This window comes from Tyto alba, unplaced genomic scaffold (assembly GCF_018691265.1).
Source record: "Tyto alba isolate M040663 unplaced genomic scaffold, T.alba_DEE_v4.0 Super-Scaffold_30, whole genome shotgun sequence".
Classification (NCBI taxonomy): domain Eukaryota; kingdom Metazoa; phylum Chordata; class Aves; order Strigiformes; family Tytonidae; genus Tyto; species Tyto alba.
In genome coordinates, this window is record NW_024881305.1 from 1,615,504 (window position 1) to 1,734,268 (window position 118,765).

At 45.4% G+C, this 118,765-nt stretch overlaps 4 protein-coding genes across 14 annotated transcripts; 2 read left to right on the top strand and 2 right to left on the bottom strand.

The window, feature by feature from the left end:
- Positions 1 to 4,518: 4,518 nt before the first annotated feature.
- Positions 4,519 to 17,410, top strand: DENND2D (DENN domain containing 2D). Its single transcript, XM_033001969.2, has 13 exons — positions 4,519 to 4,557; positions 5,179 to 5,293; positions 8,955 to 9,139; positions 9,620 to 9,732; positions 9,833 to 9,902; positions 11,031 to 11,108; positions 11,205 to 11,345; positions 13,185 to 13,333; positions 13,486 to 13,663; positions 14,164 to 14,205; positions 14,586 to 14,676; positions 15,122 to 15,361; positions 16,504 to 17,410. The coding sequence occupies exons 1-13, from the start codon at positions 4,519 to 4,521 to the stop codon at positions 16,563 to 16,565; spliced, it is 1,503 nt and encodes a 500-aa protein (XP_032857860.1). The 3' UTR covers positions 16,566 to 17,410.
- Positions 17,411 to 22,957: 5,547 nt separating this feature from the next.
- Positions 22,958 to 97,297, bottom strand: CEPT1 (choline/ethanolamine phosphotransferase 1). 4 transcript variants are annotated; one of them, XM_033001957.2, is made up of 9 exons: positions 97,221 to 97,297; positions 53,071 to 53,472; positions 48,080 to 48,227; positions 46,946 to 47,087; positions 31,840 to 31,924; positions 26,929 to 27,060; positions 25,893 to 26,051; positions 24,513 to 24,638; positions 22,958 to 23,767 (listed from the first exon to the last, which is right to left on the bottom strand). In XM_033001957.2, exons 2-9 carry the CDS (start codon positions 53,464 to 53,466, stop codon positions 23,648 to 23,650), a joined length of 1,308 nt encoding a protein of 435 aa, XP_032857848.1. In that variant the 5' UTR covers positions 53,467 to 53,472; positions 97,221 to 97,297; the 3' UTR covers positions 22,958 to 23,647. The 4 variants fall into 4 exon arrangements, with proteins under 4 accessions (XP_032857848.1, XP_032857847.1, XP_042655996.1 ...); XM_033001956.2 differs by lacking the exon at positions 97,221 to 97,297 and adding an exon at positions 56,024 to 56,105; XM_042800062.1 differs by lacking the exon at positions 97,221 to 97,297 and adding an exon at positions 55,179 to 55,258.
- On the top strand, positions 55,301 to 70,698 carry DRAM2 (DNA damage regulated autophagy modulator 2). 5 transcript variants are annotated; one of them, XM_009967038.2, is made up of 8 exons: positions 58,578 to 58,677; positions 61,082 to 61,239; positions 61,942 to 62,009; positions 62,570 to 62,709; positions 65,237 to 65,414; positions 68,846 to 68,928; positions 69,862 to 69,954; positions 70,354 to 70,698. In XM_009967038.2, exons 2-8 carry the CDS (start codon positions 61,109 to 61,111, stop codon positions 70,459 to 70,461), a joined length of 801 nt encoding a protein of 266 aa, XP_009965340.2. In that variant the 5' UTR covers positions 58,578 to 58,677; positions 61,082 to 61,108; the 3' UTR covers positions 70,462 to 70,698. The 5 variants fall into 5 exon arrangements, with proteins under 5 accessions (XP_032857852.1, XP_009965340.2, XP_032857850.1 ...); XM_033001959.1 differs by having other exon boundaries at positions 62,570 to 62,670; XM_033001961.2 differs by lacking the exons at positions 61,082 to 61,239; positions 61,942 to 62,009 and adding an exon at positions 55,301 to 55,349 and having other exon boundaries at positions 58,580 to 58,677.
- Positions 85,062 to 97,449, bottom strand: LRIF1 (ligand dependent nuclear receptor interacting factor 1). Of its 4 annotated transcripts, none has more exons than XM_033001952.2 (4): positions 97,350 to 97,449; positions 89,695 to 91,207; positions 87,899 to 88,168; positions 85,062 to 86,584 (listed from the first exon to the last, which is right to left on the bottom strand). In XM_033001952.2, the coding sequence occupies exons 1-4, from the start codon at positions 97,412 to 97,414 to the stop codon at positions 86,117 to 86,119; spliced, it is 2,316 nt and encodes a 771-aa protein (XP_032857843.2). In that variant the 5' UTR covers positions 97,415 to 97,449; the 3' UTR covers positions 85,062 to 86,116. The 4 variants fall into 4 exon arrangements, with proteins under 4 accessions (XP_032857843.2, XP_032857844.1, XP_032857842.1 ...); XM_033001953.2 differs by having other exon boundaries at positions 89,695 to 91,199; positions 97,350 to 97,372; XM_033001951.2 differs by lacking the exon at positions 97,350 to 97,449 and adding an exon at positions 97,221 to 97,335.
- Between the last annotated feature and the right edge of the window lie 21,316 nt (positions 97,450 to 118,765).

Sequence of the window (118,765 nt, forward strand, 5' to 3'; positions counted from 1 at the left end):
AGATAATGGGGTTTTGTCTGTTGACCCAATAACCTGCAAGAGGATGCTCCATCCTCCTCCTTGTCCATGTACATGTCAGCACAGGAAGGAAGGACACTCTTGTATTTTTGCAGGGTTAAGGCCACCACCTCCAGCCTGCTGTGACCAAGGGCCAGGGAGGGCCAGGGCAGAGAGAGGATGGTGGTGGCTTTTGCCATGAGCACATGTGATGTGCTTGTTCCCATCTCCCGGGGATCAGGAGGTGGCAGAGATCCCGAAGGATCTGGGGACAAGAGGGAGAGATGTCTCCCATGCCTCCCAAGCGCTGACCTTTAGGAAGGAGGAGGACTTCCCCGGCAAACAGCGAGCTGGATGGAGGGCCCCACCGCCTGCTCCACGATGCAGCCAACATGCTCAGCGAGCCCAGTGTTTCCACAGGCTGGAAATGCTCCGGGATCCCACTGAGCAATGGTGACCAGAGGCGTCATTCCTGCCCGGGGATCCTATGGGGTGCTAAAACACTGCAGGAATGCAAAGCGACATGCAGAGCTCTTGCCCAGCCCTGGGTGCCACTGAAGGTGAGAAGTTGATTTAATGTTACAACCTGCAAAGCCCTTGGGGAGGTGGACACAGCCAGGCTGGGCACCAGGAATGGTTATTTTCTGTCCCTGGCAGTGTGACTTGCAACGCAAAGTGTCGAGGCTCTCCACAAGTTCATACCTTCCTGTAAACCAGGCCACAACCCACGTCCCATCCCACCACCTGGACAAGGCAAAACGCCCTTGGTGGTCCCTTTTTTCTGCTGCTCGTGACCATGGTCACCTCCTCCTTGCGGGGCACAGGACAAGCTGATGTCCTTTTGCACCTCGGCACGGCAACCAGGAGGGACGGGGGGGGGGACGGAGGCAGCAGCCAGCAACTGGTTATCTGATCCCAGCAGCTCCAGTGTAAACTTAGCATGGCCTTTTGGAAAGTACTTGCTGTGGCAAAATACGCAGTAAATCACTGTTCTGAATGCCAACAATATTTCGAGATTAGCAAATCTTACAGAGCTCCTTGGGTTAAAGCTCGGTTTGGGGTCATGATTTGCAGCCCTGACAGTGTAGCTGGGGGACTCTTACCACTCCAGCACCCCCCAGCCCCCAGGGATTGCACCGAGCTGCAAAAGCTTCTTGCTCTTCGGAGGCGATGGGGCACAGTCTGGGGTCAGCACTGGGTGTGGGGTTGTGGGACCCCTGCACCCCCGTGGGTGCCGATGCTGCTGAGGAGCAGGACTGACCCTCTGATTTCCCTGCCCTCTCCTTCCCAGCCTGCTCAGCCCAGCTTGGAAAATCCCCAATTTCTGCTTTTTTTTTTAAAGCAAGTAACAAAACTGCTCCTGAGCGGCTGCCCCAACCCTCTCCAGCATCATCAGGTGCTCCCCAGGGCAAGTGACCCCCAGCCCCCGGTCCCCAGTGTCCCCAGCACCCCTGGCACTGGCAGTTCACTGAACCACATTGCTTCAGGGTGGGGATGCCCAAGGCTTTGCAAAAGCCACCCAGGAGGTTGGAGCCCAGTGCTGCCACCTGCCTCCAGACGTGCCACGAGTTTTCCAAGCTCAGCTGAGAGCTAATTTTGCCCCAGGTCCCTGCCTGTGGGATGAAGAGGAGGGAGAAGCCCTTTGAATTGAGCAGAATAAGGGGCAGCAAGTACCCAGGAGTCAAAACCAGGTGCATCCTGATGAAAATCAGCTGTAGGCTTTTGCACACTGCAGGAGATTAACACCTAAAACACAATCCTGAGGCCAAAACGGTCCAGAGCTGGTATTTTAACCCAGGACAAGTCACTGGCTCAGTATGGGAGGGACAGGGGAAGATCCCATGCTACCTACACCTGAGGCTGAGCTCTGCGCTTGACCCTTTCCATCTATGGATGCCCACTTGCAAACAGCGATGCCACCCCAGCCAGGAGCCTGTAAACTGAGACGTCTTTGCACCTCCTGACTATTAAACAGCCTCAGAAAGGAGCGGTTTCCCTGCACTATATTTGCAAGGGGGCTGTAGCCCAACACCAATCCTCCCTGCCCACCCAGCACCACCCTCACCCCTCTGCCAAACACCACCTCCAAGAAATCCTAAGGGTGGATTGAAATGCCTGGGATTAAAACCATTAGGTGGAAGGAAAAAATGACCAGATTAGCTTTGTTTTCTAATTCCTATGAGTTTTGCAGCTCCCTCTGCAACCACTGTGCAAGAAATGATCCCTAAATCTTTTTTCATGCAAAAATGTGCAACCTTTGGGGTCTGTGACTTTGACTTGGGTTCTCTGCATGCCAGCAATAGGAGCAGGGGGGGCTTTGAAGGATAGGGGATATACCTTGCTAAGAAGACATAATTTTGGTGTCCTGTGAGGGTTGACATCTATTCTCCTTGCTCAGTCTGGGATTGCTTTGCTCCTGCTCATGGGCTGCAGTGTCCCAGCTGGCTCTCAGCCACACTGTCCCAGCAGGTCCCCCTGCACCCACAAACATCAGGGGGAAGAGGAGCGGGCAAAGGCTGTTAGATGGCACCCCGTTTTGGGGAGCTGGGAGTGATCACCAAGCACCGAACAAAGCAGTGAGTGAAGCATCAGTGGCAGGAATGGTGCGAACACAAGTGAGCTGAACCTGCACGTCCTCAGCCCACATGCAAACCTCCCCAGAGAGGGATAACCAGAAAGAAAAGTCTCTCTGGAGGAAGGTCCCCTCTCCCGCAAGGTCTCCCAGAGACATTTGTTTGCTCTGATGCTGCCATCCAGTGGGAGAAACTCCCTGGCATGGGAAAGGCTGGAAACAAGGGCCTCGGGGTCCCCAACCCTGTCGGGGAGCACCCACCACCAGCAGCCTTGGGCTGCCCGCGGGGACCACCCTGCCAGGGATGCTGCAGGCAAACCCGAGCCCCCACAGCCAAGCCCTAGCCCCAGTCCAGCTGCGAGGGGCAAAATCAAAACTGCTCACATTGCACGCTTGAGCATCTCCAGCACCCTAACACCCTCCCGAAACCCAGAGAGGGGATGGGGAAGGGGTGAAGTTGCACCGAGATGAGGCAGAGGGCAGCAGGCTGAGCCTTCCTCGAGAGGAGGAGGAGGCTGAGGAGCTGTGGTGCAAGCAGAGTCCCGGCAGCGAGGACACCCTGGTCCCAGTGCGATGCAGCCCCATGTGATGCTCACAACGGTGTCCCCCAGCCACGGGATATTTGCAGTCTGAACACACCACGCCTGCAGCAAGCCAAATTCCAGCGTGTATTCATCAGCACTGGAGCTGCAAGGAGGGGAAAAAAGAAAAAAGAAAATAAATAAACCAAACAAAATTCCCCAGGCTTTGTTCAGGGAAGCAAAATGACTTTGGGAGCGGCAACAGAGCAGCGCGATGGCAAGTGTTGCATCCACGGTGGCCAGCAGCCCCGAGGATCCCACAATGTGCCCGTTTGTTGTCCCGGTGGGTGGTTGGCTCCCTGCAGAAAAGAGCTTTCAGTAGGAATATTCAAAAGTTCAACCTCTTTCAGCAGGGCAAGGTTTGCTGGATTGTGTGACAGGCACAAAGGGACAGTGTTTCCTCGGGAGCGGGGAGGTTTTGTGGCTGGGAACACGGCTCTTTTCTTCCCCGCACAGAAGCCGTCTGAGCAGAGGCAAAGCGTTATCAAGGCGGGATCATAGTCAGAGACTTGACTTAAAGGGAGAAAGCAGAAAAGATTTGTATATATGGGAAAAAAATCTAAGAATTTGGGGATTTCTTTTGGCTGAAGGCAGCAGTTGTTTTCCCAAGGTGGCTCCAGTTTCCAGGAAAGCAGGGATTTTCCTCCATTATCAAGGGGGAAAACCCCTAACTTTTTATTTTCCTTTTGTGCCAAGAGGAAATTTCTCCTGGGAACAAGCCCTGTGCACAAACAAACACGCTGCCCTCTCCTCCAGGAAGCACAAGTGCTCTTCCACCCACTTAAGATCAGCCAGAAACCATCCCCCAGACCAGCAATTCCCTGATAACCCCAACGAGGCAGCAGCATCCCGGCCAGGTCAGGGGCACGTGCCCCGTCAGGGACGTGTTTTGAAAGCGTCCACCACCTCTGCAAGCTGGCAAAGGCTGTTTCTCCCAGCAAACCCACCCTCGAGCTCCAGCTCACACGCAGGGAAGGGAAGGGCATGGGAGCTGTTGCAAAATATGAGAGGATATTTGGTGTGGGAAACCTGTTCTACAGCTGCAAACAGCCGTGCTCTGGCTTTAGGGCTGAGAACTGCGCACAGCTCATCACACCTGAAGTCCTCATAGCCCACAGCTGTGTCCAAAGCCCCTTCTGTGTGTTTAATTGCTGCACAAGCACTGCCTAAAAATGGCAGAGGAGATGCTAAGGGGCAGACAGGGAAAAGAGGAAATTTTTTAAAAGATATCATTGATTTTAAAGAGACTTTCCTCGTTGGTGGGTCTGGAGAGGTAAAACCGCCCAGCAAAGCCGCGCAGCTCCGCAGGCGTCCCGGCTGCCACCATATTGCAGTGCTAACAAACTGCTCTGCCTTCCTGTAACGAAGATGGATGGCAACAGGCCTCGAGCCCAAGAGTTGGCCAAGGTGCCTCTGAGTCACTCCACGAGAGGGGATGAAGCTCTGCCTGATGGAGAAACGCCAGCCGAGGGAAAGCACAACCCAGCCGGCGCTCCCAGGCGGAGCTGAGACAAGCTCGCAGATGATGACCGTGGAAGTGAAAACATGATGGCACTGTCAGGGCAGCTCACCGACTCCCCATCATGAGCAGGAGACCCCAAAACCTCCGTGCCATGGAGGGGACAGTTCAGTGACCCTCCCAGCCCCGCAGCAGGCTCCGTCCCTGGCACCAGCGGGTTTCTGGGGAGAAAAGGGCTTGGGGGAGGCAGGGCGGCCAGAGCAGGGCTCGGGGAGGGATGCTGGAGGTTTGGGGCAGGGCGTTTTGTCCCCTGCGGTGTAGGGCAAAGCCACCCCTTGTCCCCGGGGTCCCTACCCGGTTTCCCAGCCTGTGCCCAGTCGTGCCCTGTGCCCCTTGTGCCCGGCTCCCCCCCGCGATGCCCAGCCCCGGGTGCGGGGTGCTCAGCTCCCCCAGTGCCCGCCGCTCCCAGGACCCCCAGTACCCAGGTCCCTCCCAGCTCCCCCGTTCCCAGTTCCCCCCCAGCATCCTCGTACCTCCCGACTCCCCTATTCCCGGTGTCCCCGGGACAGCCGTGCCCGGGTGCTCCCGGCTCCCCGCCCCTTCCCGATGCTGCCGGGATCCCCACGCCCGGTCCTCCGGGATCCCCCGTGCCCGGTCCTCCGGGCTCCCCGTGCCCGGTGCCAGGTGCGCTCCCCCCACCCCCCCGCCCCCCGCCCTCGCCGCTCCTCTCCTCTCCGCCCCGTCCCGTCCCTCCTCCCCCGGGAAAGCGAAAGCTCGGCGGGCGGAAGCCGAGCCCTCCCCGCCGGGGCCGCGCCGGGACCGCTCCGCGCCGGGGCCCCCATGGCTTCCATCGGCAGCTTCTTCCGACGGAGCCTGCGGCGCTCCGGCCGCAGAGGTGAGGGTCGGGAGGGGGACCCCGGGGAGCTCAGCCCCTCGCCGGGCTCCGGGAGGTGCCGCTGGCGCGGGACCGGTATCGGTGCCACCCCCGGGAGGGTCACGCCGGGTGGGACCGTCGGTGCGGGGACAGGCACCGGCACCGGCTCGGTGCCCTCCAGCCCCGCTCGGGGCCGCCGGCCCCCGGCACTCCCCGCATCTCCCGGGGTTTGTTCTATCCTCCGGAGCTTTAGGCCAGCCGCCGGTAGTGCACCCCATCTCCCAGGAGCACACCCCTCTCCTCTGGGTGTTCAGCCCATCCCGGGAGCTTCACCCCAGCCCCGGAGAGCCCACCCCGTCCCCCGGGGGTTCACCCCATCGCGGGGGCAACCCCCCCCCCAAGCTCCCTATTCCCACATTCCCGAAAGCTTTCCCGGCCGTTTGGGCATGCCGGAGCGTGGCGTTGAGGGCATCCGCGGGGGCACGGTGCCCCCGAGGCAGGTCAGTGTTGCGGAGCCTTTAGAAAACGGTGCAGAAATCGGTCCTTTGGGATTTGTGAGCTTTTCTGAGATACAGGCTGGATCATCGGGGGTTTCGGACCTGCCATATCGCAAGCCACAGCAGAGCAGGTTGGGGAAACCTGTGGATCTGGGGGGCTCAGGGCAAGCCCACCCCTCGGGTCTGTTTTGCGCTGGCTGGCTCTTGCTCTGGATGTGATCTATGATTTTCTGAGCGCAGCAGCAAGGGTTTGATAAGGCAAAAGCCATTTCCTTGTTGCTGGGGCAGGTGGGTGGCTGCAGGGTGCAGGAAGCAGAGCTCCCCCACAAACCGTCCTGCTGGGCTGGGAGATTTTGGCACGCCGCAACCCGGGAGTTTTCTGGGAGGAGAGAAACAGGTTGTGCTGCATCACGCCGTGGGTCTGAGCCCAGTGCTCAGCTGATAAGGAAACCCCGCTCTGGTCGGGGAAGCTGGTTGTGCAGCAAAATATCTTTTTCTTTTAACACGGGTGGCCTCAGTGCCATTTCCGCATGGGACAGGGCGCATCGCGGCAGCCTTTGCCCTCTCCGTGCCCGGTGGAGGGAGGGGTGAAAATCCACAGCACGGGCAGCCGCTTTCCACCCAGGAGCTGCCTGAGCGCCCCCCGGCCGTGGGGCTCATTCCCCTCCTCTCGGGATACTCCTCCTGTTGGAGGGACCGGGAGTGGTCCCCAACTCTTCCCCACCTGGGCTACAGGAGAGTAGTTGGCCAAAGCACCTGTGACGGTGGCTTGTGTCTCCAGGATACATGAGGGACTGCGAATCCTGCCGGGTTTGGGGAGTGCTGAGACCTCTGATGCCACATTAAACCTGTCCAAAGCTGCATGATTGTGCACGGCCCCATACGACCCCAGAGCTCGTCTTCCAGCTCAGGGATGGGGTATTATGGTCTCGGAGGGATTTAGGCTCTGCCAGCCAGGGCTTTGCAACCAGCCCTGGCACAGGGGGGTTGCTGCTGGGTGACACTGCACTTTTGGCAGGGCTCACCGTGCCGGGTCGTGCTTTGGGTGGGCGCATGGGTCCCTCTGCGAGAGACAGACCCGCAGCGCGGCATGACCAGCCTCCCTGGAGCAGCGGGTTTTACTCAGCTGGATGAAAACCCCACGGGCAAGATGCAAATCCAGCCCTTGCTTGAAAACGCATCTTGTATTCTCTGAAATGCAGGACAGGACTGGTTAGGCAGGATTTAACCAGACTTTCACCTTAGCCTGGCAATCTGTGACGCAAAAACAACCAACGCCAGCATCCAGCGAGGATGGGGGATGCCAACAGCCCACCCGGCTGCACAGTCCAGTCCCCTGCAGTCCCCTCAGCAACAACCTCCTGCCCCAGCCCCACAGGTGAGATTGGACCGCTGAAGCTGTTGCTGGAGCATCCCAAGGAGGAGCAGAAGAAGCAAAGCACATCTTGTCAGCATTTTTTGCCTGGGCTGGAGCAGTTTGCTGGGGGTGTCACACGGGTGATCCCCACTGAGGACAAACCAGAGGTGTCTGTAACTAGGTCTCATCCTTGGGATGCTCCTGGGCTTCCCCCTGCTGCGAAGGGACTTCTTCAGAATGAATTTCACCGTGCCAAGAGGAAGGACTTTGCATGCAGAGGTGGAGCAGCCTCAGGGTGTACGCAAGGGCTGCTTCATGCCTCTCCCCACCCCGAGCTGGGAAGGGCGTTTCTGCTCCCTGGGAAGGGACATCCCAGTACGGGCCTGTGAGCGTCGCCTCCTTGGATGAGCTTTCTGCTCCTGTCAGCTCCTGATGACCTGGAGCAAAGGCTGGGAAGATGTTTCCAGACTACAGGAAGCGGTTTCAGGGCCACGCGGGGTGGGGTGTCCACCAGCACTGCTGTCGGAGCAGGACGTCGTGCACGGAGGAGAAGGACGATGGGAGCAGCCGGCCCCGGCCATGCCTTGCCCCGCCGAGCTGCGGCACAACCAGAAGAGCCCAGTGCCAAACTCCAGGACGTGGGAACAAATTGCAAGAGTCGGTTACTTCATCCAGCCACATTTCTGTTTTCCTGCCTGTTATTCCCAGGATCTCCCAGACATAATCAGAGACAAGACCAAGCCCGGGACAATTTCAGTGCCAGGAACCAGGGAATTACAGAGCCACAAGCAGCTGCTGGGAGAGGGAAGAGCTGTGTCATGGCCTGGCTGCAGCCTCCTGACAGCATTTACCTCCTCACCTTCCCAGCCCTTGGATTTCGCTGCCCCACCATGATCATCCCAGCCAGGGCCGTTGGAGATGTCGGCTTGGGCTCTTTTCACTCTTATTTCTAGTTTTTCAGGTTGTGAAGGCTGGCACTCCCCAGATGTCCTCCCCAACCGGCCGAACAAGAAATGGGATGCAGTCTCAGGGAATTGCTTTGCTCTGGGAGCTGTGGTTTAGGGAAAACCTTCAAGTATCTCATTTGCAATCAGCAGCTCCCAGGACTGAGGACATCTGGCAGGGAGAGATTGGGATTCATCTTGTTGGAGCCTTTTGAAGATGCTCAAGCAAGATCTGTGCTGTTTGTTTGCTGTTTTTTTCCCCTAGGGAAATAAAAGTAACTGAGATAAAAGTATTCCCACACCTTCCTGAAGATGCTTTCTGCAGAGACCATTTGCTTTCCGCCATCCCCCATGCCAGTTTCGCTCTGGGTGTCCCTCTGCTCTTCCTGGGATGGGGCAAAGGAGGGCTGGGGTGTCTGACAGCACTTCCATTTTCTCCAAAAGACTCATAAAAACCATTTCTCTTTCCTTCCCGTGTCCTATGCCCGCATGTCCCCAGCTGTTCACTCTCAGGGACCAAAACACCCTATGCACCAGCACCCAGTTCCCTCCAGCCACTTTGGCCAGTTCGTGTGTAGCTCTGCATCTCCTTTCCTACCATCAGGACACCTCCTGACCTTTCATTTCACTCTGCTATGTTTTTTGGGTTGGTTTTTTTTTTTTTTGGTTACAGAAAGAAAAGAAGAGGCCTCTGCTGCGGAAAACAGCCCCTCGCAGGCACCGCAGGGGAAGCCAGGAGAGCGGAGCTCCATCCTCTATTCTGCTGGACAGTTTTTCTTCGAGTACCTGGTGGTGGTGTCTCTGAAGAAAATGTCAGATGAACGTTACGAACCCAAGATAACGTACCAGTTCCCAAAGGTATTTAGTCCTGTGTTTCTGGGAAGAGTTTTCCAGATTTAGAGGAAAAGAAAAATACCCCATGCCCTGGAGTCACAGACCCAAACCCCAGGGCTTTGCCTGCCATGGGTTAGGGTTGCTGGGACTGTCTGTCCCTCCCTGCAGTCTAAACCCCAGGCCACAAACCCAGGAGGAAAATCCCAGAGTGCTCCCCAGTGTCCTGTTCCAAAAGGGGAGACCGTGGCAGCGAAATCACACCTTGGGGAGGTGGCACAGAAGGAGAACCCCTGTTTGCAGAGGGACCCGTGGGTGCCTCTGTTCTGCCCATGGCATACAAGAGTCAAAAATTGGATGTTGGGGAGATGCTTGTCCAGGAAGGTGCAGACACCCTCTGCTTCAGTCTGAGCTGGAGGTTGCTTTGGGACACATCCCATTCCACCCCATCCCCTGAGACTATGGGCCCCCCTCATCACCCTGACTCTTGGCATTGCTTCATTCCAGCGTGAGAACTTGCTGAAGGGCCAGAAGGAGGAGGAGGAACGTCTCTTGCAAGCCATCCCCCTCTTCTGCTTCCCCGACGGCAACAACTGGGCCCCCGTCACTGAGTTTACCAGGTACCTGCCCCGCTGCGGGGTCTCAGCCGTGGTTTTCCCACCCCTGAGGGCTGCAGGCTGGAAGAGCCATCCCCTCCCCACGCGTTGTCTTTCCTTGCAGCGAAACCTTTTCTTTCGTCCTGACCAACGTGGATGGCAGCAGGAAGATCGGCTACTGCAGGCGGCTGCTGGTGAGCATCCCCCCGCCTGTACAGCCATCGCTGGGGCGGTGGTGGCCGTGCCACCCCATCCCCGCGGTGGGACGTGGTGTCTTGGGCCCTGCCCAAAGCACAGCTCTTGGGGACGTGCCTTAGAAGGCCACCTGCCTTGACAAGATGATGACAAGCAGCAGTGGGCTACCCAGAGGGTTTTCTTCGGAGCTTTCTTCTGCTGGGGCATCAGCTGGATGCTGGATGGAGGAAAGAAGCATTTGCTGTTGCCCAGGGCTGGCCTGAAATGCAGCCAGGAGATGTGACATTTGGAAGGAGCTGTTCCCTGTACCTGTGGTCACTGCCTCCCCACGGATCTCCTGCAGCTTTCCTGGCTCCTTTCCCTTGGCTGCACAATCAGGGTGGCTGCAAGTCCCACTCAGGATCAGGATGGGGATGCGCATGCACCCGTTCAGGTGCCAAGGAGCCAGATGCCCTCAGCCCCATTCCCAAAAATTGTGTGGCTGCCTTTCTCAGCTCACGGATTTGGCCAGCTTGGGGGCTGCGAGGTGTGATGAAGGTCTTCCTTGGCTGCTGATTTATGTGCAGCCTGCTTAAATGGGCTCATAAAGCCACGAGGCCATACACCACAGCTTGATGACTTGCTGGATCCCACCACTCTTTCATTCCCTGGCAAACCTGCCTCCAGGGCTGAGCTCTGGCTTTTTGACCTGCATGTCTGGAGCGCAGAAAGCACAGAGAGCAAACAGACCCCAGACAAACCCAGTTTGAAAGGGAAAACCAGGCTGGGCACTCATCCCTCTGGTCCCTGTTTCAGTAGGAGACAGGATTGGCCCCAAAGATGGTGGAGCAAGAGGTCTCACAGGACACATGTCTGGGGGCAAGGAAAGTTTGGGAATATGCCAAAAGGCTTTGCACCAAAAAAATTAACAACTTTGGCATCTGAATTGCCTTCTCCTGGTCCTGGGCAGCCTCTGATTTTACAGCATCAACTGTGTCCTTGGCCTGAGTCCCAGCTCTGACAATCCCGCAGTGGGTGATCTGTCATCTTGGGGGGGTGAGTGGGGCCAGGGGGGATCTCTGGGGAGAGCGCGGAGCTGGCGCGGTGGAGCTGGGAGATGCTCAAACCCTTTTCCTACCCTCTTCCAGCCATCCGGCCGTGGTGTCCGCCTCCCTGAGGTCTTCTGCATCATCAGCTGCCTGGGCTGCTTTGGGCTCTTCTCCAAGGTAGGAGGGTGGGGGCTCTGTCTGGCACAGCAGTGGCCAAGGCAGCCACCCAGTTGCCTGCCAGGATTTCACAGCTCACTTTTTTCTCCCCCCCAGATCCTGGACGAGGTGGAGAAGAGGCGCCAGATCTCCATGGCAGTGATTTACCCCTTCATGCAGGGCCTTCGGGAATCGCCCTTCCCAGCTCCAGGGAAAACTGTCACCATTAAAAGCTTCATCCCCGAGTCTGGCACGGAGGTTGGTGGGGGTCTTGGGGGCTCAGTGGCATTTCGGGGACTGCTCCAACATGGGGAGCCCAAGCCGTCTCTGGGAGCATCCTCCACACCTGCAGCACCCATGGGTGCTCGCTGGAGCAGTGGGTCGGGCTGCTGGGGGCCTTGTGCCATGGGGAAATGGGTGCCACCTCCCTCCTGGTCCAGGAGGAGAGCAGCAAACAGTGAGGACGAGGATAGAGCCCAGCCACAGGTGATGCTACCCCATCTTTGCAGTTCCATCAGCCTCGAGCTGGAGCTGCCAGCACAAAAACCTCCCCGGATGCCATTTCTTAAGGCGCTGGTGCTTGCACAGCCTTCACGTCAGCGCGGTGCGTCCTGTCGGGGCTGCGGAGCGGGGCTGGCTGCACCCCGCTTGCGAGCCAGCGTCGTCGGGGTGCGCGGTGGTGCCGGGGGCTGTCGCGGGGCGGCGCAGGCTGCAGCCTCCCCTCCGGTCGGTGCTCAGCTCTCAGCCTCGACGCCCGCCCCAGTTTAGCCCCACGGGCGGGCAGCTGCCACGGCGCAGGGCTGCGGCAAGCCCGGCCTTTACCTGTGAAAGGAGATCTGACAGGGGCACGGTGCCCGCGGGGCTCACCTCGCCCACGCACAGCCCAGGCCAGCACAGGCAGAGCCTTTTCTTTTGCGTTTTCTTTCTCTTGTGGCAAAGCTGGGGTGGAAAAAGGGGATCTGCCTTGGCGTCAAGCAAAATAACCTCAGTGGTGAGCATCCCAGGGATGCGTCCTAACAGGGTGGGTCTGAGAGCAAGATCCCTCCTCTAGTGCAATTTAGCAGCTGGCTATCAAACTGCAAGAGATTTCTTCATCCAGGAAGGCTTGTGCAAGAGCTTCGCAGGTTGCTCAATGCTCTGGCTGCAGGCCAGGCTGCGGAGAGCGCGGCTGGGGGTGACGGGGAGGGAGGATGTATGAGGACATTCTTCGAAAGAGCTGCATTTTGGGGCTCCAGGCGGGGGCTGGAGTAAGTCAAAGAGATCAGTGAGAGAACAGGGAAAGGGGTGGAAATAAACCCTGGGTACTGCGTGAACTGGGAGCTGGGGATCGTGCAGGATTTGTGCTGGAAAAGGGCTGTGGAGCCCAGCCAAGACCTGTGGTGCTGCTGAGAAGATGCTGCTATGCTGGAAAGGCGGCCTGGCACATGGAACAGGGGGATTTTCTCCCCTGTAAAGCTGAAGAGAGAGGCCAGGACTGTGTCATGAGCTGCACAGTCCTGTTAACCCTTCAGTGGTCACCGTCTCAGGGCTGCCTGCAGCAGGGCAGAGGTATCAACTGGATTTGGGAGACTCTTGTCTGGGGCAAACCCAGAAGAACAGACAGATCACCTTCAAATATCCATTAGATAATTCACTTTTGGGCCATCCTAGCTGCGACGAGGCAGGCTGGCCCTCCCAGAGAGGCTTCTGAGGAAGTTTTTGTGGTTTTTGTAGTAAAAGTCATGCCCTCATTCCTCCTCCCTTTCCTGGGCAACGTTAGCCACTGCTGCTCACGGATGAGCTGTCAGCCGCTGAGATGGGGGCATGTCCTCCTTGTGAGTGCTGGAGAAAAGAGGCATTTTAGTTAAAAACCCAGTGCTCCAGTGAATAAACCCCACAGTGCACAATGCCACTGGCTTCCCCTGCATCCTCGAGTGCCGCACAGCCCACACCTCCAGGCAGGACAAGATGAGGTTTGTCCCTTGTAGAGGGATGTGGTGCAGATGCTGGAAACTCTGGGCCATTAAATGCTCCCAAATCACCTTCTCAGGGGACCAGAGCAGCATGGGGGGAGCACTGCACCTCCTAAGCTGGGGTCTGGTGGCTCTCCCTCCACAGCTCATCGAGCTCACACGGCCCGTGGATGCCCACCTGGAGCATGTGGAGTTTCAGGCTCTGCTCCAGCGGCTCAGCCCCCAACTCATCCTGCACATCTTCGCCTCTGCTGTATTGGAGCGACGGCTCATTTTCCTGGCAGAGGAGCTGAGGTGAGTCCCAATCTTTTTATTTTTAAATAAAACCAAAACAAACCTCTTGAAGGAGCGCGGGATGCAGCTGAGCCTGGGGTGGGATGTTCCCTCTGAGCAGTGAAGTTCCCTTTCCTCATGCAATGCCACCACGATGGCTTCTTGTCCCGCAGCGTCCTGTCGCAGTGCATCCATGCAGTGGCTGCTCTCCTCTACCCCTTCACCTGGGCTCACACCTACATTCCCGTGGTCCCCGAGTGCCTGCTCGACACCGTCTGCTGCCCCACACCCTTCATGGTTGGCATCCAGATGCGGCATCTGGAGCGGGTCCTGGACCAGCCGATGGAAGAGGTATTTAATCCAGGCGGGGGAAAGCAACTGGATGGAGCCATCCATTAGTGACCCTGGGTTTGGGTTGGCTCCAGGGATGGACGAGCTGGTTGTGCCATTTTCCCGTCCAAGGAGGCTGGAGATTCTTGCATGTCCCCTCCTGTTGGTACCTGGGGCAACACCTCCATGTCCCCCTGGGTGCTGCTGGCCACCCCAGGACCCGCAGCCCTGACCCTGGGGGCTCAGGGAGCTGCTGTTGGCCAGGCTGGCTGTTGGCAACATCCTTGACCTTGCAGAAGCAGAAAAAAAGCTGCCTGGAGACAAGACCAAGCCTGCAGCAAACACAGTCCCATGGGGGATGCCCCGGTGCCCTTGCCCAGGTCCCTCCAGCTCAGAGGGACTGATCCCTCTCCTGCCACTCTCACGGGCTGCAGACACACTGGTCTGATTCCAGAACGGGTGGGAGGAAGCCTGAATGCCTTAGTAGGGCTAAACCTGGTCCCTCTCTGCTCTCTTTTCAGGCTCTGATAGTTGACCTCTGCGAAGGGAAGATCCTCCGGGCGGTAGGTGCCCCCCCGGGCAGGGCGTGGGGCTGGGGGGGCTCACCTGGCCTGGGTAGCCCTGGGAAGGGCCCCTTTACCCCTTGGTGCCAGCCACCACCTGACAGCTTTCACATTTGGAGGGCAGAGACATCTCAGTGTCACCCATCCAGGGGGAATGTCCCACAGAAGGGATGTCTCCAGGGCCACTGCATCTGTCCTGTTGTGAGCCAGAGCAGCAGAGTCTGTGTGTTGGGCATCCCACTCCCAACATCACCCAGCAACGATAATTAATGAGCTCTGCAGAAAGACCCCCCCTGAGGGGCTTCATTAACTGCTGCCTGCGGCCATCTGAGCTGGGTTCCCACTGGTGCCAGGTGCTTCACAGCCCCGTTGCCTTCCAGGTCGGTGACGAGGAGGAGATCTTGCCCATCAAGCTGCAGAACGAGATGCTGACATCTCTGAACAGGCACAACAACAACAACAACATACACAGTAAGGGCATCTCTTTACATACAGTAGAACACGTGCAAGCCACCCTCTGCAGGTGGCCAGAGTCCTCAGCGAAACGATTCTCCTAAGGGGACCTGGCTTGGGATGTTTCTGCTCCAGTTTGCAGCAAATGCAGCCACAGGAGGGAAATCTCTCGGCCTTTCCCCTGTCCTGCAAAACATGAGAGCAGGAACAACTGATTCTGCTGAAAAAATCAGGTTTTGCCAATACTTGGCCCACAAAGATGCATCCACCCTGGAAAGCAAACACAGCCAGTGCTCCCTCAGCAAAACTAGTCTGATCTTTCTTTACTGGCAGAGGGAGGTTTTAAGCAAATAATTTCTTGGGATGCAAATACAGGCTGCGAACTGGACAGGTTAAAATAAGACCGTCCTTACTATGTTCAGAGGTCCCATCCCCATCTCTCATGCTCCATGTCCTCTTCCAGCATCTGAGCAGGTGAACACGGTCGTCTCCGAAGCCTTCATACAATTCTTTGTCCGAATGGTTGGCCACTACGCCTCGCACATCAAATGGAGTAAAAACGGCTCGGGCACCTTCCAGGAGCGAGCCTTCTGCAAAGCCATCGCTTCCAAGACCAACCGCAAGTTTGTGAAAAAGTTTGTGAAGACGAACATGTTTTCCCTGTTTATTGAGGAAGCAGAAAAGAGCAGGATCCCACAGGAAGGTAAATGGCCCCATCTCTCCTTCCCTCTCTGGTCGGGTGAGCTCTGCAAAGTCCTGGGCTATGCGGATAAGGGAAAGAGATGCCCCATGCCCGGGGACGGATGCAGCTCCTGGATGAGGATGCTCAGGGCAGCGAGTAGCACCAGTTTGCTCTCAATAGCTGCATTTCTCTATCCCTGTCAAGCGATCAAACAAAATCCCTGGGCTCATTTGAGATCTTGTTCTTTGACTGGAGATGGGGCAGGCTTACCGAGAGCCCAGTGTTTAGGCAAACATGCCACTAGCAGCACAAATATTTGGCTTTGATGCAGGCAGCAGCTGGGAGCTGGCTCCTGACTGCGCTCCCTACGAGCCCTGACTCATCTCTGCCACCAGCCCTGGCGCAGATCCGTGGTGGCTGGGTTGGTCCTTCCCCCTTCCTGGGGATTTGCAAGGCACTGGGCAGAGCTGAGCCTCCTCCCAGCCCAGGATGAGGACAAACAGGGGAGATGGAGTCTGAGAAAGCCACCCAAAATATCTACCGGTGTCAGAGACATCCTGGCCCAGGACTTGACACCCATCAAGGTCTTGCTGCCCTCTGAGTGAGCGCAAGAGGCTGCAGCCGTTGTGCCCCATCAGCAACTGCCGCATGGGAGCAAACATCCCCCCAGCCTGGCCAGGGCTCTCGGGGCCTGGCCCTGCCTCTGCTGCTGCTTTCGCTGCCCTTTTAGGTCAGACTTTATAGAGCAGGCTTGGACCTGGGCCTGCCTGGGCTTGGGAGAGAGGAATGGCACAACCCCAGCTTTTTCGTTATATTCCCAGTCTGCATCACCTTTTCGGCTATTTGCATTCCCGGGGTCTTCTGCTTTCTCTCTTCCTTGCTGGTTTGAGAGGAAACACAGAAACTGAACAGGAGTGAACACCTGGGTTAAAAACTTACGTTAACCCAGCGTGATAAAAGCCCATTTTGGGTGGGTGAGAGGGATGGGTGGAATTGCAACAACCCCGATTTCACCTGGGTCCTCACCTGGGTGCAGTTGTCGTAACCCAGCACAGTTTGGCTCCCGGGGTGCAGACACGCTCCCCAGGACTCAGGCTGCGCAGCCCTGCACCCTCCCCAGCCCCAGCCCTGCCCTTCCACTAACGACCTTTTCTCATTCGCAGCGTATTTCCAGCAGAAAATAACAGAGTACCACGAACAGAAGAAGCACCGAAGGGACTCGTGAAGTCCAGCCTGGGAGCCCGGTAGCGGGGCTGGGACCAAGCAGGTCCCCCCAGCAGCACCACGCTGCGCAGACCCGACGTGTGCCCCAAGTCCAAGGGCAGAGCACAACGGACTTTGCTGGACCTGTCTGCCGGTTCCTACCCATCTGTGACTCATGAGATGCGTGGGCAGCACGGAACACCAGTTTCTACCCTTTCTTTTCTTTCCTCAGGGCATCGTTGCACTGGAAAACTCTTTTGCACAGAGCTGGCAAGCAGGCTGTGATTTCTTTTCCGATCTTGCTAGCAACAGGGAAAAACTGCGGCTCACAGTGCCCGGCCCTGCGCAGTCCTTGGCCCCGCCAGGACCTCCCGCAGCGAGGGAGGGAGGTCGGGGAGCTGGCTGCAGGACAACAAAGGTTGTAGAGTAAATGTTAGAGGGGAAAAAAAAAAAAAAAAAAAAAAAGGATGAGTAGGAAATAGTGTTATTTCTAATTAAAACAAACTTAGGTTTTTCAAATAAGTAACATCCTATTGAATAAGTTTCCAAGGTTGCTATTAATAACAAATGTTTCACTTTATTTTCTATCAAGATGTGCTCATTGTTAAATACCAGCAGGAACAGTCGTGGTGGATTTTAGCAGTTTCCTCTCTAGTGGCTGTCTGCTTCGTTGGTACCTCTTAGAGCCCAGTTTAGCTCTTTAAAGAAACAAAAATATTCTTTTCCAACAGGTTATTTATTTGTGCTGTAAGCAAACTGTGAAGGCCACAGGGCTGTGTTTTGTAGTAGGGGGAAACAGCTGATCAACAGCTTTGGGTAGGAAGTATTTGTTAAATCCAGTAGTAAAACATGTCGACATCCTCCTCGTTTCTGGTTTTGATGCCAACTTCTTTTAAAACCTTGCAGTTCATTGAAGCACTGTCCCTGAAATGTGATGCCTGCAGCAGATTTAAAGCTAAATTACGGTTTTCCCCCTTTCCTATTGCACTCAGCCAGGGAATAAGTACTGCAGCAGAGGAAGCTGGTGCTGGCTGCAGATCTGCCTGGTTCCTTCCCAGACAAACCAGTGCCAGATGCTTCTCCCAGCAAGGGCTGGGGTCGAAGGCAGATCTTCATCCTCCTCTCTGGGATGTTAGATCTAAGCTGCCATATCACTCAGAACCCACTAGACATGCACACATGCAGATGTTATCAAAAATAGAGCGTAATACAACTTTCGCAGTGGTATTGAATGCCACCGTGAGAGATTTTACATAAACACTAAAAAATAAGCAGGCTGACTGCCAGACAGCTTTCACTTTCAGAGCTGTTGAACATCTAATGAAAACACCACAGATGTAAAAGGCATTTATTTTAGAAGTAATTATTTGTGTAGTCATGCATACATGTAAGTGGCAAAAACAGCTGGATAGAGGGTAAAGACTGAACAGCAGTGAAACTCTCCAGCCTCACTGAAGGAAAATTAATTTTTTTCAGCCCCCATGCGTGTTCAGAGAGGGGAACAAGAATTATTTGTTAGGAAAAAAAGGGATTTTTGGCACTGTGGGTATCTTCTCTGGTTCCACAAGTTCCCCCTCCTGGGTACAGAGAGTGTCACAGGTTTAACTACAGGAAATTAAAGGTGAGTGGTCTTTTTCTGTGTTTTTTTTCATTTAAAAAAGTTCACCTGCCAGCAGAAAACTCTGTGTGTGGAAAGCCAAAGGCACCTATTGAGAATTGTCCCTTTTGAAAAGACCACTTGCCTCCCCCTTCTCCTGCTTGTTCATTACCATTTTGAGGAGATGCTAACCCTTTTGGCTGTGAAGCATCACACCGTCTCATTGAGAAAAACGGAAGGTGGTCCTTGCTTTGGCAGCAGCTCTTTAAAAAAGAAGAATTACAAATCACATAAGGGACTGGATTGTGTGGTTGCTTAATTCCTGCCAGAAAAAAACTGTAATAGAAGGTTGTTCCTCAGCTGCTGAAAACAGATACATGAAAACTGACCCTTACATTTTTAAAAAACGTTCAAATGGTAGCTACCCCAGGACCCCCAAATCTCCCCCCACACTCCTCTCAAATCTTTTCCCTTTCAGTATGCTGTTACTCTTCCTGACAGCTCTGTCCTTGTTTTCTAAGGCTGTGTGACTGATGTCGTTCCTGATCAGCAAGTTTTAAGGTTTCTTCCATTGGGTTGGCTTGAACATTGAAAAGCAGCTTGATATTATCATGCTTGCTTACTCACCTGACAGGTACAATCTGGCAAGAGCTTTAACGTCCTCCCTTTAATGCCCGGAGGGTGGGCAGGCTGCATATTGCAAATATGGACATCCCTATGATCAATCCAAATCGGTGAAGAAAGAAGACACCATGCCGAAAGGGCAGATGCTGAATAAAATACCCTATTTATTTCTTTGAATTCAGTCTGCTTCTCTTAAAACCACCTGCTGGGAGGTGGGGGCACTGTGTTTGCTGCTAGAGACGCTGGGGTAAACTCAGGCCCTGTTTGCCAGGAGCACAGACGCATCCAGCTGGGCTCAGGGCACATTGCAGCAGATAACACAAACTGCAGCGTGTTTTTAAATCCTCCTTCCTGATCAAGATTTGTCTAACACTTGATCTGAGACTACAACAGTAAATAAAACAGCGCCAAGAAATGTTTCCTTCAGCTGGAAAGTGCTCATTTATTCTGCTAAATTGTTAACATAGTTCCCAGCATAGTATTAGCCAACTCACACTCGCACAAACAACTCCCAGGCATGGTTTGGGAGCCAGCTCAGGAATCGCTCCCGATTTGCAGTTCAATTCCTGCTATGCAGTTGCCCTGCTTAGAAGAGAAGTTTTAAGTTATGGCATGTGTTACTCTCTGCCAGCTGGCCTCAGTGCCAGCAAATAGTCCTGGGCATATTTAACCTACCAGAGTCAACATGGTCGTATTGCTAAGTGCTTTCAGATTGCTCCAGAACAGTAATAAAACACAGTTCCTACCTCAGATCACTCCCCACCTGGCTATAACCTCTGAAAACTGCTGCAGTCTTTACCTCCTGCTCTGTGGAAATGATTGAACTTCTCGGCAACTCCATTCCAAACACAAAGATGGGTTATAGCAGCACTGGACACACCTGGTGCATGCAGGATAGGAAGGAAAAGAAGAGAAAAATACCAGTAGGAAACAAAACTAGCACACAGATGAAACAGAAACAGGGCCTGGGGTATCTTGATCTGCTTCTTTCCTGTGGTAAACTCCTTGCCAAAGCAAGGGAACTCCTTTACCACTTCTCAGAAGAGGAGGCAACACTCTAACACCAAGGAGAAATTTTCAGCTTGCCTTTACAGTTTTAGGAGAAAACTTGCTTAAGAGAGAACAGGTTCTATTTGTTTTGAAAGGAACATACTCAGACACAGGTGTTGCAGGAAGCTCAATAGGCTGCTGTTGCAAAAGCTCTTCATTCTAAGTATCTTCTGAATGCAACAAAAAGTGAAAAAGCATGTCACAAGATCAGGCTGAGCCCACAAAAATTGTGTTCCCCTTCTCAACTCCCTGAGTAACCCTAAAATAATCTACGATCACAAGACAGTGCTGTCATGTATAAGTGCCAAAGTTAATTTATTCTATTATTTATTACAGGCATTTATACAATACCTATATCCATAGCAACACTTTATATCACTTGAATTACCAGCAGTAACTATTCCCTGATAACACTGAAACTTTATCAGGATAAAAATTTTACCTGGCTGGCTGAACACGGAGGGCATTCAAACTTCCAGTAGTGAAAAGATGAGGAATAGGTACCCTATTGCATTTCCTCAACAGCAGGCTATAGTTTAGACAAGTTTCATAAATGAAAGTTTGGTCCTAGGCAACCTTTTAGACTTCAGTTCTTCACCAGTCTTAAGGATCAGTGACAAATTATTTGGAGCAGCTTAAATCTTAAAACCCTGAAGACTGAGAGCACGATTCTCCTTGGTTGCATCTCTAGCAAACCACTCACACTCCAGGGAGGGACTTTCCAAGCAACTGAGTTTTGCAACCCACTTCATGCTGATGAAAAGAAACACGTGGTTTGTGAAAGGGGAGACAGCCCTCAGCACCTTAACGCCCTTCCAGTCCTTCGCCTTGCTGACTGTGTCTTGCTCACCCCTTGCAGGGTAGCAGCAGAGGCTGGACTATCTAGATCAAACCTTCACCCAGCTGACTGCAGTTAAAACTAAATAAACAAGTTACCTGAATTCCAGTTGTATCTAAAACTCTGATAATAAAGACACAGCTACCATCTTACACACAAACCTTCACCCAGCTGAATGCAGTTAAAACTAAATAAACAAGTTACCTGAATTCCAGTTGTATCTAAAACTCTGATAATAAAGACACAGCTACCATCTTACACACAGGAGATGGTCCCAGTATCAAGGTGCTGGGACCATAACATTTCCAGGACACTTGAGCTGTGCCCCAGGTGTGTGGTCAGGATGTGGGAACCAAACCCTCCCTCGGGCTTCAGCCTGGCAGGGACCCTTTGGGAACCCCAGTACAAACCCTCAAAGAGCCCTCACCTGCACTTGACATAAAATAGCTGCTCCCAAGCACGCAAATGCCTGCGAGTTCAAGGGCAAAGTGGGGAAGCCTACATAAATTTCTCCTCATCCTGCAGACATTCCGCCTTTCCCCAGTGTCCCAATCCTGAGGCACATCCTCCAGCTCTCTTGGTGAAATGGTACCACCACCCCCCCCAGGAAGGAACCAAAACTCTTCCAACCAGAGAAGACACAGGACAGAGCACGTCCACACGCTAAACGCTCGGCTGGAGATGTCGGCATCTCGGCTCCACTTCCTGCGCCGCCTCAGGCACGGGCCAACCCCCGGTTCTTTCCTCACAGACACAAACACTTCAACCAAACGAGCCCTGCTCCCCCTGTGCTCCCTCCAGCCCAGGCAGGCCCCTGTCCCTGCAAGGACACAACTTTGGAAGACTGACTGCTCTGTCCGTGGCAGCCAGACACGGGGTGCTGCCCCAAGAGGGGGGAAGGAAGGCTTTAAAGACACTCCAGTCACCGAAGGAACTCAATTTTCTACTTTCTGAGCGCATTTTCTAATCATTAGTATCGCAGGAAATAAATGTCACCACTTCCTGTGGCCATGTGGGGTTTTGATTTATTGGTGTTGGGTTTTTGGTTTTTGTTTTTTTTTTTAGTTTTTTAAAGAGAGCTGTGCTTAATTCCTTCAAAGAAGAGAGACATGCAGTTGACTTCAGGTACTGGTGTGGCTCTGGGTTCCCAGTTGCGCTGGCTTTGGCTGGGGTGGTTAACTCTCTTCACAGCAGCTGGCATGGGGCTGAGTTTTGGATAACACAGGGATGTTTCAGTTACTGCTGAGCAGAGCTCACACAGTGTCAAGGCCTTTTCTGCCCCTCACCCCACCAGTGAGCAGGCTGAGGGTGCACAAGGGACACAGCCAGGACACCTGACCCCAGGGATATTCCAGAGCTTACGATATCACGCTCAGCAAAAAAAGTGGGGGAAGAAGGAACCAGAGGATCAGTCAGAGTTACGGCATTTGTCTTCTTAAGTCACTGTGACAGAGCCCTGCTTTCCCGGGGATGGCTGAAGCCCTGCCTGCCGATGGGAAGGGGTGAATGAATTTCTTGCTTTGCTTGTGCACGGCTTTTGTTTTCCCTGTTAAACTGTCTTTATTTCAACCCATGAGTTTTCTCACTTATACTCCTTCGATTCCCTCCCCCATTCCACTGTTGGGGAGTGAGCAAGCAGCTGTGTGGGGCTGAGGTGTCAGCTGGAGTTAAACCACAACACCAGCAGACAGAGGTGTTTTCTCACCCTCTTGAGTGAGATGCTCCGTGGTCAGAGGGCTGGGATTTCAGCCCCCAGGTTCCCAGCGTTCCCCACCAACTGTCTCCCAAGCAGCTCCCGTGCTGGAGACGCTCCCTTTGCTGTGCACAGCACGCCCAGGCACTTTGCTCAGGCTCTGAGGTGCCCCTCAATGCCAGGGTCTGTGGCACACGCTGCAGCACTTCACTACCATGCAATTAAACCCGCCATTAAATCCAACTAAGCCTCCCTGATGCAGCTCGCCGCATTTCAAATGGTATTAAAGCAAAAACAAACAAACAAAAAAAAACCTCCAAACCCACCCCCAACTCACTGCACTACGTAGCAGAGAAAAGTCTTTGAGATCCTGCAATGGCAACACTATACACATAAAAGCATTACAAAACTGCTTTCTAAATAGCAGGCAGGAGTGCACTTTACAAATCTAAGCAGGACAGAGCAACACACACATCTGAAGACAACTGTTGCTCTCAGAATTCTTATTTATTAAGAGCAGAAAAGAAATTTTACTTAAGTTTTATACATAAAAAAGTAAACAGTAAAATTTTCTTTTTATAATACTTCCACTGAAGAAAATTGAGAAATAAGTTGTCTTTTTAGATAATGTTTATTTAAAAAAATAAAATTAATTAACAAAGATATCACACTATTTTGCATGCCAGTCATCCCTTCCACTTGCAGAACCCTGTTCAACACATTACTCTTTAGCAAGAAACTGCTTTATCAGCAATGCACAAGCAAAAGAACCACATCAGTCTGGACTTAAACCCTGACAGCTGCTTCAGCTACACAAGCTAGTGCGATATCTCTGTTTTTACCAGCTCAGGTCTTTAGTAAATAAATTTCAAGTGGACACTAAACAAGTATTTCACTAAGAGATGATGAGATATTAAAATTAAAAGCAAGTTGTATTGCAGCTGTAATTATACTACATTAGAAACTTCAGTTGTTGGGGATCCATTCACCATATATAGATTATTTTGTAATCAAGGTAATTACAAAGACAGAGCATTACTCCCTGCATGCTTTCCCAGGCTTTGAACCAACAGAGTTGACTACATGTAGAGTTGACTAGGGTGTACTTGGAATTCACTCTCTCAGGCAGGAGACTAGTTAAGGAGTGTTACTGATAACAAAGAATAAAAGTTATACAACATTGATTATTATAAATTACTTTGTTCTTATCTGCTTTTTGCCTCAGTCTCCTACATATCTTCACATCCTTCCATGTAGAAAAACAACTCTTTCTTATTTCTCCTTATGGTGACTCCCCATTTACTAATGGTGATTAGAATGTGTGGAGGAGGACTTGATTCGGAATACATGGATGTGCAGATGGGCAGCAATCTGATTGCAGACACTGACACAGTATCGAAGCAAATCAAAGAGAGAAAAGATCTGCCAAAGGAAAAAAATTACATGCATTTAGATTATATTTTCATAGAGTATAGCACCACCTGCATACTTCAGAATAAAAGCACTGGGGTCTTCTTTTCATAAACTGTATCTCCAACTCTGTAGGAATAATCACTCAGTGAAGAAAGCTTCTAGGCATGCTGGGCTTTCTTTCAGCACTGTAACAATACAGACTCTTCATTCCAGAGTCAGAGAGGGGGACACAGTTATAGTAGATCTACAGATACTGTGAAATGCCCCATTAACTCTGAATTGTGATAATCATACATAAAATATATCCATTTTATTAAAAGGTCAACACTGCATTCTGGTAGGTAACGCCTGAGTGCTTGATAAGCACATATAACTTAAGATATTCTTTCCTAATGGGTGCTGCTAGTAGTGACAGATGTACATGCTTTCAAGAGCTTAAGGCACAGCCATACTACATTTACACTGCGCATAATATATTCCCTTGCTAACAAGTCATCAACACAATTCTTCAAAATACTCTATTCTAAGCTGTGCATATTTGCTACATAGCTTTAAAACTGTTTAAACTATGCACCAAGCAAACCATGTTCACCTCTTTGCACGAGCTCTACTTAAAATCAACTCATTAAAGTAGGTTCCCAGTCCCATCACCCTCTAGGTGAGTCAGCTAGGCTCAGCCAACACAAACATTGTCAAAGGAGCACACAAAATGCTTTGCAATGATCACTGACAAGCAAAGGGAGCCCACACTTACCAGGGCAATCCAGAGTACAATATACTCATCAATAAAGCTGTTAAAATACTGGTCCAGAAACAATAGCGCTGGGCCTATGAATGCCGTGTCGTGCAGATGCATTTCACTTTTGGTCATGTGTGCAACCTACATTTGAAAAAAAAAAAAAAAAAAAGGAAGTTTAAGAAATAAACATATGCCAGCCAAGGTAGAGTGATTTCAGAATACACAAAACCAAAAAAGTTATAGTTCAAGCCACATTACTGTAAGATATATCAAGTATGTAAATAGCAGCAGCAATACTGTTTTAACCATAAAATACTACAGTTCTAGGAGATGCAAGGTTTGCAGATAAGTATCTTTTATTAGAACATGCAATGTAGCTACAGGAAAAAAACCCTAACACATTTTCCAGCCCACAAACTTTTCCTCCTGCCAGAAACAACACAGTAAAATGGAAGTTGACTGATAAATTTTAAGATTTAGTCGAGCCTGGAAACAAAAAACTCACAGCTTCTAGATCTTCAAAAATCAGAGACACTTGGTATTCCTCTCACTCAACCTATCTGCTCCCATCCCACAAGGATCACCACCTCCTCTCTCTGGTTACCATTTGATGATCGTGTCTTTCTGTGTCCAAGTGTGACCTTCCTGCCCTCCCCGCCACATACACAGAGCTTCCCCTGCACCACATCCTCACTTCTACCAGCACAACTGTTGATGTGACTGTGTAGTAAACTGGTCTTGGTAGGAAATAAACTTTTCTTCCATTGAGAGTTATATCCAACGCTGATCCAGTTCATGGGGCAACACAACATATGCCGGCAGAACTGGGATGGTGTGGGGCAACAGTTGTTTAATCCCTCATTCACTCAGTTCAACAGTAGCTCCTCTCCTGATAGCACTGGCATCTGTTCCCTGGTTCAAACGTGTTAATAACCACAATTTCTCTCCCATTTAAGGTAAACATGAGCAACCAAGTTAAACCCTGAGCAACCGTTCCAAATCTCAGCAGCTCTGTCACCTTCTCTCCTCCCAAACATTGCTCCACTCTGCACCTGCATCTGAGGGAGGTTTTGGCCACCTCTCTTGCCAGCCCAGCTCATCACACATGTGCATAAATACACTGCAAAAGTGTGCATAAACAGCTGGGAACAGAACTCGGGCAACTGTAAGCTGTACTGGCACTGACTGTGTAACCATGGCAAAAATTTGAGGTTTACCACTCCTCTTTCAAGCAGAAGAAAGGCTCCCCTGCACCTGCAAGCTACTGAAAGTAGAGCGCAAGTATCACATCAGTACACAAACAGATTCAAGTTAGTCAATGAAATAACCAGAGAACTTTAAAATCTACAAAAAGTTTTACCACAACAAGAAACTCCAAGGTTCTGGTGCACTTACCACTAGTTTATTTGTTATCTTAGCTGATACAAAACCAAAAGTAAGTATATATAAGCAGGGATGCCGTTCAAAGAGCTGCACAGCAGATTTCTTGTAGATCATTGCAGCTAACGCAATCACTGACCCAATATGAAGGAAAGGTGAAAGGACACTCGTTCCCTACAGCAAGATGAAGTTAAACCATTAGGTTAACAAAAGGAGCACATTGCAAAGAAACCTCACTAAGCCAAACACTCATGTGGTATGCAATGGGTCGTTTCTAACTAAAATCACATTAAAAATATGTCTTTCTGAACACTGGTACTAATGGGAGCAAAATGTGGTATAACTTGAGTGAGCATCAGCTGAGAATGTGAGTAAACCTTTCTTGTGCTGGTGAAGAAAATAAGGTTTTAGGCAGCAAGAAGTGCACAGTTCTGACACGTGTCACACGGTCAATGGCTAACACTGTTAGCAAATGGCAGGAGACAATACTTCTATTCCATTGACTATGCCAGCTAGAAAGGAACTAAACCGGCCTTTTAGGTAGCAAATAATGACTAGGCTGGTATAGAATCACTTTTTGGAAAATGCCCGGGGCTCCAGAATAAATCACCACCTTCACTGAAACAGTAGGTACTTGTCCAGATACCTCCACCTGTACTTTTTCACTGGTAATATAAAAAGTACAGGTCTTTAGAAGGATTAAAACAAATACCAACCTTCTTGATGAACTTCCTTATGAATACATTTTTTTTTTTGCATTGGACTTTTCTATGAACTCTTTGAGAGGGCGTGTATTTGTATAACCTGTTTTATATGATTAATTCAAAAGCAAATATCAAAGTAGCATGAACAGTTTTAATTACTCAAAAATTTTAAAACTCTTCATTCCTAAAGCTATTATCCTTACACGGATAATATTAACTTTTCTCAAGCCAGCAAAGAACTGAAAGGAAAATATTTCACACGTAGGAGGTATTATGTTAAACAAAAACTAAAGACATGGCTGAAAAGCCAGAGTGCTGAAGAGTAACTAGCAGAACGAAGTACTTACTGCTATAGTGGATCCGTTTTTGCCAACTCCACCTGTGAAGATTACACCAAAGTAGTTTGTACAGGAGAATATGGTTCCTGCAACTGTACAGAGCGCCGGGAATATTTTCACCTGAATATTCAGTATTGGAATCTTAATGGAAGAGAGACGAGAAGTTAAAATATGCACAAGCAAACTAAAATTGGGCTTAGTACTTCTGGTGCACTCAAACACTCCACTTTCCAACACCACGTTTGCTTTTCTTTCTCTGCTATACAGAGATTTAAGTTTCTACAAGGCACAGAGAAAAATGTATTTTTCCAATAATCCTTCCATCAAGCTTCCCATAAAGCCGGACCCATCTTCAGTTACCTGTAAAGAGCCATCAAAAGCAGAGAAGTGGACAGAAACCAAACACTTGCTAGCTAAAGCGCCCAGCAATCACATGGAAGAGAAACACATCAGTCATCTGCTCTGAAGCTCGTTGTAAAACTCACAGCTGCAGCCCAAGATCAAACTGGGCAAAGCAAGAGCCACCGGAGACGATTAAACAAAGCCCCTTAAGAAACTGGATACTACCTTATGGGCAAGACAAGGGAAGAAAACAGAGATCAGACAAGTCATCTCAGAGTCAGTGAGCCTAGGAGAGCAAGTGATGAGGTTGCTAAAGAAATGAAAAATGAGCACAGGCAGCTTTGAAAGAAAGGCAGTAGTTTTCTTCATTTTTTTAACAGTAGCATTTCAAGCAGAACAGGAGAAACTAGAAATGAGGAAGAGTTCAAAATAAACCACAGGATATATATTATGGAAGCAAGTGTTTAGAGAGAACTACCCAAATCTTCCCAGCTTTATCTATACAACTACTAAAAATCTTCACAATCTCTTAAATGAGGAACTGAAGTCAAAGCACTCAGTAGAATAAACACACTTGGCTCCCCAACAGCAAGGAGTCCAACTACACAGAGAAGCCCACATGAGGTCAATTGTTTCTGTTTTTCTTCAATTACACTCTCAGTGTAGCTTTCAGTGGGTAAAGAGCATTAGTTTTCTATCACATTCAATAACTTAATCTCTCGATCTTTTCAGGCCACAATTAAGAGGCAGAGCCAGCTTTAACTCTTCATGCCCTGTTCCTCAGCAGCCTACAGGTGAGCACTCCGGACACCTCTCCAAATCACTGCCCTGCAGACTTCTGCCTGGCTGGCATAGTTTCATAACACTTGAACATATTGCTCCCTCGCTCAGGCTGCAGTTAAGTCAAAAAATATTTCTGAGATAGTAAAGAAAGAATAATGACAAGTAAACAAAAGGCATATATTGCCACAGACTGGAGTGCTAACTGTAATCATTCATGAACGTTACCAGGCACAAGACTTTTGAAGGTCTCTCCTTAGTATAAAGCAAGGTGCCTGTGCTGCCCTCTGCCTCAGTAACAATACTTTGGTATTTAAAGAATGGGGTGAATTTGCTCTTCTACAGGAAGAAAACAAAGGGAAGCTCCATACAGGAGTCAAAAAACATTAAGCTTGACATTTCCCAAAGACAAGGGGAGTTTGCTGGGAAAACAACCCATGAACTCCAAACTACTACAACACATCTGAGAATGATGCTCAGGAAAGGCAGAAGGATGAGACCACACTGTTATAACACCCAGTTTGGCTAGTTATGCTTTATTAACACTCTCCTTTTTGCTTCCACCAATAGCTAAATCAGTGGCAGGTATTAGACTGCAATTATCTCGCAGAAATAATTAATGGGAACAAAGCTACATACAGAAATTTGGCAGACGCAAGTCAAAGGACAGGTATAAAAAGGCAGGGCCAGCTAAACTGCTTTGCATACAAAATGGAAGCAGCAAGGCCAAAAGTTGGAAGCAGCAATGGTAAGCCAATAGCACAGAAAAAAGAAAAAAAAAAAAATCTGAGTAAAGGGAGAGGGGGAGTTTTACTCTGAAACCTTCCTATAAAACTGCATTGCAGCCCCTGACTTTTTAAATAAGAGGAGACTACAAGGCAAGCCATATGACTTCCTTGTCTGATATTCCACCTACCACTACAGTCCATGCAATTATTCTGACCTTGCTGGTAACTGCACGGGTTTCAACAGAAGCCAGATGCATGCAGAACTTCACAAGACTATGTCAATAATGCAGAATGCCATCACAAGCCAAATCTTCTGCAGGTAACTTATGTTCTCTGCTAAACCCTTTGAAGTTGATTACAAGAGAAAGGCTATACTACACAGAAAGCTTCTGAATACAGGTACATCCTGGTAAAGGGAACATTCCAAATTTTGTCTGGGGAAAAAAAAACCAAACATGCATGTTAATAAAAACAAGTGGCAGCAGGCAAAGAATGGATTAATGAGTGCTTGTCAGAGCCTGAATTAAAGCAAGTCCAGCATCATTTGCCAGAAAATTAATGTCAGGCCTCCAGACTAGATGCCATCAGTTTTGTGCAGCATGAATCAGGATTTAAAAAAGTAATAATTAGGAAACAGTCAGGAAAAGAACACAGATAAGGGCTCAGGGAAGCAGCAGCGTATAAGAGACTATGCATCCCTAAGTGGTCAGAGGCACTCCCTCCAGAAACTCTCCTTGGCTACCTCCTCCTCACAAATACCACAACCAGCCCAGCAATTCACTATTCTGGGAGTCCCTCTCCCAGGGCTGCACCTCAGCTGTAGTTTCGAGCTGTACGTATATAACACTTCAGTCACATCTGCAAGATGAGTAACAACTCATAGTGGGCCAAAACCAAGCTTGCTTTATATTCATGAAGTGTTTATGCTTTTAACAATTACATTCTGGAACAAAACTTAAGCAACTGCAGCATTTTTCTCACTTCAAACAGAAAAAAACCCTCTATATGATCAACGCATCAAGCAAATTGCATCTAACCTTGCTCACTTTACTCACATTTTCCAAATGAGGATCGCAGCTGCAGTCGTACTCACCATCCACCAGAAATTACCAAGCTCCAGGAGCCTCGCAGAACAGCATTTTAACACACTTTAAAGAGAATCTACACTGACAGAAAGAAGGAAGCCAGTACAGGTACACACCATTTCAGGGAAAAACAGAAAGCTAATGAAGGCAAAAATTGACAAAATACACAATTCTGCATTTAGCCTATTCAGGTTGTTTTGCTTGTCACATGTTAGCATAAGAAAGTGGAATGTTTGAGTATACAACATTTTATTCAATTATTTTCCCCTCCCATATTGAAACAAACCAAAAATACCAAACCACCAATTTTGCTGTCACGTAAAATGCTAAAGGATTGGGGAGGGAGGTGGGGTAAGGATGGGTTGTGATGTATTTTGCTCTGCAAGTAGTAAATAATATTTATCTCTAAACAAACACAAATTCTAACAAGTTGAATGAAAAAGGAAAATTCATAATTGTCACGGGAAACCTGATCAAGTTTGTTCTCTGGAGAAATGCCTCCATTAATCCACCAGACTTCAAAATAGTTTAATCTTTTGGGAGATGACTTAGCCAAATGCTGCTGCAACCCAGAGCTTCTAACAGATCTCAAGATCTTGCTGGAAAGGTTATTTAGTAGGTTATTAAATAACACAAGAGAAAAGTTCTAAGCTCACGTAAACATTGCCTTGTACTGAACTGTGCCAGAGGTTGCTGTGGCAGCATTTTTTGCCCCCCTTTTTAAAAAGGGAACAAGGAAGCTGAGAACATGAATTGGGAAATCCCAATTTGTAATGCAAAATAGCAGCTGCATGGGGATGTCGGCCACACTATTCTCTCTGGAAAAGTTTGGCACCAATAAGCTGACTTGTAGCCCCATTTTTTTTAAAAAACTTTTTTTTTTTTTTCTAATTAGTTTTATCCACACTCATTCTCTTTAGACGGTATTTCCTCTCCAGTTTACATAATTAATTGGGAGGGGGGTGGGGGGTGTGGAATGGGGAGGAAGGTATTGGGTTTTTAAGCCTGAAAGCACATGTAGCAAAATTGGGGTAGCCAAGGTTAGCTCCTTTTTCTAGATATTGTCTACAACGTTAGCAGGTTCATTTCTCTAGTTATATGAAGCAGATTAGATATTCATCAATTTAAGGTGACACATTTCAGTAATTTTTGACCATCTCTTGGTTTTATTACAAATCAAGATTTCTTTATCCACTTTAAGAATTGCATTTATCAAGTACACAAACAAGATCAATACTTGGGAAGGAAAACCTTCCAGAAAATCAATGCTTTAGATGAGATTTCCCAAAATATACTTTTTTAATTTATGTATGCACATATATGGTTTTCTCTGGACAATGCTATTTTGACAGCCAAGCATGGCTTCAGTAATGCAAATATAAAGTCATCTTATGACAGCCCATAAACTGCCAGCTGACATGGCCTGGTGAGCCTATGTAACATCTGCAGGATCTATATGCAGCCAGCTCATGATAGTCAGCTTGCTTAATTAGAATGATCTGAATTAAAAAAAAAGTTAATCCCCCACCCCACCCCATACAGATAAAAGTTGTCAGCCACATTCAGGCAAAATTCTCTGCTGATGGTTACCAACTGCTCTCCAAAAGTTTCCCCCATATCCTCAATACAATTTAGTACTCCTCCATCGCTGATCTAGCTTGCTGCATGAAATTCATTCAAGTTTTGGCCAGCTCTCTCAAAGGAAGCTGGACTTCACTGAAGGTACATTTAATTTTGTGCAACGTTTGATAGCTTTCTACCTGCAAACAGAATATACAAAATAATAGCTTGTTTTAATAACTCTGGTAAAACCAGAATGCACAGTTATTGCCATGTGACCTATACTCAAGAATATGTATTTCCATTTATGAGAAAAAGTGAGACCTTTCCCTCGCAAATTAAACTGTGCCACTATAGGCAAATAATTCTTCCAGGTGTCTACTAGATTATTAAAAAGGATAAAATAAGAACATGAACAAAATTACCAGAGATTGCCAAAAAGGTGGTCCTCCAATCACTGCCAGTAAATGCATGATTATTATGAAGATTTGTACTTCAGTCACATCAATTCTGATTAGGTACAAAAAGCCAAAAAAAGCAAAATTATTCAAAGCAATTTCAAATCAGTTATTTGCAAGCTCAGCAGCTCTCCTCTATCATGCACAGTATAAAAACTCCAAAATACTGAGGAAAACAAAAGAGACAAAATTTATAAATAATTTAGAAAGCAAAAATATATTTTAGTTTTCTTGTTAAAATTAAGAGCCATGCTGTGCTATACTTTTTGTTTTATTTCACAGTGCAACAAAAATCCATTTTGTCAAAAGGAACAGTTGGAACTCTTCTTTTAACTGACCAATGCCGGTTACAGAAAAAAATATTCAGTTTTAACCTTGCCCACCAAAAAAAATTAAATTATTTCAGTTTATAAAATTCAGGAAATATTTTTAATCCCTATTATATCCCCTACCCTATTTTTTAATGTGAATATTCTCCCTGAATAGCATCAAACTAAAAAGAAACACGAATCCCTGAAGAGTTTATGCAAATGTAAACGGCACAGTCAGCTGCATTGCTAAAGATTACATGATTCAGTCTCTAGCATGCAGCAAGAAGAGCAACCACTTCTGGTTCTAGCATAGCTGGTATATTTTGTAAAAGAGCAAGAAAGAACAGCTTACAGAAAAGACTGAGTTTAAGACTTTGTTTTACAGAGCATGCAAAAGTCTTGGGACTAGCAAGAGGGAAAAATGGCTATACAAGTCACTTCCATAAACAGAAGAAAAATACAAGTGATATACAAAGAGGGTGGGCCTGTTGGCATATAATTCTCTTATACGAGAGTACTATATTGAAAATAATCCTCCAAAACAGTTTGGAATATTTATGGCATATTCCTTATCTCTAACAGTACAGTTCTACCTAAAAGACTCGAAGCTGCTTCTTGCAAATACATGCTTTGCTGTTACAAAAATACTGTTGATACTATCAACTGCACAGGCATAGGGAATAATGGTTCAGGGTGGGTTTTTTTGCCTCTGTGCCTTAAATGAGCTATAAGACCATGTAATTAAGTTTAGTATCAGATCAGTGTGCCACTAAGTTTTCTCTACAGCCTTTGTTCCAGTTTTGGAGTGGATCCTCTCATTTGAGTATCTTCCGTCTGGAAAAAATAAAATTATGTTTCAGCAGCAGATCAATAATGCACAAGGGATAATTATGAGGCTGCATCCAATTCCCATGTAGAACTTCCCCCAAAGCATAAAAAAGCAGAAGGGCAACAAGGATGTGGTATTCAATGCCACCTCTTATCTTACTATGGATTCCCTAAATGCTGGCTGCTGCTTTCAGTGTAAAAACACTACATCCATCTCCCACTGTGCAACTTCACCTTTCCATCAGCCAGGAGACTTTCTGAACAACTCCCTAAGAGCGGGCCACACACCTACGGAACAAACAGCAGGATCAGCACGTGGTGGCACTGTCGACAGCAGGCCGCCGGGATACGAGGCACCCAACGCTGGCTGTTGCTGCCGCAAACTACCACTGCTCCCTCCCTTACAAAGCAAATAAGCAGTGAAGCAGCAGAGGGAAGCGTAAAAGATAAGATGGGAGAGCAGCAATGTCCACAAACTAGCCAGACTCTTAACTTATAATGGGAAAGTTTAGCCAAAATTGTCAGAGGAAATCTAGAGAAGATTCCAATAATGCAGCTTTCTTTAGATGTCTTTGCTTTGTAAATTTTCTTTTCACTACAGCAAGCATGGAGATATGAGATGCACAGGAAATAACCTCAGGGGTCTTCCTATATTCCGATTTGTTCAATAATAATCCTGTAAGGCAATCAGAACTGGCTTGGGGAAAAAAAAATAATTTCCACAAAGAGGAAAGAACATTCTAAAAATCCTTATTTTTCAGTTCTCATACAAACAAACTGAGCCATTGAGCTACCTTGCAAGAAAAAGTAAAAATGCTCAGCCATGCAAGAAAAAGAGTTACACAAAACATCTGATTAAATGCAAATTGCTTCCTCCTAGCTTTTGTAGTCAGCAGGGAAATGTGCTTCCAGTGTGTCCAACTGAGGAAGGGCTGAAGGAGCTCTGTGAACCCGCACAAGTTAAACAGGAATGCATTTTAGCCTATTTCACTACTTCTGTCAATGGCCTAAAAGAATATAAAGCAACTGAGAAAGCTCACAGAAACAATGACTAAGAACTAATGTAGGTAACTCACGTTTATAGTTTTCCTTGGACAGTAAAACAAGTTTCTTTTGGCAGCAGTGATCTTAATGAAAAATAAAGGTCATATACTTCAAAAAAATTTTCAAGGCATCCTGAAAGACAAACTTTTACACAAAACTGGAAGCCCAACCAAATCCATGGAAGCAGTGCCTGGATTCAGGTCAGGGAGACAGCATTATCTTCTTTACACAGCCATGGCACAACCTTTGCTCCATTGCCCACAGCTCTGCCCTCCCCAACTCAAATAGAATGGCATCAGGCAGCTGGAAAGGCTTCAGCAATTAACTGCAAGTATATTTGGTTAAAAACTCCTGACTTGTAAGATTCTCATCTTGCAGAACAAATATGAGTTAACTTCAATTCTACACAAAGAGAAGAATTTTTTTAACATCAAAAGGCTCCTTAAGACAGAAGACAAAGACATAAGACCAGATGAGGAGAAACCAAACACCTAAACAAAGCATAACTTCTTAATAGCAAGGATGAAAAAGGACTGGAAACATCCTATGCTCATTAAAACCACTGTTAGATGACTTAAAGATATGCTCGACACCAGTAGAGTACATGCCTGATGCTGGAATTACCTAGTGAACTTTCTTTGCAAAAGGCCACTACTTAGAAATCTAAGAATACAGGAATCCAAACAGGCAGCTCCTCAAAGCTAGACCACAAAGGGGAACAATATTTGGAAAGAGAAGCAGGGTGAAAGGGAAAAGATGCATACTGTTCCTCTATTCATTTAACTTGAACTTTGAAATGACTGTGCAACTACAGCACAAACTGGACTAAATCCATTCTGCTGCTAAAAGGAGCAGTCATCCCAGCTTCTCTAAAGAGTGAGCACCTTCTCCCCCCAAAACCACCTGCTCAGTCACACTTTCTCCCTTGTGCCAGCACTACAGTCACATGCCATCAGCTGGTTCAGGAAACTGGCTTAGCTAAAATGACCTGACCAAAAAAGAAGAAAAAGAAAGGTTCCTGTCCCAATTTCTAGCATATCAACTTTCCTTATCTATTTTGTGTGGCCTCGTGAATGATGCGAGCACAAAAGAGAGGGCAGTGGAAGGTCTGCACTGACTCTTCTGGCAGCTGAACAAAACTGTGCTGAGTCAAAGTGACTGTGCAGCTACAGACTTAACAAGAGAGTAAAAGGAGGAATAAATGGGAACAAGTTAAGGCTTCCAAATGCGACACAGGTAGAATGCTGCCAGCGTTCATAAAGTCCTAACAGCCCCTAAAATGTAACACAGTAAAAAAAAAAGTGAAAGAATGCAATTAGAAAACAAAGCAACAATAGTTTTGTCAAGAAAGATACTGAGCAAAGGTAAAGTACAGCACTACCTGGAAAAATGTTAACACGTCAGGCAATTTAGAGGACATTCCTTGCTACATTTTAATGATTAACTTGTATTTATGAACTGCTTTGAGATAAAATGTGCTAATACTAAAAAGATCCATAAATTATCTCAGCCACAATATTGTTTTTAAACTCTGGTAGAACTGGGAAGGTACCTAATAAAATGACAAAACAAAAGCAGGACTGCATGGAAAGCTGCTTGCTCAGTTTGGCTGTAGGCTACTAAATCCCTTCTGTACTATCCACACTGGCCTTTTAAGGAAAAAAAAATATATAGCTTGCTTTAGTGGCTAGGGAAATTATTTGCAAAGCAGGGTGATAACATTCCTGCTTAAATATTACATAAATAGTACTGTATTTTTTCCCACATAAAGTTCCACTGCACACTGGAGTGACTCTTTCTATGATACAGACTACAGAAAACACAAACTGGAACAGTGGATCATTTATCAACTAATAGTAGAAAAATAGTTTCACTTCAATGCAAAAAGGTAGGTACTACGAGGAGAAAAACCCCATAGCTTTGGGAAACCAAAAGTGGGGAAAGGCCTTTGGTGGTGCAGGACACCCCCCCATTCAATTACTGCACACAACCAGTAGCCTGGTGCCATCAGCAGAGCTGAAGGAAAGCAAAAACATTCCAAAGCAAGAAGGGAATCAGCCAGTTCAAAGTCTGATTCTATTTTCTCCTTATGTTTGTATTTATTTACTCATTTCAATGCTAGAGTGGACATCCTAATTAAAAACAAATGGAAAGAGCTAGCAGCATGAATCCTGCAGCTCAAGTACAGGGGTTTCTCAAAGCCTCTTAACTGGGATATTTTCAGCAATCACTTGAGCCACACTTCCCCTAACCTGACAGTTTTTTTGCCTGATGTTTCCTGACAAATTGAGTCATGTCAGCATTGCCCAAACAGTTTATGTTGCTAGGATGATGCAGAGACATAGTGCACAATGTGTGGCGGATCCCTAATACCTATGAAATGAAGAAAATGAAACAAACCTTTTCCCCCAAGACATGCCCACACTACAATAGATGGGCGTAAAGTTATTACAGATGTTCCTCAACAGACACAAAGTGGTCTAGCTCCGAAGATCACTTCTTCAAATAAACCAGGGGCTTTTTCATCTTCTAGAAAATAAACAGAAGACCCTGAATCGATGTTTTTAAGATGACCAGCAACATCCAGGCAAAGAACCAAGGAACAACAACACTGAAGACAAAGCAACAAAGAATCAAGACTCAGTAGTTTAACAAACTAAAAATGCCAAGACAAAACACCTAGGCTTGGAAAACCATTGAAAATGACCCTGAAAAATACTGATTCTACAGTCAGCTGACATTAGGAAGAGTAACAGCAGCTCTGCAGAACTGAAGACAGCAAGCAAGGACCAGAAAAAACAGTGTCAACACTGCACCAGCTACCTTTGTGAACTAAAGGCCGTAAACAAGAATACCTAAGTGCTTTAATTCAGATAAAGTCAGGGAAGCATCTAAGTTGTGTTTTTAAATGCACATTTCATCCCTCACTCCCTGTCTGACTAAATTCACACGGCAGCAGAATGCCCTCAGAGCTTCAAAAGGCGTGCTCCAGTGCTTGCAGTGACGCTGCCATGGATTGCAGTGCACACACTGCAACACATTTTACTCTTCAGCTGTCCTTCCTTGCCGTGCCAAACTTCAATGCAAATTACTTACTAGTTTTCAAACTTCTATTTCCTGACATAATAGAAGATTATTAGGAATAGTATTACTTTAAAATTTCATTTCCTATAAAAGTCTTAGTATTTTCCAGGTTCAATCATCTTAAGCACCTTCATTTGCAATTCCTCTATAATATGGTTATGCTAAACTGTATTAAAACTGCCCAATTCCGGTCTTTGAAAAAGCACCAAAATGTGAAGTAGAACATTACAAGCAAAAGCCACAACCTAGCAGTACAAGTACTGAAGGGTGACCTTGCTGAGCTGCAGGAAGGGGGCAGGGCTGAAGCTCTTTAGAATTCTGCATATTTACACCTCAAGTTAGAGTAAACCTGTTTTACTTGATTCCCAAAATCTTTCCGTTTTCCATTGTTTGAAGCCTTTGTGTTCTTTTATATAATTTTTCCACAGGCTAAAGACATAAGCAAACTTCAGTAACAATTTAGGAATTTTCTTCCTCACCTTGATGAATAAAAAAGCCTTATTGCCCCGCACATATAAGTACAAAGTTTATCTGTGTTACAAGAATTGTTAGCTATTCACTTCATATTTTGCCAGAGCATGTAGTATTTTCAAGTCAATGCTATATTATTGTACTTTTCCACTACAAATGTTCATCACGTGAAACAGCTATCAGATGAAAAAGAATAGTGTGAATACGTATTTCCTGTAGCTTAACCAACTCAGAGATGGTGCAGTGCTGAAATAAAAATCTGTAATGCCTGACCTCAAACCATGTAAAATAAGCATGATGCATTGTGTGTTCTGGGTGAGTGACTTAGAAGCAGCAGCATCTTTACTTATTAGTTAAGACTAAAAATAAAGATGCCAGAAGGCATCTGAAACTATATGTGCAAAAATTTGAGAAGATAATTAAGTCTATTCTGTACTTCAGTATGCCTAAAAGCTGGTTAAAATCAGCACGCATGAGAGGACTTGTCACAAACAAACATCTGACATTCTGTTACTGGAGCAAAAGTGACAAAACGCTCTGCCTGGCTCACCCACTACACACACCACTCCTACCAACCACTGCATTTAATTGTAAAACAAATTTATTCTTGAATGGCAAAGGCATCATTTCCAAGGGCGGAGACCACAGGTGGGTCTACAGACTGACATCTCCGTCAGCTCCAGGCCACCGGTGCAGAGAATCAGAACTCTTCCATCTCCCGCATTAGATGGCAATTTGTCTTCATCCATTTTAAACAATTCACTTTCATTACAGAATTTGAGTTGCTTCCTCTCACATAACTATCATACCAATGGGTAACTTTGGAAGGATCTGAATGTTTCGGTATTAAGGGATTTTTTCCGCCCTAAGTGACTTCTCAGAGTCATAATACTGTTATCACAACAGGCTAAAAATCTTGATTAAGCTCTTCCTTCCTTCAAGTTATTGCTTGCTACATTACCATTTCCTGACACTAAGTATTTCCAGCCTTTCACAGACTGTCAACAAAGTATTTAAAAATTATGTCATCTGACTACCTTCAGAGCACTAAGGGCACTTGGGTGGAACTCCCAGATGTAGCCAGTGGATACGACATGCACTATGATTTACCAGGTTGCCCATATTGTTGGAGCTAAAATAGAGCTGAGAATTAAGGAGTAATAGTCTCATGAAAGCATCGACTGGGCTGAACCATTACATGAAAAAAAACAAAACAAAACAAAAAAAAAAAACCACACACCAACAAAAAACAGCATCATTTGTATCAATGCAAGTTTAATAAAGGGTATGTAAACAAACTACAAAAAAAATAATCTCAGTTTTACTTAAAATCTGATACAGTTGTAAGAAGGCTATCAAAAAGCCACTCTTATATTCTCAAATATATCAAGGGAAACTCCTGGCTAATAATCCATCACCTATGAGAAATTTCAAGGAATCCAACTTACTCACATTTAATTATATCCTTTTATTGAGGGGAAAGAAAAAACAACCACACGCCTATATACACTGTATTTAAAAAGCTGAAATAAGGAAGAGAAAGTCCTTTCTGAAGTGTAGTAAACCAGTGCGGAGAAGGATATATTTAGCACAGACATAAGGAAAAATATTTTGAAAAGACAGACAACCAGGAAATTAAGTTACTTAATGAAGCTACAAGCACAGTTAAGCGACTAGACTACACGGATGAAGTGGCATAGATCAAAACAGGCACTTCTAACCACTAACTGGTGACTTTTTAAGCACAGCACAGTTCCCTGAACTAGCCTAGCAGTTATTTTTTTCTGGTGGAAAGGTATTTAAATAGCAAAACCAAAAAAGTTTCTACAACTTGAAAAAGTAGTTCCAACAAAATTATTCTACACACGCACTTACAGAGCTGCTTCCACAACCCTGGTCATCTTTTAGGTAAAGTCAGAACTATGACAAAATAAAAATAAGTGTTTAAAGCAATGTTTTCTGCTTAACAGGCAGGTTTTTACTTTGTTTTCAAGTAAAACATGATGCTTTCAAAAAAAATTATTTCCAGTTAGATACAATTTTTACTACTCATTCATACTTTGCAAATATTTTTTCCCCTTGTATTAAAGCACTTGTGAAATACCCTTAGAAAGGTGCTTTTCATTACTATGTGCATGACAAAGGTGCTGTCTCTGCTTAGTCCATGCCATTGCTTGCCAGGGAGCATTAACATTCCTTTTACCGTATAGTTCCAGAACCAGGCCCCCAGAGTTCCTGTGAGAAGCTGGATTGCTATTGTACAGAGCACAGACTCTGTAACATCAAATCTATACGTGCAAGGGAAAGAAACATTTCAAAACATTTTCCTGAGCACTTCAGTTAAGTGGAGCCATTAGAACAGATCTTCAGTCACAGCCTAAAGAACAAAATCCAGACAACTACTGTGTAACATTGAGATAATTTAAAGGGTAGGTCAGAGGAAGGGAACTAATGACCACAAAAAATGAGAATATTAATGAATTAACAAAAATATTATAACCCAGATAGTATTTTACACATGTAAAACTCCATTCAGAGCTTCTGTAGTTTACAGTTTTACAGTACCACTCCAACACTTGGGCAAACACAATCATCAGTGTGCACATGAAAAAATTGAAATACCTTGCTCCAAGTCACAGTAAATAAAATTCATAATCAAACACAACCCACAACCTCTCACCTCCCTAACCCATGCTCATATCTCCAAATGACACTGAATATATATATATATTCTTCATCTAAAGATGCTACCGTGTCTTTTTTGTAGAGCAGAAGCACAGGCTGCATCTTCAGTTTGCCACCTCTAAGGGAAAGCAAGAAGTCACCCTCCCTGCTCACACAACCCCTTGGCTTCTTGGCAAATAATGCTAAAAGAAGTCAAGCGGTCCCCTACTCAGTGGTAACTGAACTTCATTCTGTAAACATTTATTTTTCATCCCTCACAGAAAGGGATGAGAAAATATGCTGTGGCCAGAGCTACAACTACCACACATACTCCTTATGGTAAAATGCCAATTTATAGCATTTTGTAATTAAAATATTTTAAAGTGTGATCAAATTAAAATTACATCAAACTATCTGTTTAAAAAAAAAAATCAGCAATAACAGATTCAGCCTTAAGAGATCCTTTTTACTGCAGTGCTTATCACAGTATGCTTGGAACAGAAGCATGCAGACTGCCATCCAGTACCATGTCAGTTGATTAAAAAGGTACATCAAAGAAACAAAGTTCATCATGATCACACTGACAGCGCTTAAATGCGCTAAGAATGTGCAGTCCCATGCCCGAGGGGAGGAGGTACACTGAATTTCAGACTGATGAGCATTTTCAGGTTAATTATCACAGCACACAATACAGTAGATGGTTAAAAAGGTAACATTTGGTGTTTTAGGGAATATGGAAAGTCACATAAGCAAACAACCTGGCTAACTTGGGTACTTGGGCACAGCTGCAGTTTCTTTTTAACTCCAAGCACCAGTTGTAATTCAGACATGGATTCACTTTTTTAAACATTATCTGGGAAGGCTTTAGAGGGGGCCATTGACCTCGGCATGTGCTTAACTCTACTTAGATGTTGGCAGTGACAAGCCTTATTTTTTATGCTGTCTGCTCTGCTGGGTTCCCTTGTCAAGCTGGCGAGAGTCTTGAGCCAATTAGCATGCAATTGATTAGTCATGCATCCAGAATATACTGTTGTCAGTGCTAATTTATTAAGCATATTCCATGCGCAATCTTAAAAGGTCCTGTTTGATTAAACAAGCCATTAGACTTTACAAGGGCCACAACTGAATCAAGTTTCAGAGCTCAGAGACTGCTGCAGTCAATTCTTTCCTTGTCCAAAATGGTGAACTGCAATGATTTAGTTCAAAGTTGAGAGATTTCTTGACAAAGTAAACCAAGAACAACAGGAAACAGATACTTACACAGGAGATTGCTCTGAAATCAAGTCAATCACTTGATATTAATACAGCTGATCTAATACAGCTTCTTTTTTAATATTGTGTGAAACTAAGGGGGGCATTTATCCTCCTCCCCAACATAGAGTTCTTTTCAACAGTCCTCTGTAGCAAAACATAGCAGACAAGAAAAACACCCTTGCCGCATCAGAATACAGAAGTTCTAAGGCTGGGAACTCAAGGGTATATGTCTGCTATTTAATACTCTGCATAGCAGCACTCTGGTCTGAGAAATGATGATTCTTCCATCTGTCTCATCCGTATCTACTCAGCGTGCAAGTGGGATTACTCAGGCTGGGCAATGAACTACGAATCTGAACATGAGACAAAGCACTGTTTTCTTAAGGGAACCACTGCAGCAAGAAAAGAATGTTCATCATCACAACACAAGAGGGAAAAAAAATAAAAAGCTGAGTCACATGCTAGAAATCCAAATGCTTAGTTTTAAAGGTTATTACAGAGTTTAATCTTAACTCATTCCAATCCAGCATTTTCAATAGGATGTAATGAAATGCAAATAGCATGAATAAAGCAAATGGTACAGAAGAAATGAGTACATGAATTAAAACTGTTTCCAGCCACAGGAAATTCATGTTGAAGTAAAAATAATATTAAAAATGAGCCACAAACTTTTGTCCTTTTGTTGTTGTAATACAAGGATATGTAGATTTTTCCTCTTGCTGCTCACTGACATAGGTTAAAAGTTGTACAGGTCAGACAACAGCCACATGCTTCACCTTGTTAGGTTGAAGCCCACTGTTTCACAGAACGTCTTTCAATGATAAAGGCAGAAAATTCAGCAGCAGCATCTCTGCACATAACCGTTCGGTTCCTGGCTTAGAACACTGTTACAGGACTTGTGAGAGGGAAAGGAAGAGAAGGAGGATCATGATTTGGAAAACCCCCCTCATCGGCCCTCAGCTATTTCAGCTGTACGTAGTAATGCTGTAGCAAGGCACTTCAATTTATTTATGTAACACACACCAAGCACTACAGAAGTGCTGGCTGGTAACAATGAGTGACTGAAGTACACAGCAGCAGGTTGCAAGCAGCAAACTTAACACCTACCACAACGATACTTCAGCACATACTTCTTGCAAGCACTGAGAAACCAATTCCCCCCAACATCAAGAGAGACTCTACTGAGCTTCAAACTTTCCTCTGCAAATAACCAAGGTGTTAAAGTTCTTCAAGAAGTGTTGAAAAAAACTCATAAAATGGAAAGTTTTAAGCCCTGTAATCATGGAGATTACTGCCTTATCTCCTACCATAATCCTGAGATTCTGAAGATGTTCCCAAGAACAAGAACTCAGTGTGCTAAACTTTGACTTGGAAGGCTTCCATCTCTGTATTTTGATCTTTGGTGTGAATTGTCTATCCAAGACAACACACTAACTCCTTTTCTGCTAACTGCTAGAGAGGAAGGCTTCATTTTAGCAGCTTTCCGAAATACAGACTCATTTGGTAATCTCCCCTGTATACCTCAGTGGTAGTGCTGGCAAGAGGGCTCAGCAGGTTAACCAAATTAACTTTCTCCCCTTCCTAAACCACCCCATTATCAAGTAGGCTCTTACTCATGTACAACTGCTACAGGGTCACTGAACAAGAATGTTCCCCAAAATCTCCAACATTCCTCAATAACTGCTGTTTTGTTAGACAGACTGAATTCTTTTGCTTTCTCCAGGGACTATTATTCAAACAGTGAAGTAATTCTGTTAACTTCTGAATTATATGAAAGCTGGCAAGAATTGGTCCTTCCTCTCAGTGTTTACGGGTATGCCTTTATCCTTAGAAGCTAATTTCATTCTCATTGTGTGTGTATATATTTGCACATATATACACACATGCATACACCTGTAGTTTCACCAACTTCCCATATTTCAACTAAGAAAGGCTGGGATAAACCAGATAATGCAATAACTTATACAGGAAATGCTGGAGACCATGGTGCAGCAACACCCTCATGTCACTGGGCTTTGAAAATATGATTTAGCACTTCCCTCCCCCCCCCCAAGTCCAGCATGGCCAAATGCACCTGTGCAGTGCTGGGTCTCCTGTTTCTTAAGAGAACAGGTTGCAATGCAGAACCCAGCTTGGATCTGACAGAGACTAATAGCTCTAGCTTCACTTCTAACTATGCTGGATTTAAGACAGCTCCTGCAGAGTCAGACTGTCTGTGCACTGACCTTGTAAGGCTGAATACAGCACTGAACCTGCATAAACACAGACATCTCCTAATATACTTCCTGAAACCACAACAGTGAGCAAGTGCAGTACTGAATCCAAGTGGAGTAAGTTTGGGTCTGGAAGAACCAGAGCTAGTAATCACAACTGGGCAGGCAAATTCCTTTCAGGGTTTGTGCACCATTTTCACTAATGCTTCTGGTTTCTGTAGCGTGTTCCTAAAATCCTGGATCTGCTTCATATGGATGTGTGGAAGTCCATTGGTACTTGCCAGTTTGATTTTTGTGATGTGCAGAAGAAAAAGGCACTTTTTCCAAACCAGAGATGCCTCAGTTAGGGCACAGCTGCACTCATATAAGATTAACCCTGAAATAATGTTCATTCTGCACTGCAGCACAGCAATTCCACAATCCAGCTAAACCAGTAACTGTGCTGAAAAACAGAACAGGAGAAGAAAGTATTTGGACTGCTTCCTGCAATTCAGAATTACCTTTCTGTTTCTTCAAATGTGCGGTATATTCCTGCTCTTTCACAAGCCCACTCCCAGGTCAGGTGTTTGTTCTTAAACAAAACGTTTGCATACAACTGCCTACACTGTTCCCTGCTGCCTTTGCACTGTTGATTTTACTACAGTGACTTTTACTGTAGTCAGCCCAACTTGCTTTGAGACACTTCCTGCTTCCTCATGGGGAATTTTTAAGCAATACTGACCTCTAGCTATTTTTGTGAGCTATTTAACCAACTCAAGTTGCTTTTTGAAAAGTCTGCATCAGCTGCCAAGATCTAATAAAATTATATGATCATTTAAAGATGGAGACAGATCGCTGGGATCTTATCATCTCAGCTGAGTATTCTACAGTCTTTGGAGTAGTACAGGGCAGCTCCCTGCTGTTGTCAGGAGGAAGAAAAAGAATCAGCACAGTTGATGTATTCAGTAATTGGGCACAATTAAACTGACAGTTTTCCTACTCCACCTCCAGTACTCCATATGAATTTAGCAGAAATGATCCCATTTCCTCCTCCCTCAGGGTGAACACTCCTGCCCAGCAGATAGTCTGACACAAAAGGCACTCTGCACAGCTTCAAGGCTGGTACAGTGACAGCATATATGAATCAGACATTCTGTTCTGCAAGCATATACTTAATCTGACACGCTAATTTGTCTTTTTTTTAAGACAATGGACTTTTTCAGCAAGTTGCAATTTGCTTATTAAGTTGATCTCTAACGAAATACAATTTCTTGGACAATCTCAGAGGAATACAATAAGTGATAACCAACTGTGTGCTCTTTCCTGATTCAATGGAATAGAAGACAAGTTAGAAATGCTGTCACATTTCCTGAAACATCACTACTGTTCACAGCCCCCTCCGTATTTTTGACATAAAGTTACTACTTAGGATACGCAGACAGGAAGAAGTTACTCTGCACTAGGACCTTTTTGGCTCCTTTCAACAGCTGTCTCTGATTCCACTTATTGAGGAGTAAGAATACCTAAACCTGTGTGCTCCGGTGAATCTGAAAGGGTAGATAAAATATAAACTGTTTTTCAGTTTTATGATTGGAGAAATGAAAGCTTCAGAAAAAAATAGTAACACACAGTGAGAATCAGTTAACTGGATAAATATTCTCAGAGGTTTTGCCATAGAAATGAATGTCAGCTTATGGCAGTCTATTAACCTTATGACACAGGGCAGATGAAGAAACAAATGTGTTTACTACACAGTGCTGTCTTATCTAAAATAATGATACACATATATTTGTGTGCTTATTGCCTTCTCTAAATTGGCTACATATTGATGGATCATCAAACTCTCATAATATAAGGCCATGCAGAACAATAGTGTCTGCTACAAAATGCTGTCTCCAAAATATAAAGACTCCTCACAAAAGCAAAAGTTAGTGAACACCATAGGAGTAATAGGAGTAATGTACACATTTGTTTGAGGCAGAGGCAAATGAGGTGGTTTTGATACTTGCACCTGTAAAGTCAAGCACATGCCAAGGTTGGGGTTTTGGGGGTTCTTTGATCAATAATAGGAAAATTTTCATTAACAGGGCCCCGTTAATTTCAAAGGGAACTAAAAGCATTCAGTATTGTACTTTCAGTACAGCATTTGAGCCAGATGCTTTTCTTTAAGGATTTAAGTACCAGAGAATTAACTGAAACTATTCTGTGTGCTTTGGTGTAGTCAGGATTAGAATAGGGGTCTAGATTTTTTCTTTTTTTTTCCTCCAATAAACATTGAAAACTGCTCTGTCATCTTACATTTCTGAGCAGAAACACAGAAATTTCTCAAGAGAATCTGCATTAGTATTCTGTCAATAAGAGCTGTTATGGACAAGAGGTCCATAATTGTAATGTTTTAGCAGTATCTGGGTATCTACAGATCAGTAACAGTACACAGTAAATAAATGGTACATGTTGTAGCATTGTTTCAAAATCCTATATAAACTAAGGACAAATTTCAGAGGTTTCCAGCAGCAAAATCATTCTGCAGTATATTTACTTGAAATATATTCAGTAGATTGCAAGATCTATGAATGGAAAGTTAAAACAAACATGCATTTCCACATTAAGGCTAGTGAATCCCACGGCTCACTGCATCCTTCTGTACTGTTTCTACACTCACCCGCACCCTGCAGTAAACAGGACTTACACTGTTGACTTTCCTAGCATTGAAATTTTGGTCCCATTATTGACAGAACCATGGTCTATACTGACTAAAAGGGATTCAGAACTTGACTTGCAGATACAATGTCAATTAACACACTATATTTTAGGAGTTATGGTTAACAGTGAAGATTAACTATACACCATCCCAAGTCAAGCAAAATCAAGAGATAGGTAATTAATTGAGTACTAGAGCCTGATTGCCACCACCTGACAAAAGCATTCTATTCTTGGGGATGAAACACCAGGTAGTTACCCTTATTTATTTAGGTTTAAATTATATCAGAAGCTCCTTATTAACTAATATGACAAAAGGATATTTTACCACTCCTAAAGCAAGCTAAGTAACTTTCAGTATTAATTGCAGATCCAATAGGTAATAGCTACCACAAGCACTAAGCGTGTATATATGAATATAAATAATTTACTACTGCTCTAAGGATCTGAACTACAATCACATAAAATGCAACTAGACAGGAAAGCAGCCTAACTTTCAGTTTTATTTCCAGCCAAGGTACTTACATGCCAAAGCGCAATGTTCCAGAAACATACGTCTGCCAATGCGCGCAGTAAAACATGAATGTTCCAGCAAAACAACAAAAGAACATCCAGTCAGGGTTCGTTCCCAGCTGCACAGCAACACAAGTTCCCAAAACCACAAATACTGCAGAAGAAAATCAGTCACATAGTAAAAAGATAAAAGTGTTTATGTATGTAAAGATCCTTACCAATCTAACAAAAGGACCCAGAGAAGGAGAGACAGTGTGAAGGTATCCTGATGTGTTTTATTTCACAGACATAAGAGGTTAACACTTCCATTTTAAAAATTACAGACTGTAAAATATATATTTAAACATATATCAGTTATCAGAAATCCTCAATATCGAGGGTTTCTTAGCCTCCTACATCTTTGTTGAATTTAATGGGATTAGATATCAAGGGGCTTGAATGATTTACACAATTGCAGTCTGTGGCCAGAGTTTTGGAGTCTTCTCGAGTATCCAAGATTTGTTGGGCTATTTTTCCCCGTTTTCCGAGATTTTCTTATGCCACTGAGAAAATTCAAGATTCATAAGGTATCTATGCTTTCCCCCTCTACCCTTTAAATACACAACTTTGATAAAGCAATCATTAAAATGAAAGCATAAGAGCTTTAGAATTTAATTAATCAGAAGCATCAGATCATTCTTTTGCAGTTTAACTTTGGGGTTAAACTTCGGACTGGCTCAATGAACTCTGCCTACATCCAGATCTTGCTGATTCTAATCTCAACTCAGACTTCTACCACGCCATTGTTTAGGCTTCATACCTGTCTTGCAATCACTTTATATAGATAAGATTCAATCTAAAATATAGAACAGCATTTTGACAACTTCTTGCAGAAAATTATTTAGAACCAAGACTCTGATAAAGCATACAGAGCAGGCTGCTGGCTCAGACTGCATTAGTCGCATGCTTAATTTTTTTCAGCCTAATACAAGATACAACATTTAGTTGATCAAGACTACTGTCTATGGAAAGAAGGGTGACTGAAAAGCTATACATTCAGCAATATCAGTTGTCCTCTTCTTCAGTAAAGAAGAATTTTTCTATATTTCAGATCTGATCCCTGAAACAGTCATTTAATCCTCATACTTCAATTAAAAATTACAGTACCTGTGGAAAGTGAATCACAGCCATGATCAAAAAGTTCTCCTAATGGAGTACTGCTATTTGTCCTCCTTGCTTGTTTTCCATCTATTGCATCCAGAGACTGGTAGATGAAAAGGCCACACGCACACGCAATGTATGCCCAGGGAGGTGCCTACGAAAGAAAGTCAATGAGAGTAAAATATTTTTTTAAACCTTAAAAAAAGGAAGTCTGAAGTTGACCTATCTTACATTCTCATACGATAGTTTTTTCACCTGCACACACTTCTGCATCATATGCATGGCCCTTTGAGTAGCTGGTCCTTGCAAGGCCAGGCAGAAGGGGTTATGACATGTGTCCTGGGTTGAGTGAATGGTGGAGTTTTTTTGGTGGCAGGGGAGGGGGCTATAAGGGCAGCCCCCTGTGAGAAGCTTCTCGAAGCTCCCCCAGCTCCAAGTCAGCTCCACTTCTGTTTGGGAAATTGAGCCAATCGGCTGCGCCTCTGCGATAACGTATTTAAGAAGGGACGTGGTGACGGGCAGTCGGACTTGTGAGGAGGAGTTGCTGCAGCTGCAGTGAACACCAAGGTCAGTGGAGGAACGGAGGAAGAAAGGAGGGGGGAGGTGTGCCGGAGCAGAGACCCCCTGTATCCTGTGGGGAGACGGCAGGGCAGCCCCCCCTGCCACCCATGGAGATCTACGGTGGAGCAGACACTGATTTATGGCCTGTGGCTTCTGCTTGCCTGATCAAGGTTCTGTGCCCGAAGAAGGCCGGGGTCTCATGGGAAAAGGCAGCCCCGCTGCTGTAATTCAGCGCTGGGAGGATTGCAGCATGCAGGGGTGTCCCACACCGGAGCAGCTCGGGAAGGGCTGCATCCCTGGGAGAGAATCCAGTCGGAGGAAGTTAGTGACCCATGACGGAGCAGTGTGGGGAACGCTGCGCCCCATGGGAGGAATTCAAGTCAGAGAAAGTTTGTGGAGGACTGTCTCCTGTGAGAGGGGGACCACAATGGAGCAGGAGGGACAAGTTCCGGACACTCCCCTCACTGAACATGAAGATGGCAGGACCGGCAGCGCTGACTGCACCCCCCATTCCCTGCCCCTGCACCACTGGGGGAGGAGGTAGAGATATCAGGAGCAGAGCTGAGCCCGGGAAGAAGGGAGGGGTGGGGGGAAGGTGTTCTCAAGATGTGGCAATGCTTCTCACTGTCCTACTCTGTTACAGTGTTGTTAGTGTCTGTAATAAATGTATGGGTATTTTTTCTTCCCCTAACAAGTCTGCCTCTTGCTCATGATCATAAAGGGGAAATTTTTCCCCATCCCAGTCCTATCTCGAACCCCAAGCCTGGCTCTCTGTCCCTTCTCATTGCCAGAGGGGAAAGGAGAGAGAGCTGCTGCACTGTGGTTGGCTGCCAACCAGGCCTAAACCGCGACACATGTGACATGTAAATAAAACAGTGACAAAAATTACGAGCTTAGATTAATAGATACAGCACATTTTCTAAAGCAGGAAGCTGCTTTGTACATCTGAAAAAAATTTTGCACCATTTTCAAAGTGGTGTGCAATTAAGTTCTTGTCTTGCTTCTATTTCCAGTAGGGGTACGTTCAAGTCACCCAAGTGATTTAGAAACTCAAAAACTTTCTTAGCCCCCAAAACAGGCAACCGTGTCACAAACACTGAGCTCATCTTCACAAGACCTCAGTGAGGTGTCACGTACTAAAACACTGCCAAGTACAGGGTATTACCAGGCTGCAGTGGCATTTGAGAACTATGTCACTGCACAGTGCTCAAACTTTTATAGTTCAAGTTCAGCTATTACATTTCATGAGATCTGTAAAGCACCAGTGCTCTGCAGTACAGCACCTCCACCACCAATTGCTTTTTCTATTACTAACAGCAGCTTCGCCAAATCTATGTTAATAACCCTTAATATTCACATCCTGTACAGCAATTTTTATTTCTACAGAGATACAAACAATACTAAATCCTGCCAGACCCAAGACTACAATTCCAGCTTTTTTCAGTATTTGAAGCATAAACCATTATGACCACAAAAGCCAAAGGGCTGCCATTAGTCTGCCTCAATTTACACATCCATAAAGCAGATATTCTTGAATATTTTGCAATCTTCACATTTGACACACTTTTATAAAAGTGTAAGCATTTATGAGCAGCTCTGTTTTACAGACCACGCCAATAAAGTCCAAATACAGCTAAGTAGCTTAATCAAGCTGACTTGCCTCTCATAAAGCTCTGGAGTCCAGCTTCTTTTGGTCTACACAGACATGACTCATTTGTAGCACATCAGATTAAATATATTTCTTTCTACAGCTTGCATTGTTCCTGCTACTGCATTTTACTAAACCAGCTCATTCTGCCTCAAAAGCTGGCACCCTGCTTTGCTTTTAGCAGCATATCTATACAAACCAGCAAGAGAAGGGGGAAGTGTGTCACCCAAAGCTGAGGACCACATCTAGACAAGGTTTTGATGCCACAGAATTCCATCCCATGATACCATTTCTATTGCTTGTGTATAGATTTTGCAGGCAACGTTTAAGTTAGCTTCAGGGTCATGCAAGTTTCCTCTACAAGTTTTAAAAATAAAACAATATAAAAAAAAAAAAAAATCAGGCTGCTGGCTCTTCTTTCTTAAACACTACTTTCATTATCAGTGTAAATGTTTCCACTTAGATTTTATTTGTATCTGCATAAGATTGGACAGCTCCCTCTCTTATCCAAATATTTTTTCCCTTTTTAAAAAAAAATAAATAAAAAACTCAGGTATCATTCCATTGCTCAGCACTTTGCTAGCTGGGTTCCCTACATCTAAGCAGGCCATATAATTATTTGTATCTTATTTTCTTTTTGGCTACCAGTGAGGCTGTGATAGCTATATCCCCTTGGCTACACCTTTCATCAACAGGAAGAGAAGTTGCTTTTGAAAAAAGCAGAACTAGGACTGAGCTACAAGGAAGAGATAATTTACATCTGAAAGCAATAGTGCTTTCCAAAAAAAAAAAAATCCGTTTCTGGAATTTCAAAGCCCCATTTGCTACTTGACACTTAAAAAGCACAAGCTCACTGCTCCACCACCAAGGTGGCATCCTCCCTGGCATGCCAGCATGCAGGGCTGCAGTGCCATATGGCAAAGCAGACCAGGCTGAAAGCTACCTCAGCAGAAAGATATTTTTCCTACTAAAATGAAAAGACAATCTCATTTACTTAGTACAAAGTAACTCTTAAACTGTTAAACACTAAACAGCACTTTAATACATTAGACTACAGCTAACACTCTGAATTTCTGATGCTCTCGGTGTAGCTTAGCGCACACTTTAGAAGTTTAATTATCAACCAAAATACAACTGTACTCTAAATTTAAAATTGTGCTCTGGTTCATTGGCCTATACTAACTGTCTGGTTGCTGAAACAGAGACAGGCTGTAGTCTGTCTAACAAATTGGATTTCAGAGTCTCAGCCCCCATATAATACTGCTGTGGGTGTAAGCAGCACATTAAAACCAGACCACACAACAGTGCCAGTCTGAAAAAGGAAGGAGCTGCTCTAAGTATTCACTGCTCAAACTTAATATTCGATTTTTATCTTATACCTGCCAAATTCCACAAGTTATTGTGAAACTATCTATTTCAACAGATTTCTAGAAGAGGCAAACATCCCCTTACTATGTCATATGTGGAACAGGGACACAGAGTGTTGAATGTGCCAACCTAAGCAGGTTTTTTAAGAGTCTGGTTGGAAACAAGCTGTACGCCGCTTGACTACGAAGCATTTTCCCATCCTCAGCTGGAAACTTGGTTATGAAGGAATTCAGATATTTTAAAAGCTTCAACTCATGAGACATTCTCCAGCTATCTATTATGTAATACATTTTCTGTACTAAATAATTCCATTTTTCAGTGCATACAGATATGAGAAGCTTTCAAGATTTAATATTTAAGTGACAAAACTTTTCCACTGCACAAAAATTAAGGTCTTCAAATGCCTTAAAAACCTCTTGGTAACTCTAGTGAGAGAGAAAAGTCTTTGAAACCAGTAACTTGAAATGCCTTGTCAAGACTTTTGTACCCCTAGAATCAGGAGTTACAGGCAGTTAAAACAGTTCTCCTGAGGGCAGGTCAGGAGCTTTTAGTGCATTTAGAACAGATAAAACCACTGACTTTTATCCAGCCTCCTCACAGCACAGACTACTCAGGCAGCATGCTGCTCAAGAAGACAACTTTGTGTTCCCAAAGCTGATCACACACTGTACCCAAGGTCCTGATCTGAGCTGCCTGGTAACACAAACTGCCAGGGCCCACGCAGGATGAAGAAAGGCATTCCTTTATTCTAGTAAGCTGGGTTTAGTCACACCAGCCACAGAGGAAGCGGCCAGCCTTGATCTCCCAAGCTGCACCACTCTGGAGCTCAGTCCCTTGTCTGAGCTCGAGTTCCTCGCTGTGTTGCAACTCTAGCTGTGTTCACAGGCAGACTGAGCTCGCTGCCAATCGAGTCACCTTGTGCTTCTTGTTGTGTGGTAACTCTAGATCAGAAAGCTGAAGGTGACTAACCCAGTCACAAGCAGAGAAAGTAAACAGGTAAAAACTCCGCATGCCATGCAAGCAAGCCTGCTGCAAATCCCTTTCTTAGTTGTCTGCACATGCACTCAAGCCCCAGGGGGCTGCAGCTTTCTACACAGCAGGTCCTTCACAGCTGCGACCGGAACAGCTATTTTGGTACCAGACCCTGTTTCATTCGGTGCACGCTGGCCCGAGGAACTGCTGTTTCACTCAGCAAGCAGCATGTAACCACAAAATCCGTATGAGCCCTTTTTGCATGCAAGCACTCACACAGAGGCACGCACATTACAAACGCTTATAGAGGATAGCTTAAATGCATGAAAACTGTAGGCTGGTCAACAAGAAACAGCTCTCCAAAGACAAGAACCCACCAGAAAATGGTGCCAACTGCTACTAGATGGCAGTAATTATGAACAAAAATTGTCAGAGGTCCATAACTTACCTGTTCAGTAGCTGTTGGGCAGTAATATACTAATAGCAGAGTTGTAAATATATTTATTAACAGTCCAATGATGGTGATCAAATTCGGAGCAATCCAGGCTGGAACTCTTCCAACTAACCATTCCCAGTAACCTTGCATTAGGGGTTCAAGCAGGGATCGTCCAGCGCTCTGATATTTGTGTTCTTCTAACCGTTTCAGCTGGTGCTTTGACAAGGGAGGTGTAGGCAACTGAACTAGTTTGCTTAACACGCATCCAGCAGCGGGACCATGACCGCAGCCTGCGGGGGATTCCAGGTGCGACTCCCCACATCGCCTCTTTATGTTTCGATGCCCGCTCATGGATTGGGTGGCCTCAGAGTTTTTATTTGGCAGGTAGCAGCTGTTACGGAGAATCATAAGATCCTGCAACATATCAAAGGCGAAGAGCACAAATGAGATTTTAAGATACCAAAAGTTTCCAGGTGCTGCTCTAAGAAGCGTTTCATTTGCCATCAGCAAACCAAGAAGATTTTATAAGAGGTCTCCCTTAGAAAAGATACTCGAATAATTGCTGAGGGAAAGACAGGAATGTTCTCAATGCAGTTACAAATGATAAGTTGCACTTGTTCAATTCCCCTGCTGCTTACTGAAGCAAATACCCCACAGCCACCAGCCTAAATTTCAGCAGCAGCAGAAACTTACACCACACCAGACTTATGTTACAGACTAAAGCACAGTCAGTCCCCTCACACCTCCCTCCCAGGAGAGCTAGCTGTACCCAACAGACATACGCCACTTTAGCTTATCGACTGATGACAGTAAGGATTTCTCTGTATTTATGGTGGGTTTGGTTTAACTGGTTTGAAGAAGCTTTCCCTCTTTGGTAAACTGAACAACCACCTAAAGGCAATTATAAGCATTTTTTTCAGATCGCTGTTCCTTATTTCAGTTTTGCTGTGACTTTCTTCTCAAAATTTAACTCAGCTCTGGTGAAAGCTAATTGTCTATTCAACTTTTAATAGAGGCAATAAACATGCAGGAGCTAGAGAGTTTTAGCTGGTCAAAGACAGAGACCCGTATGAAGCAGCTGTGAAAAGAAAACACAGGGTCAGGAACAGCATTTCGAGCGCAAACAAGGACCCTTGCAACATTCCACCTCCCCTGAAGGCAGGTGACCAGAAACACGTAACTCTCTTCACAAACTAAAGGAAAAGCAGTAGAGAAAGGAGACTAAAAAGAAAAGTTTGCTATTTATCTACAAGAGCCAAGCAGACAAAAAAAAAAAAAAACAACAAACAAAAAACAAAATACCACAACCCTAGTTGTAAAGCTTAGCAGAAGGAAGCTGGAGAGGGGAAGATGACAACTATCTCTGAAGCCATCAGCAACACACATACCAGGTATAGAAAATAAACTACGTAAATCAAAGATCAATACTGGCATAAGCACATGTGCTGTCATTTCCACTCTCTACAGCTTAATTAAGGCAATTTCTGACAGTGAAAAGCCAGCCTCAAAGCCTTGTCAGTAGGAGGAGAGGAGAAAGTAAGCAAACAGGGCCTGGTTTATTGAGGAACTTGGTAAGTTCAGAAGCAGGCAGACTTACACGCATTCATTTATCCAGAAATCAGACTTATTCACCTAGGAAGTCCCCCCTGTGGGTATTGATCTAAATGACCAGGAAAATTAGTTCTAATGTAGAAAATTATAGACTTTTCCTCTCTGCCTGAAGGGCTTCCCCACCCAAGGCGAGAAAACAACCAAAGACCACCTCGTCCTCCAAAACAAACAACCCCACACTGCCCAGCCAACACGGGACTTTCACCTGGGCCTGGCCACTCACCGGTAAACACCCAGAGGAGAGGAGGGAGACCAAGGGCACCTCTCGGCCCAGCCAACCGCTTCGCCCCAGCCCACCAGAGGCAGCCCCCGGGGCGGGCAGGGCCCAGCCGCACCCGGGCCGGGCGGGGGGACCCCGGGGCCAGCCCGTAGCAGAGGCCCGGGCCTGACCTCGGGGACCTCCCCCCTCACCCACAGAGGCACCCCACTCCCTCAGGAACCCCATCCCACCCGGGAAGCAAAACACAGAACCAACCCCTCGCCCACCGCCCCAAAACCCCCACCTTTACCTCCGCCTCCCCGCGCCCCAGCGACGCTTTTACACCACTTTTGCGACGGCCGGAAAGGAGGTGGGCGGTGTCAGCGACGAGCGCCGGGGGCGGGGCGGGGCGGGGCGGGGCGGCGGGGCGGGGCGCGGCGCGGCGCGAGGCCGCCGCGGGGACGGCGCGGGAGCGGCTGAGGTAAATGGGGGGGGGGATGGACTCACCGCCCGTGCCCTCCCCCGGTTCTCCCTTCAGCGACCCTCCAGCCATCCCTTCGCCTTCCCCGTTACCCCCCACCCCCCCCCCCTCAGCTACCCTCTGTTGTCGCGGGGACTCCTCGGAGTCATCCCCGGCCTCCTCCTTTCTGCCCCCCCGCACCGGTCAGCCCCGACCGCCCTCACCGCTGTCCCTTGCCGCGCCTAAAGACCCGCCCTGGTGTCCCCCAGCGCCCCTTGAGACCCCAGTTACCTCAGGTGTCCCCGCTCCCACCCCTAACAAATCCCCCGCCACCCCGGTCCCCCCCCCCCCCCCGCCCCCCTGTCAGCCCTGGTGACCACCTATCACTCTCCCTGCTGCCCCAGTGACACCCGACCACCATCCCTCGTGGCCCCGGGGGCCACATAGAGCTCGTCTGTCCTTTCACCTCCCAGCCCTCAGGCCTCTCCTTGCCCCCCCTCCATCTCCCTTCCTTCCTGCCCAGCTGCTCTCCGAAACCTTCCCTCCATCCTGGTCCCTTTTCCCTCTCTTTTACTACCGAGAGCTGCCCTCCACATACATGACATCTCCAGTCCCTCTCTGTGACCTTGTGATAGCTTCGATTCCCCAGCTGTAACGTGGGAGATTGTCTCCAATGCTCTGTTTCGAGTACTCACGTAGTTCTAGCTGCTTTTCTCTGGTTAGACAGGTTGGACTGACAGGTAGCATGCATTCACCCTGGACACTGAGCTCAGTCAGCTGTAGCGACAGGCCGGTATCGTTGTGTGCCAGCTTTCTAAAACAGGCATTGGTACATCCTTATGTCATGGTATCTTGTGCCTGGCTCTGTTTGGTTTGGCATCGTGCCCTTCTGCTGCTTCCCCAGCTGGGTAACAGGGGTTTAGCAAGGGGATAAAGATCCTTGTCTCATCTCTCTGGAAGCTGACCCCCACATCCAAAAGATTTAACAGCAACTTTTTTTGGTGTCTGTACTGAGAAAACACTCAAACCAAGTCATCTGTCTTTATACTGCACTGGGAACAACAAAGGTGACACATTTCCTACTTGCTTACTTCTAGTCCTTTGAGGATTAGCAACAGTTTAACTGTTGTTATCAGTTTGACCCTGACAATAAGTTGCGCAAATGAACATGTTCAATCCCTTTCTGACTCATCTCCATCCAACCTTTGTGTTTACTTAGGAATGCACAGGGCAAATTGCTTTTTCTTTCTTCCTTCAACACTGTGTCTGTTGGAGTATTTTGCTGGAGAGAAAAAGGAGTATCCCTTAGTAGGGGTTTATCTCTGCCTGTCTTCCTGAGAGAGCAGGGAAGGGGCAGTTGACAATCAGGGTATCAGCATTAATTTAGAAATTTCCCTTTTCCCCAGATACTTCGATCATCTTTTCAGCATTATCATTCTACATAAAGTCGACTTTCTGCCATTAGTAATCTTGGCCACCTTTCATTTTCATTTGTAGTTTCTATTCCACGTGTTCAAGCATGTGCAGAATACTGCTGCATACTTCCTTAATTCAGAGAAAAACCTCAGACATGGTTAAAATCTCCTTTGCTCTTGAAACACTTCCTTGACAAATGATGATGGTTTGATAATGTCTATTGCAGAAAAGATCTGTGATACTCAATCTGGGGCTTAAAAACACCCTTAGGACATGAAAGTGCCTATAGATCAGTGTAAATGTTTAAGAAAAGCATAGTTATGTTGAAAAGAGAGACTAGCCATTGCCATTATATAATCAGTTGGCAAAGGACCTTGTGAAAAAACAAGGAGGTTGAGTGTGTTTTCTTTCTGACTGTTGAAAACAATAGGACAGGATGAGGTGTTAATTTATTTCAGGACCTTCCAGCTGGCAAATTGCAAGGCAATTCCATCCTGCCTCCCAGTGATTTGAGCTGCCTCCTTAGGCGCCTGCGTTCAGAGCCCTGTGGGCTGGCAGCGACACGGTGGCTCTGCAGCAGTGCAAAGTTTGGACGGCCTCGAGCAGCCGGTGCCATAAATGTACACAGCACGTTGCACTGAACAAAGCCTGTGTTTGGTGTATACAGTCTGCCCACAGAATAGCGTGAAAAAAGATGTGATTTCGCTGAAAAAATTTAAACAGGAAAGAAGATGAAGGGAGATACTAAGAATTCAGGGAAGATCTTGACAGAGCTAAGAAAGAGAATTTAGTGGGGAAAAAGTTTACAAAACAGTTTTAAGTGTGAGGAGTTTGTCAGGGGTTTATGTCTGTGAAAGACAACCAGAGCTGCACTTTTCTGACAGACCCCAAACCAGCTCTAATCCCTGTGCCTTTGGGATGTACCAGCCTGCAGCTATATCTGCAGTAAGTTGTGCCTCGCCAGAGCTCTCAGGTTGCAGCTGAAGCTACCATGCTGCTCACACAGCTGCCTGACCACATGAAAACGTTCATAATTTGTGTCCAGGCCTTAGCTTTGGGCTAAGTGACAGCACAGGTTGCAGAGATGCCCAGTATTGACTGACTGAGGGCTTCTCTGCAGCAGGGCTTGCTCATTTATTATGTACTAAGAGCAATATCCAGGGGGGGAAACGGGAATAGCTGTTCTGCTTTACTAAGCTCGTTTTAGCCCAGGTAAATCAATCTGCATAGGCACACAGACACTCCCAGCAGGTGGAGAATCTGCGTTGAATATTGCCAGCAAACAGGAACACAGCACAGTGTCCCTTCTCTGATAACTTCTCCAGGGTGTGAAAATGGCAGCTGCTCATGTGAAGAGAATACAGTTGTGGGATGTCTGGTTAAATTCAGGTATCCTGCCACATACTTAGCATTGCACCAGCATCACATTGGGATGCCCATGCACAGTGAAATGGGAAGACTCCATGATCTGTCCTCTTCCTTATGTGAAAGCAGTGATCGTAGGCACTGGTTTTAATTGCATTAGAACAGTTGCATTCATTGTTTTTCTTGAAAGCTCCTCACTTGAAGTTAAATCTTCGTGTAGACAAGTCCTATACATCAAAAAGTCTTAAACATCCTTTTTTTTTCTACATTTCTACCATCACACCATACACAAGCTTCACTCCTTAAACCACTTGGAACATAGCATATTATGTCAGGCCAACAGCCCATCTAATCCAATGTCCAGCCAGCAGCAGTGACTAATAGCACTTGCTAAGAAGGAGGATAAATACTATAGAGTAAGAGGTATAGAAGTACCTCACATCTTGATTATTTTCCTTTATATCTCAAAGATTTGGAAAAAAAAAATGAAGCAAATGTGAAACTTCACCAGAAAGATGACTTTGGATTCCCCTTGAGGTGACATTTCTTTCGATGTCCTTGTTCTCAGGTATGTGGTGTATTGTTTTGTTTGTTTTGGGGAAAAAATCTGTTAGCTCAGAAATAAAGCTAGGGCACTATTAGCATTTACTTGCTAAAGGAAAAGTAAAAACAAAGCATCAGACTAACTGCCTGAAGTTTTGAATTGCATGCCCAGGCACGTAACATCTATAACAGAGAATGCCATGCAAAATATGCATTTCTCTTTCAAATTCCCAATTTAGTCATAGAAGAGATGGGATTGTGAAGTTATATTCATTACTGGTTTTACTTCATTACAGTCTTAAAATGAAAGTCAACATTAGAGGGTAAATGTTATACTTAGCTTAAAAATGAAAGCTTAAGGGTAAGAAAGCAAGCAGCTTTAATTTTATCACTCTACTCTTATTCACTACATCTCCTGTTAGACACCTTTATCTGGTACCTAACATCTTCCTTACAAGCAGCTGAACATTTAATTTTGTGAGGATGTAACTGTACATTCTTTTCAAGAATTATCAGTTAGAGTTGACTTTGTTACCTCCCAGGAGCATGGCAGAGCTCATTTGTTCTTGTCTGAACCACTAATATTCTAGGCTTAAAAGCAGCACAAACACAAGTCACCAGTTTCTGGTAAATGAACAATTCTCATTATGCATTGGTACGCATTATGTGATGAATCTATCAGTCTGGCTTTCCGGAAGCTCTCCTAGACATGCGTGCTGGCAGAGGTCAGCAAAAAGATATGACCAAGGTCTGCCTGGGACTGAATACCTGCTGTGTGCAGTGAGTCTATGTCAGACGAGTGCTGTGGTCTCCTAAGTGAGATGCAGAGGAGTTGATCAGCTCTGATCTGTTGCAAGATTTTGTTTCAACTTCTCTTTTCCTCCCATGTGACTTTGTAGTCTTGGTGCTTCCTATCTCTTCCTTTTCTTTGTCCTTTCTTTCAGTCTCTGACACTCTGGGCAATGCCTGCCTCCTAAAATCTCTCAGTGCTGCACTCCTTACTATTTTGCCTGAACATTATTATGCTTTTCTCACATCTTTGCCTGGATGCCCTTGGATCTGTACTCTTTATTATTTGCTCTCCACCTTTGTCCTACTTCATATTCCATTTGCAGTCTCCAGTTTCAGCTATGCTGAAACACTTTCAGTACTCTTCTCACCAGTGTGAATGTAAGGGAATACCAACAGAAAAGCAACATAAAACACAGGAGTGAGCGCAGCCTAGAGAAGAGAAGACTCAGGTGGGATCTCATCTCCCTACCTGAAGGGAGGGTGCCAAGAGGAGGGAGCCAGGCTCTTTCCAGTGGTGCCCAGTGCCAGGACCAGAGGCAGTGGGCACACACTGAAACACAGGAGGTTCTGTGGGAACATCAGGAAACACTTTTTCACTGTGAGGATGACTGGGCACTGGCACAGGTTGCCCAGAGAGGTTGTAGTATCTCCATCCTTGGGAGATATTCAAAAGCCATCCTGAACAATGGGCTCTGGGCGGCCCTGCTTGAACAGGGGGTTGGACAAGATGACCTCCTGCAGTCCCTTCCCACCTCAGCCATTCTAGGATTCTGAAAGCAGCTCTGTTTAACTTTGTATTTGAGGCCAACAGAAAAGTACTTCCCTCTAGAAGCAAGAGTAGAGAGGTGTCACAGTTCTTTCTGCATGAGCTCACGGGGGTGACAGCTGCACATTATTGCTCATGGAGAACTGGAGGTAGAGACACAGATTTGTGGTCAGGCTGGGATTTACAGAACAGGTAGTGCAAGTACAGAGTTAGCCACTCCACTGTAAATGGACCTTTTCCTCCCACCTGTAAAAACATGGTAACTGCTCTATTGCCACCAGGAATAAGTAGCCCTTGAGTTTGAAGGCTGTGGTGGTCAGCTCTTGCTCATAGATATCTGTGACCTTATTTAAGTGATGCTTGTAAAATGTTGAGTCACATGGCATGACAGGTAGTAAATGAGTGCAGGTATTAAAGTAATTTTAGGTAATTTCCTCCACGTCTGCCCAGTTGATTGTTAATGGAAGTTAGAGGCTTCACAACAGCCACTATCAGTTAAACTGTCACTACTGGGACATGTTTTCTGTCTGCCTCACTAATTGTAACATGGTGTTATGACACAAGTATTAAGAAGAAAATAGAGTCAGTTATTCACCATGACCCACTTGACCCTATTCTGGCAGCAACAAATGCTGAGACATGTAATAAAGTGACACTACTGATTTATTTTCTCATGATCTTCTAAGAATTTCAGAATAAACATTTCCAGTTGTTATTTCTGCTTACTTATGCCGTGAAGTCAAATGTTCACTTTGGCTTTGCAAGACAGGACTGAGAGCAATATCAAATTGCTGTACTTGAAGCAGCTAGTCTCAGGAAAAGCAAAACCTTTGTGAAATCATAGAAAGCCTTTGTATTTGATTCCTCACAGTGTTTGGTGTTAGAAGTCTGCACTGAAATGTGGTGGTTTCAGCAAGGCCTCTCTTTCTTGCCTGTGGCTTTGGTTGTTTGGTCAGCTGCATCTTTTGTGTTTTCATACATTACTGCAATTGCCCTACACCACGTGGACCCTTTGGTGCCCTACATCAGGTCAGTAACATTCATACAGTTGCCCTGTTAATTGAATTGGCTTCTCACTTCTCTGATTTCTTCCCCAACTCCAAACTTTAAGCAGCAGTTCTTACCTAACAGCTCCAGTTCTAAAGTTACTAGCTGCTTATAGTTATTTGTGTCTAACTCTATTTAAAGCTGTCTATTTTTGTGCAAAAGTCTAACCTTTAAGCTGTGGTTGCATGAGCATATCCTTAAAATGATGAACAGGAAAACTGGGGGTGCATCTACAACCCTCTGTTCAGAGTAAAGCATCTTGCTGTCACCAGGCTTGGTTGCACTAGTAAATCTGTACTGTAATCTCTATTCTGCACTACATTGCATCAAGGCTGCACATATGACCATAGTTTTGGTCTTTCAGTTTTCCGGGTTCTTAATTTATCCAGTTTTAGTACTCTTCATTCACCTTTTGTGGAATCAAGATTAATATAAAAGGAATAGTTATACCAAGTATGTTAATTCTTTGTTCTAAGGGTAGCATGTCTTTACCATGCTTATTTCTACAGCTCTTGAAACTAGCACAGTATAGTTTGAGTAATGAAAAATTCAGTGAAAAATACCTGGGAGGGTTTCTTCAGAAACCTGTTTCTTATGGTTCCTTTGTAGACTGAAATAAGTAAAGTTATGCTGCAAGTATTTTTAGTATAGATGGATACATATCACCCCATTTATCTCTTCCAGTGATACAGGGACAATACCTCCTGAAAGATGCTTATTTGGGATCATGTTAAATATTTCAGCTTTCTTGGGTGAGTATAGAAAGCTGTCCTTGGTGAACTGCAAGCAGTTCTGGAATGCACACAGTTCTAAACAATGTAATTTCCTTATTCAGATCATTAGATGGCCCATAATTCTCAGTAAAAAACTAAATTCTAAGCCATCAATCTTAATTATCTTAAGCAATTCAGATGAAAGTGTATGGGAGTGATGTTATCCCCAAAGTCAGTATGGCAATTGCAGATTCCAGGAAGCCAAAAATGCGCTTAAAAAACCCCAGCAGGCTGGTGAGAGAAATAGAAAAGCAAATTCAAGGCAGTCACCTTACTTGTGCTGTGATTTTGAAGAGGGGGAAAAAACAACCTGGTATGTCTTTCAAATGAGAGAACGGAAAAATCTAGTAAGTTGAGTCGTTTACCATTATATTATTTAGTTTTGACTGCCAGATTCTCAGCTTTCCTATTTCAGTGTAACGTAAGACAGTTTTTGTATTTTAAATAGTTGCCTCTGTCACTCAGCATCTTCCCAGTTAAAAAAGGACAGTCAACTCATCAGCTGAAAATATTCTTGCGTTTGGGTTCTTCATTAACAGGTACAGCTACCATGTATGTCCGTTATAAGCAAGTTTACGCTTTGAATCCAGAAAAATTCAAGATCATCAAGCTTAATAAGATTGGCCTTACACTAGGATTGGTGAGCTGTTTTGGACTTTGCATTATTGCAAATTTCCAGGTTTGTTCTTTGCTTGCAATGTCCTGAAGCTGTCCAGAGTTGTATGTTTGTTTGTTTACTGAGATACCTGATAAAATGGGGTTGTCAGTGAAAGCAAAATATTTTAGGGCAAACCTGTTTTTTGTCAAATTCCCTACAGAAAACCATTACAAATATAAGTTTCAGTTTAGAATTTCTTACTCATTTCCTACATGCTTTATCCACTGAGACTTGTGAGAATCCATTCATGAAATTCCAAAACATTCAGAAACCCCTAAGTTTTGCAGAAAGCAAACTCAAAACTCTTGGGTCTCCGTATAAGACATTTGAAAGCACTAGCTCCAGATCAAAAGACCACAACTATGTTGTATTTTGACTCAGGAAAATCAGGTCTCAAATAGTAAAAAAATGTTACAACTAGAAGTAAAGCCAACAAAAACACCCAACCCCACCAGGAGCTCTGAAAAATCTGCCCTCTTAGGTATATTTTCCTTCAAACCCACACAATTCTTGAATATACTGCAATGTTAACCATCTTTTGAATTTCTCCATCCCAGTGTGTCTATTTTTTTTTCCTCCCCAATACTTCCTACCCCCTCACATAAAAAAAAAAAAGAATCTGGTAGTCTCACATATCACACCATCAGCAGGGCCACATTCTATATCATTGGCTGTTACATGCAGGACAGTTGTATAATTGCCAGTCTCATCATACTAATTACCCACTGGATTTTTGCAGCATCTGTAATGGTGCCTTTAGCCACTTGAGGCTGCAGCATCACCTCGGTCTCCTGCTGGATGAGGGCCAGGGAAAAGCAAAGAGGAAAAGCTCCTGGAAAGCTCCATCTTTTTCCCTTCTCCTTTTCCTCTCCAAGTGCTTCAGCAGCACCTGTCTTATAAACCTCAGCACACTCATTTTGGGGTTGGTTTGTTTTGAAGGCCTCAATCTAGTTACTTCTTTCTAGAGCCCTAGCTATACCCAGAGGTCACTGCCGCCCCTACCACACCCACCAAGCAAAAGCCTCCAGACTGTCTTCAACTCCATGATTCCCCTCCACCACTGGTCAGGAGAGGGTATGTCTACTTTCTGTAGATTACAAGGTAATCGAAATATAGAAGTTGCATTGTCATTTGTTAACTAGTTTGTGTAACATTTAATCTAGAGCAAGACAAAAATTGGAAGTGATGTACCTGCACATCCAAGTGATACTGAGAACTAGTTGAAGGCCACCCAGAGACAAAAGGAACAAAAGCCCCCTGGAATCCACCAGTTACTGAAGGCAGCTGAACTGTGAAAATATATGAAGATGAACAAAGGGGATATGGGAACAGCCATCATGCAGAGAGCTCCAGAGAGCTCTCACTGCCGGGAGTCAAACCAATAGCACAGGGCTCATCTTCGTGAGAGATTTAATTCATGCTGTTCAGCCAGTACTATTGCTTTATTCTAGCTGTGGCTATTGATTTTCTCTCATATAGAGCAAAGATTTCTCTCCGACAGCCGCTCATCACTGAACAGCACATGATTTTGGAGCACACGCCTTCGCAACGTGGTTATTCACTATATAACTATAAATTCACAACTTTATTATACTGTGGATGCAGCACTTCAAATTCATCAGTGCACATAAGGTGCCCATGGAGATTGTGCGGAAAGGGTGACTCCAATTCCTCATCTTAAAAGTTACTCAGTAAAATACACAGACAGCCTCATGCTTTAGGGCATGAAAGATCACCTGCATGATTGGAGTGAGGGAGGCTGCCAGGCTCGTGTTGCACAATTGGCAAGATCACACTTTTTAGTTTCTGTCCTTGGGTACTGTGCTTAGCCAGAGGGGAGAGGAAAGGACTGAACACGATGTGATTTTTCAGGGCATAAATTTTAAGTTGGGCTGTTTTTCTTGGAATAACTTCTAGTTCTAATGATTTTTACCATTTGACAGTTGATTCTCTTATAGTGTTTTTTTAAGTTAAGAAAGTATTACTGCTTGATTCAACCTTGTTCCCTCTGAGTATTCAAAGATACTAATTTGGCAAACAAGGTTTATACAGAGTAATTTAGAGAAGTGCTAAACCTTGTTATTTTTAATCTCAGTTTGGGTACTAGAACTGTTTCATGTTTCTCTTGTATGGCATTAACTTCCATAGATGTACAGATTCCTGGGATAGAAATGCTGAGCAGATAGCCTGTTGTCACTCATTACCTGCCCAGCTGCAGAGATTCCATCATCCAGTTTCTGTATTACTGTCCATTATGGCTAATGAGAACAGCTCTTATAAATTCGTGTAGTTAAGATATAGCTGTGACTTAGCCACAAGAACTTAACAAAAGCAGCAATACAGAGGGCTGGCAAGTGCTGGCTGCCAGCTAACTCTGTATGGGGTTTCCAAGAAAAATCTCCTAAGTACTAGCACTTTACAGAACTGCTTAGCTTGGGGTGTCAGAAGGTAATGGAGTGGGTGGAATGCCAAAAGTTTACAGAAGAAAATTGTTCCCCGAGTTTAAAATGAAACCAGGTTCTGTACAAGCAGTGCTTTCTTTCCCTAGAAATGTATTCTGTACTACATACACGTTCTTGGAGCCTGCCTGACATTCGGAGTAGGAGCCATTTATATGCTGGTTCAGACCATCCTATCCTACCTGATGCAGCCAGAAGTTCACAGCAAAGACGTGTTTTGGATCCGTCTGACCATGTTACTCTGGTGTTGTTCAAGCATCGTGAGCAGTATCCTTTTGCTGTGCCGTGTCACCGTAAAACAGAGCAGCCTTCACAAGTTCCACTATTTGCATCTACATTCATTTAGCTTACCAGTGTGAAAGGCTGGCCCACACAAGGCCTGTCATCTTTACACGTACAGCCTGTATCGTGCTGTCTGTTCATATCCTGTATGGCAACCTGGGAACTTCAGGAAAAAGGGAACCATTAGGTTAAGCCCACAAGTGCGTCACTGGATAATAAAATGGTAAGAGGGATGGTTACCACCCTTTCTCCTCTCCTTTCCTTCTGCACACCAGGGTCTGAAAATGGAAAAACAAGAGTTTATCACAAAAATGTCTGACTGTAGATTATGAAAGATGGGGAGAAAGGCAAGTGTACTTAAGAGATGGGTGGTTTTAATGGGGAGGAAAAGCCAAGTAAGAAATAAAAGCATCTGTTCCCTGGTGACAGGAATGCTGCAGCAAGTGTTGCAGTTGGATGCAACGAAAAGAGAAGTACGGAATGTAGCATAAGAGAAAATACTGCTAACCTAACCATGCACAGCAATGCTGCACTGTGCCAGCTGGCTGCCAGAGCAGGTTTAAAGTGCTGGTGTTTATCAGAGAGATAATTCTGGAGCATATTGCCAAGGTTGAGTCAGGAGAGACACTTGACCTCTGATCTCCGCCCCTGCCCATCCCACAGTTCAAAAGACAAGACATTTCTGACCAGCATTCCTTACAACCTTCCGTCAGCCCTGGAATCCATCATCTCCCTGGAATCCATCATCTCCCTTGACTTTGAGTTCTGAGTGCTGGAAGCAAATTGTGGGGTTTACAGAAATGTGGACAAACCCACCCAGAAAGAGAGGCCTTTTTCCCTGCCCAGAGTCACTTAACAAACAGGAAGGTGAACCACAGCAGTTCCTCTGCTCACCCCAATGGACCTAAACATTGTATTTTGAAAATCATGACTGAGTTTTGTGCCAGACAGGACTACAACACTAAAGCTTTGAAATTTACATTCCAAAGACATGAGTGCAAAAATCATTGCTTAAATGCTGTCCCTTCTGCAGCTGAATCAAGGCCACCGATTCAATCCCCACCAATTCCACTTACTTCCAGGCTGACAGCCAAAACAAACACTAAACCATACACCCATCTTCCCAGTGACAGAGCATCTCGCTGAACTCCTATTCCTGCTACTGCAAGATTATATAATCTATACCAGTCAGACGAGAAGCGATAGGTAGGGCACAGGCTGGTTATCTGTAAAGAGGCGAGAAGGACCCTTACCTGCTGAGGAGGCTTGACAGAGCAAAGAAGTCATCTGCAAGACTTTGAGAATTTCTGTCCCTAGCAGAAATTTTTGGTACTAGCAAAGAACAAGATTTTCAGCTCTAAACAGTTAGGAGCCAAATACAATCGGGCAAGACTAAAATGGAACAATACCATCTGCTGTGAGCTAAGAGCCTTTTAGAGATGCCAAAAAAAACACAAACCCCAAGTCCATAGAGGTTTTGGAACCACTATAGTCTAACCAAAATTAAAGGGAAGTAAAGCTGTAGAAATAATGATACATATATGCATATGTATGGAAAAGGGTAATTGTCAGAGTATTTTCTAAATTAACAGCTGATAATGTAATAAGGGAAAGACAGTGATAGAAAGAAGTCTGGGGCCATAGGAGAAATTGTTGTACAGGAGGACAGAAGGAAACTTACATTTTGTATCAGCAAAAGTGTGGCCAGCAGGACTAGAGGAGTGATCATCCCTCTGTACTCAGCACTGGGGAGGCCGCACCTCGAGTACTGGGTTCCGTGTGGGCCCCTCACTTGTAGTGCAAAGACACTGAGGTGCTGGAACGTGTCCAGAGAAGGGCATCAAAGCTGGTGAAGGGTCCAGAGAACAAGACTATGAGGAACGGCTGAGGGAACTGGGGGTGTTTAGCCTGAAGAAAAGGAGGCTGAGGGGAGACCTTATCGCTCTCCACAGTTAATTGAAAGAAGTTGTAGCAATGTGGGGGTTGGTCTCTTCTCCCAAGAAACAAGTGGTAGCACAAGAAGAAATGGCCTCGGGTTACACCAGGGGAGGTTTCAGTTGGATATTAGGAAAAACGTCTTCGCCAAAAGGGTTGTCAAGCACTGGAACAGGCTGCCCAGGGAAGTGGTGGAGTCGCCATCCCTGGAGGTATTGAAAAGACGTGTAGATGTGGCACTTAGGGACATGGTTTAGTGGTGGGCTTGGCAGTGCTGGGTTAACGGTTGGACTCCATGATCTTGAAGGTCTTTTCCAACCTAAACGATCCTGTGATTCTAGAAAAGTACTCTTGATCCTCTGCTGGAGTGAAATAGCAGAACAGTCAACACAGAAAGAGCAAAGCAGTTAATTACCCACTCTGTAACGAGGGGAGGATGGGAGCTGGTTATTTTTGTATCATGATGATTAAATTCTTTCCATTGCAGTAGTAACTCAGACAGGTAGCTAACAGCTACTAAAGCTGTATATTTTAATTAGTAGAGAACTGGGTATCTTGCATTCAGATCAGTCACCAGAGCTCCCCGGGCCACTCACATCAATTTTTTAATAAGCTTTGGAAGTCTGGGTTTTCAAAAACATGTTAGTGCCAGTAAGTTCAGCCTTGTTCACCACCAAAATTAATTTTTCACATCAGGAGGTTCTTGATGTTCAATCTCATTAACGATTGAAGAAATTAACATCTTAATCCTATGAAAATCAGATCTTCTATAACTTGGTGCTCCAGGTTTCATTACAGAGGCAGTAGCACTGATGTAGCATATCTGCCCGCTGTAAGATGTGGTAAGTGACATCTCAATCACTCTGGAAAGTGCCCAGGTCTCTGATCAAATGAGGAATCATTGTCATGTGGGGTTTTTCCTCGGCTGCTGTACCAAAGCAGTTATCAAACCTTGAGGGAACTAAGAGGGAGCCAGAAAAGCAAATAACCCTCTCTGCTGCAAATGATACAGCATTCCAACCTGTAACCCGTGTACCAAGAATTCAAGGTGGTTGAGAAGTTGAAAAGCAATAGGAGAAAGAGGTCTAGATGCTATTAGCCTAGAAAATGCCACTAAAAAAAATTCAAAATGCTAAGTAAGTATTCACATTTGATCGTAGTTTAAATGCTTTCATAAGGAGACTGTGTTTGATCAAGGAAGTATAATGAGATGCAGCACAGAGGCAACAAAGCTAATTCATTTAGATTAGAATTCACCTTTTCATGTGGCAGTAACTAATCAGTTCGAACAACCTAGCAGTCGGAGGGAATGATGTGAAGCACTCCACATCACCATTACTGTTCATTATGCTGAGGGGACCCCATGGAAAACACACAGAGAGCTCCTTACAGCCTCAGCTTGACACAATCCAGAGCCGAGTCGGAAATGTCCAAGCCACTCATTCTTGGCCTTGAATCTTCCTTAACATATTTCTTTACAGTGTTTGTCTCCTCAGTTGTCTTATACAGTGGCCTGTATGGAACAAATCTGATGCAGAAGTTGCATTGGGACCCACAGGAAAAGGTAAGTGATCGAGTGGAGAAAACAAACAGAGAACAAAACCCAGCTACATTATTTGCAGTGACCAGCGCGTCTGGGCACTGACTGCAGTTGCGTACGTGTGCTTGGGATGGGAGAGGACAAGTGAGCTTCACCAGCTACTGGCTGAAGTGCTGCTCTGAGCAAAAGTTGCAGCTTCAAGCGTTATTTTAAATTAATCTTACTCATGGGCAGTAACTGAACTGTCTCAACAAGGTGTCGAACCACCAGCCTGTCTGGTCTGTGCTGGTCAGCGATTCCCGGTCACTCTGACACGATAAATAAGGAGTCTCACGTAGCAGCTGGTTGCAGCGAAGCTGAGCTCCTGCCTGCTGCCAGGCGGGTGTCCAGGGGAGTCGGGAGGAGAAAAAGCCCAGAGGATACGAGTGACAGTGCTGCTGTTGAAGCCATAAGCCTGGGCAGTGAGGGATCCCAAGAGGGACAGAGGAAGAGCACGTAGGTCTGCGTGTCTCCCTGGCCCTCCTCATCCTCTCCAGGCACTTACTGGAGGAAGTATTACGTAGGCTGGTTTGGAGGGCTTTTCCCACGCCTCCCTTTATTTAAAGCATAAAGAGCCTCTCAGAATTATTCTTCTATCCAAGGAGGGCCTTGAACCTTACTTTTGTAAAGAGGTTTTGCTGTCAGTCATGCCAAGCTCTTAAGCGAGCCTTCAGGGATATTAAATTCCCCGTGGGGTCATCCCAGTTGTACGGAGCAGGTGTTTTCCTGGGCATTCTCACTCTTGTGCTAAGTTCAGCACTTAATTCTTAGAGACTCCAGATACACTAGGAAATTTTGCTCTCCAGAGGGAATAGTTGTGGATGCAGGATGTCATGTGTGCAAGCTGTCTTTGTGCCGTTGCAGGTTCCACAGGAGCTTTTCACACTGATTTTTTTCCCCTTTCTCACTATTACACAGGGCTACACAGCTCACATCATCAGTACCATCTCAGAGTGGTCATTGGCATTCTCCTTCCTCAGCTTCTTCCTCACCTATATCCGTGACTTTCAGGTAAAATTAAGGGAGTGGTAACTTCTTCAAGCTCTAAATAGCCTGAGGTGGTGCACGATGGGCTGCGAATGTTGCCAGTCACCAAGGCTGGGAGACCTGTAGCACCAATAGCATTCAGCAGCCCTCTCTTCCGCAGTAGGATCAACCCCTCCGGCCTTAACACTCAGAGCCCAGCATCAGACTTGCTTTAACCAGCTCGATTGGGAGATCTGTCAGTCGCAGGGGACACGTGCTCTAGGAAGGCAAATGATGGAGTCAGTCCAGGAGAACAGCTTGGGAGTCAGGCTGATAGTTCTGGAGCCAATCTGCATTTGGTGTTTCATCAAACTGCTGAAATAACCCATGCTGAGCCCGTGGCAAGCCTGCTAACTTGAATTTTCTTTCCCTTTTCCTGTATAGAAAATTTCCCTGCGTGCAGTTGTGAGCTTGCATGGACAAACCCTTTATAACACCCCACAGAGCTTTGTGACTGATGAGCAGACACTGCTGGTAGCAGGGAGCATCTAATGAAGGTGAAGAGAAGATGTTCTCATCATAACTCAGGAATTTAATAGCAATAACAATTGATAGTTCTAAGCGTTTATTTTATATAAAAAAAATATGAAGTGATTGTATTGTACTTGACATAAAGGGCTTTGCTATTAACCCACACAGCAATGCAAATGTTATCAGTATTGTAAACAAGCCTGTAACATTTCTACACATGCCAATGTCTTGAAAGAATTAAATGAAGGTTATTAAAGAGTTATGCCTCCTCGTCACTTCCACCACACCCAGTGGAGTCCCCGGCCTCAGCACCTGGGGCTGCCCCCTGAACCACGCACCGGGAGCAGAGGGACCCCAAAGCCAACCCACAAGGAAAATGAAAAATGCTCTAATCTATCTTTCTTTCTTTATTTATTTCTTTTCTTTCTTTTTCTTTCTTTCTTTCTTTCTTTCTTTCTTTCTTTCTTTCTTTCTTTCTTTCTTTCTTTCTTTCTTTCTTTCTTTCTTTCTTTCTTTCTTTCTTTCTTTCTTTCTTTCTTTCTTTCTTTCTTTCTTTCTTTCTTTCTTTCTTTCTTTCTTTCTTTCTTTCTTTCTTCTTTCTTTCTTTCTTTCTTTCTTTCTTTCTTTCTTTCTTTCCTTTCTTTCCTTTCTTTCCTTTCTTTCCTTTCTTTCCTTTCTTTCTCTCTGTCTTTCTTTCTCTCTGTCTTTCTTCCTTCCTTTCTTTCTTTCTCTCTTTATTTCCTGTCCTGGGTTAAGTGAGTAGTGGAGTTTTTTGGTGGCAGGGGAGGGGGCTATCGGGGCGGCCCCCTGTGAGAAGCTTCTCGAAGCTCCCCCAGCTCCACGTCAGCTCCACTTCTGTTTGGGAAATTGAGCCAATCAGCTGCGCCTCTGCGATAACGTATTTAAGAAGGGACGTGGTGACGGGCAGTGGGACTTGTGAGGAGGAGTTGCTGCAGCTGCATGAACACCAAGGTCAGTGGAGGAACGGAGGAAGAAAGGAGGGGGGAGGTGTGCCGGAGCAGAGACCCCCCCTGTATCCTGTGGGGAGACGGCAGGGCGGCCCCCCCTGCCACCCATGAAGATCTACGGTGGAGCAGACATTGATTTGTGGCCTGTTGCTCCTGCTCGGCTGATCAAGGTTCTGTGCCCGAAGAAGGCCGGGGTCTCATGGGAAAAGGCAGCCCCGCTGCTGTAATTCAGCGCTGGGAGGATTGCAGCATGCGGGGGAGTCCCACGCCGGAGCAGCTTGGGAAGGGCTGCAGCCGTGGGAGGGAATCCAGTCGGAGGAAGTTAGTGACCCACGATGGAGCAGTGTGGGGAACACTGCGGCCCATGGGAGGGATTCATGTCGGAGAAAGTTTGTGGAGGACTGTCTCCTGTGAGAGGGGGACCACGATGGAGCAGGGGGGAACAAGTTCCGGACACTCCCCTCACCGAACATGAAGGAAGTGGCAGCCCTGACTGCACCCCCATTCCCTGCCCCTGCGCCCCTGGGGGAGGAGGTAGAGATATCAGGAGCAGAGCTGAGCCCGGGGAGAATGAAGGGGTGGGGGGAAGGTGTTCTCAAGATGTGGCAATGCTTCTCACTGTCCTACTCTGTTATGTGTTGTTAGTGTCTCCAATAAATGTATGTTCTTTTTTTTTTTCTTCCCCTAACGAGTCTGCCTTTTGCTCGTGATCATAAAAGGGGGATTGTCCCCCATCCCAGTCCTATCTCGAACCCCACGCCTGGCTCTCTGTCCCTTCTCATTGCCGGAGGGGAAGGGAGAGAGAGCTGCTGCATTGTGGTTGGCTGCCAATCAGACCTAAACCATGACATTTCCTTTCTCCCTTCCTTCTTTTCTTCCTTTATTTCTTTATTTATTTTTCTCTCTCCCTTTCTCTCTCCCTTTCTCTCTCCCTTTCTCCCTTTCTCCCTTCCTTTCTCCCTTTCTCCCTTTCTCCCTTTCTTTCTCCCTTTCTCCCTTTCTCCCTTTCTCTCTTTCTTTCTTTCCTTTCTTTCTTTCTTTCTTTCTTTCTTTCTTTCTTTCTTTCTTTCTTTCTTTCTTTCTTTCTTTCTTTCTTTCTTTCTTTCTTTCTTTCTTTCTTTCTTTCTTTCTTTCTTTCTTTCTTTCTTTCTTTCTTTCTTTCTTTCTTTCTTTCTTTCTTTCTTTCTTTCTTTCTTTCTTTCTTTCTTTCTTTCTTTCTTTCTTTCTTTCTTTCTTTCTTTCTTTCTTTCTTTCTTTCTTTCTTTCTTTCTTCTCTCTTTCTCTCTTTCTCTCTTTCTCTCTTTCTCTCTTTCTCCCTTTCTCTCTTTCTTCCTTTCTTCCTTCTCTATTTCCTTTCTTCCTTCTTCTCTCTTTCTCTCTTTCTCTCTCTCTTTCCTCTCTTTCTCTCTCTTTCTTTTCCTTCCTTCCTTCCTTCCTTCCTTCCTTCCTTCCTTCCTTCCTTCCTTCCTTCCTTCCTTCCTTCCTTCCTTCCTTCCTTCCTTCCTTCCTTCCTTCCTTCCTTCCTTCCTTCCTTCCTTCCTTCCTTCCTTCCTTCCTTCCTTCCTTCCTTCCTTCCTTCCTTCCTTCCTTCCTTCCTTCCTTCCTTCCTTCCTTCCTTCCTTCCTTCCTTCCTTCCTTCCTTCCTTCCTTCCTTCCTTCCTTCCTTCCTCCCTTCCTCCCTTCCTCCCTTCCTCCCTCCCTCCCTCCCTCCCTCCCTCCCTCCCTCCCTCCCTCCCTCCCTCCCTCCCTCCCTCCCTCCCTCCCTCCCTCCCTCCCTCCCCCCCTCCCTCCCTCCCTTCCTTCCTTCTTTCCTTCCTCCCTCCCTCCCTTCCTCCCTCCCTCCCTTCCTCCCTCCCTTCCCTCCCTCCCTTCCTCCCTCCCTTCCCTCCCTCCCTCCCTTCCTCCCTCCCTTCCCTCCCTCCCTCCTTCCTTCCTCCCTTCCTCCTTCCTTTCCCTCCTTCCCTCTTCCTGGCAGATATTTCAGCAGATGGCCAGGTCCATCCAGGACTCCCCATGCAGTGTCCCTGCTGCACAACCCTCAGGACACTCGGCCTCAGCACCCCTGTTCTCCTCCCTCCCGGGGGAAGCACCGACCCTTACCTGAGCACCGAGCAGTTCACGTGTCCTTGCAGCCCTGATGCCCGTAGTGCTCCCCTGAGACAGGCTCCAACCCAAGAGCTGCTCGTGCCTCCTGCTGCTTCCAAACACTGTCACAGGGTGTTGCCAGCCCTTAACCTGGCCCTGCAGCTTCTCAGGGGGCTCCAGAGGCTGAGCTCCACGAGGCTTTCGGTGCTAGTCACCCCAGACACAACAGGGTGGTTATCCACAGGGACAACCTCCCCCACACAACAGTCACATCCAGACCAATCCAGATGCCTCAGAAATACACATTTGCTCTAGGTCCACCAAAGTATGGCAAAGGAAAGGGACGGACCTACAGAATACATTATCAACAGCTGCCTTGGAGCCCTGTTTAGCAGGAATAGCTCAGCTTCCTCCCTAAATTATTGCTCAAGTCTACAGCTACATAAGCTCTAGCATGTGTTTCCCACCAAAACAGCTCACGCTGGCATCTTCCCTTCCCTGGAGGGGCAGGTAGAAGACCAGGAGAGGAATTTAAGCTGGAGGCCTCCTGGAAATCCCAGCAGCTGCCATGGGAACTTCTTTCTCCCAGATCGAAATAGGATGTCTCCACCTCAGCTGTGTTTTATTTGCACACGGAGCCTGGGTCAGCCCAGAGTTTGGGCAATTCATGTGGTGAAAACAAGCTTTCGAGCCAAAACTCTGCCAAACTACCGAAGCCAATGGAGTAAGAGGACAAGTAGATATGATTAACATGGAGTCCCAGAGACACCAAGGGCTCTCCAGTTTGGGGAAGATCTCCCCATGTACTGTATTAGAGCTGCTGATAAATCCCTGGGGATCAGGGCCTCCCCAGGGAGTTGCACAATTGGCTACACACTCTCTAGTTGGGCAATACACAAACCCCAGTTTCTGGTTAACTGCTACAACCCAGAAAACAGGACATTTTGGCTAGCAGAAACCCCTTTTCCGTGCCTCATTTAAGTCTCATTAGGCAAATTTAAGTCTCATTGGGTTTAACCAGAAGATTGTCACAACAGCGATGTACTACCTTGGGTTTGCAGAGCCCTGATCCCTGTTGGGAAGGAGGGAGGGAGCACTTTTCCTGGTACATAAGGGGGAGAAACAAAAACCTCATTCATTCATTCATTCATGCAGCTTCTCAGGAAGGCTCTAGTAGGACCCTGCTAGAAGGAAGCATCACCTTCCCTTCATCTCTCTCTCCCATGGATCACTACCAAGCACAGAGAGGTTGTTCCTGACAATCAGCCTCACACAGGCTCTCCCCAGGAGCAATTTCTGCCCCAGAAAGCCCCAGATTTCTCTGTAATAACCCCACTGTGATGAGCCAGCTGAGACAGGCCAGCATGGGGGCAAGCAGGAGTCTGATCTCTGGCAGGAGTTTGAGTTCTGCCCACAACAGCACATTGCCAAGTTTGCAGTCAAAAACCCACTGCCGGCTGCCCAAACCGCCGTAATGCTCCTCCACCAGCTCAGCACCACTTGTTGGGCTTCTTTTTCATTTACAGACCCACAGAAGTTCAACCTCGGAGCATCAAACTCTTCTCCGTTTAACAATCTCCTCAGCACTAGGAAAACACTCTTCTTCCTCTCTCACCCTTTTCCAAAGGGACGCAGGTGAGTGGTACCCAGGAACAGCTCCATACTCCTGACGGACTGCTCCCGAGACACACACCCTCACTGCATCGCTGCCTCTTTCTCCTCCTCCCCTCCGGTCCCAACAACACAGAAGATTGTTACTCAGGGGGCTGCTCAGTCCCCTGAGGGCTGGGCCAGGTCCTACTGCTCCTACTGAGGACATGTGCTGGCCGGTTCCCGTGCGGGAAGTTGAGCACAGTCAGTCTCTGCTGGCTAAAGTCAGCCCAAAGATCTGCTTCCCGCACTGCTACAGGATTTACAGGCCCCTGAGGGCATTAATATGCCTTAATTGCCCTGACCAGCCTTACCCAGGACCTTCTCCCACACTTTCTGCCCATGGCCCAGGAGCTCTGTTTGAGCCCAGGCTCAAGCATCCAGCCCTGACCTAGAGCTATAGCGTAGGTAGGCATGCCTTCAGTTCTGCCTCTGGCTTTATTTTGTGGATGGACTTCACACCTGGGCTGTAGGTAACTTCCCTTCAACCTGATTTCCTCCATGGACCTCAAATGTGCAATCAGTCCTGTCTCCAGCCCCATCATCCTGCTGCTCCTGACTGAACATCTTGGATGGACCCAGAACCTCGCTCATCACGTCACCTTACCTGGGGCTGTCCATGGACCTCGTTATCACCAACCCGCTCTGTCTACTTGGCCCAGCTCTCTGGTTGGTGAGGGCACTGCCCATGCCCAACTGATGCCCAGCTCACCCTTCCTTGGGGAGTAGCCCCACTCCTGCTGCTTCCTGACAAGGTGAGATGTTTCAGTCAACTCTCATTGAGTTCGTCAGCATTTCCTCATTAAGGAGTGGTTGCATTCACACTTCTTGTCCTTGACAGTTCCTGAGAACTTGTTCTTCCTCTACTTCCAGCTGACTACACTAAACTTACGGGCTTGGTCTAGAGAAATTGCCACCTAAAGGGCACCAGTGTCTTCTTGTGAGACCATAACTGAAAATAGGGCTGACTTTTTCAGATGCTTGGAGTGCAAGGGGGCTCTAGCATTACTCCTGAAAAGAGCCCCACACCCTGCTGCAAGGACAGCAAGGATGGAGGCACCTGTCAGGAGCTGAACACTGGAGATGAAGCATGCCAAGAAGTCACAGCCCTCTTACTAAGGCTGACAGGAATGCTAACATAAGACTTCTATTAAAAATTGAGAAAACCCTGCTAAAATGGCAATATCCGTCAAACACTCAGCTTCTCATTAAATCCTCATCCTACTACCTGGACAGCTCAGGTTTGTCAGATTGACTTAAGATGAGACACTACTTAACAGATGTGAGAGGTGGAGGTACAAAAATACCAGGTATTTACACCCAAAGCCAAAGGGGAGGCTGCCAACAGGGCTGTGGCGCAGGGGGCAGACAGCTTTGATGAGAGAGAAAAATATGTGGAAGAAAGATGTGGTAAAGATGCAAAGAAAAAAGCCAATGGAGAACATGGCAAGGACTAAGCATTAATTATCTTTAGAGAAGCATGAGAAGGTGGGGCAGGAGCTAGGTAGGGGCTTCTAGTGTTACAGAAAGAAACTGTTCCAGCTGACTCATCCTTTATGCATTGAAACAAGGTCTTTATGTGGGGGGGGTTTTAATTATTATTTAAAGAAAAAATGTTATCAAATGATCAACAACATTATCAACAACAAAAAAATAATAATTAAAAGGGTTAGACTAAAGGGTAAAATGTATGCAAGTTACTGGAGATTGTTTGGAGAGCAAATGTGTGCTACCTAGTCCAAAAAGACTTGGGGAGGGAGGGGAACAGCCAGCATGGCTGAGCTAGGTTAAGGCAGCCATTAGATGTAGGAAAAAAGAGACTTGGATAAATTGAACTTGCATCTAAATGAGCAGGTGACTTAAGGGACAACCAACATGTTTTCAAACATCAGGAGGAAGTCTGCCAGAAGGTTTCTGAGATCAAGGTGTAGAATGAGTTCTCAAAGAAAAGTCTATCAGAAAAAAAAGAATTAAGATATTGCTATCCACGACCACCACCAAAGAGCCCAGAAAGGTTCCCATCCTTTCATCACAGGGAACTGACAGATCTGTCTGAAACTGAGATGTTGGTAAGAAGTTTCAAGACAAACTGATGAACAGTAATGGGTTTATGAATGAACGAGATTATTCTCTCATGGTCAAGCAAGAACCCTAAAGGAATAAAAGATGAAACAGATGAAGTAAGTTCTCACTCAGAACTGCTTTAGTACTAGAGGACAGGAGAGTGGCAAATACAAAACCAACTGTTTGAAGCATTCCCAGGGATGTCTATGGAGCAATAAGAGCAGCACTTTCTTGTCCATACCAACAGAATAGGTACAAATTAAAATAAAAATAGAATGATGGAATAGCGATGCTAGACTGTGCAGGAAAACATTGTGACTTGCAGCAACAATGCAGTATATTTCAATGGGAGATCTTACTGGAGATCTTACCGTTTTCAGTGAAAACCCCCTCTCACTCTCATAACCACAGGCAGGTGGTGCCAAGGTAGGTGTCCACATAGTTTGGCCAGTAGCAAGGTGCCCAGACACCTCTGTCCAGGTGGCTTGTCCACTGTTGCTGTGACACGGAGGATGACACCAGCTTCCAAATCCTCCTCACACCTCACGGGTGGTTCTGCTTCTGGCAACTACTTACTGGCTTTGAAAGTACCTTTTCATGACATTTAGGAGCTGGCAGATTGATCTTTTTGTCTGTCCAACCTTTCCCACTTGTGCGAACCACCTAGATTTATTTACTATCCTTTCCCTTCTTATCTGGGTGTCTCTGTGACTCCTGCCCTATCTTCCCATCACCATCTCTTACAGGCCTGAGTTTTCATTTTAATCTATCGCCTTTGTTTAGACTATCATTAGTCTCCTGAGCTGGAAATCCTCAGTAGCTACAAATAGATGTGCTGGGATCTTGATGACCTGCTAATCTCAGTGCCACCACTCCTCACTTCCTCAAAGACCTCCTGCTGCTTGTTTCTTCTGCTGCTCCCATACCCGTTCATTCTCTCTCCAGGCTGGTCTCCTCTGTTCTACTGTAATTCTCTACAACCAAAGAAAAGTCTCTGCAGGTTCAGTTAAGATGAGACCTGCCTCACAAATCCAGTAGTGTTTATGAAAGGAACTGGTGTCCCTGTAAACGGGGCTTTATGGTCAATCATCTACCTGGATGTCCTTCACCATAGTTTTACTTGAAACCAGGCTGCTACGGTGACAGAGGGACTGTCCTCAGCTGTATAAATACGTGTTTTAAAGAGAAGAAAGGCAGGCCAATTCAACAGTCAGTTTCTTGATGAAAAGAAGAAGTCCCAGATACTCCTGTTGGAGCTTGTGCTATTCAATATTCACAAATTATTCAGAGAAGCGGGTGAAGAGCAAGATGTCAGTTTTCCATATGCATAGCTCTCAAGAAAATTGAAAAATGCTTCAGAAGTTTCTCATAACACCAAATAACTGAGCAATAAAACAAGTTATGAAATTCAGTGTAGATGAATGAAGACTCTTGTGTCTCCACACACAATAATGAGCTCTGAATGAGCTGTTACATTCAAAGGCATCAGAAAATGTAGTAGATCAGTCCACAATAACATCAGCTCAATAGTAAAGAGCCCTGGAATATAAGAAATTACCAGGGAGATATATAGAGCAAAACAAAAAAAAATCAAAATGCCACTGTATCTCCATGATTTAATAATATTTTCATCAATATAGCAGTTTTGGTCCATCCATCTGAAAAAGATTACGGTGGGACTGGAAAGATAGGGCGAAAGGTAACAAAAATGGTCAACAGTTTGAGATAGTTTATTTCAGAGGACACCTACACAGAATTTCCCAGTCTAGGAAAAGAAAGACCAAAGAGTAAGATGAAAAAAGACTACAAAATAATTTTTTGCTTGGAGATAGAGACTTGAGGCCTGCTTACATGAACCTCAAGAAGTTAACAGGAAAATATAACAGGCAAAGAAAAAAAAATAATCAAGGGGTATTAAACATAAAGATACCACATCTATTTAAGAGCTGGAAAATTAAAAGTACCAGTGAAGTCTTGCATACAATCATAGAATAGTTGGGTTGGAAGGGACCTTTAAAGCTCATCTAGTCCAACGCCCCTGCAATGATCAGGGACACCTTCAACTACAGCAGGCTGCTCAGAGCCCCGTCCAACCTTGCCTGTTTCCAGGGATGGGGCATGTACCACCTCTCTGAGCAACCTGTGCCACTGTCTCACCAGCCTCAGCATAAAAAATTTCTTCCTTATATCTAGCCTGAATCTCCCTCTTTTAGTTTAACACCATCACCCCTTGTTCTATCACTACAGACCGTGCTAAAAAGTCCGTCCCCATCTTTCTTATAATCCCCCTTCAAGTACTGAAAGGTGGCTCTAAGGTCTCCCCGGAGCCTTCTGTTCTCCAGGCTAAACAACCCCAACTCTCAGCCTGTCCTCATAGGAGAGGTGCTCCTGCCCCTCGATCATTTTTGTGGTAAATTTTGTACATTATTATTGATCGCACCCTCAACTTCCCCGATGACCCCGGGCTGTGTGGTGCAGTGACACCCTGAGGGCAGGGATGGCATCCCGAGGGACCTGGGCAGGCTGGAGAGGTGGGGCTGTGTGAACCTCATGGAGTGCAACAAGGCCAAGGGCAAGGTCCTGCCCGTGGGTCGGGGCAATCCCCAGCACAAACCCAGCCTGGGCGAGGAGCGGCTGGAGGGCAGCCCCGAGGAGAGGGACTGGGGGGTGTTAGTGGGTGGAAAACTGCCCGTGAGGCAGCCCCGTGCGCTCACAGCCCAGAACCCACCAGTGCCCTGGGCTGCAGCCAGAGCAGGGGGGGCAGCAGGGCCAGGGAGGGGATTCTCCCCCTCTGCTCTGCTCTGGGGAGACCCCCCTGCAGTGCTGGGGCCAGCTCGGGGGCCCCCAACAGCAGAAGGACACGGAGCTGCTCGAGCGGGGCCAGAGGAGGCCACGAAGATGCTGGGGGGGCTGGAGCAGCTCCCCTGGGAGGCTGGGCTGAGAGAGTTGGGGGGGTTCAGCCTGGAGAAGAGAAGGCTCCGGGGAGACCTTTGAGCGGCCTCCCAGGGCTTAAAGGGGGGACAGGAGAGGTGGGGGAGGACTCTGGGTCAGGGGGTGGGGGTAGGACGAGGGGTAACAGTTTCAAACTGTCAGAGGGCAGATTTAGATGAGATCTAAGGCAGAAATTCTTCCCTGTTCAGATGGTGAGACACTGGCCCAGGGTGCCCAGAGCAGCTGTGGCTGCCCCCTCCCTGGAAGGGTTCAAGGCCAGGTGGGACAGGGCTGGGAGCACCCTGGGCTGGGGAAAGGGGGCCCTGCCTGGGCCAGGGGGGTTGCACTGGATGATATTTAATGTCCCTTCCAACTCAATCCATCCTCTGATTCTACATTTGTACTCTTTTCTAGGCATCCCCTGTCAGTCTCCATTCTGATTTCCTTCCCCAGGCTGGTCTCTGCTGGAGAGACAATGATGGGCTGGATGGATCTTCACACTAGCCCAGCACTGACAACTTATGCTTTTACATCTTGCTTTTGAAAGCAGTGCCATCCCCTTTCCATTTGCCAGACGCCGTCTCCTGACTGCTCTGCAACTGCTCTACGCTGCCCAGTTCCACAAGAGGAGGACAGGTGGGGGATCTGCCAAACTCCGCCGTGGCACACGCTCCCACTGCCAACCGTGCCGCTGGCAACTGGTCACGACTTGTCCACTCAAATCACACAGATGCAGGAAATCCAGGGTCAGGTCCACGCTGCCCAAACAGTTTGAAAGCTGAACCTGCATGTCCCTGAGGACTGGTAGCTGCAGATTAACTACTTTTCCAGTATTTCTGCACGCTTCCACTCCCAGCAGCTGACTGCTGGCTTGCCAGGAAGAAACTGGACCTCACGGATATTAGGGTACCCAGCTCCCAGGTGGCCTCTCACGCTACATCTGGTTGAGTCGCCTTCCCTGGAGGTATTTAAAAGATGTGCAGACATGGCACTTATGGACATGGTTTTGGACTTTGCAGTGTGTCCTGTGATTGAGTGAGTGGTGGGGTTTTTTTTTTGGTGGCAGGGGAGGGGGCTATAGGGGTGGCCCCCTGTGAGAAGCTTCTTGAAGCTCCTCTGCTTCCAAGTCAGCTCCACCTCTGCACCAAAACCGAGCCAATCAGCTGCGCCTCTGCGATAACGTATTTAAGAAGGGACGTGGTGACGGGCAGTCGGACTTGTGAGGAGGAGTTGCTGCAGCTGCATGAACACCAAGGTCAGTGGAGGAACGGAGGAAGAAAGGAGGGTGGAGGTGTGCCGGAGCAGATACTCCCCTGTATCCTGCGGGGAGATGGTAGGGCGGCCCCCCCTGCCACCCATGAAGATCTACGGTGGGGCAGACATTGATTTATGGCCTGTGAGGAGCTTCACATGGATGACTAAGGTGACTGTACCCAAAGAAGGCCAGGAACTTGCGAGAAAAAGTAGCCTCTGCTGTTGTAGTTCAGCGCTGGGAGGATTGCAGCATGCAGGGGTGTCCCACGCCGGAGCAGCTCGGGAAGGGCTGCAGCCGTGGGAGGGAATCCAGTCGGAGGAAGTTGGTGGCTCATGACAGAGCAGCGAGTGAAACACTGCAGCCCGTGGGAAGGACTCAAGTCAGAGAGGGTTTGTGGAGGACTGTCTCCTGTGAGAGGGGGACCACGATGGAGTAGGGGGAAGAAATTCCGGAAGCTCCTTCCACCGAAGATGGAAGAAGCGGCAGCACTGACTGCACCTCCCATTCCCTGCCCCTGCACCACTGGGGGAGGAGGTAGAGATAACAGGAGCAGAGCTGAGCCCAGGAAGGAGGGGTGTGAGGAAGGTGTTCTCAAGATGTGGCAATGCTTCTCACTGCCCTACTCTGTTAGTGTTGTTATTAGTATCTGTAATAAATCTGTGTTCTTTTTTCTTCCCTTTTGTCCGTGACCATAAGTCTGCCTTTTGCCCGTGACCATAAAGGGTGACTGGCCCCTCCCTGTCCTATCTCAAATCGCAATTCTGACTTATTTTTCCCTTCTGATCGCTGAGAGGGAAGGGTGGAGTGAGCAGCTGTGTTGCCCTCTGAGCTCAAACCACAAAGCAGTGTTAGGTTTATGGTTAGACTCAATGATCGCAAGCATCTTTTCCAACCTGAATGATTCTGTGATTCTGTAAGTGGCTGGGACAGACCTCTGTGAATATGTGTGTCCTCTACAGAAATGCTGGTGCTCTGGTGGGTTGTCCTCTAGCTGAAAAGTAACACCCTTGCACATGGATAGTTCTGGACAGATACTCCAAGTCACCAGCTTTGGTTCATGTTGGCAAGTGGCCCGGTATCGCCTTTGCTTCCCCACCCGAGTTATCCAGTGCTCACTGCCACCTTTCTTCTTTGGACCCAGAAATCCTTAAAAGGTCTTACACTGATTCTTCCTGAACATTCGCTTGAAAGTAATGGATTGAATTCCCAGCCCACACCCATGCTTTTCCTATTGCTGTAACGCAGCAAGCGTGGTGTGTAACTGCAATGCCTTCTGCCAGCCAGGGCTGCACACAGGGATGGCCGCCAATATCTTCCACCCCTGGGGCCTCAGGCAGCGTTCCCAGGACTCGACTTGTTCTGTCACAAAGAGACTCTCAATAGATCTTAGGAGTCCAAGGATGAACAGGGCAGAAAAACAGAATCTGTACTACAGATGATGTGTCTGGATGAGGCGCAGTTCCAACCTGCAAGGTCCTTGGCTGTTGGAAATCCTTTTGCTCCTACTCTTGGCGCAACTTTCCCACATCGGCACACCAAGCGGCTTCTCTTGGCTCTTAGTGATCCTTCCAATTTTGCACTGATGTTGTTCCAAGACACACATCTCTTTCTCTTCCATAGATGGCTTGGCTTTGTCTTTCCGAATTGCACCAAGTGTTTGCCATTACTAGATTGCAAGGAAGTAGCCCATTCACCTCTTTCCACCAAATCCTACTGGTCACATTTTTTCAAAACCTTGCAGTAAGGATTCTTCTCTGAATTTTCAATATCTTCTCTCCAGACAAAACTCAGGCTAACGGGCCACTTTGCTAGTGTAAAAGATGTTCTGGAAGAAAGAAGGTAGTGTGTTGTAGAAGGTCAAACCTGGAATCCTCCCAGCAAAAGGAGAGGATAAGCGAACTCAGCTTCATTAATTTATTTGGAGATCATTGGAAAATAGAGGAAAGACTTCTGTTAGAAGACAGTTGGCATACATGAGTGATGTCTGTTGGAAGAGTATCACAATAGGTGTCTGCAGCACCAGATACAAGACGTAAGGCTATTCTATCTCCTTTCTGATTGACACCCCATCATATTGGGTCTGGCTGGGATGGAATCAATTTTCTTCATTGTAGCCCATGTGCTGCTGTGTTTTGGATTTGCGAGGGAGATAATGTTGACAAGACACCAGTGTTTTAGCTACTGCTGAACAGCGCTTGCACCACATCAAGGCTTTCCCTTTTTCTCACTCTGCATCCCACCAGGTAGGCTGGATATGGACAAGAAGCCGGGAATGGACATAACCAGGACAGGAACCTCAAACTGATCAAAGAGGTGTTCCAGACCACACGGCACCATGCTCAGCAAGTAAAAGCCTAATGAAAGGAGGAGGATGCAAGGACATTTATGGTTACAGCACATGTCCTCCAAGTAAACATTATGCACACCAAGACCCAGGAAATGGCTAAACATCTGCCTGCTGATAGGACACAGTGATTAAATTTTTGCTTTGCCTGCATGCAGCTTCTGCTTAACCTGTTAAACTGTCTTTATCTCAATCTACAAGTCTTGCCTGTCTTCTGTTTTCTACCCATCCTGCAGGAGGGGGGAGTGAGCGAGCAGCTAGGTAGGTGCTTGTAGTTGACCAGGGTCAACCCATCACACCCACATATGTGCAGGGAATACTCCCACTTGTCACACACGATTGTCTCCTCACTACTGCTTATACCTGACAGGCAGGGTTGGCCAAACTTAGGCTTCTTCCACACTTCCTGGAACAAGCACAGGTGAGATTGTGAACAGAATCTTCCTCACTGGTATCACTGACTGCTCGAAACAGTGATCTCCCATAGATTAGCCTCTTTGCTTTGCACATTTACCAATAAAGGACACACATCTGCGCACACTTGCTCCATTTGCAACTCCACCTGTCAGGCTACAGGATGCAGGTCACTGGTCCAACCAACACAGTCCTTTCCTCAGGTGCTCAGCTGTCTTGCTCCTAGCACTGTGCTACCTGGGTTGCATGATAACATAGGTTGTGAGGCCCAATTCACTCACATCATCCTCTCCACTGTGCATCAGCACCTCATTAGGTATCTGGTTCCCTAAACTATGGGATTTCTGCCCCAAAACACTCATTCTAAACACAGTGAACCCATGGATGCCCATGATAGTATCACCCTTACTTGCTTGCTCTATCACAGGCACTTGCCTTTTATACAGTAATCTCAATCATTAAAAGTTTAGGTCCATTATATACCTTCCTTCTTCACCCACTACTGCATGTTTGGTGTACCATCTTCTCCTACACTTGGTCCATCTCAAGCTCTTCAGAGCAGGGACCATCTTTTTCTTCCCTTGTAAAAGGCTGTCCTACCTCTCTAATCCACTTGAATTTTTCATACTGTCAAGATGCATATTAATAAGGAACACAGGGCTGATAAAGTCTACTAGGCACTCCAGAGATGGATCTCCAAAGCAATATCCTTCACCAAAACCCTACACATACACCAGGTGCCCATGAAATAGAGAAAAACCTTGCAAATGAAGATTTGATTAAAATACAGAAAATAAGAAGACTAGCAAATAGTCTCCCACGAACAGAAATCAGTAATGGAGTTCTGCAGGGATCAGTGATGTTGAATATAACCATAAATGGACAAGAAAAAAACAATGAAAAAATCTGCTGGCAAAACAGTTCTTCATGGCAGTGACAATAAAGACTGAAGAACTGCAGAAGGGTCTTACAAAATTCAATAACGTGGACAACAAAGGGTAGTGAAAGGCATCCAATACAACACATGACAAAATATGCTGGTAAAATACACTACAAAGATCTATTAAAATTACGATAGCAAAGTCTGAATGTGCATTCTCTTCTACAATGCAAAACTAAGGCAGCATCAAATGAAGGTAGCAAGAGACACGTTCAAATAACAATTGAACAATTCAATGGAAAAGATACTCATCTTATTAAAGATACCACCCCTTGATAAAGAAATATGCCTTTTTTGCTTCAACAAGTTATTATTCAACATAATTCTGTTAAAAAAAAAAAAAATACACCTTCCCACCTGAAAAACAACCTCACAGCCAAACTTCAACATTGAATATCTGGCAAAGGCCTTATAAAGGCTTACAGGAATAACAGTAAGAGACACGTATCTAGATAACTGTCAGCAGGGGTTTCTACTGCTTCAGTCTTCATATCTGTAGGAGGTTTTGTACAAACACCTGCAATATTACTGCCTAAAGTCTAATTCCCAGCTCACTTAAGTAGCATTTATTAAACACTGATCATTGACCTTTTATGACAATTGACAGTTCTCAGGAATTCACAAAAGTTGTCATGCACATTAGGAAAACAAAAAAAAAATCTACAATTGGGGTTCGCAATTTGCATTCAGTTTCTAAGAGATAGGCCATGGAATTCCAAAGTGGGAAAGTTTATTTGCTAGGACTAATACAGAAACCCCTCAATTCAAAATATAGAGAATAAACTAATAAAAATGCCTATCTTCATTCTTTGATACATAATGTCCCAGAAGCAGAATTTGATGGTCCAAGTGTTTTATTTCTGGTACTTAACGAGAAACCTATACTGTTCTAAATACACACATACTGTAAATGTCATTAAGATCTTCCATCTACCAGAAATATTCATGTTCATTTAAACAAGGAATTTCTTCTTGAATTCACTGAAATGAAGATGAATATGGTCCAGAACACCAGATTCAGTATTTTAGCTTTGCTGCATTTTTCTACGCATCTCTTCAAGTGCTGCTTCTCGTTCTCTTAAGAGTTGTTTAAGTCGTTTTATTTTTTCATCCCGTATTGTTTCATCCAAGTCTGGGGGAGTCAAAAGAAAAGTATCATTTCTGAAAGAACCTTCAAGGACTGAAGTATCCTCTTCACAGGACACTAAAACTGGAATAGTTGAGTCTATAATGTCACTATACTGAGAGTATGGGTCTTGCTGAGAGTCCCTCCCCAGAGATGATATAACGAAGTCTGTGGAAATACTTTGCTGTGATAAGGCTGGTGGAGGTGAAACACTTCTGTTAAGTACACTGGAACTGCAGCTGGTATTTTCTGAATGTGGACTTGTGGTTGACTTGACTGAAGTTTTCCTTCTCTTTCCACTACTTGACAATGGTGAGGATTTTACTTTCCTTTTCTTAGTCAAATCCTCTTCCAGATCCACAATTATCTGTACAGTCAAATACAAAATATACTTCTGTTAAATCGAGCATCATTCTACATTATAACATCACAGCTCACTAAGTACAAATTATAAGTTATTAGTTGCAGGCTACTTAGAATTACTTCATGGAAGATGTTTCTTTCAGCAATTTGAGAAAACATACCTCTGTATTCAATATTTTTCTAGCAAATATTCTCAGTTAACAATTCCAGAACACTGAATTTCTCCCTTAGTCAAGAGTGCACTTCTGCCTTTCCTGTGCACACCTAGCATCTCCTGTTGCTGCTTAAGTTCTTTAACTGTAGTGCAAGACAAAAACTTTCGAATTTGACAGAAAAATTCAAAACACAGAATTCTTTACACTTACATTTCCAAAATGCTCAGACATTAGCAATAATGTCCATTACAAGACTGCATTTCTCCCAGCTGTTTTGTTATTTACATGTTAATGTACTTTACTAAGAGCAGCCAATAGATCTGCTAAAAGCAGGGCTCTGAACACAGAATTATTGAAACTTGAGAAAGCTTTTGACTGGGTGGAGTAGAATCATACAAAAGAAAATTTAGAACACTGTGGCTGAACAGAACTACTTTGGATAGATAAAATCATTTTAATGCATAAAGATGGAAGTCCTTACATCAGGGGACGCTTTGCAGAAGCACCCAAGCAAGTTCATAGCCAATGACAAAGGAGTAAGTTTATATAGACATTTGTAACTAAAGATTGGACATGTACATGGGTATATTTCTTTTAACAAAACCACACGTGACTACGTGGATATCTTTCTTTGGAAGTCAGCCAAACCTAGTCATGCAAGGGACTGAAGTACCTTGAAATAATGGCACTCGACTGATTTCAAACTCAAAGGGTAAAGGCTCACAAGAAATTATTCTTCTATTATTCTGCTTATATCCATTGCACTACTGGATAAATGTAACTGTTTGCAGAAGGCTAAATATAAATCAGGATACAGAGGCATGGTTTCTATTCTAATAAAGATTATCCCTTTGACTGTTCAGCCACTAGAGGGTCAAGTCTTCTTCAAAGCATTTGTTCTTCAAATTTCTTCCAGTGGAACCCAGAAAAGAGGATAAAAATTCTTAAATGGTACTCAGGTTGTACTGATATCACACAACTCTGCTGCGGTACACAAATAAGTTCTGGGAATAATTCTCACAGGGACCATAACAGGCCATAACTGACCCTGATGAATCCAGAGACGGGAGGGTCCAAATAAACACACAGCTCTGTACTGACTATACGTATGATGCTCTCTGAATGTGTTGTAGTACGTATTTTAGCACTGAAAAAATTGATACCTTTTCTTCTTTAACACATTCCTCATGTTGATTTGTTATTTCCACATCCAACAGTAATGAATCATTTTTCCTTTTCAAGCTGTTACCGGAACAAACCCTTTCTTCTGGTTTCTTATACGAGGTCTTCAATGGTATTCTCTTCAGGTAAACTCTCTCCTCCTTAGAGAGACCAAATTTTTTCCTTAATTCCAAGTATTGTTTCCAATGTGGCTTCTCTTGGTGTTTGATTTGAATAACCTTTCCTGGTGAATCCATTTTTTCACATTGGATCTGAAATACAGAATCAGTGAGGGCACCATCAATCACACTCTCTCTCCATACATATAAACTAAAAAATAGTTATGACAGGTGAACATTTGTTTTGTCTGCCATTCTCCAAGACTTACAGTTAACACAGGTAGCCCGATTTTGAGAAATTATATACATATTATCATAGGTCTAACACTCTTGTTATTTAAAACCCCAAGTACGTTGTGGAACATCCAGAAAATGCGCAATCCAACTAGTAAACCACAGAAGTAAAAGAAGCAACAAGGGAATCGCCTATTCTAAAACTTCAAAGTAACAACAGAAGATGATGGAAGATCAGACAGTGCCTTTACAGTGTCGCTTTCAGAGTGCTGAATGCATTTCATATTTGCATTGTGGTTGATAATACTAACAAAGCACTGTTAACCATCTCTCATCTCTAACCTCATTGTAACCTGAGCTGTTTCTGATCTTCAAGTTCAATCTCGCATCAGCATGTCTGGCAATCCACAGGCTTGCAAATTTATGGACTAAAAGCAGCAAACATTTGATATGTTATTTTTCACAGAGGTTAAAGCAAATGACAATGCTAACAACATTTGGCATCCAACAGCACTGAAAGAAAAAAAAATATTTTAACCACTTTTCCTGTGAGGAACAATCCAAAAAAGAGGCCCTACAGTCTGTTGCAATGATTCAATGCCTAAAATTTGCACAAATATGCTTGGCTGACATTTCTCTTCTGCCTGGTCAACACAAGCAAGCATAAACTAGTTTCAGAATGATTTTTTTCATCTGGAGGCAAATTCATTCTGGCCTCCTGAGCAACTGAAAACTTGACCTATGATCCTTCATGGGTAGAGTTTGTGGGATTTGAGGCTAAGGATTTCTAACATATTTTCAATGTTATGATCTTAAAAGAATATGTAGGTCCAGCCTGAAGGGGGACAGCCATTAGAGATCTCACACGTTTCTTCTACCTGACATGAAACTATGAGTCAAAGGAGGTGGATCCCTCCTCATCACGGCATGAAAGGAAGGAAATGCAGCTCCTGCCTTTGGCGGTCTGAGCTAGCGGAGACTGGAGCTGACAGTGCAACACCAGAGTTTGTCTCTGGATGACAAATCCTGCTCTTCCACCTCGTTTTCCTCTTGTACGCTTACAACCTTCTCTATCTTACATCACACCTACAACAGTCAACGACTGTGCTGTTAGAATTAGAAAGCAGATAGCTCCCAGAGCACAATGAACAACTTTCCCATAGATTCAGTTTTTACCAACCATTTATCTTCTGAGAAAATAAAAGTAATCTTTTCCCTGTCCCTTTCTTTTCTTTATGCATTTTCTCATTTGCATAGTGCAATCTTATTGGCAAAAAAAAAAAAAAAAAATTGAATAGAACAACGCTTCAGGCCAGCGTTTCCAGTGACAGGGTACCTAGTTACAAAAATCTGTGAACTTACTAATAGCCATTTTATTCAAATAGAACCAGGACCATATAACAATTTAGGAGAGACTGAAATGGGCATGTTTACTGCAGAGTTACCTTTTGCCAGTCTTCACTGAAAGCACACTCTTGCTTAGACTGAGGTAAAACAGCACTTGCTGCTTTGGGGGAATGAATCTTTTCGTTGCCATTCTGGCATACGTTTTCCTGTGTCCCTACTGCTGTAACAAGGGTCATTCCACTTGAAATGCTCTCGGTGAAGGGCAAACTCTTTCTCTGGTTTACACTGGAATTCTGCTGATGAGCACTTGGTGTCACCAGACTTGTGGGTGCAGATTTTAAGTCATTTCTTAAACCAGTTGGTGAAGAATTTTTGGGGTTTGTACATGGTTTTGGATCTTTTTGAGACAACACCATTCCTTTGTTTTTTGACAATACCAGATTCACGACTTTACTAGTTATTTTATTGACTGCAGTAGAATCAATTAGCTTGGATGTCTCCTTTTTAAGTGAAGCATCAGAAGAGGAAGATGCTTGCTTGTCAACTTGGGCTGACAGAACGTCAGAGCCTCTTTTGGTCAACAAATAGACTTTCCCATTGTACATGACCAGAGCATTATCTTTAATGGGTGTGAATTTTGTCTGGCTTCCACCAGGACCACTAGAACAGAGTGGCAGAATATTTGCAGAGTTAACTTCTACATTCTTCGTGTCTGACAAAGTTTTCAAGATCTTGGAAGCCGTATTATTTGATGACTTTACAGGAATAAGGCAAGGTGCTGATGACTGTGGGCTTTCTTGCACAATCCATTTCATTGGAGTTTGCTGGCACTGCTGACCATCAGCTGTTACTGTCTCAGAAGAACTATTTCCCTTTTGTGTAGCTGTCATTATTAATGTTTTTGAAACTTCTGGGGTAGGTTTTGGGCAAATGGCTTGTAAACGCTTGGGAAGTACTGTTTTCACTGTGTTCACTGGTGACACGTAAATAACAGTCGGTACTTTTGTACTGTCAGATCCTCCAGACACATTTGTTGCTGCAGCTGCAAGTATTTTTTGCTGTATTGCAGGTGGTAAAAAAGAAGCTGGGACAGATTTCACTTCTGCATCAGCTGGTATCTGGAGGTGGTGGTCAGAGGGCAGTACTGAAGACTTCACAGTAACTGGAAGACTTTTTGTGTTTACCAACATGTATGCAGTGTTACTCTGGTTAGATGAACTTGTTACAGCAACGTTCTGCAAAGACAGTCTATCAACTGAAACACAACTGCTCTGAATGCTAGCAGCTGATTTTTGAATTAAGCTTTCTTTTTCAGAACCTGTCCTAGCACTTTCCTGTTTGTCTAATGTCCTTGTAAGAATAATCTTTCCTGGACTGGGAGACTGAAACACAGGTATTTTAACAGATGAAGGTGCAGTAGTATTGGCAAGCTGTGTCTTAAAAGTAAGATGGACTGGACTAGAAATATTCGCTTTAGAATTATTTGGCATGGCTGAAGACTGAACTATTGGCACAAAGCTTCCCGAAGATTTAGAAATTGGAAGTAATTTCAGAAGGTTTTTTCCATCTGGTCCCGTCGTCTGAACTACTCGGTACATACAGCCTGCAATGCTTAACAAAACAAAGAAAAGAGAAAAGAAAAAGAAAAACGAAAGATAGTGTAAGTGAACACAGCATAGATATTTTAATTAATGTGCATCAGTGATTTGTATACCCAGCACTGCTACATCTTAGGAGCAGATTACTGAAAAATGCCAGATCTAATCTTCAGGAACTTCACTGGCAAAAATCATACTTATCTACTTAACTGTACATTTTTGGTTAGCATTTCAGAATACCAGACTATCTGAAAATAATGTCCAACTTTTACATCAGGAGTAGGAAGAAATGGCATCCTTTTCAGATAAAAATAAGTTAAAAGACCCAAGAAAACACCTTACATTATCCTCCTCTTCTACTTACAGAGCCTTTCACTCTGAAAAAGAAAAGTGTTATGTCCAGATTTCATAGAGAAACCATGGGTTTTTTTGCTTTCCCATCTCCCTGTTACTATTAATATCCCTACTTGGTGCTATAAAGTATGAATTTCAGAAAAGCTTCAGGACAATACAGGCAGATTAGTTGCATTGCAAGATGGAAGAAGAAATTACTGCAAACACATACATACAAAAAAGAAATTAAGATCTACATTTTCTTTGTGGAATAAGATGTAGGGTGACCAACTCATATGCTTGCATCTCACCTGCCTGCTCATTCTTTAGGCAGATTTAGATTACAAAGGTGGTCATCTTCAAAGAGATGGAAAAAAAAAAAAAAAAACACAAACAACCCTCAAATACTACCAAGGTACATACATTTATGAGAACTGAAGTCTAAGTCTAAGAAGGAAAAGACTTCAAAAATGAGGAGGAACACATGGAAACAGCACTAGTAAAATCTGAAGAGTAAATACAGATTTTCTGCAGGTGAAGATAAGAACTCAAAACAGCAAACAGACAGATAGAACTTTGTCAAACCAAAAGTTATCTGTGTCTGCTTAAAATGAAAAGATTTTTCAAGTCCACTGCAAGTCAGAGAATCTTTCCCTCTTCAAGTGAGTTTGCTCAAATGCAGGCATCTTCCCCAAAGAACTCTTGGACTCTCGGAAGAACAATCTAATGCCCAAAGCACTGCAGAAGCAACATGGCATGTTGAGACATATGATCAAAACAGAGTTCCCCTCACTAGTAGAAACCAAATGAACTGGAAGTAGGTTTCACGGTCTTGACATCAGATCCAGAACGATTAAAAGGCAAAGCTTCCAACTCCACTTTCAGTCACCAAGAGCATTCAAGCTCTGTCCCATTGACTTTCTACATCAATAAATGCACTGAGAACATGGACGTGAGAGTATTTCCCAGTCCAGAAGACATCAGTATAGTGTTCTATTTACTGTCAAGTAGTTTTGAAACACTGGCATTTTTTCTGGCAGTGAAGCATTACAGTTTGGGCTTCCAACTCATCTTGGAACAGAGCGACTAGGAGGTATCATTCATGCGTCCCACCATTGTATGTGCTCAAGAAGTCGATCAAGACATTGCCTTTTCCCATCAAATAAGAAGTCACAAGGATGCTCTTCATTCCCAGAGTTGGACAGCTCCTGCTACAGTAAGAGGGGTCACATTCCCCTTCGTGGTCAACATAAACAACCATGCTATTGTCTGTCTAAAACAAAGGCTTTAGACACTCAGCGCTTTCTTCGCTGTAACCTTAGAGTTAACTCCCACATCCAATATTTCGGTACAATGCCTCATTTCTAGGCATACTGTGTGAAAAAGCAGACATTTATGTGATTTATCAGTGCAGCAGGCAGTACATTCTGCAATACTTTTATTTTAAAAAGTAACATACTGAAAATTAAAACATAGGCAATATACCACATGGTTCCTAGTGGCTGCTGCCATCAGAGGTTTTAGTAGTAAAATGGAGTGGAATGTTCTGGAATCAGAAATGATAGGTGAGAAGAAGTAGCACTGAAGGGTAAAGATCTTATAGAAATATTTTAGCTTAAACAAAGAGCAACTAGAAATATTCATATGTTTGAACTTTAATTAAAGCAGAAAAGACTCGCTTTTGGGGCCACTTTAAACCTCACAGCACTACTGATAATGCAGAATTAGGAAGACCGGCACTGAGCTCCTGGGCAGTTTTTTGCATCTGTACTATTATATGCTTTGAATCTCAGAATGCTTAATAACCCTTGATCTACAGCCTCAACTTTTCTTCTCTTCTATAAGTAAGAATTAATATTCTGAAGGCAAATTCAGAAGGAAACCTTCAGCAAGCTCCACAGACACAGAACTGCTGAACCACTGCTGTTTTTACAGAGCAAACAGGCACTTACCACCACTCAAACTACCTAGCACTGTTCATGGGCATTAAATGGCAGAAGAAACCTCTGAAGAGGCACGTTCCTCCTCCTGTCAAAGCAAGGGGATACCTCTAACTTTTCAGCAAGAGGAGAGGAAGTAGATCAGAGCCAGAGGAAGCAAGAAAAAAAGAGAGATCATGAGATGAGATAGAGGATGTATTTGCATGAGTATTTTCTTCAGTAGGAATGCTGATTTCCACTCTTCTCATTTCCACCTTGAGTCACTGTTCACCTCCCTTTCGATGGACTTCAAAAAACCCTGGTTTTGACACTGTGCTACAGACAGAGTCTTTTAAGTAGGCTGAGGAAGAAGCCTCCTTCCAGTTTGTCTGAACTCCATATCATTTTGTTTTTCATGATTATAGAAGACAACCGCAGCTTTTTAGCTTCACACTCTGTGCAAAAAGAGCAAGAAACCCCCAAACTAGAGTTTTCTGTAAAATAACATTTTTTTACTTGAAACAAATAGCAGGTACCTATAGGATTACAGACTTACAAAAGCTAAAATATAGACAAGAAAAAAGGAAAGGAAATATTCAGACAAGATATTGAGAAGTTGTATTCACAGATATTTACTCAAATATCTATGAAAGAGGAAGGAAAGATCACAGAATAGTTTGGGTCGGAAGGGACCTTAAAGCTCATGTATTTCCAATTCCTCTGAGATAAGCACGGACATCTTCAACTAGGTGAGGCTGCTCAGAGCCCTGTCCAACCTGACCGTGAATGTTTCCAGGGAGAGGGTTTCTACCACCCCTCTAGGCAACCTGTGCCAGTGTCTCACCACCCTCATTGTAAAAGATTTCTTCCATACATCTAGTCTGAATCTCCACCCTTTTAGATTAAAACCCTCACCCCTGGTCCTATTGCTACAGGCCCTGCTAAAGAGTTTGTCCCTGTCTTAAGCTCCCTTTAAGCACCAGAAGACCATGAGAAGGTCTCCCCCAAATCTTCTCTTCTCCAGGCTGAATAATCCAACTCCCTCAGCCTATCCTCACAGGAGAGGTGCTTCAGCTCTCTGATCATTTTTGTGACCCTCTTCTGGACCCACTCCAACAGGCCCATGTCTTCTCTGTGCTGAGGGCTCCAGAGCTGACCACAGTACTCCAGGTAGAGATGTCATTGTCAAAGTTCTTAGACGCTTTTGTTATTTCAGATATAAGTTGAAAATGCTTCATCATATATATCTCACATCACTAAAAACTTTTCCAAGTGATTCAAAGAAATAACCAGAACTAACATTTCATGTTACCAATGTAAAATAAAGCATTTCCCGCTTTTCATACATTCTTGAGTGATGAAGAGGAGAGTTAGAAGCTACTTTAATTCACTCTGCAAACCACTGTTCTTTGAAGAATATGTTTTAAGAATCCCTTAAGCAGAGTGAAAAAACCTTTCCATCAGTATCCCCCTTTAAGAATATAAATTAATTTAGTTTAAGAACAGGCAAATTTATTTTCCTAAAAAAAAAAAAATAATTGAAAGTCTGTAAATCATGCCAAGCTGTAATTGGGGATTTTTCTCATAATTACTGATGTGGAGTCTTCTTTCTCCTCTTCATCCTCCTTCACTTCCCTACCCCATAAATATAAACCTTCTCAGACCTCATATATGAACACTTAGAAATTCTTCTGTTGTTATGTTTAGCATGGCCCAAGGCCTGAATACAAGGCAGATACCTGAATAGAAAATGAGGAAAACAAGCTCATGGAATTAAAAAAAAAAAGTGGTGGACTGGTAATCTTACCTAATGTCACCACAGAAACTATCAAATTCAGGTAGTCGGCTTTCTTTTGAAAAAAAAAAAAATAATTCTGTGACATTCACAGAGGGAACTGTCAACTAGATAACATTTTTCTTGACTAAAAATGGTCATTATCTCTTTAGGTAAATAGCATGCATGGCAATATTGAAAGCTTCCTAGTCAACAATGGAAATGGCATTAACCAAGCTATGAAAGCAGAGAAAAGAAACAGGAACACTTATTTATTTATTTCTATCAAGCTATAAAAATAAGAAGAATCAACTGCATTTCCCTCAGTTGAAACAGAATTCCTGTTTTCTTCACTTATATGATCAGGCACACCAATTTTATTGTCTAAAGTTCTCATGCCATATTGTTTATTACCCCTACTAAGTAGCAAGCTCAACTAACAAAATACTGAGTATGTAGAAATTGATACTTTGTCCCTCATTTTTGCATTAACAAAAATACCCTCAGATACTTTCAGTAAATAAAACCATTTACCAAATCTACTGCAACCACCAGGGCATCCCAACACGTTACTGCAACAGAAATCATGATCATACCATCTAAAAAATGTATCAGTGGAGACAAAAAAAGACAGAAGGACTTGCTAAAACTTCAATTGTACTTCAAAGTTGTCAGAAGAAACATTCCCTTTCAGCAGAAGCAAGCTACTTTTCAGTCTGCCTTCACTCCCAGCTATTACTTTAAAGACAACTTTCATCTTCTATGAATATGAATAGATCAAGACTTCAGAGAACCAATTTCATTTATTTTAATGGTTTAAGTTGAATCCAGGAAGCAGCAAAATCATGTATATTATAAATCAGAAGCACACATGTAGAGACAAAGCAAAATTAATTGACTTAGAGCCATATCACATCCATGTATTAGCTGAATATCGTAACAAAATATTTTTTGTTATTATTAACTGAAAGAAATCTGAAGATTTATGTTGAGTTTGCATACAAAGCTAGGAATCCTGTCCAGAACTTAGATTCAAGTCACTGCTAATGGCTTGGGTTTTTAACATAATCCAGAAGCTTTCAACAGTGGCAGAAGACACATTTTCCGTTTGACAATAGTTTTGTATAGAAACACTTTCACCCACTGCAGAATATTCCTTGGAGTACAGATAATTATTCCAGGATGTGCTAACTGCCAGGAAATCATCCCCGTGGTTTATTATAAACCACAGCTCTACCAATCAACAACCAGGTCCTCCTTCAGCCATAAAATCTTTTGCAGAACCACCAAGAAAATCAACAGCACCCAAGCTACATCCCACAGCCGCTGCAACCCTGTGGCTCGGACAAGCTAACCCAAAGCTCTTCACCAAATAGATGCAGCAATCTGAGAACTCCAGAGGGACGAGCAAAATGCAGCACGAGCCAAACCACGGACTCAAGCAGTTGGCCCCTGCCAAGCTCCTGATGGTTTAAAGCAGGAGCGTGAACAGAGAGTCTTAGGCAGCGTAGAAAATGTCTTTGGCATGATTAGAGTCAGCACCATCCGGCTCGCACTAGGATGTTTATATCATAGTTGACTCCGCAGGTTGGTGCGAAGCCATTCTACCACTGTAAAAGGCTTAGTCGCTGGATCTAACCTCCCTCGTCGTTCTCCCACTTTCCCGGCTGCCTCTGGTACCTCACGCAAACACAAACCCCCCCGAACCGCAACGGAGCGAGCAGCGTTGCACGGGGCAAGCGCGTGCTGGGGCGGAGGTGCGAAGGCGGGAGGAGCAGCGGTGGGCGCACACACACACACACACACACACACCCCTCCACCGCCTGTCCTTCCCCTGCCGTTCCCCACCGGGCAGGGCGAGGCTCCCCCCAGCCGACACCCCCACACCGGCAGCTGGCGGGGCCGGGCCCCTCCCGCGCCGCCGCTTCGCTCCCCGCTGGGCCCCGAGGTGCACGGCGGGGCCCCGCCGAGGGCGGGAAGAAGGGGCGGCAGGACCGTACCTGGCGGGTCTCTCCCTGCTCGGCCGCGCCGGGCGCTCCCGAGCTGTCCTGGAGAACAGCGGTACCGGGCCGGCGGCCCGCCTACCTCAGCCCGACGCCGGGAGGGGCCGCCCGGGGCCCGGTACTCACAACTGCGCGGCGCTGCCCGGCCGCTCCTCTCGGCTCCGCGGGGCCCCCAGCGGGCGGCTGGACATGGCGCGGCGGCGGGAGGGCCCGGGCGGCGGCCGCCACCGGGGGCGCGAGCGCGGCACCCGCGGCAGCAACGGGCCGCGGCGGGCGGGGCGCGGCAGCGGCGTCACTTCCGCCTGCACCGCACCCCCTCTCCAATCGGCGGGTACTTCCGCTCCCGCCACTTCCGGGAGAGGCAGGAAGTGGGACAGTGGCGCCGCCGGGCGGCCGCAGGGGGAGCGGCGGGCGGCAGCGGCACTTCCGGCGGTGCCGGAAGTGGGCGGGAGCGGTGAAGGAGCTGTTCCTCCGCGGGCGGGTTTGGGGCTGGAAATGGCGGGTTTAGCTGGCGGCGACGGTCCCGAGGGGCAGCCCGGCCTCCCCCCCGCCGCCACCCTGTGGGGATGGACGGGGCTGAGCCTCTAGGCCAGGGGCAGGGTGCTGGGTGAGGCAGCGCTGGGCCCATCCCCACACAGACCTCGGCCTCCGCACCCGCCCACGGACATTCGGCCAAAGCCCCACTCAGTCCCCGCGCCCGGGACTGGATGTCGCCTCACATGGCCCATCCTCAACCCACCTTGCTCTCCTCGGCGCCCTGCAATGCACATGAGCGCTGCCCGGATCACTGTTGCCCGCAGTGTTACCCCAAAAGAAGGGTTCTTTCACCCACTGTACAAGCCAAAACACACAGGGTCAAGGTATTTCTTTTATTTCATGGCTGCACAGAGAAGGGGGCTAGGTGGTAATGCTACAAAGCTAGCACACCACACAAAGGAACTACAGCCTATTTATCTTGTTACATGATTAGTAAAAACTTACCTACATTTACACTCATTGGTCCGTAGTCACCATTCTATCTGCTGTTGGTTAGTTATATTTAAATTAGCCTCACTTGCTATGTAAATTAGCCCACGTGGTCCTTACAGGCATGGGGACAACTCTGGTCTTGAACTGAGTCCATGGTCACAACCCAGCCCTGACGCCCTTACCTTTCCCCGAGTTTTTGCTTCTTGAGCAATCATCCAGCTGCTGGCGCCTTCTGGGGCACAATGTTCCCCTCTTATCAATCTTTGAGCTTCTCTTCAAGGGCATAGTCGTTAGCAAGCCCTGCATTGTTTATACGAAGTATCAGGCTTACACAATAGAGCCAGTGTTTAGTGATCCTCCTTAGAAGATTTAGATGCAGTATATCTAATTCTATCTTGAGTAGTGTCACTATAAGCATTAACCCAAACATGGTTTTACTCAGTTTACATTTTACCCCTTCAAAACTTGCATAAATCTCATCTTCAGATAAGCTTCACCCCTATCATTATGAATCAGTACATATTGCCCCATAACTTTTTTCATTATTATGCTTTTGACACATCTAAAGAGAATGCCAATAATTACAACTGTTATTACAATGTAAATTATACCTCGTGGTAAGCTTTGCAACTATCCAGTTAGGGAGAATTAAAATCTATGCAGCATTTTATTCAGCCATTCTATTTCCCTCGTGGCCTTGTGATGACAGCTTGATTTTTCTACCTGTTTTATTTCATCCAACTGCTCATCTAAATTATCAGTAACATTGGGAATATGAATGCAGCAATCTTTGTAATTTAAATTTAAATATCCACAGACACCATGCTCATGTAATAGCACTACGTCTAATACCAACGTATTCTGTAAAGTCATTTTAGATGTGGCTTGCAGTTGAAGGTTTAAATCTTGTGATCCTGTCCTTGTTTCACTGGCTAGTATTTCTGATTGTTCTGACAAATTATATAGCCACATTCAGTTTTGAAATGAGGTGATTTGGGTGCTAAAAATTGCCTCCAGGATCCATCTCACTTTTGTTCCAGTAGAAGGATGTTTCCAGGGGTCTGTTTTGTCTCTTTTCAATTTTCCCCATGAAACATAATGGTTTCTTCTTCCATAGGGGGAATAAGGTCAACATACCTAATGTGTGTTGTCACATTTTTCTTCCTAGAGGGAATTGGTTATCCATGTTCCATCACTATATACTGTATGGCACATGGAAGGAACTGTTCCTCTCTTGCAATCAGTAGAGTCATTCTGGATCATAGTACCAGTCCAGGTATCATTTATATAGGTAGAATAATTTCTACAGAGACACCCTAACCATAAAACTCTATCAACTGGACCCAATCTTTGGATTCTGTAATCAACCGTGGAACAGTTAAAAACCTGTGTGCAGTTCCATCAATGATGCTGGAATTCTTTTCTTGCCTTCATTTCCTTTCTCCACACCATTCAATGCACCATGGGGTGCTTTGCATATAATACCATTTGCCCTCTTCAGGTCCTGACCACATGCTAGGAAAATCCATTCCTCATGGAAAGTGATCACAGTGTTCAGGACCTTTTAAATTTGACCCCTGTAAAGTATTTAACTCTTCTATGGAGGGATCGTTATATGTCATGGTTTATGCCTGGTCGGCAGCCAAACACCACGCAGCCACTCTCTCCCCCTTCCAGCAATGGGAAGGGACTGATGAGCCAGTCTTGGGGTTCGAGATAGGACCGGGAGGGGAAAATCACCCTTTATGGTCACAAGCAAAAGGCAGACTCCTTAGGAGAAGAAAAAAAAGAACATACGTTTATTACAGACACTAACAACACTTAACAGAGTAGGACAGTGAGAAGCATTGCCACATCTTGAGAACACCTTCCCCCCACCCCTCCCTTCTTCCCAGGATCAGCTCTGCTCCTGTTACCTCTACCTCCTCCCCCAGCGGCGCAGGAGCAGGGAATGGGAGGTGCAGTCAGTGCTGCCGCTTCTTCCATCTTCGGTGGGGGGAGCTTCTGGAACTTGTTCCCCCTGCTCCATCATGGTCCCCCTCTCACAGGAGACAGTCCTCCACAAACCCTCTCTGACATGAATCCCTCCCACGGGCTGCAGCATTCCCCACACTGCTCCATTGTGGGACACCATCTTTCTCCAACTGGATTCCCTCCCACGGCTGCAGCCCTTCCCGAGCTGCTCCGGCGTGGGACACCCCCGCATGCTGCAATCCTCCCAGCGCTGAACTACAACAGCAGGGGCTACCCTTTCCCACAAGACCCCGGCCTTCTTCGGGCACAGCACCCTGATCAACCAGGTGAAAAACACAAGCCATAAATCAGTGTCTGCTCCACCATCGATTTCATGGGTGGCAGGGGGGAGGCTGCCCTACCATCTCCCCACAGGATACAGGGGGGTCTCTGCTCTGGCACACCTCCCCCTCCTTCCTTCCTCCGTTTCTCCACTGACCTTGGTGTTCACGCAGCTGCCTCAACTCCTCCTCACAAGTCCGACTGCCCGTCACCACGTCCCTTCTTAAATACGTTATCGCAGAGGCGCAGCTGATTGGCTCGGTTTTGTTGCAGAGGTGGAGCTGACTTGGAACTGGGGGAGCTTCGAGAAGCTTCTCTCAGGGGGCCACTCCTATAGCCCCCTCCCCTGCTACCAAAAAACCCCACCGCTCACTCAAGCCCAGGACATTATACCAAGTCTGCATGTTTGGTGGCTGGTGAGATGAGAGTTTATCTTGTGGGTAAAGATCTTTATATTCCATATCATTTACGTGCCAACATAAATTGTTTGTGGTATTACTGAGGACACTACTCCAACTTCCTAAGCCAAATACTTTCTCTGGCTTTAAAACTAAGAATTCCTGTTCCATTACTTAGCATAGCTTCAAAAGTCTGATTTAGAATTAAAGTCAAGATTCTTCAGTCTGAGGGGCTTGCTGCAGATTTTGGCAACATCAGGCAGGCAGTTATACTGCTCATATTGTGGATTCTCCCAAAGGACTGTATAAGGTATAAAACTAAATTACTTTGACACATATACACATATATGCTCAGAGTGACTATCAAGTTTGCACCTCCCATTTTGGCTGCCACAACAATATCAAAATAAAGCAAAGCAAATAAGTGTCTTTAGGGAATCTGCACACCAGTTAATTTTTCTTTAGGAGTCTTAATTTTATGTCCTCCATAGGTTTGGAAATCCACTGTTCTTCTGAGGGATCCTTCTTGTCTCTGGTATAATGTACCCAGGAGTTAATTCTGTTGACTTTCACTTTTGTATAGGTGATTAAAAGCACAAGATATGGCCCTTTCCATGCCTCTTTCAATAGTTCATCTTTCCAGGTTCGAACATAGATGGTCTCCAGGCTGAAATTCATGTACTACGATATCTAGGCGTAGTGGTGCTTGCTCATTTAGGTACCTGTGCAAAATGACAATGTCCTAGAAAGAGATATCAAGTAAGTTTGTATAATTTTGTTTCCCACTATATGCATTTGTTCACCTTTTCCTGTAACATAACTGTCTGGGTTTGGTTTCCCATAAAGGGTCTTGAACAGGCTTGCTTTTACTTCTGGGAGTGATTCTGATTCTCATTAATGCTGCTGATAGTACTTCTGTCCATTTCATAACAAATTCTTGGCATAATTTAGCAATTTGTCATTTAAGGGTTTCATTCATTTTTTTTTTTCCACCTTCCTGCTTGACTGAGGTCTCCAAGGTGTATGCAATTCCCATTTAATTTGTAGAAACTTAGCAACCCCCTGAACTACTTCAGATATAAAGTGAGTCCCATTGTCTCAAGACATCCCTTCTGAGATGCCAAATCTCAGAATTACGTCTTTGAATAAGATTCTAATTACCTCTCTAGATTTGTTAGTACAGCACGGGAAAGCTTCTGGCCATCCTGAGAAAGTATCTACAAGTCCAGAGTCTGCACCATCCAGCCATTCCCAAGAACCCTTGTAGTTCTTTCTTAGGTCGGGGGGGGAGCTGTTTGAAGAACAGCTTCTTTTTGTTCTGCACACAATTCTCTTTTTTCCTGAGATATTTCAAATCCCAGGAAAGTCACTGAGCAATCTGGGCCTTTTTCTGGGAGACACGATATCCAGCTAGCCCCAGGATATTGAGCGGGTCAATTGTGGAAATTTTACATTCCTGTTCAGATCTGGTCCCCAAAAGTCTATCATCCACATATTGCAACAGTGCCATAGAGGGATTCTTGCCTTGCAATTCTTACAGTTCTTTGGCAAGTACATTTCTGAACAGGGTCAAGCTATTCTTAAATCCTTGAGGCAGCGCGGGCCAGCAGAGTTGTATTTTCCTCCCTGTCACAGGACTCTCTCACTCAAAGGTAAGTATCTTCTGGCTTTCTTCTTCCAAGAAGTCATCTTTCAGATCTAGCACGGTAAAATACACACTATCTTCAGATATGGTAGACAATAAAGTGTAGGGGTTAGATACCACAGGGTGGACATATACTGTAATTTTGTTAATTTCTCTCAAATCCTGTACCAATCTATATTCTTGAGTTCAAGGTTTCTTTGCCGGTAGGATAGGAGTGTTATATTTAGATTAATTAGCTGTTCTAACCCCACTCTAGCCTCTAATTTCGTTGGATACTGCTTTTTCCTTACAAGTTGTGATCCCGGTTTTAATTCCACCTTTACTGGAGTAGTGTTCCTTGCTCATTCAGGTTTCTCAGAGGCCCATGCTAAGAGTATTGCAGCATCCAAAATTTCTTCCAAGATTCTGGTACCTTCTTGCTCCTTTTTCAGTCAGTAGATACAATTGGGCTTTCCACACTGTCTCCTCAGGTACATGTAGCTGAATAGACTCGTCAGAAAACATTAGTTGTGCTTTCAATTTACATAAGTCAAGTCTCAGAAATTGGAGGGCACATTCTAGCGTATATAGAAATTAATGAGTTAAAATATTTCATAGTTTGAGCCCAGAGGGCAACTGAGCACTGTGAGAAACAAGCCCTCGTATATTAAAAAAATGTTTTATTCGGGGTCAAAGTCAGTGGAGCAAAGAATACAGCGCTGGGCGCAATGGCTCGCCCTGCCCCAACAGGGGCTTCTTTTTATAGAGCAACCAGGAGATTTCATTGGTTGAGCGAAATGGCAGGTTTCTCCTCTTTGCACCTGCCCAGGTTCTTTTTTCTTGGTGTTGTGGTTTAGGCCTGGTTGGCAGCCAACCACAATGCAGCAGCTCTCTCTCCCTTCCCCTCTGGCAATGAGAAGGGACAGAGAGCCAGGCTTGGGGTTCGAGATAGGACTGGGATGGGGAAAAATTCCCCTTTATGATCACAAGCAAAAGGCAGACTCGTTAGGGGAAGAAAAAAAAGAACATACATTTATTACAGACACTAACAACACATAACAGTAGGACAGTGAGAAGCATTGCCACATCTTGAGAACACCTTCCCCCCACCCCTCCCTTCTTCCCGGGCTCAGCTCTGCTCCCGATATCTCTACCTCCTCCCCCAGTGGCGCAGAGGCAGGGAATGGGGGCTGCAGTCAGCGCTGCCACTTCCATCTTCGGTGAGAGGAGTGTCCGGAACTTGTTCCTCCTGCTCCATCGTGGTCTCCCTCTCACAGGAGACAGTCCTCCACAAACTTTCTTCAACATGAATTCCTCCTACGGGCTGCAGCGTTCCCCACACTGCTCCGTCATGAGTCACTAACTTCCTCCGACTGGATTCCCTCCCACGGCTGCAGCCCTTCCCGAGCTGCTCCGGCGTGGGACTCCCCCGCATGCTGCAATCCTCCCAGCACTGAATTACAGCAGCGGGGCTACCTTTTCCCATGAGACCCCGGCCTTCTTCAGGCACAGAACCTTGATCAGGCAAGCAGAAGCCACAGGCCGTAAATCAATGTCTGCTCCACCATAGATCTTCATGGGTGGCAGGGGGGGGCTGCCCTGCCATCTCACCACAGGATACAGGGGGGTCTCTACTCCGGCACACCTCCCCCCTCCTTTCTTCCTCTGTTCATCCACTGACCTTGGTGTTCATGCAGCTGCCCCAACTCCTCCTCACAAGTCCCACTGCCCGTCACCACGTCCCTTCTTAAATACGTTATCGCAGAGGCGCAGCCGATTGGCTCAGTTTTCCCAACAGAAGTGGAGCTGACGTGGAGCTGGGGGGAGCTTCAAGAAGCTTCTCACAGGGGGCCACCTCGATAGCCCCCTCCCCTGCCACCAAAAAACTCCACCACTCACTCAACCCAGGACACTTGGTTTCTCCGAGGCTGTCTCTCTCGGTACTTTTCCACTGTGTCACTACTTTTTATCACAAAACAGGCAGCTGCTGAGCAGGGGAGGCAACCACAGTGTCATATGCAACCATTTGGTCCAAACATGAAATCAAAGAAAGAACAATGCAACACAACCAAGCCAAGCAACAAGTCCACTCGCTTTCCTTCGCCCCCCCCCTCCCTTCTTCTTTGGCGTTTACAGTTGGTCTCGGTGGTGCTCTGGGGGGGTTGGTGGGGCAAAGTCCAGGTTCCTCTTCATCAGGAGTTCTTCTCTTAACCCTTTTCTGCTGGCCTCCATTCCTCACCAGCCCCCCCCATCCAAGTTTCTCTTTACATGATATCTAACCATAGACAACCCCCCTCCAATGCCCAACCATATGCCTAACTTGTGATCAAAAAAGGCTTGCGTAACTGTTAGAATTTTAGCAACACTATGCTAGCAACACTAATTTAACAACAGCTTTAGCCTAACTCAATAAAAGTAATTGTTTAATTACTTTTAGCGAAAGCAAAATTCTACCGTTATTTCTCACAAGCACCACGCAGCCATTCACTCCTCCCTTCCCCCCATCAGGAATGGGAAGGAGAATATGAAGCAGAAATGGCTCAGAGAATCCATCTAAAGACAGGGAGGGGTAGCTCATCCTCTGGTCAAGAGACAGGCTCGTTAGGGGAAGAAAAGAAACCATCACTTTAATTCAAACACTAACAAAAACAACGCTTAACAGACAAGGTGGGACAGTGAGAAGCACCACCACACCCCCAAAAAACACCTCCCCCAACCCATCCCTTCTTCCCGGGCTCAGCTCTGCTCCCTCCCCATCTCTCTCCGTCGCAGGGGGCAGGGGATGAGCTTAGGGTCATCTCACCACTCCTTCTCGGGAGGTGGGGTGAGCGCTGCACATCCCTCCCCTGCTCCACGGGGCTACCCTCTCACTGCAGACAGTTCTCCATGAACATTCTCCAGCATGAGTCCTCCCCACGGGCCGCAGCCATCCCCATGCTGCTCCGGCATGGGTCACCCCCGCCTGTTGCAGTCCTCCCAGCACAAAACTACAACAGTGGGAGCCACTTCTCCCCTCAAGAGTCCAGGCTTATTTTATGTGCAGCTGCCTGTCCTGGTGTGGCTTTCTCCACAGGCTTCAAGTCGACTTCTACTCCACCGATGACCTCCATGGGGGGCAGTGTTGCAGTTATCTTAATAACCCTTAAATATTATTTTGATTTTAGTTTAGAATGTGATTTTGATTTTAAAATGGAGTTATAGCAGCTATGAGAATATAAAGCACACTAAGGCCCTTAGGAATAGGTAGCTAGTACGGTGTGTGCCTTGAACACTGTACGAATCATTATGGACTCTGAATTAAAACACTGGTTATGGATCTTGAGTCAAAACAATAGGTACCAGAAGGGACTGGGTTTGGTTTGGAAGATCAGCCAAAGAAGAAATGAGCATTGGCCAAAGATGAATTGAGCACATGCAAGGAAGGAGTTCAATCAGCGGACACAGTGAGGAAGACTATTGACGACCACCAGAGGAGCCCCATCCAACATAACCATGCATGCGTTAGATACATTTGCATATGATAATGACTTCCCGGAAATAACATGAATACGCTAATCATTACCCTCCCCTCATTCTATTCAAATCAATCAGGAAAGATGACCAATGATTTCTGCAGAATAGGAATAGAGGTAACGTGAGGTAACTGAACACCAATCATTATTAAGGTCAAACTAAACTTTATAAATTCTGTTGATCTTATGTAACCATGACTCTGCTGAAAAAGTGTATAAATATGCTGTGCTTTGTACTTGTTGGGGAACACGTCTTTGGTGGAGCTATCCCCCGTGTTCCCCAGCACTGGAATAAAGGAGTGCCTGCTTATCTGCTGTGTGTAGATAAGTTCTATTTGCAATTGCGACCGCTAACAGCAGGGTGGGCAGCCCTGCCATCTCCCGGCGGGATACAGGGCTCTCTGCTCCAGCGCACCTCCCTCACGTCCTTCTCCTTCCTTCCACTGACCTCCCTGTTCATGTAAGTGTCCTTCTCGTAACTCCTCCTCACAAGTCCCCACGCCCTCTCAGGTTCCCCTTCTTAAACACATTATCTCAGAGGTGCAGCCACCACTGCTAATTGTCTTCACCCTGGCCAGAGGCAGGTCCAACTTGGAGCCGGGGGAGTTTTTGCGAAGCTTCTCACAGGGACCACTACTGTAGCCCACTCCCCCACTACCAAAAAAAACGTGCCACAGAAACCCAGCAAGATGCAGAACATCCAATTTTACATCCTATAGGTTTTAAAAATGGCCTAAAAGCTCACCTTCCCATGACCCCAACAATTGGCATATGCGTTCTACTTAAAGGTCTCTTGCAACTAGTTAGTACCGAATGGGTTGCCCCACTATCTACCAGGAAACCTGTAACTTCATTCCCCAGATTTACGGGAACCAGGGAATCGGCCGGGGAGATTTTTATATTCTCCCCCAGTCCCTTCCATTCGGTATCAGATGTCCCTAGCCTAATCAGGTTAACAGCTGATTCCAGCACCCCTTTTCCTGAGGATTCAGCAAATAATGTTTTTTCTCTGTGGGCATTCACATTTCCAGTGTCCTCCTTTCTTGCAAAAAGCACACTGATTACAACCCACAGGGATACAGTTCAAGGAGTTAACCCTCAGTCCTCATCCTCTGTTCCATTCAACTCTTTCCCCACTTCTACTTCAGCCCCTTCCTCCACCTGTACTGAGGCTCCCAGTGATCATCGCTGCCAGCAGTGAGGCTTGTAAATTTATTCCTTTGTGCTTCTCCTTGAGTCTTTCCCTCTCTTCTCTTGTGTCTCTGTTATTGCAAACCTTGTATACTATCTCTATCAATTGTGATACGGACACTGTTACCACTTTTGCAATGTGCGCAGTACACTACTGACTGTGATTAATCAGCATACAAGCGATTAATTATTATACACATTAAAGTTCTCACATCCCACTCCTGAGCTGGAAGTGGGATGGTCTTCATCTTCACCATCACTACTATCCTGTGATTTTTTTTTCCATCCCTTCATTCTACATTTACCAGATTCCTTTTTTTTGGACCAGTATCTGCACATCCTCAGCCTCCCCACTGTCCTCAATACATTTCTTTTCACATTCTTTTCCCATTTCACAACTTTTACAACAGCTCTTTTACTTTGCCTTTCCCTTAACACTTTTTGCTAATGCATACATTCCATCAACATCATCCAAAACAATTTACATTTTTCATGAGTTTAATGATCACATCTTAAAACAAAACATAAATCAACATACATAACACTTATAATTTTCATCCTCCTGTTCAGTATCCAATATATATATATATCCCATTCCCCTCCTCATACATATTCAGCAACTTGTATTTCCTTCCATATCATTCCTTACAATGATAAAAACATCCACATACAGTACTTCATCCCATTTTAATTCATGTTTACAAAACAACATTAGCCATAATATAGTACTATATTTTAAAGATCCCCCTTCAGGCTATTTTCCTCATGATCCAAAAAAATATTGTGGCCACCACTGATTACAATATCTTTTCATTTTTTTCTTTAGTTAGTCCAGGATCTCCTCAAAATTTTATCCAATTTTTCAAAATACACCCCAGGGGGTTGCAAGGAGAAGTCGTGGTAGAGGATGCCGTACTCATCTTTGTTTACCAAGTTATATTATCCAATTGCCTTACCCTTATTTTTCCAGACCCTTTAATAGTCTAACACTGCACACTGCCTCAACCTCACTGGTTGATTAATGCCCCCCAGTGAGCGTTATCTCATGACTTATGTGAAGACCAATTCCTCCAATCCACCTTGGTCAATCGGCCCCCCTGGCCAATAATAATCTCTGTTGTTGTTGTTGTTCTGAAAGAGCAACACCTTGACCCAAAATCCCAAGCTTTCCGCTCCTTTTTCCTGAAATACTTCCATTAGGCGTTGCACCTTTGAGTTGCTGCGCATCCCAGTACCCCGGAAGGCTGTCAGGAGTTCCCCAACCAAGCGGGTCACACGTGCTGGAATCCAGACTAACAACCCCAGCACTGGGACTGATCAGATGATCTGGGCAATGCATTGTGGCAGTCCCATCTGGGTCACCAAAATGTTACCCCCAAAGAAGGGTTCTTTCACCCACTATACAAGCCAAAACACACAGGGTCAAGGTATTTCTTTTATTTCATGGCTGCACAGAGAAGGGGGCTAGGTGGTAATGCTACAAAGCTAGCACACCACACAAAGGAACTACAGCCTATTTATCTTGTTACATGATTAGTAAAAACTTACCTACATTTACACTCATTGGTCTGTAGTCACCATTCTATCTGCTGTTGGTTAGTTATATTTAAATTAGCCTCACTTGCTATGTAAATTAGCCCACGTGGTCCTTACAGGCATGGGGACAACTCTGGTCTTGAATTGAGTCCATGGTCACAACCCAGCCCTGACGCCCTTACCTTTCCCCGAGTTTTTGCTTCTTGAGCAATCATCCAGCCACTGGCGCCTTCTGGGGCACAATGTTCCCCTCTTATCAATCTTTGAGCTTCTCTTCAAGGGCATAGTCGTAATCAAGCCCTGCATTGTTTATACGAAGTATCAGGCTTACACAATAGAGCCAGTGTTTAGTGGTCCTCCTTAGAAGATTTAGATGCAGTATATCTAATTCTAACTTGAATAGTGTCACTACAGCTTAGGCATTAAGCCAACCATGGTTTTACTAAGTCTACAATAGTATGACTCTTCTGACCAAAACCAGCAAGTGGGACCATTGCCATTGTCTGCTGTCAAGTCACACAATCACAGAATCATGGAATGGCTGAGGTTGGAAGGGACCTCCGGAGGTCAGCTGGCCCAACCTCCCTGCTCAAGCAGGACTACCTAAAGCCAGTTATCCAGGACAGTGTCCAGACTTTTTTTTTTTTTAATATCTCTAAGGATAGAGCCTCCACAACCTCCCCGGGAAACCTGTGCCAATGTTCCATCACCCTGACAGTGAAAACGTGGTTCAGAGGGCACCTCCTGTGTTTCAGTTTGTGCTCATTGCCTTTTGTCCTGGCACTGGGCACCGCTGGCTCCCTCCTTTTGGCACCCTCCCTCCAGGTATTTACATACTTTAATAAGATTCTCCTGAGCTTTCTCTTCTCCAGGCTAAGTAGACCCTGCTCTCTCAGTCTTTCTTTATATGAGAGATGCTCCAGTCCCTTCATCATGTTCATGGCCCTTCATTAGACTCTCTCTAGTGTGTATCTTTTGTACTGGGGAGCCCAGAACTGGACACAGCACTCCAGGTATGGCCTCACCAGCTCTGAGTGGAGGGGAAGGATCACCTCCTTCGACGTGCTGGCAATTCTTTACCTAACACAGCCCAGGATACCACTTGCCTTCTTTGCAGCAAGGGCATATTGCCAGCTGATGTTCAACCTGGTGCCCACTAGGACCCTCAGGCCCTTTTTTGCCAGACTGCTTTCCAACTGGGTGGCCCCCAGCATATACTGGTGCAGGAGGGGTTTTTCCCCAGGTGCAGGACTTTGCACTTCTCCTTGTTGAACTTCATGAGATTCCTCTCAGCCTAGTTCTCCAACCTGCCACGGTCCCTCTGGATGGCAGCGCAACCCTCTGATGTACCAGCCACCCCTCCCCATTTTCTGTCATCTGTAAACTTGCAGAGGTACACTCTGCCCCATCATCCAGATCATTAATGAAGATGCCGAACAGGAGTGAACATAAACTCTCATGCTGTAGGCACAAATGCTGTTACTGTCTCACCATCCATATTGACCTGGGCTCCAACACATTGTCTGAAGTGTCATGGTCCATTTGGATCTTTCAAATTTACGCTGTGATTTAAATTTGGATCTCTCAAATTACTCTATGATTTAAACTTTATTTCATGAGCTCATTAAGAAATACAACAAACAAACACAGCAATCAGGGCTCAGGCCCCTTTGCCCAGACTACTCTGTCATGTGAATTCACCTATTCACTACTTGAGTCATAAGGTTTCATAACTTTTATCCCGTAAGTCTTAATACATGTACTCATGAGCAAAATAAAAATAAATCAGTCACCTAGTTAATGGTGAGAGTGCTCATCCTTCCTTCTCCATCACAGTGCAGCCGTCACCTGTATCACACAGAGAAGCACAAAAGCCTCAGCAGCCCAGCTAGTGTTTGATTGGCTTCAAAAGCTTTTTGGGTAATCTGGAGTTTTGTATCTTCCATCTTGGAGGTTTGATCTATACCATTTCCATGAGTGAACAGATTCTGATGAAACTGCCAGACCAAAGGTGGTGGCTGCAGGAGACAGCCAGCTGCAGGAGCTGCATCATGGCCCTTTAGCTCTTTCTGGCCACCTGGCCTGCCTACATGGCACGTGCTTTGACACGATGGGGCTCTTCCCAGAATACAGCAGGTCTCAGCATGAGCTGTGTTAGCCAAAATCTGAGCAGGAGTTCCGTGACCAGTCACATGAAGGCAGAACCGAACTGCCCAGGTTCCAGTGTATTTCCCCCCACAGTTCCTCTGGCACAGGAAGATCATCAAAGTAGCTGCCTCCAGGACAGCATCCAGGCAGGCTTTCTCGTGCAGCTCAGCTTGCCACTTCAGACCTGACAGTGTGAGCAAAGATTTCAAAGCAGTGCCAACTCGTGGCACTTACACATCCTTCTGCGGGTGGGTCTGGTGGCCCAGCCTCCCTCAGCCTCCTCACGTGCTCCATCTGTCGCCTCCACCCAACTGAATGCCCACACTCTTTCCTCGCCGGGAATCCCTTTGCTCTTATTCCCAGTCACTGCTCTAGAAGCAACTCTGCTTCTTCCTCAGTGCTTACATCTCCTTGCTGCTAGCTCTGATATTCTCTAATTGCCTTAATTGTCTTCTGACTCATACCGAACCTAGTTCTTCCAAGCCATCTCATTAAAAGCCAACTTCATTGAATACAGTTGTCTGCATTCAGTGGCTCTGCCTCTGCCATTAAATAAGCTCCAGCTGTCACTCCCTCCAAAAATGATTTGAGGGGAGACTAGACAAGCATTTGGACAAGACTGCTATTAGGCATCCCTGAACAAAGAAACTACAACTGCCTCAGGAAATCTCTGACCTGAAAATCATTAAATTCTGGGAGAGAATTACAAAGGAGGAATTATGCACACTCATGCAAATGTGACTTTCCAGTTTTCATTGGATCTCAGTGGTCCCCTCTTATCTCTTTCCCCGTGAAATCACCCCATCACACCCAGAGTCTTCCCTTCTACCCCTCAATTCCTCCCTGTTTACCACCCCCCAAAGTGCACATCAGTTGCCTTTCTCTAGCTATACTTTCTCTGCATCCCCTTCAACTGCCTTCATCAGCCCACTACATCACTGATCTCTACCTTCTCCAATTTTCTAGCATCCTTCAGTTAACGAGTCTTCACATTTTCACTGACATCCATCCCCTACACTCACAGCCTTCCTAGATGTTGTCTGCCTTTTCACTTCTGCTTCATTTTCTCCAGCATGAGAGACTGGCTTATATAATTAGCTCATCCAAATAAACTTCCACACTGGGTTAACTTTCAGTCCTTCATTCACCCACTGATCTCCTCACTCCTTTCCACCTCACCTTACCCACAGCACTTTTCTCTCTCTCATCCTTTTTCTCTATCTATCTCCCGTTCAATTCCCTAGAAGTATCCTGCCACATAAGTTACTTTATACAACAAGACCTCATAAATCAATTCATACAGACTCCAAGATCTGCAGTGTCTGTCTTTGTATTTCATGGAAGGGAAAACTTTCAAAATAATGTGTCGTGGTTTAACTCCAGCCAGCAACTAAGCACCACACAGGTGCTTGCTCACTCCTCCCCTCCCAGAGGGTCTTGTGCTGACCCTCCCAGTGGGATGGGGAGGAGTATCAGGAAAAAAGTAAAACTCATGGGTTGGTATAAGAACAATTTAATAACTAAAATAATAGCAAAAATAAAAATATAATAATGATAATATTTGTAATGAAAATAATATAACAAAAAGAGAGAGAAATAAAAGGCATGAGAAGACAAGTGATGCACAAGGCAGATGTTCACCACCCACTGACTGATGCCTGAGCAGTGATCCACCCCTCCCAGCCAACTTACCCCCATTCGTATACTAAGCATGACATTCTATGGTATAGAATATCCCTTTGGCTAGTTCAGGTCAGCTGTCCTGGCCATGCTCCTCCCAACTTCTTATGCACCCATTCGCTGGCAGAGCATGGGAAACGGCAAAATCCTTAGGATAAGCACTACTTAGCAATGACTAAAACATCCATGTGTTATCAACATTATTCTCACACTAAATCCAAAACACAGCACTGTACCAGCTACTAGGAAGAAAATTAACTCTATCCCAACTGAAACCAGGACTATCCGTTAAAATTTTGCTTTTACCAACCATAAATTGACGTGAAACTTCGAGCACATGTTGGACTCCTCTCCATGTGTGGAGGAACATGTTGCTAAAGCTGTTTTCTTCCACCTGTGTTGACAGGCTGGTTCTCTCTCTTTGATGAGGACTTTAGCTTGTATGTCTAGCATGAAAAAAAAAAAAAACAGGAGTGACTCATCTGATCTCTCTCCAGATACTGCAGTATACATGTCCATATCTGCAAATTCTCCTGTATAGCCAGTCTAGAAAAAAATGACTCTTTTCAAGTTTGGTTCTATTTTAGACCAGACTCAGTCAGAGTTAATCTTGGAATGGGTGTCTAAAATAGATCAGAGTTAATCTTAATGTCATTAGAGTTAATGGTCAGCAGAAGCCTTGGGTGAGACAGAGGCTGACCTCTAATTTAGGACATCAGAGCTAGGCTTTTGCATTTGGTCAGATTTTAAGAAAACCCTTGGGTATGGACTAAAGCTCTCAGTGGCATGAAAAACAACCTGCTTCATGTCAACCCAAAGCCCATCTTCCCAGTGCTTCAGCTGCTTCACCAGCTCCCAGGCAAAAAGCCAACAATCACTAGTGTTGTCAGACATTGATGTCATATTATCAATGAAGATGTCAAAAAACTACTTGAGAAATTCTTGTTACTGATTTTGAAGTTCTTCTTTGGAAATGGACTGAAAGACCTTCTTGTATTCCATCTTCTCTCTCAATTGCTCCATGACCATAATCTCTCATTACTCCCCTCCACCTCAAGCAATAGAATGTGTCAAACTGTTGGGATTTGTGAATGAGAAGGCAAAATTTCCCCTGGCACTACTGTACATGTCCAGCTTGTGGTAGTGGGAGGACTGCAGGAGTGAAGGACCCGACACGGAAGCAGGTGGATGTTTCCTGAAGAAATCACGGCAGACCCATGCTGGAGCAGGAGAGAAGTGTGAGGAGGAAGGAGCAGCAGAGAGGAGCTGTTATGGACTGACCACAACCCCCCATTCTCCATCACCCCCCACGCTGCTCAGGGTGGAGGGTGGGTAAACGAGTTGGGGATAAAGAAGTAAAGTTGAGGTTGGTAAAAAAGGGTGGGTGAGGGGAAGGTGGGTTAATTCTTGTCTTTGTTTCTCACCATCCAAATCTATTTTAATTTGCAATAAACTAATTTTCTTTAAGTCAAGTGTTTTTCCCATGACACTAACTGGTAAGTGATCTCTCTGTCTGTAGCTCAACAAATGAGCTTTTTCATCTTTTCTCCCCCTGTGCTGTTGAGGAGGGGGAGTGAGAGAGCAGCTCTGTGGGCATCTAGCAGCCAGCCATGGTCAACCCGCCACAATCACATTTGTGAGGGCTCATCTGGAGCACTGCATCCACTTTTGCGTGGCTTCCTCACCCTGTGGTACAAAAAAGACATCAGCCAACTGGCAAGATTCCAATGGAAAGCCATAAAGATTGTCCAGGGCTGGAGCACATGATATATGAGGGGAAGCTGAGAAACCTGCGTTTGCTTAGCCTCAAGTAGAGAAGGTAAGGGGGACCTAAGGCCACCTAACTGAGGGTCAGTAGAGAAGACAGAGATGGACTCTTCTTGGAGATGCACAGTGAAAGGGCAGGAGGCACAAGATGTAGCAAAGGAAATTCTGGCTGGATAGAAGAAAAATATTTCACTATATAGGTCACTAAGCACCAGTATGGAGGCCCAGACAGGTTGTGGGATCTCTTTCTTAGGAAATATTCCAGACTTAACTCACTAACACTCTGAACAACTTGGCCTAACTTTGATGTTGGCTCTGGTCTGATGAAGGCATTCAACTTAAACTATTCTATTATTCTGTTAGAATGAACATGAGCAGCATCACGTTCATCTCAGAACGGAAAGTTCCCTTCTCTGATTTACTGACTCACAAAACAATACAAGGATCCTGCCAAGGAGTTGGAAAATTAAAGAAATAATCTTTGTGGTAATATTTTCTTTTTTTTTTAATTATGAATAAACACTCCTCTCTTCCCTTCCTCTTGTCTGGGATAGCTCAAGGCACATTGCCACAGGGGTTTAGAACGTCTTCTGATCTGTATGGTTCCTGATATACCTGAGAAATTATAATGTTTCAAAATTATTTCTTTGGAACATAAGACTGAGATTGGAACCTGCCATGGTTGTATACCTGAAACCAATGATGTACTTACATGGAGAGGTGTGGCATGGGGACACCTGAGGACACAGACTTTCTGGAATATCTCTTGCAGGTGAAGCCAGGCAGAGGCACCATGACCAGTCACAGTCTATCCATATCACCTCTTTGAGAAGGACCTGTACCAATCCAACCCCTGAACTGCTTCAGGAGGTTGTTTGGAGAAAGACCTCATTGTTTCAGCCCAGAAGGGAGCCTGTATCATCTCTCATGTATACTTCCTGACCAGCAACTCATGAACGGGATTTGCTTATACCATGGCTGGTTCTTGTCAATCTCTTTCAATTTTTCTGTGAGATTGATAATCTTTACTAAGTTAATTTTCCCTAAAGCTCCTGAAGCCATGTCATTACATTCAAAAGATAATATTGAGTCTTCCTGTTTCCTGAGGATGACTTGAGAATAGAAACTATGATTGTTACAATTGTATAAGTGTCATGGTTTGAGCCTGGTCGGCAGCCAAACACAATGCAGCCACTCTCTCTCCCTTCTCTTCCAGCAATGAGAAGGGACAGATGAGCCAGGCTTGGGGTTCGAGATAGGACCGGGAGGGGAAAATCACCCTTTATGGTCACAAGCAAAAGGCAGACTCGTTAGGAGAAGAAAAAAAAGAACATACATTTATTACAGACACTAACAACACTTAACAGAGTAGGACAGTGAGAAGCATTGCCACATCTTGAGAACACCTTCCCCCCACCCCTCCCTTCTTCCTGGGCTCAGCTCTGCTCCCGATATCTCTACCTCCTCCCCCAGCGGCGCAGGAGCAGGGAATGGGAGGTGCAGTCAGTGCTGCCGCTTCTTCCATCTTTGGTGGGAGGAGATTCTGGAACTCATTCCCCCTGCTCCATCATGGTCCCCCTCTCACAGGAGACAGTCTTCCACAAACTCTCTCTGACATGAATCCCTCCCACAGGCTGCAGCATTCCCCACACTGCTCCATCGTGGGTCACTAACTTCCTCCGACTGGATTCCCTCCCACAGCTGCAGCCCTTCCCGAGCTGCTCCGGCGTGGGACTCCCCCGCATGCTGCAATCCTCCCAGCACTGAATTACAGCAGCGGGGCTGCCTTTTCCCATGAGACCCCGGCCTTCTTCGGGCACAGAACCTTGATCAACCAAGTGAAAAACACAGCCCATAAATCAGTGTCTGCTCCACCGTACATCTCCATGGGTGGCAGGGGGGGCCACCCTGCCGTCTCACCACAGGATACAGGGGGGGTCTCTGCTCTGGCACACCTCACCCCTCCTTTCTTCCTCCGTTCCCCCACTGACCTTGGTGTTCACGCAGCTGCAGCAACTCCTCCTCACAAGTCCCACTGCACGTCACCACGACCCTTCTTAAATACATTATTGCAGAGGTGCAGCTGATTGGCTCGGTTTTGGTGCAGAGGTGGAGCTGACTTGAAGCTGGGGGAGCTTCAAGAAGCTTCTCTCAGGGGGCCGCCCCTATAGCCCCCTCCACTGCCACCAAAAAACCCCACTGCTCACTCAAGCCCAGGACAATAAGGTATTGTATAATTTAAATAAAAGAAAGAAATAACTTTTATGCTATTGGGGATTTGCTTTTCAAAATATTGAAGATACAGTTCATTCACTGCTCAGAGACTGTGAAATAACTATCTCTTCAGGAGACCAAAGAGATGATCTAGACCAAATAAATTTTCTAGTTCCAAATTCATCAGCAATGCTATTCACTGAAGGCTGGTAGCCAGAAAAAAAAAACAAACAAACAACCAAACAAACAAAACCACCCAAGGGTGAAATTAAAGAAGTTCTCTTTGACACAGAGCTTTCCAGGGGCCAGCTTGTAAAATTTGAACAGGAACTTGGTGTTTAGAGAAACAAGAATCAGTGCACAATTCTGTATTGATTTATAATAAATACAGGTGCTGTCCTGGGAATTCACCTAACTCAGAAAGTTGTTTTTCTACCCTAATGAAAATAACCCAAATAGATCACAAACTTCCATCATATGTTCAGGCTGAAGTGGAAATACCCACCCAAAGAGGGGCAAAGCTCATGGCTCTTCTCTCCTGCCATGCCATACAGATAGCAGGACTTCACCTAAAGCTACTTATGGGGATTCCTACATGCCTATATGTACCCAGAAAAGAGTTTGGTAAAAGTCTAATCACCAGTGAGATCATCAGAAGTCACCACTCTACCCCGTCAAAAGCTTTTTCTTGTGCTTTCCCTCCCTTCCCATCTGGATATCCTGGTTTGGTGTCTGAATTGGAAATGTTGCATCTGACATGTTCTGGACATTATATGTTCCAGGGAAGCCAGGTGAAAGCTCTGTGGATAAGTTTTTACTATTTCATCACCAGCAGACTGGTGATGTTCTTGACAGTACATTGAAATCACACATTTAGACAGAAGCTGACCTGTAATCTAGAATATAATAAAGACATGCGTCATTAGGACTAGCTCTATTTTTTATTTCTTAAAAGCAAAGGAAACTAGTCTCTGAAAAGTTATTTAAAAGTTACCAGCCAATCCAGTAGCCTTGGTGCCCTGCAGATACTTTCTTCAATTAGATGGGAGCTGTTCTGAGCCACTTGTTTTCTGTGCTGTACAAGTCTTGCCACAGCAGGATCACCATTTCCAAGCAGCATTTACTGTACAGTTTTTATTGTGAGAGGCTGCCAGCTGGACTTTTGGGAAATTCAGGTTTCTTAGATTTGAGCAACTCTTGTCAAGTCCTTCAAGCTCCCTTTGAATTGGCAAAGCACTCCAGCCTCTCTTAACGGTGAGGTAGATCTTTGCCTTTTTCATTTATAAGAAGCTAAACTAAAAATGTCTCTAAGATTTTCTCATAGTCATAACTTTTTCCTGGTGTTAAAATCAAATGTGTTGGGTGAGGTGTAACTCAGCTTCCTCTAAGTTGCAAAACAGACCCATAGACTTCACATGAACATCAATTTTGATGCAGTCTTTGGGGAAAACCAGTTCAACTGACTGTCTCCTTTTCCTGCCTCTTCCTATGGCATCATTTGGTTTTGACCTTGAGTTCACCATGTGTCTAATGAAAGCAGATACTTGTGTGCAGAACTGACAAGCAGTTTATTTATCAAATGCTACTCCAGTCTTCTCGTCAAGAGGATTATTTGGTTTGTTGATCTGACACTTCAATTAGAAAAGCAGCTGGACATATGCATCCTCTGCTAGTCAACATGGATATTATAAAGACGCTCTTGTCAAATTTGATGCCACTGAGATTGTAGAATCATAGATTGGTTTGGGTTGGAAGGTACCTTAAAGATCATCCAGTTCCAACCCCCCCACCTGCCATGGTTAGTGACACCTTCCACTAGACCAGGTTGATCTCCAAATAAATTAATGAAGCTGAGTTCACTTATCCTCTCCTTTTGCTGGGAGGATTCCAGGTTTGACCTTCTACAACACACTACCTTCTTTCTTCCAGAACATCTTTTACACTAGCAAAGTGGCCCGTTAGCCTGAGTTTTGTCTGGAGAGAAGATATTGAAAATTCAGAGAAGAATCCTTACTGCAAGGTTTTGAAAAAATGTGACCAGTAGGATTTGGTGGAAAGAGGTGAATGGGCTACTTCCTTGCAATCTAGTAATGGCAAACACTTGGTGCAATTCAGAAAGACAAAGCCAAGCCATCTATGGAAGAGAAAGAGATGTGTGTCTTGGAACAACATCAGTGCAAAATTGGAAGGATAACTGAGAGCCAAGAG

What these genes read in the sequence shown, in the direction of transcription:
- DENND2D (XM_033001969.2), top strand. Translation starts at nt 4,519, where the DNA reads ATGGATGGCAACAGGCCTCGAGCCCAAGAGTTGGCCAAG. An exon ending in CTCCCCGTGCCCGGTGCCAG is followed by an intron (nt 5,294 to 8,954) that starts GTGCGCTCCCCC and finishes TTTTGGTTACAG; the next exon opens with AAAGAAAAGAAGAGGCCTCT. An exon ending in TCCCCGAGTCTGGCACGGAG is followed by an intron (nt 11,346 to 13,184) that starts GTTGGTGGGGGT and finishes CTCCCTCCACAG; the next exon opens with CTCATCGAGCTCACACGGCC.
- CEPT1 (XM_033001957.2), bottom strand. Translation starts at nt 53,466, where the DNA reads ATGATTCTCCGTAACAGCTGCTACCTGCCAAATAAAAACTCTGAGGCC. An exon ending in GCCCAACAGCTACTGAACAG is followed by an intron (nt 48,228 to 53,070) that starts GTAAGTTATGGA and finishes TTTCTTTCGTAG; the next exon opens with GCACCTCCCTGGGCATACAT. An exon ending in AGATAACAAATAAACTAGTG is followed by an intron (nt 24,639 to 25,892) that starts GTAAGTGCACCA and finishes TTTCAAATGTAG; the next exon opens with GTTGCACACATGACCAAAAG.
- DRAM2 (XM_009967038.2), top strand. Translation starts at nt 61,109, where the DNA reads ATGTGGTGGTTTCAGCAAGGCCTCTCTTTCTTGCCTGTGGCTTTGGTT. An exon ending in TTGTTCAAGCATCGTGAGCA is followed by an intron (nt 65,415 to 68,845) that starts GTATCCTTTTGC and finishes ATTTCTTTACAG; the next exon opens with TGTTTGTCTCCTCAGTTGTC. An exon ending in CCTATATCCGTGACTTTCAG is followed by an intron (nt 69,955 to 70,353) that starts GTAAAATTAAGG and finishes TTTCCTGTATAG; the next exon opens with AAAATTTCCCTGCGTGCAGT.
- LRIF1 (XM_033001952.2), bottom strand. Translation starts at nt 97,414, where the DNA reads ATGTCCAGCCGCCCGCTGGGGGCCCCGCGGAGCCGAGAGGAGCGGCCG. An exon ending in CCGGGCAGCGCCGCGCAGTT is followed by an intron (nt 91,208 to 97,349) that starts GTGAGTACCGGG and finishes TGTTTTGTTAAG; the next exon opens with CATTGCAGGCTGTATGTACC. An exon ending in TCAGTGAAGACTGGCAAAAG is followed by an intron (nt 88,169 to 89,694) that starts GTAACTCTGCAG and finishes TCTGTATTTCAG; the next exon opens with ATCCAATGTGAAAAAATGGA.